General features: G+C 38.7%; 5 protein-coding genes and 1 long non-coding RNA gene across 8 annotated transcripts; 1 reads left to right on the top strand and 5 right to left on the bottom strand.

Annotated features, from left to right (window-relative positions):
- Nucleotides 1-718: 718 nt before the first annotated feature.
- Nucleotides 719-61,674, bottom strand: crppa (CDP-L-ribitol pyrophosphorylase A). 2 transcript variants are annotated; one of them, XM_085472165.1, is made up of 10 exons: nucleotides 61,278-61,674; nucleotides 57,603-57,876; nucleotides 51,007-51,156; nucleotides 44,500-44,604; nucleotides 43,357-43,402; nucleotides 41,293-41,390; nucleotides 32,091-32,168; nucleotides 31,901-31,993; nucleotides 24,610-24,735; nucleotides 719-1,007 (listed from the first exon to the last, which is right to left on the bottom strand). In XM_085472165.1, exons 1-10 carry the CDS (start codon nucleotides 61,511-61,513, stop codon nucleotides 912-914), a joined length of 1,302 nt encoding a protein of 433 aa, XP_085328291.1. In that variant the 5' UTR covers nucleotides 61,514-61,674; the 3' UTR covers nucleotides 719-911. The 2 variants fall into 2 exon arrangements, with proteins under 2 accessions (XP_085328291.1, XP_085328292.1); XM_085472166.1 differs by lacking the exon at nucleotides 719-1,007 and adding an exon at nucleotides 21,590-24,437.
- Nucleotides 61,675-62,509: 835 nt separating this feature from the next.
- Nucleotides 62,510-65,212, bottom strand: sostdc1a (sclerostin domain containing 1a). Its single transcript, XM_085472164.1, has 2 exons — nucleotides 64,912-65,212; nucleotides 62,510-63,561 (listed from the first exon to the last, which is right to left on the bottom strand). Exons 1-2 carry the CDS (start codon nucleotides 65,114-65,116, stop codon nucleotides 63,116-63,118), a joined length of 651 nt encoding a protein of 216 aa, XP_085328290.1. The 5' UTR covers nucleotides 65,117-65,212; the 3' UTR covers nucleotides 62,510-63,115.
- Nucleotides 65,213-72,252: 7,040 nt separating this feature from the next.
- lrrc72 (leucine rich repeat containing 72) lies at nucleotides 72,253-74,348 on the top strand. 2 transcript variants are annotated; one of them, XM_085472732.1, is made up of 7 exons: nucleotides 72,253-72,314; nucleotides 72,408-72,481; nucleotides 72,582-72,651; nucleotides 72,728-72,809; nucleotides 73,522-73,635; nucleotides 73,762-73,851; nucleotides 73,934-74,348. In XM_085472732.1, exons 1-7 carry the CDS (start codon nucleotides 72,300-72,302, stop codon nucleotides 74,026-74,028), a joined length of 540 nt encoding a protein of 179 aa, XP_085328858.1. In that variant the 5' UTR covers nucleotides 72,253-72,299; the 3' UTR covers nucleotides 74,029-74,348. The 2 variants fall into 2 exon arrangements, with proteins under 2 accessions (XP_085328858.1, XP_085328859.1); XM_085472733.1 differs by having other exon boundaries at nucleotides 72,269-72,305.
- A 1,097-nt stretch (nucleotides 74,349-75,445) lies between these two features.
- On the bottom strand, nucleotides 75,446-81,880 carry ankmy2a (ankyrin repeat and MYND domain containing 2a). Its single transcript, XM_085472163.1, has 10 exons — nucleotides 81,675-81,880; nucleotides 81,173-81,237; nucleotides 80,227-80,365; nucleotides 80,022-80,120; nucleotides 79,454-79,614; nucleotides 78,856-79,070; nucleotides 77,625-77,760; nucleotides 77,305-77,433; nucleotides 76,976-77,105; nucleotides 75,446-76,376 (listed from the first exon to the last, which is right to left on the bottom strand). The coding sequence occupies exons 1-10, from the start codon at nucleotides 81,739-81,741 to the stop codon at nucleotides 76,237-76,239; spliced, it is 1,281 nt and encodes a 426-aa protein (XP_085328289.1). The 5' UTR covers nucleotides 81,742-81,880; the 3' UTR covers nucleotides 75,446-76,236.
- A 3,525-nt stretch (nucleotides 81,881-85,405) lies between these two features.
- LOC146699194 (lymphocyte antigen 75-like) lies at nucleotides 85,406-97,881 on the bottom strand (the record flags this gene model as incomplete). The annotated part of the gene is made up of 9 exons (XM_085472611.1): nucleotides 85,406-87,555; nucleotides 88,120-88,214; nucleotides 88,333-88,686; nucleotides 88,779-89,135; nucleotides 89,309-89,338; nucleotides 89,550-89,634; nucleotides 96,684-96,761; nucleotides 97,323-97,417; nucleotides 97,536-97,881. Coding segments are annotated over 9 exons (1,524 nt in total), but the record flags the coding sequence as incomplete, so codon positions are not given.
- Nucleotides 97,882-97,965: 84 nt separating this feature from the next.
- On the bottom strand, nucleotides 97,966-98,876 carry LOC146699193 (uncharacterized). Its single transcript, XR_014922802.1, has 3 exons — nucleotides 98,753-98,876; nucleotides 98,512-98,541; nucleotides 97,966-98,338 (listed from the first exon to the last, which is right to left on the bottom strand). It is a non-coding gene; the product is annotated as an uncharacterized LOC146699193 (long non-coding RNA).
- Between the last annotated feature and the right edge of the window lie 10,042 nt (nucleotides 98,877-108,918).

Below are 108,918 nucleotides of genomic sequence, written 5' to 3'. Positions count from 1 at the left end.
TAATAATAACATACTTTTAATGAATGCTAATTATTCCAAAGTCTCTCCAAGAAGAACATGGGATTCCACCAGCTCACCAGAGTTGGCTCACTGAAGGAAACACGAGCTTCTTCTGCACTAAGCGGCTTCACCGGAGGGCGTCACTGATGCATGTGGTCGCAGGCAGACTTCACGGACTTCAATTACCAATCAAGTTTCTCTGAAAACAGTATTAGTAATATCTACTCTCAAATGTTATTTTTTTTCCTGACATCTTTGAATGACTTATGTTCAAGAAAGACTCACAGAACAACACAGATTTGACATATTCATTGTTTTATTCAAGTACAAAAATATTAGCAGCTCCGTGTTCATGTTTCAGTCATAAAAAGCTTCATCCAGTGGTAAAGGCAGCGAATTTGACACCCAGCTTTTTTGGCATACGCGCTGCAGTTCACATTTCCACAGTAATAATTCAAAGCGATGTGGCCTGTTATTGCATATCTGTGACAACCGCAGCAAAATAACTCTTAAAGCGATTAAAAACCAGAACTGAACTGATCCGACAACAAGAATCATCTGCAGCCAAAGCGCCACATATCTTAATCATCAGTGCGACAGAGCGACACTGTTTGTCTGGGGAACACAAACTCTGAAAAATAAAAAATAAGCCAACTGATGACATGGTTCTTTTTTACTATGATGAACCACAACAGTTTTTTTTTTTATATACACATGCACACACGCACACACAGATAAACAGGCCAACAACAGAGAAAAAAGTCTCTTTTTCAGTCTGCTTCTTGATGATCTATACATTTACACATTTAACCTTACAGTAATTGATTCAAGGTTACAAAGAAAAGTCTCAGACGATCTCATCCCAGGAGTGTTCATGAGTCACAGCGTGGTTTCCAGTTGTGCTGATTCCTTCATGCCTGCAGAAGCTGTCCCACCAGGGCAGGGCTCCTCTCCCGAATTAAGGCTGACGCGATCTCGGCGACCCGCGACGCTGACTTCTCCCAGTGCTTGGTGCCAGAGAGACAACAGGAGGAGAAAAACAAAAGACAGTGAGGTCATTTTTTAAAGAACATTCAATTAAAACAAGACAACAACACACTGCTAGTGTGAATAAAGTCCCAACATAACAGTTCAAATAACCATTTGTTCACTTTTATGTCTCTTCTCGGGAGACATGAGTGTGTTTAAGTCATCACAGGGTTTGTAACCTCAAAACTTCAGCCAGAAGCATCCAGTGAGCATTAGCAGCCAATTCAAAACAGTTGGAAACAATGTTCAAGCACACCCATGTTGTTCCACTTGCAGTAATGACAAAAGAAAGAAACAGATCTGTTAGTTGGATTTGTAACATCAGTGGCTTGGCTGTGCTCTGCTTACACAGACACGAGTGACAAATTCGATGTTTAAAATTTACACGCACGCTATCCACAAGAATTCCCCTAACGAGAGAAAAATCTAAACACGGCATGAAGTGCGTGGTATTCTGAATTCACCACTTTAATTTGATATTAACAATCGCAAATTCTGGTGGTGGATTTTCTCGACTAGCGTGTCAGTTTCACAGCTTGTTCAATCAACAGCCGAAAGCAATTTTCAAAAAAGGGCGAAAAGATCAGAACGGAACAGAAGTAAACCAGTTTCTTTTTTCAGAAATGTGGTCAAGCTCTCTTAATGTGAACCGATAAGATCTCCTTTGATATTTATGGTGCATGATATTGGACAGATCTGCAGTAAACCACACGTTCAGACAAAAGGAGACCAGTTTGGCCCTTTAAGGCGGGCTCCACTGTTGTGGTTGTTTTGCTTTCGTGATTCCTCTCGTCTGTATCTGTTTCTTTTTTCTATGCAGACCGCCTGCGCAATGCACTTTAAATGGTTCTCACTCCCCTGATTTCATTCCTTTTAGGCTGCATTGACTCCCTACTTTGATTTAGTTTCTTGATGACGTCAGTGAGTGACCTGTTTTCCATTTTTTCAAAGGGAATGGAGTTCAAGGAGCTTTGCTTTTTTAAAACCATGGCTTGTTTCCTTACACAGATTTATGCTTCATGCTCAACCTGCCCTTTTTCATATAGAAACTGTGGACTTCATTATGGCTTTTGATGTAGCTGATGTAGCATTAAGCATTAAAGACAAATGTGCAACAACACGCAGCAAAGAGTATACTCAGAACACAAAACAGCACACACAGAGAGAGAAAAAGAAAAGCAAAGGTCTGGAAAAGATTAAATTTTTGTAATGCAGTCAAATGTTTTCTACTCAAACACCAAAAAACATTCATGTTTTTTGTTTGCTACAGCACCTGCAGCTTATGGCTAAAAACCACCTCCTTCATATTGCGCAGCTCGCCCTCGTGCTGACAAATCAGCACTGAACTGTTGAGGCTGGGGGTGGAGGCACACGTCAAGACCCCAAAGGATCCAGTGTTTCCCAGCAGATAATTAGACTGTAATGAGATCTTTCAGCTCCTCACTTTAGGGACTGCCACTGCCTTAGTTTCACCAACATTATCTCAAGCGTCACCTCCTGTCACACTAATGCTTTGCATTAATCTTCTCTGTTGTCTTCCTCTTTTCTTTGCATGAAGCTTTTTTGAATTTTTTAACTATTGCCACCATCTATAAACCATGCATCATCCTCTACCTTGACTACCTCTTCTCCTTGCATCTTCACCTTTCCAACTGTACTTTGTCTTGCTTCTACTTTTGTTCCTCTTCTCTCCATTGCATACCTTCAACCTACATACACCATGTTACCATGAGTTGAACAAAGAACAAGATGGCTGCTAGGGTGCAGACACACGGCTTGGCAGGTCCTGTGCGTTTGCCAAAAAACCCACCTAAAAAACCATCTAAAAACCCCTGGATCTTGACATCAACTTGTCTTTTTGTTTTTATACATTTTTATCTTCTGTGGAGTTCGACATGTCCAAGAAAGCTGGATAATTATACCACTTTCCCAGCCAAATGGAGTCAACATCTTTTGTTCACAAGATTCTTGGATTTTGGTCATGCCAGACCACCCCCAGGTAAACATGAACAATCAGATATACCACAACTGTCGCTGGAGATTCTGAAACTTGTTCTGATGCTACTTTTGGCTGGTGATATAGAACTAAATCCTGGACCTAATTCAAACATCAGTGATTTGGACTGGCTACAACTAATTAGCCTAGTTAGCCTAGGCCTGCCTGGGCCTCCATTTCAGCTTCCTGGGCCTCCATTTCAGCTAGCTGGGCTTTCACCTCAGTTACTCGGGCCTCCACCTCGGCTGCCAGGGCTTACACCTCGGCTGCCTGGGCCTCCACCTCGGCTGCCTGGGCTTACACCTCAGCTGCCTGGGCCTCCATTTCAGCTGCCTGGGCCTCCATTTCAGCTGCCTGGGCCTCCATTTCAGCTAGCTGGGCTTTCACCTCAGTTACTCGGGCCTCCACCTCGGCTGCCAGGGCTTACACCTCAGCTGCCAGGGCTTACACTTCAGCTGCCTGGGCCTCCACCTCGGCTGCCTGGGCTTACACCTCAGCTGCCTGGGCCTCCATTTCAGCTGCCTGGGCCTCCATTTCAGCTAGCTGGGCTTTCACCTCAGTTGCTCGGGCCTCCACCTCGGCTGCCAGGGCTTACGCCTCAGCTGCCTGGGCCTCCAACTCAGCTGCCTGGGCCTGCATTTCAGCTTCCTGGGCCTCCATTTCAGCTGACTGGGCCTCCACCTCGGCTGCCTGGGCTTCCATCTCAGCTGCCTGGGCCTCCACCTCAGCTGCCTGGGCCTCCACCTCAGCTGCCTGGGCCTCCACCTCAGCTAGCTGGGCCTACACTTCAGCTGCCTGGGCTTCCACCTCAGCAGCTCGGACCTCCACCTAGGCTGTCTGGGTCTCCACCTCGGCTGCCTGGGCCCCCATCTCAGCTGCCTGGGCCCCCACCTGCTGTACCCAAACTACAGTCTCCGGTAAAGGGTTTCTCATCATTAAATGCTCATAGTATTGTCAACAAAAGGACAAGAAATCCTGCTATTAAAATTTACAGAGGAACAAAGATCTGCAAGACATTTAATCAGGCTAAAGTAATCTGGGACACTAAAAATAAACCAAAGGGGCTTCTATGTGGACACATTAACATTCGCAGTATGTTACCAAAGCATGAGCAACTGGAACATATTCTAAGCAATTCCAATATTTCTATTTTGGGTATCTCTGAATCTTGGCTCACAAGTTCTTCTCCTGAGTCTGCGGTTGTCTTTCCAGAGTACACAGTATTCAGAAGGGATAGAATTGGAACAAGAGGAGGAGGAATACTTGTGTATGTAAAATAAACACCTGGATTGCTCTTTACTTAGTTCACCAATAGATGTCGAAATAGAACATATTTCTGTTAAAATCACTCTTTCCCCAGAAATGTCATTTACGTTGATCTGTTTATATCGCCCTCCTTCAGCAAAGAATATTTTTTATGAACAACTACAGATATTACTTAAATATCATGCTATAAATAATAAGTCTAATGAAATAATTGTAATGGGAGATTTTAATGTCAACTGGGACTGTGAAAAGGACAGAAAAACACTCAAGGACATAATGGAGACTTTGAACTTTACTCAACACATTGAACAACCCACAAGAATAACAAGACACTCTAAAACTAAAATAGATCTGGTTTTCAGTAATAAGCCCGAGCAAATTATTAAATCTTATAATTTTATCACTGGTATTTCAGACCACAATTTTATATTATTTTCTAGAAAAATTATAAAATCACAGGTTAAGAATGACTTTCAAAGTTCATCTAATAGGAGATCCTTTTATGAATTCATACCAAGAAGTCAGCGACAAAATGTAGCAGAAGCATTAGCATCAGTTAACTGGGAGCCTTTATTGTGTAGTGATGATCCACAATTCTGCAGCAGTCACTTCACTGACATTGTCAAGGATGTTATATCAACATACTCCATTAGAGCTCGACAAAAAATAAAGACAACATCTAATTTGCCCTGGTTAAACAAAGAGTGCAAGAATTTAATGAAAACAAGAGATCAATTACTAAAGCAGTTCCTGAAAACAGGTCTAACTCTGGATAGACAGAGATTTACTTCAATGCGGAATAAAGTAACAAGAAGTTTGAGACAGGCCAAAGCAAAATTTTTTATAAATATAATTGAAAGAGCCAAAGGTAATGGTAAAATTATCTGGCAACACTTAAATAAATTACTTGGCCGTCATTCAAACAAAAGTAAAAACACAATTGAACTTTATGTAAATAACTCTATTGTTAGAGAGCCTCTATCTATTGCCAGTAACTTAAACACTTTCTTTATTTCATCTGTTAAGGAGATCAGTCAGAGCTTTGACTCAGTAATATGCTCTGATAATGTGAATGATGTTGGTCAAAATTTGTTCACCATCACTCATATTTCAGACACTGAAGTTGCTAAACTAATTACAGGTTTAAAACAATCAAAAGCACTTGATGTATATGGTATTAACACAAACTTCCTAAAGGAACATATGGATTTTCTTGTACGTCCAACAACTCATGTTTTGAATATGTCTTTCAAACACTCCATTGTTCCAACAGATTGGAAAATTGCTGCAGTTACACCAATTTTCAAAGCAGGTGTGAAGACTGACATGGCTAATTATCGCCCCATAAGCATACTCCCGGTCGTATCTAAAATAGCTGAGAAGTGGGTGGTTAAACTCCTCACTGCTCACCTAGAAAACACCCAACCCTCATTACATCCATTGCAGTTTGGCTTTCGGGCACATCACTCCACAGATACTGCCCTGTGTATGTTAGTGGAGAACTTGAAGAGCTTGCTGGACAAGAGTCCCTGTGTTGGAGCTGTATTTTTAGATCTGAGGAAGGCTTTCGACTCTGTAAACCATCAGATATTGTTATCCAGATTGACTCGGTTTAATATCTCCAGTCAGGCTCTTCAGTGGTTTGCCTCATATCTCTCACACAGGAAACAGTGTGTGGTGTTGGATGGGGTTAAATCTCCATATTTAGACTGTGATACAGGGGTTCCTCAAGGATCTGTTCTTGGGCCCTTATTGTTCTCTCTTTTTATCAATAACTTACCTGAAGTCTGTCCAAATATATTTACTCAAATGTATGCAGATGATGCAGTTATATATACGCAAGCAAATAGTGTCCAGCAGGTGGCAAAAGATCTTACAGCTGCTTTAGCATTAATGCATAGCTGGCTGGAGGACTCATGCCTAATGTTGAACACCTCAAAAACTGTCGGTATGTATTTTTCAAAACGCCCCTTAAACTTGAAGCAGTCAAACATATTCCTGGATGGAGTAGAGCTTGAATTAGCTCCAGAATTTAAATATCTTGGGGTCATTCTAGACCCAACATTGTCCTTCAAGAGTCACATAAATAAAGTGTCCCAGGTACTTAAATTAAATAATCGAAATTTTAATCATATACGTAATAATTTAAATATGAATGTTGCAAAAACGTATTTTTACTCAATGATCATCTCTCATATGGACTATTGTTTGACGTCCTGGTCACTTGCTTGTCCAACAAGACTTAAAACTATTGAAAACATTTATAAAAGAAGTTTAAAACTACTTGACAAAAAACCGACTTCCCACCACCACTGTCATGTGTTAAAAAAACATAAATTACTGAACTTCAATAACTTAGTGAAACTTAAAAGAGTGAGTTTAATATATAAAGTCTTACACTCCCTTGCTCCACCACCACTAAAGCAGTTCATTAGGCATAAAGAAAGCTCAGACAGGACCACTCGAGCTACAATCCGAGGAGACTTGTTTATACCCCACAGACGGACAGCATTTGGGCAGAACGTCCTTTCTGTCCAGGGTGGCCATCTGTGGAACAGTCTTCCTCAACCCATTAGAGAATGCTCGACATTCAATTTGTTTAAGGCAAAGGTTAAAAACTGGTTATGGACAAATCAAGTGTGTGATCATGTATAAGTTGTATAGTTTTAATGTTTTATTTGGGAACAGAATGGTGTGTATGTGTAAGTTTGGTGATGGAGTTTTTATTATGAATGAATGATGAATTTTTATGAATTATTATGTCTATTTTTATGCTTAAGGACAACAGATGGAAATTAGCCCTTGGCTATAATCTGGTATGTTTACATTCATGTAATTTTTTTTTTTTTACATTTATGTTCATTAAACTGCACTGTCCTAAATAAATAAATAAATAAATAAACCCCTCCATGTTCTCTTCCACCTGCTCAGATCACAATGTTGTCTATGAACATCATAGTCCACAGAAACTCCTACCTGTCCTCAACTGTTCACCTGTCCATCACCATCGCAAAGGAGCTCAGAGCAGATCCCTGATCGAATCCTACTCCCACTTTAAACCCATCTGTCACTCCTACTGCACACTTCACCACTGTCTTACTGTGACTTCCTTGTGCAGTATCACAGTTCCTCACTTGGCACCCTATTATCTGTGCAATTGATTCTGACCATCTCTATACCTCTCAAATACATATCAGATCCATCTATCACTGCTTATCTGGGTTTAGGGGCAGCAGTCTAAGCAGAGACATCCAGACCTTCCGCTTTCCGGCCACCTCCTCCAGCACATTTAGGGGGACACAAAGGCACTTCTGAGCCAGCTGAAAGCATATCCTGGGGGTGTCTCAGGTCCTCTTCCTGGAAAGGACACGACTGGAACATCTCAAATACTCGGAGGTGCCCAGGAAGCTCTGAGTCCCAAATGGCCAGCTCCTCATCCCATCTCTGAGCCCAGACACCCATAGGAGGAGGCTAATTTCCAATGCTTGTATCCACAATCGTATTCTTTCTGACACTACCGCGAGGTGAGTGTAGGAGCAGAGCTCAACCAATGAATCGACTGTTTTGCGTTCGTGCTCAGGTCTTTCTTCACTGCTACAGAGTCCACATCATTGCTGACACTGCTCCAATCCATCAGTCGATCTCCTGCTTCACTTTCCTCTCACTCATGAACAAGACCCGGTGATACTTAAACTCCTCCAGCTGTGGCAGTAAATTTGTTTTTGGCCTGAAGTGGGCACATCGAACTCACAGAGATTGCAATAAGAAGACATTGTGAGATATCGCCTGGATGTTCCCAAGAAAATATCAGAGACTATACTGGGTCCAGATGTTCTTCTTAATCCTGGTACTCAACTCATGCATAGTGCAGAGGGAATTTTCTGCCTTGGCAGAGGTATGCAACCCTTGTTATAATAAGTAATCACTAGCTCAGCCCTTCAACCTTTAGTTACTGTCTGTAAAGCTTTCCAAAACATTGCACATATTTGCAATGTTTGCGGTGGAAGACATACCACCAAAAGCTATATAATCCACTCAACATATTGTCACTTAGAAACCCACCATGCTTTGTTCAGGAAGTCTTTATCATTATTCCCACTTTCGCTTGTCTTGTTTAAGATCCAAAAACAAACCTATCAAAGTGCAATACTGTCAGACAAAAAGAATGGTCAAACCTACAATGCAGAATCCAGGTTTTAGTAATGGCAAATTATCCCTTACAACAGATTTGAATCAGACTTGCAGTATTTCAGCAAAATAACACCAACCAGGCTGACAGCTATTCTCCTGGGTCTGCAGCCGCTTTCATCAGCCAACTCTCAAAATGAAGGGTTTCTTAGAAAGGAATAAAAACATTTAGGAGGGCTTTTCACAAAGCTTTTAATTTTCTAACACCCACATAGAGGAAAATAAAAATATATTAAAAATATATCCTGCTAAAATGACAAATCATCTGTGATTTGTGATCTGGAACATCCTGTTTAGCACATATTTGGACCTGGCTTCTAAATACATTTAGTATTACAGATTGGTGTCGGCAGTTTAACGCATCTGGAGCAGAAAATAAGCTTTCTGTCACTCTGTCCTTTCTTGACCTTAAAGCCTAGCTCCACTAGCCAGCTTGTGCAGGGCCTGGATGGGAGTGCAACGAGGTGTGAGAGCGATGAGCGTGGAATTGGGCCTGACCGTGGTTAAAGGGAGCAAGAAAACCTGGGATCCAGAGCTCCTAGAGCACTCCTCAATAATCAGAACCAGCAGGAAGAGGAATCAGATGACATTGATTTTCCACACCAAGAAACTGAAGGGGGAACTGAGGTATTGGAGTACAGATCACCAATTTTAGCTTCATTGATTAAAGTAACATAGGTGAAATGGAAGAAAATAAATAAATAATATATGGAATTAAAATATGATGAATGGGCTCCAGAGCCATTCTGTCATATGCCACCGCTTCTTAGTATGCCTTTTGATTTTTCTGAGGAATAAGATCAAGGGTGCCATTTTTCTTTATCGTGTACCCAAGCCATTCTTCTGTGGTTTAATCAATGGTACAATGAAACGAGGAGATTGGGCAGTACATCTGTAAGCAGTCAACAGAATGTGGCTGATAGCACAAAGTTACTCATATAGACTAAGGAATATGCACTGGTTCATCAGTGCGAGAAACCGAAAGTTTTGGTAAATGTGATTGCGTCTTTTCATTGTTTATTAGATGAAAGCATTCCTTCAGTTGTTATCTAAAACCAATTACATGTTCACACGGAAGGTTTTTGAAATGCTACATGTGTTTGGATGATCTGAAATACTGTGGGTATGATAAATGTGATGAGCACGATTATCAGCTGATTACCACCCAAGTGTACGGGACGAGGACCCTGGGAAAGTAGCAAGAATGCCGGGTGTCTCTTTGCAAATGGAAGACAGCTACGGCTATTAAACCACAACTAATTGCTCAATTATAGAAGTCTGTCTTCTAATAGACAAGCAAAAAAAACCCCAAACATTTTAATTTGAACACAAAAACACACAGAAAAAAATCAAGTCAAGATCACCAAGGAGGATCAAAGTTTTAAGCCTGCCTAAGACCCAGTGCTGAATTATTTCCACTCCAGATATGCAGCCTTTGAAATATGAATCACGCTTCATAAAACATCATTATTAAATCCAGTAGTTTTCTTGCACAGTGGAACACAAATACGACTTTAGCTCTTCACTGACTCGTGGCACAGCTTTAAGTAGTCACAACTGCCACTCAGGCTTCAAATGCGGTTGAGGAAAAGGCATAAGAAAAAGGGTAGAATTACTTACTACAACAACAAACTCCAAGCCCTCAGATACATTTGCATATTAAACTGCTTTCAGGCTGAAATCTATATGACTTAAGTGTGAGGAACTTGCAAACTGATGGAAGAGCCGCAGTTTACTCCAGCAAGTAGATTTTCTTGACATACAAGAGCTGGTATGTCTGTTTAGCTGCCGCTGGCGGGGGTGCCACAGCTCGTGTCTCCTCTTTCCACTGTGGACCATACAGGATGAATAAAGCAGCTCACTGGCTCATTGTTATGGGCACGCAAACATCCATGAGAGGGATTACATGTGTTGGGACAGATGCCTACAGAAGACTGAACACATGCACAGACCGCATAGACACTTTAGTGTGCATGAGCCTATGCATGCGCCCACATACACACACACTAGGAGGTGGAATGTGATCCTGGAGGATTTGCATGTCTCCAGATCTTCATCATCATCAGAACCCATGTCCTCCAGCGTTGACTGAGATGGTTTTCCACTGTTTCAGACCCGGCCTCTCCAGTCGTATGTAGATGAATAAACCAGTTAACTCGAAGCTGAATTTTTCTCACTGTGGCAGAGCTGAGATAAACAGACTGGGAGTGGGCATTTGGACTGACATGAGATGAAACCTCAAGCCAAAGCATAACTGAGCCCCCGTGAGACGAAACCCACAAGCAAATTAGTTTGATTGATGGTCCTTTATGAGCTAATAGGCACTCCTCACCTGTTTACAATGTGGAATTAATCATCAGATGTTCCAAAGGCAGAAAATCCACATGTGCCAAAGTCTAAGTGCAGACAGCAGGAGGGTATTTTATTTTATTTTAAAAGGGCTGGATTTTACGAGATTCACTTTATTATTATTATTCGTGAGGGAACCTCACTTTCCACTTCATAATGATTAACTGCCACAAATCCTCACTTAAAGCCAAAAGTATCATCATTTATTCACATTAGTGGAAGGACGATCGCTAGTGTATGTCATATTAAATAGGAAAGCAACACATTTACATTTTGAAACACTTTTTCCCCCCAACACTGTCTGCTACATCCATTAGTGACACGTCCAATCTCTCGGTGGCCAAAATGGCATTCATGTAGTTTTTCTTCACAGATTTTATATTTTAGAACAGAGAGAAAACAATATATGAACTGGTATCAAGGGGAAAATACCACTGGATACAAACCACAGCTGGAGAGAGTTGTGGAGAGCTTAAGGGTTTTCTTTTAATTTTTAGGCTTGTGCTACAAAAACGCGGATTTCAGCTGCGGCAAGCAGGCCCATTAGAAAATTAAGTTACAGCTTTGTTTTGACACATAAACAATGCGATCTACTGTATAATCCTATGACGGTGCAGTAACTAAAGGGAAAATGTTCCCAATCATTCCCATGTGTACAAATGCAACACATGCAACAGGCCTGTTATTCCACACGGCAACCGCAAGTTTACAGAATGGAACTTCAATCATTAGCTTCTATTTTTGCTTACTGTTTGAAGGAAAGATTTTGACAAGTCGTGAGGTGACAGGTCTTTGAAATACAGTGGGGCAAAAAAGTATTTAGTCAGCCACCGATTGTGCAAGTTCCCCCACCTAAAATGATGACAGAGGTCAGTAATTTGCACCAGAGGTACACTTCAACTGTGAGAGACAGAATGTGAAAAAAAATCCATGAATTCACATGGTAGGATTTGTAAAGAATTTATTCGTAAATCAGGGTGGAAAATAAGTATTTGGTCAATAACAAAAATACAACTCAATACTTTGTAACATAACCTTTGTTGGCAATAACAGAGGTCAAACGTTTACTATAGGTCTTTACCAGGTTTGCACACACAGTAGCTGGTATTTTGGCCCATTCCTCCATGCAGATCTTCTCGAGAGCAGTGATGTTTTGGGGCTGTCGCCGAGCAACACGGACTTTCAACTCCCGCCACAGATTTTCTATGGGGTTGAGGTCTGGAGACTGGCTAGGCCACTCCAGGACTTTCAAATGCTTCTTACGGAGCCACTCCTTTGTTGCCCGGGCGGTGTGTTTTGGATCATTGTCATGTTGGAAGACCCAGCCTCGTTTCATCTTCAAAGTTCTCACTGATGGAAGGAGGTTTTGGCTCAAAATCTCACGATACATGGCCCCATTCATTCTGTCCTTAATACGGATCAGTCGTCCTGTCCCCTTGGCAGAAAAACAGCCCCATAGCATGATGTTTCCACCCCCATGCTTCACAGTAGGTATGGTGTTCTTGGGATGCAGCTCAGTATTCTTCTTCCTCCAAACACGACGAGTTGAGTTTATACCAAAAAGTTCTACTTTGGTTTCATCTGACCACATGACATTCTCCCAATCCTCTGCTGTATCATCCATGTGCTCTCTGGCAAACTTCAGACGGGCCTGGACATGCACTGGCTTCAGCAGCGGAACACGTCTGGCACTGCGGGATTTGATTCCCTGCCGTTGTAGTGTGTTACTGATGGTGACCTTTGTTACTTTGGTCCCAGCTCTCTGCAGGTCATTCACCAGCTCCCCCCGTGTGGTTCTGGGATCTTTGCTCACCGTTCTCATGATCATTTTGACCCCACGGGATGAGATCTTGCGTGGAGCCCCAGATCGAGGGAGATTATCAGTGGTCTTGTACGTCTTCCATTTTCTGATGATTGCTCCCACAGTTGATTTTTTCACACCAAGCTGCTTGCCTATTGTAGATTCACTCTTCCCAGTCTGGTGCAGGTCTACAATACTTTTCCTGCTGTCCTTCGAAAGCTCTTTGGTCTTGGCCATGGCGGAGTTTGGAGTCTGACTGTTTGAGGCTGTGGACAGGTGTCTTTTATACAGATGATGAGTTCAAACAGGTGCCATTCATACAGGTAACGAGTGGGGGACAGAAAAGCTTCTTACAGAAGACGTTACAGGTCTGTGAGAGCCAGAGATTTTCCTTGTTTGAGGTGACCAAATACTTATTTTCCACCCTAATTTACAAATAAATTCTTTACAAATCCTACCATGTGGATTCATGGATTTTTTTTTCACATTCTGTCTCTCACAGTTGAAGTGTACCTCTGGTGCAAATTACTGACCTCTGTCATCATTTTAAGTGGGGGAACTTGCACAATCGGTGGCTGACTAAATACTTTTTTGCCCCACTGTACATGGGGAAGAATGGGGGAGGAGAGCATCAGTGGACCACACAATAAGCGATCCTCAAACTCTCTACTTCTAAATGCCACTGATGCAATCAACCTTTCCATCTTAAAGAGCACGCCACACAAGAAGGGCCAGCTTTGATGCAGAAAGGTTTCAGGCAATTAGGGCTTTTAGCTGTGATAATTTGCACATCTCTGTCATTCTCATGAGAACCTGGGCCCTCTGGTCCACTCATATTCCCTTTATAAAATGCCAAGAACCAGGTCCTAATATAAAAACAGCTTATGGAAAGGCTTGGCACTGACCCCAAGCTAAGAGAACTGGAAAGAGTTGTTAGAGTCACACTAGCTACCATAGCTAAAGTGGCCAAGAACATCAGGAGAGTTTTTATCACCTCTTTTCATCATCCTAATATTTTACTGTCTCTGCATTTTTCTCTGTGACATAAAAGTGCTGTAGTACAAACGGCTGTAGGATCCACTTGAGGGCAGTATCATTACTGGCATTGTGGCCAGACAGCGTTCTCCACTCTGGGAGTCTTAAAAGTCAAAACCATCACCTAATGTGAGCCTCGGTGAGCAATGCTCTTTAATAGAAGTCATTTCTCAGGAAAACTCTTCCCAAACGACCTGCCTTACTGAATCCCAGTGATATAATACTGCTAAAAACACCCAGTGCTTTTAACACAGAGAGGATAGTGTTTCAGGGCTTCTGACAGCTCGTCCCTGAGTGGGTATTGTGGTCCTCTTGCTCTCCCTCCTCTCCGTGTATCATTGAAGACAGGCAGTAGCTAGGGGCTAAACTGAGAAAGGAGAGGGGGATAACAGGTTCAATTACTGGTCAGTCTGATTAGAGCCCTGAATGTTACACCACCAATGTCCTGTAGAGATTCATTGATGTAATCAGGAGCTGTGGCAGAATGACTAACTCCCTCTACTGAAAGCAGCACCAAGCAATACACCAGTACAATACATTTTATCTTATTTTTTATTCTTTGGTGTCAAGTTAATTTTGGAAACTTTGGGATTTCTTTTCGGATATAATTTGACAAAAGTTTCTGTGGATTGGTTTAGTGGATTTGTTTAGCAGCATATAATTAGCGACACATTGAGCCAATAGACTGGTGGGTTATTGGGATTAAAAAAAGTAGATGTAGATGAGAATATTAAAACAGTTAAAACAGTAATAGTGAAGAACTGTGTTACAGAATTTGCATGAAGATTACAGAGCAGTTCAAGAAAAGAAATGTAATGGGAATGTGCACAAAGCAGGAAGAAAACTGAAACGTTTTGCCAAAATGGTAAACTTATATTCAGCTCTAGCTGGAGCATTAAGAGTACTTTTAGTCCAGGCATCAGTATTAAAATGTAGTTTTAGTGTAGTTTTAGGCTACACGTCATACTTTTTTTCTTCCATTTAAACTACTCCCTTTGTTTGATCAACATAACCCACAACAGAGAGTATTAAAAGTCCTGGCATCGTTTTTGCATTCTGTGCTTAAAAAAACAACATAAATCAATTATGAAGATTAATTTATTTTCTTGCACATAACATTTCAGATCCATGGTAAATTTGTGCTCTACAGGAAGTTAGAAATAATACATGGAAGTGATAGAAGAAAGAGCAAGGAAAGGAAATGTATATAATTGTGATCTGTACCAAGACGTGCAGTTTTATGTGAAAGCTAATGTTCAGTTTTGCTGCTTGGAGAAAAGATAGTAAATCTAACTGAAAGACAAAAACAAAATATGCAACGACAGGAGATAAGAAGAAAGGAAATAAAACTAAAAATAAAAGTATTTCATATCAGTAAACATACTTTCCAGATATGATAATGACGGGGATACTGACCGCAGCACATTATGGGACAAACGAACAGAGGCTCTATCTTCAATCTACTGAGATGGAATGAATAAAAGATGACCAATAACTGCCAAACTTCAGTCAGGCACTTGGATTAAAGTGACAGGAGATAGAGAAGAAAGAAAACGCTCACACACATACATCCAAATATTTGATTTAGATCCAAACAGTGCTAATATTTACTGCTGAGCTTCAGGTCTAAACAACTTTCAGAGTATATATCAGGCTTACACTGAAAGTTCAGCCATAAATTTAAAAGCCGTCTGTATCCAAGCTAAGAGACTGGGACCTAAAGCTGACAGAGATGACAGTGACATAAGTATTATTTCGTACTTCTCAGAGATGAAGCGTCTCTAGGGAGTGTGTTTTTATTGAATTTTGCTGAGGTATTTAGTGTTGCTGCCTGAATGTCTGTATTTTAGATATTCCCATCATTCCCATTCTGCCTCACTTCATCTGAAAGGGACTATAATGTAGGAAAATGAATAAGTCTGTATCCCGCCCTACTTTTGTGAGGCTTCCTCAGACTTTCCAAAAGTCCAAAAGAGCTGACAGGTTAAAAAAAAGAACTTTTGTCCTGATAACTGCCTTTTGAGATCACATTGAGAGAACAACTGCTGCCACACAACCTTTTCACGGTACACTGGAAAAGCTCTTTCAACAAGGGTTTCCAAAATATCCTGTCTAGGGGCATCCGTCGGGCAAACAAAGCAGTTTGTTAGTCATGTTCCATGTGCGACTTCTCCTTCTGTGTACCCTCCAGAGAAAAGGAAAACTCTGCTAAGAATGGGACACTGAGGTGGTCTGTATTTCCACCGGAGCCCTTCAGTGAGAACTTTTTGAACAAGCTCTGGTGAGAGATGACTTTGTTTGAATTGAACTCACCGAAAGACAGACCTCAAAACAGTGTGCAAGGACAATGGATCCTTAGTTGAGGAGGTATGAATGCATGAAGGCATGGGTGGGGAGTTATGAACTGGGACATACCAAATCCTCCGTGCGCTGAGAGAGAAGAACAAGCGCACACACACTCGCCACAGAAGCCTCATTTACTGATCACATTGTATCACTTACAGAAACCCAGGGAGGCTAAATACACTCCATATCGCAGGTCATCTGAGGTCAGCTGCAGGTGCAGGCAGATTTTAGAAAACAAGACATTTATTACTACCTGGGTTTTCAGCAGCATCCTGGCCAAGACTCGGTGCCCTCACTTCCATCGCTAATGCTAAACATGCAAACATAGGTGCAACACAATGTTTTTATACTCCTGTCAAAATACCAGTGTGCTGCAGACTAAACAACAGGGGGATGCTACCCATGTGGTTTGAGAGATGAAGAGTGAACAGAATTGCTACAAGAAACTGTTAAGAAAAATGTTTTTACACAAGGCTTCGTGAGAAAACTCTTGGAAAAACTCATTTTGCAGTTTTAACCAGGCAAATTCAACATGTCAGCTGTGGAAAATCGTCGGTTGGGCACATAGACTGTATATAGAGGATGGCTGCAGATCCAGAGACATAACATCATAGTTTGTGGATTTGCATTTTGATGCTTCAAATGGCCACTGTCATCTTGAGGCTTTGTAGCCAGAAGTGGCCATATTTTGGTGAGTGGGTTCAGTGCTAGCACCAAGAAAACTGCATCAATTGACTTCATGGGTGCACACAGAGCTAGGCAATAAAACAATAACATAATTATCATGCAAAGGTCTTAGCAATATAAACATAAGTTGTACAATGTTGCAGTATATTTATCATATTTAACTTCTGACAGGAAAAAAATTAACCTTATGTTTATATATCAAATTAGGTTTAAAGGGGAACCTTTAGGGTTAACAGAAATAGTGATTTGATTTATATTGGGATACATATCGATATCAGTTTACATGAGAAAAAGTATTTTTTATTTTTCGGAGGAAAGCAATATGGATTTTAATCCTCGTTTCTAATTTTCCATAAGGACTGATGAGGACGGCCACATTTTTACCAACCTCTTGGGGCTTTCTGCTCTACTTTTTTTGGTCTGAACTTGTTACGTGCTGTTCTACAGCTATTTTCAACCATAAACAGCCACGCAAGCACGTGTGCCAAGGTCTCTGCAAATAAAAGCACGAGTAGAGTAAGAAGGTGAGTGGCACAAAAACAAACCTTGATGAGGTCCGTTAACTGAAAGCATAATTTCAGCAGAGCTGCACTTCCCCACCACATAACTGGAAGTAAACTGAAACCAGGACTACCGTGGGTGGTCAGAAAGGCCTAAAAACCAAGTGGCAAAACAAATATACATGTATGTTCGGCTCTTTCTCTGCGTGACTGAATGTTTACAAACTCATTGTGAAGAACTGGCTTAAACCGATCTTCCATAAGAATAAACTCTCTGTTTCAAATATATTCCCTCTTGGAATGTCATTTTCCAATTGTCTGCAAGATTCTCCCTGATTCAAGACACATCAACCCAAACACAACGCTGCTGGTCTTTTTAATCTATGAAATCAAAGCTGAGTAAACACCGCTTTGGTATGTCTAATTCTTTGAGCCAAACTCCAGCGGTCAAGTTTCACACATACCAACACACATCTGGAGCACTCAGCGTGGAAGATCAAGCTTGATATTCTGCACATGTCAAGGCAGTGAATGGCTCGACCCTAACTCTACAAATACATTACTAAGAGGGGAGTGATCCCAGGCTTCTGTCTTTATGGAGATGTCAGGATTCAACTGAGGGAGCCAAGTGCTCTCATCCACTTTTCCAGAAGGATCTTAAAGTAAAAACGACATAATTGTCAGAAGAAAGCCAAGTACTTAGACAACAACAGGGGAAAAATTATGTGAAGGGGCAGGGTGGATACTGAACTTTTACTCTCTGAACCCACTGAAAGACCTGCCAAATGTGTCTCAGAAACATTTTGGTAACAATAAACAGATTTGTGTAATGCCACGTCATTTCTTATCTGTGTTGTTTTCTGCACTGTTTGGATTAAGTTATATGATGTTACTTAGTGTTTATTATTTTAACTCACAATTTATCTCTTATTTTCAACTGGACTAAAATATCAGAGGAGACTACTGCATGCAATCGTAGGTTATAATTGAATACATTTATTAACGTTCCAACAGAAAAATTAACACCAGACACCAGTCACATCTAACAGAAAGGTTAGCAGTGAGCGGAGACAGCAACCATCCTTGATTTCTCTTGACCCTAACAGCAGGCAAACACAGAGATGTCACGAAAAGAGCTTCACTTGTTTGTTTCTAATGTCTGGTGATCCACTTGCTTCTTCTTTTTTTAAACATCAGCTGTAGTTGCCATCCAGTTATTTCAGTAGGACTACTATTAGGCTGGGATTTGTACTAAAAAGTACCAGTAAGAACCAAAGTAGTTATAATAAAATTTGGTATATATTGTGATTTACTGATCTCTTAACTTTTCATCAAGTCAATTAGTCCTGGGTAGTATTATGGCATCTAGCATAGCAGGATTTTTAGAAAACAATTTTATCTTTAAAACCTTAAAAAAAAAAAAACTTAGACACTGTTACTAATGGGCGAAAGTAGGAACGTTTGTGTAGTAAAACAACCCTGCACATTCCTGGCTACATTTACTTCATTTTTTTGACAAGCATAAATACCCTTGTTTGCATCGATCATCAATCATAATAGTTCCTAAACGCTTTGGCTTGATACCAGAGCCACTGCCGCCCCTCAGATTTATCTGAGGGGCGGCAGTGGCTCTGGCGGAATTTACCGGCAGTCATTCTTAAATGATTTTTTAAAGAAAAAATCATTTAAGAACGCAAAGATTTTGTGATATGTGGTTAGTAGAGATATCCAGTTCACTGAACTTGTTTCCTTTTATCCAATGCTCTGCATCGCCATGAAAAACCATTCTTTTATTCGGCACAGAATAACTGTTGGATTTAGGATGTGAAATAGTCAGGAGTGAGCTGAAAACACAGAGACAGCAGCCTTCCCTAATCTCCCCCCGACTTCAGCAGGAGTACAACTCCACGGGCGTCACAGCAAGATTTTCACTTGGTCGTGTACGGTTTCACCTGTCTGCCTTTCAGACCCAGATCTGAACAGGTAGAGGAGAATAGGCCTATAGAGTCCTCTTCTTTTCCTCTTCCCTCCCCTCCCTCTTCTCCTTTCTCTCCCTCTCTTTTCTTCCTGGCCGGCTAATCTCTTCTCAGGTTTAGGGTTCCCGGTTCGGGCTCTTTGAGGAGGAGGAAATATGGGGTTGGGTAAACATCAGGGCTCTCACTGCAGGGATTACAACACCCATATATCACTGAGACAACTCCCTTTTCAACAAATGACAAGTCACCAGGACCCTGTGCGAGAAAGGATCCAATGACACTTCCTATCAACACAGCAGACACCGATAGCATATACCGTCACCGTTTTCACAACATCGTGTTAGTTTATGAGGATCCGGTGTCTTCGCATTCTCAGCCAACGTCTTCAGATCGGTTTGAGGTTTTCACACATTGTTGCACCTGATGTTTGGCTTGTGGGCATCTTCAAAGAGGCAACAGCACAAACGGAAAAGAGCTCTAGAGAAGCTCTTTGATCCTTTCAGAGAGAGTGCTGTTCATTGCCCAAAGACTCCATTTCACTCTCTCCTGTTGACAAAGCGAAGTACCATGCATGGCAACGTGCTGCTGGATGCATTGTGCTTCAGCAGCTGGGTGTTATAAAGTAAAACCACAATCGGGCCTCATTTAAGAAAAACACACTTTTTATCCAAAAAGACATCACCGAAGGTCAATGAGGTGGATCAGTTTTCCAACCTCACTGGGACGAGCACAATTCTATGTGCTCATGCATTTTAGCTGTCAGAAGGTTAAAATTCAATTAGCCAAACAGCTTTTCTTTTCCAAAGCAGCGGGTGCGTCCAATAATTCCTCAGTGCGATGCATAATGAGAAGTGAGGGACACTTAAATGCACTCCCCAGTTGTGCTTTTCACTTGTGTGCAGTTGACAACGAGCAGTCATGTCAGAGTAAAGGATGAAATCATTTAGGGAGGAACAAAAGGCACCCAAAATTTATGGACGATTAACAATGATGCGTGTAAAAAATTGGAAAATAGACACTGTGGTGATGCTACACATGTTTTTACTATTGATGGCAAATTGAGAATAAAGCTACAACATCTTAAATTTATAAAGCGTTGTTACGTTTTTTGTAAAGTGTTTATATAAATATTTTCACTGGAATGTGGCTCTAATATTCACATTTCTCACAGAACAGTATTCTGGTCAGCAGTATACAGCACCACGTTACTTTGTAGTAACATCCTAAAGGTTAAACTCCACTGAAGAGAAATTATAACTAAACACATTCTCATAATGTACCTGTTCAGTTTTTCTATAATGAATCCTTGATATTTTCATTATTATTTTTAATTTTCAAAACCAGCATTAGTGTTTTAACACTATGTCCTTACAGATTGTTTACTTTAAAGGATTTTTTTGATACTCAATGATAATGCATTGAGGAAATTAATGACTGGTTGCGCCACAATTTTCTCCAACTAAACAAAAACAAAACTGAAGTAATAGTCTTTGGCGCCAAAGAAAAACGATTACAGGTCACCAGAGAACTTCAATCCATACATCTAAAAACCACAAACCAGGCGAGAAATTTGGGTGTAGTGATGGATGCAGACCTAAACTTAGAAAAACACATTAAGACAATAACAAAATCAGCTTACTATCACCTCAAGAATATTTCAAGGATAAAAGATCTGATGTCTCAACAGGACCTGGAAAAACTAGTCCATGCATTCATTTTTAGTAGGCTTGATTACTGTAACAGCATCTTTACAGGTCTACCTAAAAAATCAGTCAGACAACTACAGCTCATTCAGAACTCTGCTGCTCGAGTCCTCACTAAGACCAAAAAAGTGGACCACATCAGTCCAGCTCTGAGGTCCTTACACTGGCTGCCTGTCCGTCAGAGGATAGACTTTAAAGTTCTGATGCTGGTCTATAAAGCTCTGAATGGTTTAGGACCAAAATACATCAGTGACCTCCTGACCCAGTATGAACCTTCCAGATCCCTCAGGTCATCTGGATCCGGTCTTTTATCAGTTCCCAGAGTCAGAACCAGACACGGAGAAGCTGCATTCAGCTTTTATGCTCCTTATATCTGGAACAAACTCCCAGAAAGCCTCAGATCAGCTGAAACACTCAGTTTATTTAAATCCAGGCTGAAGACTCACCTATTCTCAGCTGCATTTGAATAAAGCACCAAATCCACACTTTTAAGCTTAAATTTCAAAACTTACACTAACTACTGATCTTATCTATTTCTGATTTTATCTGTTTTGATTTTATATACTGTTTTGTTTGTTTGTTTGTTAAGCTTAAATTTCCAAACTTACATTAACTACTGATTTTATCTATTTCTGATTTTATCTGTTTTGATTTTATATACTGTTTTGTTTGTTTGTTTGTTTGTTTGTTTGTTTGTTAAGTGGGTTTAGAGCTCTGGGTAGCTCCCCAGCTGGGTCTAGACTGGGTCTAGAGAGTATTTTAAATTCAGGGAATTTAAAATAGAAAGTAGCTCGTCCACAGAAGGACTGGTAGCTCCCCTTACGATAAGGGTTCAGATCGCGCAAACAGGTGTGAAATGTGTGTGTTTAGTAAGTTTGTTTGTTTGCTTGTTTTAATCAATTTTAAATCATGCTTTTTATTTGTTTTTGTTTCTAATGTCTCTGTAAAGCACTTTGAATCACCTTGTTGTTGAATTGTGCTATACAAATAAATTTGCCTTGCCTTGCCTTGCCTTACTAATTGCAGTATTAGCCTGGCTAATTATCAAGTAAGTAAAACTCAAATTTTTGCATAGAATAAAGAAACGTGTTGACCTATGAACTTAGACTTTGCACTTTGAGCTTTAGAGTTTAGTCATATTTCTACTATTAGGTAAGCTAAGCTAACCTACTCCTGGCTGTAGTTTTAGACTGAACACACCCCTTGTGCTGATCTTCTTTCAGTAAGACAACAAGGAGGCAAAATTAAAATGAAGTAAATTAGTGGTTTTTAGACACCAAAATGAGCCCAAACCTTAAAACAACAGGTCAGCAAAAAAGCATCAGCAGTTTTGTAGTTTTTTCCCCTCCGTGTATATATGATTTTTTTTACACAATAATTTATTCTGGTTGATTTGCTGTCCCCTAGAGCAGCTATCCATCTTCTCCAGGAACACCTCAGTGCTGATAATACAGGAGTATAATCCTTCATCATTACTGTTACACACATTAACAGTAGTCATAGTTCAAATTGTGCCAGATTGTGTATCTGATTTGTACAACATGACCTCATAATACTGCACAGGAAAGCACCAATTGTGAAATTTTGGGTTGAAATCAATACGGATGTGTAAAAATAACAATTTGGACAGTGGCTGAAGAAATACTAATTTTGTTCATCTTAAAGATAATAAAGGACGAGACAAGTCTTTTGGGTCCTTATGTGATTTACTTTGGACATTTAATCAGCACATCAGCCCTACTTGCAATAAGCTGATTATTGGTTACTGGCAATAGTTTAATAAGCAAGATAACCTCCATCCAATCTTAGGATCCAGGACAGCCAGGCATTCTCTTAGCGAGATAGAATTTAGACCACTGAGTTGTTTTGTACAGAATGGAGGGAACTCTTTAGAAATTGCATGGTAGTGGTGAAATTTCTACACATACACAGAGTCATAAAAAGCAAAAAATGCACACTAACTATGTTTAATAATAGAGAGCAAGCTATCAAGTGTCACAGGGAAGATATATGTATAAAGCTGTAGACAGAGGCATAACTAAATGTTTGCAGTCTGCACTGGCTTCCCTTACAAAGACATTCTGAGAAATCCAAACAGGAAAACTTGACCTTTCTTTGCAAGGAACAGAAAATGCAATCCAGACCATGTTGTCATGGGGAAAACACAACATGTTCGTCTTCATGCGACCAAACTGTAGACATCATAATTCTCTGGATGACAAACTTCTGAAAATCATGGCAAAGATACTAACAATAGTTACATGTTCACTCATGTGAATTCATGCCACCCCAGCTTCTTTTTTAATGGCTCTGTTTATTTAAAGACTAATAATCCACGTGGAGCTAATGAATCTTTCACTAATATTAAAATCAAATTAACAGCAATGTTAATAGTGGTGTCTGCTTTCAGTCAAAGACATGCAGCAAACTTAGGTATAAAAGCAATATTCATATAAGGTGTACGGCTGATGGAGCGTGTGTTGGCAGGCATCGCCGCAAGTATGAATAAGGACATCTGGGAAGAATTATCCTCATTATAACAAAAAGCTATCAGTGATTTATAGGAGGTTGTATTCTGTTGTTCCACTATCTCATAACGATAAGAACTTTATCATGGCGAAATGCGCATTATCTCTGTCACTCCCTTTCCCTTTCCTCTTTTCTCTCTAAGGAGTTAAACAGGATGACTAATTAACAACTTTACTCTTCGCAATTCTCAGGAAAACCATGATATCCAACATCCGATAGTAGAATCAATCTCACATGTGGGGCAGCGACATTTTGCATGCCTCACTACCGAGAAAACAAAACATCTCTTTTTAATTAAACAACAGTGCGGTGTCAAGACCTGATGCGACATACCATCTCACTGACCACGAACAAAACCAGCTCACCCATCACATTTTTCTTCTTCTTCTTTTTCCTCTCACCAATGTGAACAAACCCGACATGCTCAAACATCCTCTTGCCTGAGGCAAAGAGGTTTTTACCATTTATTTGTGAAGTGATGCAGCTGCCAATTTGTCAGGAACATGAATCACAACGAATGTCATATTTAAGGCCAATAACGCCATGAATATTCATTTATATTGTCTTAGGTTTGCTTTACACATCTGGCCCAAAAACAGTGATTTGATTTGATGGCTTTAGTAGCATGAATCTTGATATTTCTCACTGTGGGGGAAGAATAATTTCTCCTTATATAATCCTGCAATAAATAAGAAGTCAGATATGGATTTCAGATCAAGTCTGACAGTCACATCCATCCTAATGACTCCAGTACACATTTGGAGGGCCTTACATAGGATCCCCACATCAGGTTAACTGTTGTGACTTGGCCTACATGTACTTCATTCGAACTGCACAGTGCTTTGGACCTAAAGCACCTCTGCATATTTTTCATCCCTGTCATTCAGTTCAAAAAACAACTCATATAACAGAGGATTTAAAGTTTCTATCCATCCTCTTAGTCGCACTACTGGGCACATTTATTCCAATGCAAATGAGGATGTGTGTGCATCCTAAAATGTACAGATGGCTGATATAAGACAGCAACATTACCTGAAAGACAAAAAGTCAGACAAGACATTGGAACTACACAGTTAAAAATTACTTTTCCACTGCTTTAAATTTGGCCTTTCTTAGTTGTGCATTTCTCAATAACTCTTAAGTTCACTTTAAAAAGAAATAAAAGGAAGGAATGGAGAAGATGGAGAAAAGACAACACTCTTACCTTTGACTGTTTAAGCTGGATGCCATAGATGAGAATATTTCTGTGCTTGGCTGTTGAGGCCAACTCCGTGATTGCCGTGGGTGCTCTCTCGCTGACAGGGAGCTCATCAGTCCTGCTGAAGTGCACCTATCAAAACAAAGACCACCGCACCCAATCAGAAAACAACTGCCAATAAAGAATAGCAATTACGCCCCATTTTGGAGCAATTACAGGACATTGTTCAAGCAGTAGTTTAAACATGTTGCAGCTCAATAGGCTTATTTGTTTAGGGCTATGTTTGGGGAAGTTCGAGGAAGCATGAGCGTCTGCTTAGAGTAAACAGAGGTTGGTTGATACACAATCCTGTCTGAGGATATAATGACTCTAATTGAGTTGTAAATCTTATGGACCTCTGGGGTATTTTCCTCAATTAGGGTAGCATAATCCAGATACAATGGTTCAGGTTACTGTGTCATCTCTATGAGCAGCTAAACTTTAGTCGATTTCCATAACCATACTGCTGACAGCAACTTAAATGGAGATTTATTCCTTTCAATTATTCTGTCACATATCGTAAAAAACTGCGGCAGTGAGATGCAATAGTCAGGAGAATAGTTTCAAAAATGTCAAGACATCTGCTTTAAACGTACAATTATTGCACTCTCCTTGAATATCAATCAAATGTTGGTTGTCATCAGCTGAAGTTCCAACTTGAAAACTGATTATTCAGCACATTCGCAGGGGTAGGACACCAAATTGTCTTATTCGGGCCAAGAATCCTCAACGGTGAGCGAGTTCATGAAGAATGAGAGTATTTGTCCTTATTAGACTGGATTTTACCAGAAATTAAAAAAAACTTGAACATAGACACTATTGTTATTGGGCACCTACCATAATGACTTAGAGGGGATGCTAAGCTGATGTAAAATATACTTGAAGAGCCCCCAACAACCTGACAATCAATCAAGTACAAGCTGCTTGAGTGATAATTATACAATAATAATATTATTGATATTAATGGTAATAAACTTCAGGCAAATGTTTATCATAGATTGGTGATTTCTTATAGCGTAAACTCAACAGCAACATTTTTTTTCTTTGAAATGTCTTGCTCAAGGCCATAACATCTTAGACTAAGTAAAACAAAGTGACCTCCATTATCCGGTCTCCTTTACTCCCCTTGAGGCTACCACCATCACATGGATAACACCAACACTTGAAACTCTATGATCCCTCAGTGATCACTACCATGTGATCAAGCCTGGGATAAATAACGGGGTGCATATGCAATCTAATAATAGCCCCAGGCAAACCCCCCCCCCCCCCCCCCCCCCCCCAAAAAAAAACCCAGACACTCTGGTGCAGGATCAAATCGCTTAGGAGGACTGCCTCATGTTTTGCCATATTCTCAACTTTCCAGGCTGAGTTTATGCACATTTGAATGTTGACGAAATTAGGTTAGGCATAGATGGGGGGAAAAATGACAGATGTGATTTACTTTAATAGAATACGCTTTAATTCTCCCTTTTGGTTTTCCCCTGCAAATTTCTAAAGGCATTTTTTATATTCCAATCAATGAATCAATCCTTTAAATAGCAATTTGGTAACAAAAAATAATCTGAAATCCAGCATGGTTTTATAATTCACAGTCTCACTGTAGATCAGAGCATCACTGCATGTTACATAAGGAAGTACTAGGTCTATATAGACTGATAGAATACAATTACAGGAGCAATCAAATTCTAATAACTTCTATCTTCTTCATGTAATAAGAAAAGGACACCACTCATTAATACAGCAGCATAGAAGACAACAACAAAAGACAAAAAAGTGACAACAGAAATATGCAGCAACCAGGCTCCTTTAAGCTGCCAACAGAACTCTGATCTACTGAACCACAAACTCTGATGTTTGGAGCCCAGTCAGCAAATTGGGCTGTTGTTTGTGTTCTGCAGGTCCTTCTCATTGGGCGACAGTGCTGGAGCAACAGAGTGTCACTCCACAACACAAAAGATGGACTAGTTTGGGATTCAACAATTTCAATCCTTAACTCTAGTTTTTGTCCATAGTTGTGTTTTTTGTCTTTTTTTTTTAACCATTTTTGTGCAAAGGGGGGGGGGGGGGGGTGCTAACATATCATCTAATGCTAGAAGCTTGCAAATTGCATTCAGCAGTAAAAAAAAAAAAAAAAAAAACAGATGCAGAAAGGCAGACAAGTAACAAACTGATAAAACACTAGAATTTCTCTTTCAAATCCCAGACTGCTTGGACAGGCTATATCACACAGTAAGCTTTGTGTCTTAATTGTTTAATTAAAATTCAACCTAAAACTACCTAGGAGGCACAAACAGCACAAATATGGTGGCGAAATCTAGTTCAGCGATTTCACCACCAAGAAACAATACTGCTGTTTATGGATGGATGGAGTTACTAAAAATATCCGCCTCAGTAGAGTTGTTGGAAGGTGAAAGCTATCCATAGAGTCTCCAAAAGTTGATTCTGTTCATCTTGACGTAGCGTTTTCAGTGGGAGAGACGTTTAGTCACTCAACCAAGTGACTTCTTCAGTCTCAGCTGACTGCAGGTTTCCCCAATCTTATAAACGGTACATTTGCATAATGACTGAAACCAGCACCACTGAAGGAACAAAGGGCTGGGAGGTCAGTTCCTTCATCATAATTATGAAAATTCTCATGACCATTGATCAACAACCACTGATCAATGGCCATGAGAACCATTCACAGAGAGCTGGGCAATGGCTGCAATCACATCACTGTATGATGGCGAAAGATGTACCCTTAGGCCCCCTCCTCAATTCAAAGATGGTCTTTCCCTTTTCACGTAAATGGCCTCCTTGACTCCGCGCTCAAAACAGCGTTCCTCCCTGTTTATAAGATTGGGGAAACTTGCAGTCCGCTGGGACTGAAGAAGTCACTTGGATGAGTAGTTAAATGTTTCTCCCACTAAAAACGCTACGTCCAGATGAACAAAATCAACTTTTGGAGATTTACTTACCTGGATGAATGAGCATGCATCAAGACCTATCCATAGAGTCCTGAGTTCAATTCCACCTGAGTTCAAACCTGCCTTTCTGTGTGCAGTTTGCATGTGGGTTCTCTCCGAGTACTTCAGCTTTCTCCCACAGTCCAAGGACATGCAGTTAGTGGGGGTACGTTAATTGGAAGCTCTAAATTGCCCATAGGTGTGAATGGAGGTGTGAATATGAGTGCGAATGGTTGTCTTTGTCTATGTGTTAGCCCTGAGACAGACTGGCAACCTGTCCAGGCTGTACCCTGCCTCTCACCCCAAGACAGCTGGGATAGGTTCCAGCCCCCCCCCTGAGAAGGATAAGTGGCAGAGAATGGATGCATCTAAAAATGTTTTAATTGCTTTAAAGTTTGGCATTTAAACAGTGCAGTCTACAAGCATTGAACCTCTTTATGAGATAGCCTCAAGTGGCCTCCCAAGGAACTACAGTTAATTAATTGGCTTAATTTTTCATCCCTGGAGGTTGCAGTTTGGTGCGCAACAATCTTTATATGGGTGGTATACGTCAAAGTAACATCCACATAAATCTCAGGACCCAAGGCTTCGCAGCAGAACATTGCATTGTAACAAGATGATCGATGTTATTCACTTCGCCTGTCAGCAGTTTCATTGTTGTGGCTGATCGGAATAAATGTTAGAACAGAATAAGATTAGGATGAACTAGCAACATTTACCAGTGAGAGTTTTGTGGGAACCTGGTTTGTTCTGATGTGGAAGGGAGTCAATCCCATTAAACCCCACAGCTTCAAACCGAGTGTTTACACATCTGAATCTATGTGCTTCAATCTTTATTGAAAACTAACACAAGTAAGAACAGGGGCTTTAGCGGAGCAATTCTGCATGACATCTGGCTTGTTTTGTCACAGAAATCAGCCTCTGTGGGTTTATGTTGTTCTCATTACCTGGCATTGTTTTTAATGCTGGCTCTTTGTTTTAGATGAAGAGTTACATTTTCCAAATTAAAAAAAGTAAACAAGCCTTTCACAAACATTTAAATGTTTCCCAGAGCAGATTAAAGCAGTTTGTTCTTTTTTTCCCTCAGTGAGCTCTCAGGTTAGTGTAGCTCTGGTGGGATCAGCCACAGTTTGAAGGAAAGCGAGCCGTAAGAGAGGTCGTGCAGAGGTGCTTTCAAGGGAGGTGTAGAGTTTCCAAATAGCTACAGAGCTCCAGAAGGGACGTGAGGTGGACCACAGGTTAGATTTTTACAAGCAGAAAAAAAAAAGAAAAGGTTTTCAATGCTATGCAGTACATGTACCTCAATGAAACTTAATCTGTGCTGCACCAGTTGTGTGGGGAAATGACACTGAGACATTATATGCACAGACATACAGTAGTTTATATACTGTATGACTTTAAGGACATGTTATAGATTTATGAGCTTTTATTTATATATTAAAGAGACAAACTTGTAACCCTTTAGGTGGCTTCTCTAACAAACACACAACTGCAAATAACACACCTTTAGTCCTCAAATGGTATTAATAGCTCGTTTAAGAAAGAAAAAAAAGAGTACATACTGAATACACTACATATAAAAAAGAAAAAATGTTTGCTTAAAGAAACGTCAAACCTGTGTGCTTTGAATTACAAGTGAGTTGAACTGTATGTAGATATCCAAGAAAAGAGAGTGGCGATGTATAGAAGGCTTGAGTAGTATCAATTATAACAGTTTAAACTCCCAACGGTATGAATTTCAGTACTTGAAAAAACAGAACCCCCTAATGTTAATGTATCACAGTTGATGTATGCAGTTTTTGTGAGTTTGAGACTTTACATCATTGGTATCATTTCTTGGATGTAGCAAATATGATACAAATTAAAACATATATGAAAATTAATATTTAATTGGGTTTAAAAAAACTTGTTAAGATGCTACGTTTGAATGCTTCAGTTTAAAAAAAATGCTATTTTCTGTCAATTTCATGATTCAGGCTTTATTAAAATGGTGTGGAAAAACTGTATTGTGGCACTGGAGCAGTTTCCACTGGTCCGACAGGAAGCTGAGCTCAGTGAGCTGGGAAAAAGTGAGACTGCGAGTAGTTATTTGTAAAAGGAAAATGATTTAGTCCCATTTGGATCAATTTTGGATTGAATCATGATGATAACAGTAAGTCAACACAACACAAAGCTATGCTGCAATAGGCTCAGGCTCCTGTGGGTCTTAACATGTTGCACAGAGCATTTGTTCAGCACTCACCTCTTTCCATTCACTGCGTGTGTATATATAACACTAATCCACGCTGCTAACTTTTGTCTTCTCGTTCGAATAGTATGTTTTTTGTCCTCATCTCTCTATGCACTCTTCCCCCCCCCCTTTCTTTTTCCCTTTACCTCTCAATCCAGCCATAGTAGACAGCTGGCAGAGGTCCCCTCCTGTTAAAAAGAAACTGAACTAAGTATACCTAGAAGCCTTTTTATTGTACTAATGCACTGGTTATAACATTTGTATGATATAGCCTATAGCTTTCATTCTCTCCATCCATCTGTCCAATTTAGTAGCCTAACATGGATGTCACTGGACAAGTTCTGACAGTTTGTTGGTCTGGGGCTTTCAGGTATATATTATAACAATATGTCAAAATCTTCCAAGGAGCGGACGTCTCAGCATATTCTCCCCAAGGTCAGATCATACAATGTTCCGAGAAAATGCTATAAATCTCAAGAGCTACATTTCAGACACTAGAAACCTTGGTTTGCATGTTAAATTATAAAGTTCATGACAGAACAATTAGAAAAAAAGACAAGTACGAACAAGTATGCCTTTTTTGGAAGGGTTGCTAAGCCTCTTTTCTCAGAAAAGAACATGGTAGCACAACTAAGGTTTGCAAAGCTGCGTCGAAACAAAGCACAAGATTTCTGGAACAATGTCCTTTGGACAGACAAGACCAAAGTGGAGATGATGCACAAAGCCACATTTGGAGAAAAGTCAGCATATCAGCACAAACACGTCTTGGGGACCTTAAACTCTGTTTACCAAATTATTTAACAAACAAACGTGAGGCCATCTGTCCAAGCTAAGGTTTGGCATTCCAACAGTACAGTGATCCCAAGCACAACAGCAATCTACAACACAATGGCTGATTTCAGTCCATCACACTGAAGTCCAGACTTCATCCAGATTGAAATGCTGTGATAGGAACTTAAGAGAGCTGTGCATGAATTAATAAAAAAAAAAAAAGTGGGACAAATTCCTCCAAAATAATATGAGAGACTGATAAAGTCAGTCAGAAAATGATTACTTCTAGGTGTTGCTGTTAAAGTTGGTTCTAAAAGTTACTGAATCATGGTTGTTCCAAATGTCATTAGACCTTCTTCATGCCTCGCTGGCTTACAACATCTGAGGCAGCAGAGATGGGAGAAGGAAACTATTGTCTAGTTTCAGTGAAGCAAAAAATCATACAGGCAGCAGAATTGACTGTGTAAATAATGCTTGACATTGATAAAATAAAAATAACTTGTTAAACCAACTAGGATTTTTTTAAGTTATGCCCATTTATTTTATATGTCTATTGCAATAACTAAGCCAGTGTGCACACTTCTTATGGATACTTCCTGTGGATGCTTTCAAGGCAGGACTGTACATAACAGAATCAAGAGCAGGTTTTCCAGGTTCTGTTAACTAGATTCCTGAACTGTATTTTGTTTTTTAGGTACACAGTTTGTAGGAGTTAAAAAGTTGAGAATGGCAATGATGACTTAAAAAATGATGCGTTTTCCCCACATAACTGCATGCAAGAGCTGCTGTGCTGTCCCTGTAATTGCCAGCAATACATTCTTTGTCTTTTAATGGTTTACAAATCTGACAACAACAAGAATACACGAGGTCCCAGCAAGGAATGGAAACAGAGTTGTGGGGGACGTAGAGTAGATTTGTATGTGAAATCACAGTAAGGATGGCTGCATCTGTCAGTGAGTGCACCACTTGGGTCCTGACTGAAATATGTTAATAAGTTCATGCCCTGAAATTTGGCATGAACACTCGTGGGCTCTAGAGGATGATTGTTACTGACATTTTCCTTTAAAACCACCGAAGCCTTTGACTTGGGTGGTTTTAGTCAAATGTGTCAACAACATTTGGATGATTTTTCATTAAATTTTAGAGGCTTTAATTTCTCCTTGGGTTTTTCATTACATCTCAGTTTTTACACCCCCCATAACTTGTCTGCCAGTCCAGGAACCTAGAAAAATGCCACACTAAGATGATGGACATGGATTAGCACTCTAACTGTGAGATGTACGGTTATAGGATCTACATCTCAACTCACCCAAATAACAACCACCGGGTGGAGAAGAGCTCGATTTTCTGCCTCTAAAGCCACAAGTATCGCCTCCACTTCAGACAAGCATGAGTGACTGACCTAAAGACCAAAGACAAAAACAAAAAAATTCATGACTACTTACAGCGGCATATTTTACTTTCACAGAGAAGTTGTAGAAAATAGAATAAGAACTTACAGAAACTTGGATGAAGTTCCACTCCTTTAACAGACACCTGGCGTTGTCTCCCATTAGATCTGGGACGATGTCCAACTCCTGTGAATGAGAGATACCCTCATGTTAAATATTCAGCTGATGTATCTTGCTTGACTGATAAGATTTAAGGTAGGTCCACCAGTGCCAAGGTCCTAATGCATTTCATATAGAATGACTGATCGACTCCAACACTCAAAGGTCAAGAGGCTTCTGGTTTTTGTTTCAGCCACTATTTCAGTCATCTGTTGCGAGAGTACATCCACCTGCTTTTCTGCCATGAATCATTCTATGATTACAGAAAAAGGTTATTAAAAAAAGGAAAAGATTTGTGCCTAAAGATCACATAACTGAGTGGCTTATTTCCATCAACTGCAGTCAGAAACTTATTAGAACAAATGAGACAGGGTAAAAAAGAAACTATTTCTGGGCTTCTTATACTTCTGAACTGGCAGAAAAATTCTGTCATACGCAAAAAACGGGAACAGCAATCATACGTAAGCCAACTTAAATTTCATTATGCTGCAAATTGAGTTGAAGCCGACATGCAGCCAAGAACTGTAAAAGCCTTTTTACTTAGAGAAATGAGACATTTACGTTCTGATCTTTTAATTTTGGCTCTGGCACACAAATAAATTGAGGCAACTGGATAGCCCACAATGTCCATTTTGAATTCATTTTTGTTGTTTTCCCTTAAAAATATAACCTGTTACTATAGTGTCAAATATTCAGGAAATAAACACAGAAATAAACATTCAAAATCTATGTTTGGCATTGAGATGTCACTGTTCTCCTCATTAAAGTAACTGAAAGTAAATGAGAATGTGAAATGGTTATGGGAACCATATGCTCAATGGTTAATTGTTCTTGAAAGATAACTGCCCCCAGCTTCAGGAGGAAAATCTTTTTGGTCCGACATGCCGATTTGCAGGGTTCTAAAAAAAAAATCTGACATGATCTAAAACAGGTTGGCCATGAAATCGCAGAGTAGACGTGTTTATTTTAGTTTAGGCCTAGAGAGCCAAGAAGCCACAGAACCCCAAACACCAAAAAGACCAGTTAAACAAACCAGAGACATACGGTTAATACGGAATTTAAAAGTGTTAAGAAACTATTCTCATTTTTATACAAATAATAAGGCATATCATACACACACACACACACACACATATATATATATATATATATATACATACACACACACACACACAGTGGGGCAAAAAAGTATTTAGTCAGCCACCGATTGTGCAAGTTCCCCCACCTAAAATGATGACAGAGGTCAGTAATTTGCACCAGAGGTACACTTCAACTGTGAGAGACAGAATGTGAAAAAAAAAATCCATGAATCCACATGGTAGGATTTGTAAAGAATTTATTTGTAAATCAGGGTGGAAAATAAGTATTTGGTCAATAACAAAAATACAACTCAATACTTTGTAACATAACCTTTGTTGGCAATAACAGAGGTCAAACGTTTACTATAGGTCTTTACCAGGTTTGCACACACAGTAGCTGGTATTTTGGCCCATTCCTCCATGCAGATCTTCTCGAGAGCAGTGATGTTTTGGGGCTGTCGCCGAGCAACACGGACTTTCAACTCCTGCCACAGATTTTCTATGGGGTTGAGGTCTGGAGACTGGCTAGGCCACTCCAGGACTTTCAAATGCTTCTTACGGAGCCACTCCTTTGTTGCCCGGGCGGTGTGTTTTGGATCATTGTCATGTTGGAAGACCCAGCCTCGTTTCATCTTCAAAGTTCTCACTGATGGAAGGAGGTTTTGGCTCAAAATCTCACGATACATGGCCCCATTCATTCTGTCCTTAACACGGATCAGTCGTCCTGTCCCCTTGGCAGAAAAACAGCTCCATAGCATGATGTTTCCACCCCCATGCTTCACAGTAGGTATGGTGTTCTTGGGATGCAACTCAGTATTCGTCTTCCTCCAAACACGACGAGTTGAGTTTATACCAAAAAGTTCTACTTTGGTTTCATCTGACCACATGACATTCTCCCAATCCTCTGCTGTATCATCCATGTGCTCTCTAGCAAACTTCAGACGGGCCTGGACATGCACTGGCTTCAGCAGCGGAACACGTCTGGCACTGCGGGATTTGATTCCCTGCCGTTGTAGTGTGTTACTGATGGTGACCTTTGTTACTTTGGTCCCAGCTCTCTGCAGGTCATTCACCAGGTCCCCCCGTGTGGTTCTGGGATCTTTGCTCACCGTTCTCATGATCATTTTGACCCCACGGGATGAGATCTTGCGTGGAGCCCCAGATCGAGGGAGATTATCAGTGGTCTTGTATGTCTTCCATTTTCTGATGATTGCTCCCACAGTTGATTTTTTCACACCAAGCTGCTTGCCTATTGTAGATTCACTCTTCCCAGTCTGGTGCAGGTCTACAATACTTTTCCTGGTGTCCTTCGAAAGCTCTTTGGTCTTGGCCATGGCGGAGTTTGGAGTCTGACTGTTTGAGGCTGTGGACAGGTGTCTTTTATACAGATGATGAGTTCAAACAGGTGCCATTCATACAGGTAACGAGTGGGGGACAGAAAAGCTTCTTACAGAAGACGTTACAGGTCTGTGAGAGCCAGAGATTTTCCTTGTTTGAGGTGACCAAATACTTATTTTCCACCCTGATTTACGAATAAATTCTTTACAAATCCTACCATGTGGATTCATGGATTTTTTTTTCACATTCTGTCTCTCACAGTTGAAGTGTACCTCTGGTGCAAATTACTGACCTCTGTCATCATTTTAAGTGGGGGAACTTGCACAATCGGTGGCTGACTAAATACTTTTTTGCCCCACTGTATATATATATATATATATATATATATATATATATATATGTATATATATATATATATATATATATATATATATATATATAAACACAACTAGCTGAGATGCACTGTGTATTCTGACACCTTTCTATCAGAACCAATTTCCGCAATTTGAGCTACAGTATCTAGTCTGTTGGATCAGACCACATGCTTCACTTCCGATATGCATCAGTGAGCCTTGGCTGCCCATGAGCCTGTCACTGGTTCACCACTATTCCTTTAAACAACAAGATGGTGACCACAGAATTGCTCAGTTCCAAGATTTAAAAGAGGAATCCAACTTTTATGAATAAAACGGACTCCATCTTGAATTAATACCTGAATTGGGTTTTTTTCTCTAAGGTACAAAAAGAACAAGGTACTCAGACTTACAATGTGAATTCTTTTACAAAGCTTTTACTTTGTAACATTATTGACTGGTTATTTTTACTGTCTTTATGATACTTATGTCCAATTCTTACATAATTTTTTGTGTAAGAATAATACATTATTTATTATTTGTCTCATATGTCCAAAGTGAGTTGTATCGCATACTCTTATCATTTTCTTTTCTTAAACAAAGTTTATGTGCTTTAAGTCCAGATTCCAGCATGAAAGGTAATTATTATATCAGACACAGGTACTTACATATACATATACATATTTAAGCTTGTGTTTGCATCAAGATGAAACATTAACAACATCTGCAAGCTACAAATACTGCTGACAGTATGAATATGGTACGTTTATTAAAGCTACCAGACACTTTGGCCCTAAAATATATTCAAAGATCAATCATCTAGTCTAAAAAAAACAACTTGTTGGCAAATTGCAAGCAAAGCTTAGAACCCATTATTTAAAACTATCTGTGGCTGACAGCCAAAAAAAGCACATTTGCTGGCACACTGTCTGTCCAATCATACTACTTGTTTTCTGTCTAAATGACAAATTCTCTTGAGTTGAAAGTAATTATCAAAAACCTTCACTAAGCTGATATGGATCTGAGGATTCCCTTTGATGTGCACAGCATATTAAAATAACAACATGTGTCAAGATTAAACGATACCAGGGGGAAGAAAGAGGAGATAATTTGATTTGAAAAAAAAAAGTTTAATGTGTTTTTTCCTCCCATAAAACATCTACTTGTCTGTGTCAGTCTTTGTTTCGATTTTACTCCAATCAAATACTGAAAATGTGTTTTTAATAAAACAAGAAAGCAATTGTCGGGTATTTAATGACACTGTTCAATGCAGAGTAATTTTCTTGGAAGAGGTTAAGGTTTTTATCACAATGTTAACTTTTTTCAGTGTATTTAGATGTGGTCACTTGAATGAAACAAACACTGGATATACTAGACACAAAAATATTTGTTTCATATTTAGTAAAGTAGGTTAACCTCCTAGGACCTGGTGTCCACATATGTGGACATCACATTTTGGGTTGTCTAGACCAAAATACAAAATTTTGCTCTACAAGGGCCTGATATCCACTTACGAGGACGTTATACTACCACTGTTCTATCAAAATTTAAAACGAACATCCTCATATGTGGATCAAATTTTTCTCGGAAACAAAAATCAGGTAAAAAAAAAAAAAAAAAAAAAGTAATTCTTTGCTTTTACATTCATCAGGTCCCAATCAGCCCAAATAGCAAAGAGAAAAAAAAATGCATGCCATGAAAGAGTTTGGGTCTTAAGAGGTTAAACAAAGGCATGTGTGCGCTGCATATCATGTCAATGACAGTATTAAGTATTTATAATGACAAAACCGCTACATTGTTTGGCCAAAATAACCACACTAGTGTTCACCAATCCAATGTCACAAACGTGGGTAAATGTTAGTATGGAAAACAATATCTGGGAATTTAAGAGCAAGTGCTTCTATTAAGGTTTTAAACATATTCACACATTGGTGGTGGTACGGTATTTTTAGGAGTTAACATGAGAGAATCTTCTTTTATACATTTTTTTAGAAATTTAAAAAGGAATATTTCACTCCATAACTGAATGCACATAATTGTCCTGTGTCCCTCAATAAAACATATACATTGTATGCAGACTGTTTTGGTATGAGCTACCCAGTTTTGCATCTGTAGAGATATCAATCCTTTTCCTGAATTTAATTTTGAAAAACTCAGCAACAATGTCTCTTTTCAGAGCTCGTGGCTCATAAAAATCTGAACATTGCAATGAGCAAGTTCATGGGAGAATTATTTTTCATACTACCTACAGCCACCACAGCTAGATAAGACTGTGGCTCAGGTGTGGGGTACACTGCAAGTGTTTACATTCTATCACACTGTCACAACCACAAGCTTCTCGTCATGGTTAGGTGCACGCTTCATTCTTCACTCTTTGGTTTCCACATGAGATTACTCACATCAAGGTTTACCACAAGGTACCACTGAGCTCCATTATATTTAAGAGATGCTCAGTTTTGGACATCTCTACAGCCAGTAAAACTGGGCAACTAACACTTAAAACAAATCTAGAAAGACAGATAGCACCACAGGCCAGTGGAAAATCAGTAAATGTGATTTTGAGGTGAACCGGCCCTTTAAACTGCATCAAATTGATCTCTTAGATAATATCCTGCTGAAAGAATCTCTAATCATATTTTTACTTGCACGGTCTTTGTCTCTTGTGCACACATGCTGCCAAATCATCCACCTGCACACACATATCCCACTTATCCCTGTATTAGATTCAGGCAATGGCACTGGGACAAAGCTAATTCTTCATCTTCCGCTTCTTCCACTTGCCTTTCATCTCCCCCATTTTTCTTCCTCCCTCACATACTCCCTGAAAAGGATGTATCTGGTTCCGAACACGTGTTCCGGAAAAAAACACAGCCTCACCGGCCACCTAAGTACAGACTGGAATAGGTCTAATCAGCCGATCCAAGGAGGAGAAAACATGACCCCAAATCCATCTCTGGGGCCCATTCCAGCACCAGACAGCAAGATCCGCTCGTTCTGACACCAGCTAAGGAGGGACTTGGAGCAAGTTTAAAGGAGGATGAACAGTTTGGATCACTGACAAATATGGAATCATGACTTGCAGCTTGCTGTGCCACTGCACTCCATTGTCTGCAGTAATGCCCAGCGAATATCTATACCACATCAAAAAATACAGGAAAAACATTACTAAACATGTATAGATGTGTAATAACTGATGGATGTGAAATTTCAGTGTATAATAAACACTATGAAAATACATTTGATGTAAATACGCACGATTCATAGTGTAAGAGAACTGATGAGTCAACTCTTCTTCTTCAACTGCTTAAAGCACGCATGGATTATTTTATCCTAAAAAACTACTATTTTTTTCATTCCCAGCTGCTGCAACTCAAACAATGTGGGATTGTAGAGCCATAATTATTTGCTTATGTGGCAGAGATGGAAATCATCTCAAACCCTGCGATGTAATACCAATACAGTACTTCACTCATGATACAGTATAATTGGGATTTTTAACATTCTGTGATATTCGAGTATTGAAAAAACATATATTTCTACTTGTCAATATCCGTTTTATCCAATAAGATACATTTATTTCACTTCAGTTATTTTTTTGCTACAAAATGATATTGTGAACCATATCAGTCTGATATCAGTGTGTGTCTGAAAGGGGTAAAGCTGGCAATTACCTGTAGCCTGTTTATGATAATATTGCAATTAATTGTGATACATTTTTGAAAGTCACAAATTTGTTGTAGTCTAGTCCAATCATCTTTCTCCTGGCCTTCTTCAGTTCAATCAGCGTTCACACTGTGTACTTAAAATCTCACTGCGCGTCTGCCATTTTTTTGCCCTCAGCACCCGTTTTGCTCTATAGTTATGTAACTAGAATACCATATTATATTTTACAAGTATTCATACTTTTTAAAATTATACGTTTTTTTCCATCTTTCTCTTGCTTTAAACAAAATATATTTTATACTAAATTCTTTGTAGATTTGGAATCATAGTGTATTTTGGTTTCATGTAATTGAATGTTGTAAATTTGTTTGTGTATTGGGAATGTAAAAGCCACAAGAGACAAGGGTTGAAAATTAGCAGCAGCTCTAAACTGTGCAGAAACTAATGACCGCAGATCAGTTTCATGCTCAAAACTGGAATATGTGAAAGTGCATTGCCTCTTTTAAATAAATAAATGAATTGAAACCTACTTTGCTGCATCAATTTTTCCCGCAACACTATTTTGTGCTATATTAACAAAAAAGACAAGGTATGGTACGCAGACAATGTAGACTATTTTTAAATTGAGTTAATTAACTCTTGCTTGCTAAGAAGACATTTACATTTCTAATTTATTAGGCAACAATGATTTGTTTTCAAATCAACAGTCGTCCATTGCAATTGTTAATTTAAGGTGTTTGTTGGGATCAAATAAGTCAGCTATTTAACTGACCACTTTGTTAGATATATCTGTTCAATTGTTTGTTCAATTGTTCAATTTTATTGGGTGACATATCTAGTCATCCAATAAAATGGAAGCCAGTCGGTGTAGTTAGTTCAATAAAACATGTGGACATGGTCAAATCGGCCCACCAAAGTTCAAATTGAGCTTGAGTCTGGCATAGTTGATGGTATCAGAGCGGCTGCCCTGAGTATCTGAGGAACAGTTGATCTACTGAGATTTTCCTACAGATCCATCTCTGGAGAAAATGGTCAGAAAAAGCCACTTCTCTGGATAAAAATACAATATTGAGGCCAGAAGTCAGAGGAGAATGACCAGACTACTTCAAGCTAATGGGAAGGCAACAGTAACTCAAATAACCACTCATTACAACCGAGGCATCCAAAATATCATTTGTGAAGCAATTGGATTAAAGCAGCAGAAGACCACACCAGGTGGGACTTCTGTCAGCTAAGAGCAGAAAACTTCTAATAATTGAAGAATGGAAAAACTCTGCTTGTTCTGATGAGTCTTGATTTCTAGTGGTAGGGTCAGAATTTGATGTAAACAGCATGAAAGCATGGATCTATCCTCAATTGGATCAACAGCTCAGGCATAGGGATATTTTCTAAGTACAATTTGTGTCCCTTAGTTCCACCTGAGCACTGCTTAAATGACACAGCTGAGCATCGTCGCTGTCCGTGTCCATCCCTTTATGACCAAGGTGTACCCATCTCCTGATGGTTGCTTCCAGCAGAATAATGGACAAAGCTCAAAAAGTCTCCAACTGGTTTCTTGAACATGACAATAAGTTCTCTGTACTCAAATGGTCTCCACAGTCACCAGATCTCACTGGTGGAGAAGCAGTTTCTCATTAGTAATGTGAAGCTGACAAATAATTTGCATTACTGTCAGACCTGCCGACAGACCAATAACAGTCATCAGTGGCTATATGCAGACAACACATCCCGATAATTAATAATAAATAGGTTACTGTTTATAGGCAAGAAAAAGCAGCGAATAACCGACGATACAGTTCGAAATATTTGGCTTTTTTAACAGTTAGGTAAGGCTAATCAACTTTTTACTTTTTATCCCTGAATATCACTGCTGGCGAAGACAAGCAATAAGTTGAGTTCACCGTCAAAGTCTTCAAAAATTCATCTGAACTCATTGAATTGTTTTGTACAATAAACAAACTAAAATTGTTTTATGCTCATTTGCAAACTATGCCTATTAGTACAACAATGTTTAAAATGTTTAAAATGGTTGACTGTAGGTTTATTACAGTTGTTTCCTACTGGATATCCCTCTAACTGGATACTAAGAACAGTTTATTTTGATTAAAAGTAATTTGCCACATTTGTTTATTTGCCTTCTTTTCAAAATCCAGGTTGTTTGAGTTACCTGTTACGTGGCTTCCTCTAAGGAAACCCAACGGTTGTTGAGGTAAGAGGAGAGTAATTCATATTTGGAGCCTCTATGTGGTCTGTGCTGTCAGATGTCCCAGATTGTCACTCTTTTCTGTTTTGCACATGGACACTTTACTCATTGTCTATCAGGAACAATTTTACAAATTAAATAAAGGATGTTTGCTATATGGACTGAAGGCAACGTGGGAATTTGATGTGCCCACAAAGTGACTACAAGTTAAGGAGAAGGGGCATCTGCTCTCCTGCGTGCAGAGTCAGAGGAGGAGGCTGGGGCTGTGGGGAGGAAAGTTGCAGGGTGTGGAAGTCCCAGACAGGCTCCATTAGAGGTGTGACCACAAATGGCAAGTTTCACCACTGGGCCACCCAAGTGGAGCTCGCATAGAGTTTATGGGGAGATTTGAGGTATATGACAGGAGACGGATACGGGTGAGATAGAGGAAAACATAATGGTAAACTGGTGAGGCTCTACAGTTTTGTTGTCATCACAAACAACACTTGAATTAGCTGTTACTGCCCCGTACGTACCATATCCAGAGCTCCAACAGCCTTCCGAAGAGCATCTGCCAGGTTCACAGCTTCTGCCAATCCACCTGTGATAACGCATGCTGATCGTGATAAAGTCTCTGAAAGAGAAGACGTGTGATTTTAAAAACTCCTCCACATAAACAAAAAATGGCAAAACTCTGAACGACAGATAAATCAATCTTGGCACATTACAAGAGGTGCACTTGAAAAATTAACATGACTGCACCACAACCTGGCTTGCCTGGAAAACAATTAGAATTTGAGATTGAATATAAATTATCAAAACAGCATTGACTTAATAGTAGCTACAAAAAAAACAATCGGTACAGTTATCAGTGATGTGTAGTAAAATATACATCACTGATCATTTTTTCTCGAGAGTTATTTCTGTAAATTTACATCTTTGTTGTCAGTTTGTGTGGGAAAACGTAGCTTATAGACACCCAGACCCTCAGCTACCCTCCATCACCCACTGGACATGGATAAGCAGCAGTTACAAATAGGCGGCAGTCAGAGAGAGACTCGCCCCCAGCTTTTGGCCATTCCTGTGGGGAAATGTGGACTGACAAGCAAATCGACAGCTTTAGGTTTCACAATCAAACAAGTCTTCACTACAACAAACCAAGCCCTCACTTTTGCAGATATTGCACCAATTTCTCATCTCCTTCCCTCATTTGTAAAGAAAAGCAGAAGATACCTGAAATCCTCTACTTGAGTTGTCTGAATCAAACTGCACTAAAATAAGGTAGGATCCATACACTTTGCCATAGTTTCAAAACAAGAAAATAAACTTACTCAAAGTCAAAGTTCTTTCCTCAGTATGAAAATGAAAGATACACTTGCAAACTTGTTCTACTTTAAAAGCTTATCAGGAGAGGCGAGCACCAAATGTAATACATAGCTAATTATGACATTACACGCTGACACAATACTGCGCTTCTTCAGGTGACACTTTATGTTTGGTAGTAATATGCAGTGCTCCCTTATTCGCAAGGGTCTGCCAGCCCGGGGCAAACAACATATTACTTACATTGCACGCTCAAAATGCTAAAAATAGCTATAAAAATAGCACTGTAGACAAAGCCTGATTCCTACTTTTCATAGTTATGACAATTAATTTATAGAAAAAAGTATTTGTGAAGTTTTATTATTTTTCCTGAATTCATTAAAGTTAAAGCTAACAAATACTGAACAGCAGCAAGTCCAACATGACTACCTCAATTTGACTTTTATCTTAATTTTAGTGATGGCAAACAGCGTCACCTACTGTGTTGTGGGCCCTTTGAGGATTCAAAGGAGGACTACAAATCAAAATTAAAAGTCCATAGATAGAAATAACACAATTTCACTGTGACATTCATCCCATTGCACACTACTGCTGCAGCAAAAAAAAAGTAAGACTAAATATATTGTTGTTATTTGAAAGCCTTCTGTAGAGTAGCCATAAATGTTCAAACAAACACACACACACTCTGTGGTGGCTCTATGCAATCACACAGAAATGCAAACACAAATTGAAGCTCTCGTCAGTTTCTTGTACTGACAGATATGAGAACTTTTTTCCACGTCCTTTCTAAAAATCAAACAATGAATTCATTCACTTCAGAGGCTCTGAGAATAATCACTTATGTCATCATCAAACAGGTACTTGTTGGTCCAGGTGCTGGCGGGGTGAAATATAGTGCTGTGTTTATTTCCATTTCTCTGATTATGATAGTCTCCCTTGTCCTGACTTGCTTTCTATAGTACTCACTGACTGTGTAAATCCACAGTGTTCATCCCAGGCTAAACAATACTACAAAGAATTTCTTCCTTTGAAAACAATAGCCTATTTTAATTCAATGTCACCTATTCACAACTCCAGACCACACAAAAAGAATGTAGACACTCCTACACTGCTTATTTCTGACCATTTAACCTGTGTGAGAAGACCTAGTGGAATCAACCATTCATGTCTACCTGTCAGCATACACATTTTATATAAGTAAGAGGATGAAAAACTATTGTACTTTGTACTGTACATACAGGAAGTTCTATGAAAGCATATCCACAAAAGAAACTCACCTTTGATAATGGACTCTGCGGCAGCCAAATCCCGTTTGTAGGTCACCTGGAGGACAAAATAACTTGGGTTTATCCAGTCAGTTTACCCAAATGAGAGAAAGGAACATTTTATTTATGGAGATCTGTGCACATTGTTTCAGTTTTATGTGCAGAGATTTTCAGATATCTGCTCCCAGAAACTCGCTGGAATCTTATCTGTGAGCTACACTGACAATTGAGCTGATTATGTTGCTTTTTAAAGGTTTTCTCAGATTATTAGAAATATTCTCTGAGTAAAATTAATGTGTTCATCAAATACAAAACAAGCCATACATGTGTTTTTCCAAAAACAACAACAACCCGTTTAGCTTCAATCAATGATTTGGACCTCAGATTTGGACTTTCCTCCAGTTTTTATGTCATGATGCACTTTCACATCTCTAAAGATTATTCAAATGAGACAATATGATAGTAACTCTGTAACTTCCAGTGGAATAAGCAGCATTTTAAGTATTTAGAAAATTTATTTGACTGAAGAAGATAGCACTTCTGTTAGTTTGCCATAGAATATGTTCCTACTTTGAAAGTAAAACTGAGGTGCTCAAACAACACCACAAATGTATCCCTTGTGCAAAAACAATATCATCTGAGACTACACTCTGTTTTGTAATGCATTATCTCACAGTTTCATAACACATGTACGATTCTTGATTTAGTTTTTGACTCCATAAATATTCAAACTACCTGCTAAAAAAAGGGTTAGCGATCCATCGTAACTCTGACTCAGTGGGTCACTGTTGTGCTGCTTTGAGCACCGCAAAGTAAATTCAACCTGTTATAATGGAGCAGAGCCTTCAGCATGTAAAACCAAATTGCCTTCATATCAAGTTAACATTACGTCTAACTAAAAAAACACACGTCATTAAGAATGGATCACACAGAAAACTGAGAAGAAAACATTAATACAGTAGTTAGCCTAATTTCTATATGCTTATCCTGGATGTCACAGTCAATTTATGTGTTTCCTTTTTTGCCAGCACCCACAAACTTTCAATTCATGATTTATCTTTACTCATTTGATAAATCAGTGGCGTGCAGTTGTGCTAGCCAAAATGTCACAAAATCCTCGATCCCAAACCCAAAGCAGGCCCCTGGCGAGCTCACCTTCCACAGTGTTGGCGGACCCTCAATGAGCTTGGCATTGGTGCCACAGTACTGCAGAGCCAGATGGAGACACTCTGTGCCAAACTCGAAGTCTGACTCACTGCACTGCAGAGGGGACACAAGAGAGAGCAGATGCTGTGGACGGTCGCTGACACCAGTGTATTTCCATCAAACTCAGCGGAATGAAGGTACCACCACAGTGTATGCTCTGCTTCACATAAAATATGTTCTTACTAACAGATTTTTACAAAAGTTTGAAAATGTTCTGTTTTGTAATCCTCCTTTTACCACAATCTGAGTTGAGTAACAGGACGATTACTCATATTTAAAGAGCCAGTAAAGGACAAGCAGAAACCTCAGGGTTGAAAAATGAATCCAACACATAAATGTCAAAAACTGCAATTCCTCCAGCTGGACACTTGAGGCTGCCTGACTTAGTTCCCATAAACTACCAGGTTAAAATGCCCAACTTTAGAGCAGAAATAAGCAGGTTTACAGGTAGGTATGGGTAGTTTCCTACTTCATAACATTTCATTAAGAATATTTCAGTGAGTAAATTATAACTCACCAGTCTGAATGTTGTTAAGGTCTCTATTTTTGTTAGATAAGGGTGTGGACCACTTTGATTAACAGTCGTACCCACAACTCTCAGCCTGTGTTTGTGGTGCTGGGGCCTTTGGAAGCTTTCTTAATTGAATTAATATAGTGCGCTTTGAAGTAGAGAGCATCCAAATAGTATGTGCTCGAATCTTGCACCAATTAGCAGGTACTGCCAGCAGCAAAATATGGTCATCTCTACCTTAAAAAAAAAAAACCCACGGCATTGTTAAAACACACACTTATCCAGTCCTTTGATGAAGTCATCATGGCTACATCCATCTTTTAGACATAATCTATAGTAGAGGGGCTAAAAATATTAGATTCATGCCTTTGTTGTGAAATCTCAGACAGTGACTGCCAAAACCGTTTTCACCATGCCAGCTAATATCAGAATTATACCAGACAAGAGCCATTTTCAAGCAGTCTTTGTGAAAAGCAGCCCATGCAGAAAGCAAACAGCATTACTTTTCTTCATTGATCCAATCTTCAACACCTACAGTAAAACAAATGTTGCCTAAATCAAAACAAAAAGCTTGAAGAGCAACCACTGAGTGGCTTAATCAATCACTTGTTGTATTGTTTGGAGTTTTAAATCATATGTGCTGCCAGAGAGAAATATCTTGTCTTGGGACATCAAAAACACATCCAAACTGTTTATCCTCTGAGGAACGTGAAGAATTAATTAACTCAGTAAATTTCACATCAGCCAGAAAATTTGATTTTTGGCTTCTACTATTGTTCCCAGTATTTGTGGACATGTGGTCATTATACCTTGAGATGCTTGTCCATGGCCTATGGGGAACCTAAACTTGATTATACCAATTACCAAAATCATAATAAACAACCCCCTGGAGACATTTCATTTCCAACCCAAATTTCCTAGAGATTTTACATGTAGTTGTTGAGAAAGTTCATTGTGCACCAAATTCTTAAACTAGCGAACTAAATGATGACTTCTACGATTTCTACGCTAAGCAGAAGCACCAAATGTGAAACAGTTCTTATAGATACTTCTTGCGTTGACTCTTTTTATTGGTTTGAAAGATTTTAGTTAACTTAGTGCACCTGTGTTTAAGAATTATCTTACATTTTTATTACTAAAAGACTTCAGGTACAATCTAATTTATTATGTACTGCTGGTATGATGTGCAAATTGCTAAATAAGGTACTTCTTTCCTCTGGGCGCTCCTCAGATAAGTTGGCTTTGTGCAACACAGGTTAGACGTTCAGCTGAAAAGATTTCCATATCTGGAGCCTTTTATTTCACTCTCCATACTGTGACAATGTTTACACAGTAAAGGTTTCATAAAACAAAGCTGCCGTCACCACATTTTTCAACGGATGCTTCACAGGACGTTGTTTTCTTTGGCTAATGCGCTCTTGGAATTGTAACCCTCTTATCTTTCTGAAATAAGATTTAAAATGTGCAACACTGGTTTCATCAGGTTCATAAGACATTTTCCCACATTGTTGTGGGAGATGTGAAATGTTTTATTTGCTGCTGAAGATGTGGTGTACAGAGGTTTTAGAGGAGCTTTTTTTGGTTATTTTGTCGAGGTTAAAAGGTTAGCAGGCTCTGAGGTTTTCGCCTGAAAGAAATTCCTATAACAATAAATAAATTGTTAAAGGAATGACCAAAATTGTACGTCTCACAACTGTATCTTTTTTACACTGCAGTGTAAGGACTTCAAAGACTGGTGGATCTTAAAAGTAACCTAGTGAATCGGGTTTTTTGGTTTGAGTTTTATAGTTTAGGGATTTTTTGTTTGCAATTCAACTTAGCTTCCAGAGAGATTATCCCTCTTTCAGTTTAGTTTTCATTGTTTTGAAAGACTTTAGCTTTAGTTTTACTCTTATATGTTACAGCGTGAGTTTTAGTTTAGGTTGGAGTATACGCTACATGGAAAAAAGCATTGGCCATCTACACATTACGCCTACAGAAGCTGCTTGACAATGGAAACCCATGCCTTGAAGGTCCCTGCACACAGTTTTATGCTGATGTTAATACCAGTGTAGGATAGGATCTCTGCAATTACAGTGTTACCAAAGTCTTTTATTCCCTGTATGCTTCAGCACTCAGTCACTCTGTAACTCTATGTGGTCTGTCACTTCACTTACACAATATATTACAGTACCACACTCAGATTTCATGAACTCTGTAGACCAGTGGTTCCCAAACTTTTTTTGCTAGGCCCCCCTTGGTTTTACAATAAAAATGTTCGCGCCCCCTCACCTTTCAAACTCCATTGTGGTTTATTTCACACCTCAACCATTTAGTAAACAATTAAGCAGATACAAGTAAACTGCAATAAATTAGAGGTAGTAATAAAATACATTACTAACTCTTACAATACGTCCACACCTACATGGGTATTTTTAAAAACGCAGCTGTTTGGGTCTTTCGTCCACACGTAAACGGCGTTTCGAATCACTGAAAACTGAGATTTTTTAAAACTAATTTTTTGCGTTTACATGTGGACGAGGAATACAGAGTTCATCACGCAACGTCAAAGGTATGTGCCTTTTTTCACGTCACGCTGTGCGCCACGTTATTGTTTACATGAGATGAATTGCAGAATGGCAGATAGAGACAAAATACTGTTAATCTGACTATCTGCAGGTTTTATATACACATGCAGTTACTGTTCCTCCAGACTGCATGGCTAGGTCACTGAATGTATACACCTGCAGCAATGGGACTGAAAAGACCTGAATTCAGAGATTAATAGGTGCTGTAATTTTGTCCATGTAGTGTAGTTTTCAGCGGCACAATTTAAGTGTCTGAAAACATGGATTACATTAAAAATGACCGACTCACAGTAATGTAAAGGTCACAGTTGCAATAAAGATAATCACTAAAGCCTCCTCAGGATGGTTTTCTTGTTTTGACTAAATTGACCGAGACTAAAACTCAAGTCATTGTCTATACATACATTTAATTTTAATTAGCTATCTTAAGAACACAGTACTGTTTTACTTAGTTTTTATTATTTCAGTTTAAAAAATAAAAAGTTTAGCTTTAATTAGGCAAAAAAGACCTTGGGTTATAGCAAAGAGTTGCTTAAGAACACATCCAGCAGATACGAACCAACATTAAACAGCACTGAATAACAATATCAACTCCAAGGAAAATACTTCCATATTTAGCTGCTAAATTCTTCACTAACTGTGTCTGCTTGCTGTTTGGGTCAAAGCAGGTAAAGTGCAATGGGTTTATATGAGATTTTTTGCTGTCTGTTGCTGGAAACTATGCTGATTAGAGCAATTAGACTAATGTTCTAGTGTTTTTATGTCCTTGTTACTCTGTGTCATTTCCCTCCCTAAACTCATTAGAGTTAATTTTACCAATGAATATTTTATTTGTGCTTTGCTGGCTCCGTTTCTGAAGATCACATGCAAGTTTGGATTGAGGCGATGAGGTTTTCTCTACTACAAAGACAAATTCAGGCTACCTGAGATTATAGCAGGGTAATATTTTATCAAGCTATAAAAGAGAGGGGAGTCTTTTATATCTGGGACCATGGAACTGCAGAGAGAAATTACAGCAGAAATATGCTCTTGGTTTTGTGGTAATTTAACCTTTAGCATTTTCTCCTGGTACAAAGGCTCTTGCTGGGGACTGGATAAAGTGTCCTCCCTTTTGTCTTTTCAGCCCTGAGTTCTTCTGCTTTCAATAGATGTCACGCTACAAATGAGCAGCTCTAGAGATTTTTCATGTGCATGTCCTAGAGTCTTAACCTGACAGATACCTTACACTTTCCCTTCTTTTGAAAAGTTTGAAAAGGAGGCGATGGGGACGCAATCTTACTTGACCTCCTTCTCCAGTGTGCCTTGAAAATACTGCAGAAAAGTGAGCTCATTTTCTGAGAAGGCCAAAGCCAACAGGCCTCTCAGAGCAATCTGAAGATCTATGTGTGCCAGGAGTAAAAATAACTGCAGACACACGGCGCTCCAATTTAAGGCATACTTAACGTCTTAGCTCAAAGTTTGCCGTGCCCTTGAAAAAAGTGGCTATCGGAAGAACCATCTAATGAAGTAAAGGTTGAAATAGCAAACTGGAAGCGTCTGAAAAATAAATAAGGTCAACTTCATCGACTTAAGTTTCACATTTCGTTGGCCCACTACGTTTTAGCAATAAACTTCTGCTTTCAGAGAACAATTAACGCATTTACAGTTTACGTCAGCGTATAATTCTTTCCATTTTTCAGGTACACATAGTAAAACACCCTATACATGCGAGAACATTAATCTGAATCCACCTAGACGTTCCGTGTAATTTCAGTCCTATGTTACCATTTTTCCAACTTAGCCTTTGTTCACTTTTGTTCCACAAACTAATCTTCTGCACTGTGGCAGAATATAATCGTGTGTGATTTCTTTCCTAGATGCAGATGAGGCCAAGAGAAAGTGATAGCACCCATGCCACAAGCTCTTCAGAGTGAAACCCTGCAGGTTCTGGCATATCAGCTGAACCATGAAGGACTATAAGGGTCCGTTATGATGTATGGGAATCATAAAGCCCTTTGTCATCCAACTCATGTAAGCTTTAGTGCATAAATCTCAATCTGTCATTTTAGAAGATTTCCCAGATGGTTTTTAGTAATTATTTGACACCACAAATAAGTCACACATGCCTGCAGGACTTAACCATCTATCCTGTGATATGTTTATACAAAATTTATACAAAAATGTACTTTTACTTTTTTCATCTCAGGCAACAAGCTCCGACTGCGAGCATAGAAGGACCACTACTTTCTATTTACATGCAGCAGCAAATCAAAAGGAAGTTTCTTAAAAGATAGGGGAATCCACTGGAAAATCAATGAGGTTGGGCTAAGGAAATTTCTATTGTTATTTATAAAGTTGCGACAATTCTGTGGCATCAAGTAATATTTTCTCTGGTTGAAAATACCATTGTACTAACAGCTAAAATTAATCTTTAGCAAAACAGTCTAAGGACCTTGGAAAGAAAAGTGTCTAGACTTCTTCAGATTTCTTGAAGACGTTTCATCTCTCATCCAAGAAGCTTCTTCAGCTCTAAGAGCAATTGGTAAAGAGTCCCAGATTTTAAGCCCTATGGGAGTGTCCCCCGAGAGGGTCATGGACCCCCTATTGATCCTCTACCACACACAAGCCAAGGTCTGAAGATCACAATCAACCAGGGTTTCAAGTGAACCCATTGTGAAGTCTAGCCCCACCCTATCATGTGATTTCCTGAGGTCAACAGGCCCAGGATGTGAGTGGACATTAAGGGGTCTGAGCAGGGATCTCAAAACTGGATTATAGATGGCAGACAGTTGGTGCCGTAAACCACCGCCTCTGTTCAAAGATGGCCGTTCACAGTGGACATAGATGGCTTCTTTCACTCGTCTTTCAAACCATATTTCTTCTCTGTCCAAAATGTGAACGTTGTGTATGAAGTACAAGGTGGAAAAACAAAGACCAAAACTGGAAGAGATAAACTGTGGTTAAACATCAATATTTAAACTGATGTGTACCCTCAGTCACCTTTGAAAGTGGGGTGAGGAGCCAGCCTTCACAGAAAAGAGCCAAATATGGTGAAAAAGGCACACAGTTACAGACGCTCTGTCCTGAAAGGAATTACAAAACAAACTACAAGAAAAAGAAAAGCTCAAATCCAGCTTGTTTTTCCACCTCCCACACTTGACCAATCAATGTGTGAAGTGGGTGTTACAGAAATGGTCGCACACAGACCTGTGTTTACAGCAAGACTTGACAGCCAAGTATTTCGTATTTTCCTTTTTGTAAACTGAAATCTTAGCTAAATACAGAATGTCAGGTTTCTTTTTATCGTGCATATAACTGCATCAAACCAGAAAGACCCAAAACAAGATGCCTCAAACAGCCCATTTGTTTGTTAAAGATACATCAGAGTATAGGTCCTACCCTCTGATAGGCCTGAGAGATGACATCATATGTAAATCCTTGAGGCATCTCGCTGGCTCTGTACTTGGCTCTCTCCAAAGAGTGGTCTAGGTAGCCCTCGGATGTGGTGGCGATTACTGTGGAAACAAGAGGTCGGATAGCTCCCGCTGCCTGTTTGGACAAAAGACAAAGCATTTAGGTTAACGTATTTGTGCTCAATAGTTCACAAGGACAGAATGTATAAGAGAAAAAAGAGAACAAGAAAAGCTCTGTAAACAATGAAGTCAGTCCCAAACTATCTTCAAAAGAACATGAAATAATTTCATGCTATAAAAGCAGTGTTATCTTGAGCTCTGGAATGTAATTTCACAGTTAGCATGCATATGTATGGAACATTTCTGCATACATATATACCTGACTGCCATAAAGCTCGCTGTAAAAACTATCACAGATGCTTCTAACAATTTTTAACTCATTCACTCCCATTGACGTCTATAGCCGTCAATGGCAGTGAATGAGTCAATGGGTTTAACTCATTCACTGCCAATGGCTGGCAGTGAATGAGTTAATAGTTTTTGAAGGGAGACTAGAGAAAAAACAAAAAGCCTTTTACGAGAAAGCATACTGGGAGCACACTGATACATATCTATCAACATATTCATGCAAAAATACACAGAAAAATTAAAATATCTAGACAGGAAAATCCTCAATAAGACAAGGATCACATTTGCTTCCAAACGCATAAGTAAGGCACAATTAAATCCAAATATTTAAGGTAAATGTCGTGAATAAGTACATTCACATGTACACATACTTAGACACACTCAAGGGAACCAAAAATATTCACACAAGGCAGTGTGCAATGAGCTGATGGTGCCACAAATCAGTCTGACCAAATACTGTGTGACTATACAGTTCTACAGAACAGAGAGAGGAACAGACAGAAACACTTAAAAGAGGAAAATCAGAGTTTTTCTAGCACATGCAGTTACCTTCCATCAAAGCAAAAGTCTATAGTGAGTTAATGTCAACGCTTTAGTATAACTTTTGCCCTTTATGATCAAAGTGTGACCTTTAAAACAATATTACTAAACATGTACATGAATCATGAAATATTACTATACAAGTAGTAAACTGGCCTTCACTTCAGATATTTTTTCATCAAATAATTCTGATTATTTTTCAGCCAAGAGTGAAAATTTCGAGGACAGAACATTTCCTTGATCACATGAGCTGGCAGCTTCACAGTAACAATAAATCCATCGTAACCAGAACAGCCAGAGTACGCACTACACACTCTGCACTTCCTCCCTTGGATATTTAAAATAATAACAACTTCTGCGATAATATTTTCATCTCTCTGTGGCAGATTGAAGACAGACTCCAGGAGTAGGCATTCAGCAAGCCTGTGTGGAAGAAACAAATGAAAGGAAAGCAAACATGTGTTTCTGCATGTTACACACGCTGTTAGAATCAAAATTAATCTGTTACGTTTTAGTAGAGACAGGCTTTCTATCATGAGCGTGGACACAGGCAGGATAATGAAGACCAGATCGCCCGCTGTGAATGCACGTCACATAGCACGCATGGACTCTCAGAAACACCACAAATGTTTGACCTGTGTAAAGGAGCGCTTGCTTTTTTCATAACCTGTGTGACCTCTCTCAGTTTGGGTTCTTCAATCATGACTCATAATGGAGCTAATCTGTGAGTTTCTTCATCAACGAGGCCGTGGCTTCGGCCTAAATGTTTTCTGCATGTTACCAGTGACATAAACACCACCGCCAAGAGCAATGGAGCTGTCGGTCTCATAAACAGTTTATGAGAAGATGGATTCATCTGGTTTTAAAGGGGTGAGTGAAAGGTGCAATCAAAAACACTTTGGTTTTTCTTTGACGGGAGAACTTGAACTTCTTGTATTTTAGTGTGTGGCTAACTTTCTTGTACTCCTCACAGAAAAATAAAACAGCAGGATGTCTGATGTGTTTACACCATGTGCTTTAATTGGCCTTCTCTGGTTTTCTGCTAAAGCACAAGAAAAAATGAAGTATGCACTAAAGTTGCAATTTCATTTAGGTACGCTTTCCAAGCGTGAGGAACGAGTGGCTTTCGTGGTTTTTCCTCTTTTTGCAGGAGGATTAAGATCTTTCTCTCTCCTGTGATGAAAACAGAGGTTTCCTGAATACGTACCAGATTTTTCATGATATGACAATTTCTGAGATTTAAATACACAACTATGCACCAGCAAAGTGAAACTTGCCGAAAGAAATCTGTGTGTTTTACCTTACTATAAAGATTATTTAATTTATTCTGACTTTATTCTGCCTTTTACTATATATATATATATATATATATATATATATATATATATATATAAATAATTTTTATTATACAACATTAATATTAACCATATTAACATTGCAGTAATGGACAGGATTACATTTGAGAAGGTTGGAAGTTGTTTGTTGTTTGTTGTGTGCTGGGATTTGTAATGAGTTATGGGATGTGTCGTTCCTTTACTGTTAAACATAAATATGTCTTTTTTAAGTCATAAGTCACCTTGCAGTTGTTTTTTGTTGTTGTTTTGGTTTAAGACTTAAAATTCATAGATTTATAAATTTTTTATGTTTCAGTGAAGAAAATCAATGGGAAATTCACCTCATTCATTGGGGAATTCAATTAATGGGAAATTCAGCTAGAGCCACTAATAGTCGTTCTTCTTCTAGGGCCCTGTGCTTCGTACGTCGCTTACTACATCCAAGATCAAATGAAACATCCAAGACCAAACCATCGCGCTAACTGTGAGCGCGCTAATCCGGTTCCCCCGAACACACCTGCTGTTGACGATTAGTACAGCTGGATGAAGTAATGTGCGATCACTGGGTGCCGTAAAAGGGGATACGCATCGATAGCAGAAACAGTGATCGGCAACCCTCTGATTGGTCGGCGAAAATGTCGAAGGAGTGCGCTCGGCTCGGTATTTTTCGGCAGCAGAGCAAGAACTCCTGAGTGAGGGATTTCAGGAGTTTCAGAGTTAAATCAGAACGCAAGGGAACACTGCAAAGGCTGCAAAAGCAAGGAGAGAGGGCTGGCAGAAAGTTGCTGACAAATTAAACTCGTAAGTAATTTAATAATAATAATAATAATATATTGGATTTATATAGCGCTTTTCAAGGCACCCAAAGCGCTTTACAATGCCACTATTCAGTCACTCTCACATTCACACACTGGTGGAGGCAGCTACAGGTGTAGCCACAGCTGCCCTGGGGCAGACTGACAGAAGCGAGGCTGCCATATCGCGCCATCGGCCCCTCTGGCCAACACCAGTAGGCGGTAGGGTAGATTTATTATATTACACTATATTATCCAATATTATATTACATTATATTATATTGTTATATTATATCCTCTTTCACATTAGAGCCACAACAGGACCCACTAGAACATGGGAACAAGTAAAAGTGAAATATAAGAATATTCTACAGAATGGTAATATTTATCACTTATATTGCTTTTAGTCTCTTGGAAAGAGACCCTGAAATAATCTGTTTGTTTGTTCATAACAGCAACCAAGAAAAGGGCAGAGCAAAAAAAGACAGGTGGTGGTCCTGCACCCCCTCGTCAACAAGTTGGTTAAGTAAATAATACCCTCACGGGGAAATCGATATCTCTCAATGAGCACACTGTCGCACTGAGCTAAAGGATCCTGTCTATCCCGCAACATACGCTGGATTCTGAGGACTCTCCTTATCAATCTTGCACCTTCCGCAATGGGTGGCTCGCGTAAACGGACAGGACATGGCTGCGACAGGCTTCCCAAATCCACCTTGGCTTTTATAGCCGTGGTCTCTCATCTTGATTACACGAAGTAATTTACAATTACTACTCTGAAATATGAATTACATCTGTAATAATCACATACATGTAATAGAATGTTAATAGTACATTTCCCTTTTTTAGGAAATGACCTGTATGTATCTGTGTGACATCAATAAAAGGATCAGGTGCTGCATTATCTTTAGTTACATTGATGTTATTTATTTATGGTGAAACAGTGGTGGAATATCGCTGTTGCTTTCGTATAAATGAAGCGGACATACCTGCGTGGCCGCGATCTAATCCTGTTTACATAAAGTGAACCTGCTCCCGAGCAGGTTTACGCTTACGGCTCTGTTGCTATGACAGCAAGTCCCGGATGAGCTTCGGGGAACCGAACGATCCAGGATCACGCGAAATCGTCAACAATCTAATCCAGCTAACTTACTTAGCGAGGTACGAAGAACAGGCCCTAGGTGTGTTGTTTACGACAACAGAGAACACGTTTGTAATGAAAATAACTGTGTATGCTCAGCAGACACTGGGTTTCACCGCAAACCCAGTGTCTGCTGAGCACATAGCAGACACACCAGTGGTGTCCAATCCTGCCTTCAACCTGCCATCGCTGTTAGATACACTCTGCTGTTTTGTATGCGTTTACAGTCATGTGGTACTTAACCTTCACATCTAATGACATCTGTCCTAATGATGCCACTATTATTCAAATCAAATCAAAATGTATTTCCATAGCACATAATAATACAACAAAGTTGACCAAAGTGCTTCACAGTCGGTCAGAGCAATAGCATAAGACAGAATACAAAAGAAACAGTTAAAAGGAGGGCAGGAAACAATATGACAATTGTTTGAAACAAAAACTAGCCACGAAATAACATACTAGTTTGAATCAAAAGCCCGACTAAAATAATACGTTTTAAGACGCAATTTAAAAGACTCGGAAGAACGAATATAAGGAGGGAGGTTATTTCAGAGTCTGGGAGCTATGACTGCAAAGGCCCGATCACCTCTGGACTTCAGACGAGACCTCGGTTGCGTCAGGAGCTTTTGATTGGAAGATCTAAGTGCCTTGTTAGGGATATACAAATGAAGGAGTTCGCATAGATAGCTGGGAGCCAAATTGTTTAAAATTTTAAAGGTAAGCAAAAGAATTTTGAAATTGATACGATAATCAACGGGGGGCCAATGTAGGTTGGCTAAAACTGGTGTGATGTGGGCAGAATTTCTAGTACCAGCTAAGAGACGCACAGCTGCGTTTTGAACTAACTGGAGCTGGTGAATAGAGGAAGATGGGAGGCCCGAGTAGAGAGAATTAGTAGTCTAATTTGGAAGTGATAAGAGCATGAATGAGCTTTTCAAGGTCCTTCAAAGGAAGTTATGGCTTTGCTTTAGATATCTGACGCAGCTGGTAGAAACTGCTTTTTACCACAGAGGAGATTTGTTTCTCGAGTTTAAAAGAGCTGTCCAACCTTACACTGCTATTAATGTAATGGCAGTGTAAGACTCAAAAGTGGTGGTGGCAGGACGGGTAGAGAAGATGGAAACACCATAGAAAAATGAGGAAGTTTTGTTTTAGAACCTAGCTTTAAGTAATGACTCCTTCCTAGTTGACGGTAGCACCTTCAGATATCCTGTTTTTGTCATTGTTTTTTTGACGTGATTTATGTTTGACTGATGTTTATTTTTAAATATAACATTGTTTATATGTTGGTTTTATGTATTATACTTTCCCAGTGGCTCTTGTTTGTGTTTAGCTGATTATTCAGGACGTGCAGTTTAGGTTTGTGGTTCTATGTTTGGGTTAGTATTTACTTTACTATTCTTAACAGTTGCTGTTTCCATTCTGTTCCTCCAGTCTTGTCTCTGTTTTCTTTTGCCTTTTAGTGTTCCACTGCCTTGCTGTTTCCATGTTTAGTTGTTTTATTTCCTGTTTTATTTTGATAGTGGTTTGTTTGTATCTTGTGTACATCTACTGTATTGTGTTTAACCTTCCCCCTGCTCGTTGTCTAGATTGCTTTCAGCTGTGTTTAGTTCCCCATCTGTTTCTCCTTCCCTCGTTACCTCTCATGTATATATTGTTACAGTCTTCCTGCCGAGCTGTGTGCTCCCTAGCTCTGTATTCTTTTCCCTATAGATAAGCGAGTCGAGTTAGGCCGAGTACCTTTCCTGTATACTTTGCCAGGTTTTCTCCTGCAGAGGCTCGGTGGTGGACAGAGTCATTCCACTGACTGATCTGTGCAGGGTTTGCATTATACCTCAAGTAAGCCTGAGCGTCATCTCTCTCTACCTCCTCGGAATGACACCTCCAGGTTTCCATTTGTTGTTTGCTTTGATGCCCAGACCACCTCACTTACACTTCACTTATCTATGCCTCCATGCCACGACTTATACCTCTGATTCCTCAGATGTCATGTTTATTATTTTTTACTTTTGTAAATTAAAGTATTACTGGCATCACAACCAATGTTGTCTTCCCTCTTTTTTACTGGCTATGAGCCAGCTTGTGTACATATTAACATTTGAAGATATTTTAAGAACAATCATTACAAGGCAGAAGCAAAAGAGGAACATACACACAGAGGATGATTACATGACCATGTAACAGATTACTCCAGGAAAGGTCAGATTTGAGGTGCTGGAAATAAGACAATCTAAGGATGAAAACTCTGTTCCAAACAACACACAAAATAAGCAGCAAATGTAACAACATGTTGGGTGGATTTCAGGTCAGGTTCCAATACGTGATTAATCTTTTAAATATTAATCATTTTAGTCACACTAACCCCTTGTTCCTTGGCAGCCATTGCTATCTTGCACAGAAAATCCTCCTCCACAAAAGGCCGAACAGCATCATGTATGATGACAACCTTCGGTCTGCCCACTGCTGGCCTCTCCTCCTCACCCAGAGCCAGGACTCCATTACATATCGACCTGTGACGCGTCGAGCCTCCTGGCACCGCACGAACCTTTCTGTGCTTAAACCGCTGGATGATGTCCGTCATCAGGTCCATGTTTTCTTTGGCAACAGCGACCACAATGCTTTGGATCCATGGCATACTGCAAGAAAAAGAAACATCAGCTCAGAAATGCCTGATTTGTAAACTGAGCCCTCAGATGGAGAATTGGGACTGCAAGTAGAGCAGGGTGATATGGCCAAAAATATTTATCACGATATATATTTGAAAATTTGCGATAACGATATAACCGACGATATAATTGATGCGAGACAAAATACAACTCCACAACATTACTAGCGCAAAAAGACAACCTTCCATTTATTTTCACTTAAACAAGAAGCTGGTTTTTATGTACATTAAAGCTTTATAAAAATGTAACAGTGCAAATGCAAATTCCTTGCTGAAAGTTTAACCAAAAGGCATTTCCAGTAGAAATGGGCTGACATATCCTGAGCATAACCACGTATAATATGGTTATATGGTTAAAAAGAGGTGCTTTGCAACATTAAACTGCAGTGTGCAGTACGCATTTTTCGGACCATAAGGTGCACGGGATTATAAGGCACATTAAGCGAAACAAAGCAGTCAGATAAATCAAACTTTATTAAACTCATTCTTCTTGCTTCCTCCACTTCTGTACCATTGATTCATTAATGTTGAATTCTCTGCAGCTGCTCTATTCCCATGTTGTTGCAGTATATTAATGACTAACCTCGTATTGTGGATGGATTATCTCAGTTGTTCTCCTGACTGAAGTTTGGTCCGTTTACAGCATCCTGCCATGCGATTGCATTTGTCTCTAACCAGGAAGAACCTTCACGTTAACTTTTATAAGTGGAAAAGTGTTAGTGTTCGTCCTCCAGCTTCACTGTTTATGTTATGCTAACATAGCTGTGTCGCTAGCGATCACGTAGCACATCATTATATACCAGCTAGCCCAACTTCAGTAACCCTACAAACGTCACTGCTGTTTAGTTTCCTGTCTTCATTTATGTTGGAAGTGATAGCAGAGCTGTACGTTTGATTTTTTTCAGAAATCTCTCAGTCAGAACATGCAATATCATGCTTAGGTAACTAGCGAAACTAGCGAGCTAACTTCCGCTAGCTTCCTGCTAACTTCTAACTCCGTTAAATGTAATAACTTTTGTTTTCATGGATGCCTGGAAGTTAAACTTTATAGTTACACCTGGTAAAGCAGCAATGCTGATCGTTTTATTAAAGATGAAAGAATTTAGAAAGTTTTTAACTCTAAGTGATGCTGCAGTGTTGTTTGACCTGAAGAATACTGAGTTTAGGACCCAGATTACTCCCAGATTTAAGAGCATCTTAGTCCGACAAATATGACAATAACAACGGCCGCTTGCATGTTCTGCAAAAAAATGTGCTTTGTTGTGTATCTGATGGACAAACACCAAACCAGTTCCACATCACGGAAGTTGCACCATTTTTACAAACCAATTCTGGTTCATCTGTTTCACTCAACAATCGGCCATGTGCGTATGAAAACAAAGGCACTGCGCATGCGCGTTTTACTCCCATTCTATCGCGATATTTCATTTTCCTATCGTTGCCTAACATTATACCGGTATTACCGTGAACGGTATAATATGGCCCAGCCCTAACTGCAAGTACTCAAATATTTAGTATTTTTTAGGCTGTGTAATGTGGAAAAAGTCAGGAAAGATTTGAAAAGTTCCCAAAACACTGGATGACATTTTCTGACCACTTAAACATGTATAATATAAATATGTATAATATTTATATGACAATTAACACGCTAAAAATGCTTGTTTAAATTTTATTTTAGCTTAAAGTACTCTTATTATTTAGTAAAACATATGCATTTGGGTAAAAAATAGTATAGTTGTTTCTCTTGCAAACAGTTTACATTAAATTCACATACTTGACTTAAATAGGAAAGTAGCCCCAAGAGACCGTTAGCTTAGCATGGAGAAGTGAAGTGGGGGGACTAGTGGATGTCCACTAGTTCAAAAATCTGCCAGCCAGCACCTTTGTTTTATAACTATAATGTATCATCTCATCTTTTATAGAAAATTAAAAGCTTTGGATCTTAATGTTAAACCAAGCTAATAAGGTACTACCTGCAGCTGTAGCTGATTGTAAAATGCATGAAAAACATGAACAAAATAAAAGTTCTGGGTTCAAATAAGCCACTTTTTACCAAGCAAACTGGCAGCCCCTGACCCCTGGCAGCCTCCCTGTAACCTCGAGGAGGGGCACACAGGCTGTGTCTTTTCTGCTTGTTAATTTTCTGACAGGCACATAAACTGACAACAAGCTAGGAGACACATCAGATTTCAAAAACCAGCTGTCTTGGTATTGTTGTAATGGAGGTCAAACAATGATCACAACACAGAGTAGCTCCATCTTTTCATCACTTTAGTTATTGAGCCAAAAATCTGTAGAAAATATGTTTGTTTGCTGAACAAAAATACCCTAATGCTTTGACAATCATAAATTGAGTAAAATAAAAAAATTGAGTGAGCAGATTTTACTCCTACAAAGGTTAATAAGTCACAAAAATGTCTCTGGTGTATCAGAATGAGGCACCAAATTGGACAAAGCATGTGAAAGGGTACAAACACTTAATGGACTGTTATAGGTTGAAAAAGAAAGGTAGAATTAACATGCTAGAAAAGCTGAAGGAGCATGACAGAGAAAAAGTTATCAATTGACCCCCTCTGCCAGTTGTGCAAAATTTAGCTAATCCCAATATGCATGCAAAGAAAAATCTTCTGGAACAAAAAAAAATATTATGCAACTTATTTCCAAGTAATTATTTTCCTCATACTGCATCAGTACATAGGGCTGTTCAATATAACGATATATATCGGATGACGACATAAAAACTTCTATTGTAAAAATAGAAGTTCTACAGTACACCTGATCTTAGGGTTCAGTCGCCTGCAAAGCATAACATGTATGTATGCCACATCTGCACATCAAATAGAGGACTGCGTAAAACAAGTGACCAGATTTAGATTTTTTCAGTACAGCTCCTTTTCAAATGGATAGGGATGACTGCTGTATTAGGGCTGAAAATGCATGAGTGGGAATGAGATATTTTTCTATTTTAAATTATTTTCATAACTAATGGAAGCCAGGAAATGTACTGAAAATAGAAATGATCCACAATTTTTGTGCATATGTCACAAAATAGGAGAATATGCCCACCATATTTGCTGAAGCCAAAGCAAATACTCAAATTGCCAAAGCTGTTTTCTTTTGAATTAGAAACCAGGATTCCCCCCAATTTCAGTATTTATATATATTTTTAATATGATTATTAATGAGCAATCAGATATTGACTGTACTGTGCACTGCGGGGGCCCAACGATTAAATATTGCCCATGGGCCACCCGAGCCACTAATCCGGCCATGGTGGTAGTAGCTGAGGCATTTTTCCTTCTGTTTCCGTGTCTCCCTAATAACTAACGGGGATTGAATCTTGTCGCCTCTCCTATCGTAGACGTTTCCTACCTCTCGAAAGCCTGAATAGTGTAGCTTATGAGCGGTCTGCCAAGAAACGTGCAGAACTGTTTTGGTGTCTGTAGTCCCGTTCTTTCTCCGGTGCCTCCGGCAGGAAGAACCACCGATACAGGGAAGTCCACGCAGCGTTCTGCCGAGTGGTGGTCGCTCTTCCCGGCCTCGCACATTGTGAAAATCCGGGGATGAGCGGGCCTGTGCGGTTCACAGTTATCACCCCGCGTGTTCATATTACTGACCTCAATATGTTTACAGATAGGGGTGTGAGGGGTTTCACTGTAGGTTACTTTCCAAAGCTATCCATTCCCTTCTGATGGGCGGGGTGGGTAAGATACCGAAAACGTGGATGGAAAAGAGGAAAAGGGGGAACCACCGCTGTGAAGCGGGCAGATTATCGATGGCGAACACTTCCGGTGAACGCTTCAAAATAAATATAAAAGCGTTTGAAAGTTGCAAATGTAAAATTTATGAACTTACAACAGCTCGTAGAGTATTTATTTTGATTTTAAAAAGTTAACTACACTTCACAACAGAGGATTAAAGGTAACAGTTTGTGAACTTCGCTTTGTGAAGTTTATGTGACTTGAAGAAAAGTAAGAAAACAGTGTTTTCCCTTTAATATGTGGTCCTTAAAGAGGAAAACGCAGGATGTAAAAGAGAGAACTTTTAGAAATACTTACATTTGTGCACCTATAATGTACTTTTTATTCTATGCATTCATTTGTATGTATGTCTTTCTGGTTTCCAAAAAAGTCCAGGGGATTTTTATTTTTGATTAACACAATTAGCCCGGTAATTCCCTAATGTTAATACTCAAACTATTTAATTGAGTCCAGAAGCATCATAATCAGTTTCATCTACTGTTCTTTCATTTATTGTTTGTATTAGTATAATTTAAACGTTACGGTGTTTAATTTCCCATTTTAGTAACGTAGTAATTCCAAAAAAGAATTATGGGAAATATTTGCTCCTGTCCGCAGGACCACTGGTCAGGACTGGGAGGTCCTAATTCCTGAGATGTTTCAAGACCATTTACACTGCAGATAGGTGGAAATGTGTTTATGGCAGAAATCATGCTATATGCCAGTGCTGAATCCATCCAGCTTTCTTACCTGAAAAATATAAATTTATTGGTGCATTTTATGTCCGAGGCTTTTTAAGTTTTAATGAGAGCCCTCTTGAAGATGAAACACATCAAACCAAAAATTCCTACTAGAAACAACACATATGATTTAAAAAAAAAAGGATATTTATTTCATACAATGTTATTTTTACACGACTGATTGATGACAAAGCTTTTTCCAGAGGATTCACCCACATGCTGACTGCACTTAAGCCACACTTATCAGGTTCGCTGCCAAATAAAATATATTACATCATAAATCTTACATGGTAAAATTTTATACAAATGGACATACTTTATAAAGCATGAATTTTATATATGTACATCTATTTACACAATATTATTTTAAGATGTTGGGTAGTGTTTATTGGTGTTGGCGCTTCGTTAGTTAAAGATCTCCATCTGCATATCAAATGACTATATGAACACATGCACAGGGCTAGAGGACAGTCTATGCATGGTTCATGGCTGGAGAACATTCTGCAGACAAGTCCTGGTCATATTAGCTTTAAGCATGTGGATTAAAATGTCAAGAAAAGTTCTCAGAGTCCTGCTTGGAGTTCTTCATCATGGTGAGGAACCAGTTCACATAAATCAAGTCCCAGTCACACACATATAATCCACAACTGCTGTTTCTGGATGTCGTGTCTTAACATCACTGAGACAAAACTTCTTGAGGTTTAGAGTCACTCTGCATGTTCAGTGTCTCTCAGGGTTCAGTCTCGTGCCAGTTTTCACTCAGCCTGTTCTTCCCCGACCTTCTCTTGCTCTTAGATTTGTGTTTGTGGAGAAGCCTCGGTGGCGACAGGGCCGACTCCTCAAACTTGTTTCCGGATTCATTGTGTTGTCTCGAGTACCTCTTGCACTTGCAGGAGGTGACCACTGTAATCTTGTAAGTTCTTGTGCTGCCATCCTGGCACTGCAGCTGGATGCGCTGGGTACGGGTCTTGTCATTGACGCACCGCCAGTCCTGGTTGCTGCTCCGTCGATTCCAGAACCTTCTGCCATGGGTTCCGCCAATCCAGTTTTCCAGCATCTGAGCTGGGAGACACTCGCCTGCACACACCAACTCCTTGATGGGGTTGATGCTGGTGCAGTGACCATCAGAGATGTACTTAGTGGACCTCAGTTCTCTGCATCCAATTTGACTTTGCTCTGTAGGCAGAAACAAAGACGTGTGAGAATATGAAGAAATATATGTAGGCAGCTAGACAGAAACTGGGCTGCAACAAATTATTTGACTATTAGTTACTTCACAGATTTCTTTGTGTACTCTTTTTGAAAGTGAAAAATAAAAGCAGAAGATTCTCACAGTTGCAAAGCTCCAATCAAGTGCTATACTTAGAGTTTTTGCTTTCCTTGCAGAACAAGTTTGCATCTCTAGTTTTTGGTCTGATTGAAGATTACCCCCATTGTACTAGTCATAAGTCCTTTTGCAGCCTCTGGCAAGTCACACGATACAAGAGGAGCACCCTGACATTTCTACTTCAGTAATTACAGCACTGTGAAACAGAAAAACTCTCTTCTTTAAATCTGGGAAGCGGGTCTACTTCTGTACAGCAACATTATTCGCCCGTAGGCTACAAACAGTGTCCCACTGCTCTCCCCTCTGTCACTGTAACCCAAGCTTGAGTCCATTGAAACAACTCCATATACAATGCCCTCCCTTCTCAGTGACAGTGTTTGATGAATGAAGGAAGGCTCCAGCCTGATCTCTCCCTCCTTTTGCCACTTCACCCCCTCCCCCTGTTTAGTAATCCGCCACAATGGTATGGGAGAACACTTTCATCCAGTCCGCTGCTCGGCCTGATAGAGCCTTGCATCCCTGTCTGGACCCCAGCCAATCAGGTGTGTGTTACACTGAGCAATATATCACTGGGGAGGGGGGAGGGGGGGGGGGGGGGGTTGGTGTGCTCAAATTCACTGCATTCACTGCCCATCTTTCCCTTTTATAACACCCCTAAATTTGCTCCATGTCTTTCCAGTCTAGACACTCCGATAAGCTTCCAGTCATGTCTGCAAACTGGTGATGATTTAGTGTAAAATAATCCCTTTTAAGAATGTAGGAATGTGTAAATGGGAACAGTATGGTGATGATGGGATTAAGTGCCTGATTAAAAGACATTTGATCTTTGTGGTTTAAAAAGCATTATAACCTGATCTTCATAAACTGGTTTTAGTTGTAGTTGCAAACACCTTTTCATAGAGAAGATTAACTAGATAAATTAAAAACGTTCAAGCTTCTAAAGATGCAAAAACAGTCTACAATGTGCTTAAAGGCACACATGGTAGGATATATTCGCATATCATGCGAAACACCTCCAAACATCAGAAATTTACAATAAGCAATTAAAAAAAAAAAAACACATTCTGCAACAAAGCAGAACCTTTTTCTCTAAAGTAAGTTTAAAGCAGAATAAACTTCATTGCAAACTCCAAAAATACCAAAGCAGAGGAGCATCCTCTGGTCCTCTGAAACAAGATGCGTCCCTTCACTCCACTCACCGCTTCTGTCGTGCGCCGCGCTGCCCGCTCCTCTCCCGCCGGTTCGTGGACGGTTCATGGAGACGTTGCTTTGGACCTCCGGCACCGGGGCGCTCACGTGAGAGAACAGGAGCTCCGTTGCGTCGTTCTTGAAGGCTTGGCAACTCCTCAGCAGGATGCAAAACAAGAAGAGGGAATGGCAAGACTCGTGCGCGCTGAGATGCATGGCTGCGTTTGGGGACAGAGAGAGTGTGTAACGTTGGAAACGAGAAGCAGTCGCCTCTTATAAGCGAACCGATGCTGAGGGACACATGTGAGGGCAGTGGGTTTTATATAGCCCGCCCGCCTCTCGCTTTGGCAGCTTCTCAGGTGCGTTTCATCGAGAAGATTTGATTGGTCGCCAAAAGTATACCCCAGTAAGACAACCCCGCCCAGTTTTTTATTTTTCATTTTGGAGAGCTAAACAGTATGCAGAAAGGGTGATGAGCATGATGGGATTATGTGAGCAGTTGGCACATCAACAGGTTTTGCTGGTTCACTTAAACATTCAGATTCAGTTTGGGCTAAATTAACAAACAGCAGTAAACAGAAATATAATGCTCCCAAGTTTCCACAGCTCTGACCTTTATCGGCATAAAAACTAATTTCTGACTCAGCCAAATAAGAACAGCAATTACAGGCACAGTGTGGGTAAAACTATCTTTGGGATTTCATTAAAGAAATTTCATCATGATTCAGAATAATTCTTTATAATCTCATTTGTCATACCAGAATCAAGTGAATGGAAACAAGATTACAAGTTTGCATGTATTCTTTGGAGACGGCGTACCAAAATCAAATATCAGAGAGCTTAACCTTTAATTTAATCTGCTACAGGAGGGCAGAAAAGCCAAGAAATGCTGATTAGATTGGAAGTCCATTGCAGCTTTTTGTCTGAATTTGAGTTAGCTGAATGCAATAGTTTAGCTATACATCTTAAATACAGAGAATAAGTCAAAACAGATCAATCATATAAAACTTTTCCATTCTCGAGAAAAGGCAGCTGAGTAGTCAGTCCTTTTTTATTAGAGATCAGGAATGATTCTGACTTCCAAAACGTTCTTAAATCAGATTTGTTCCTCTGCTTAAGAAAAAAAAAAAAGGGCTCTATTGTGTGCCAGTGTTTTGAAGTAATAGTTTCACTGAGGTGTCATACAATAAGACTGACTGCTACTGGGTTCCCATAATAAACAGATTAGCTTTTAGTGACTCCTGCTGTTGATATTATAAAAAAGCAAAGCTGGTTTGTATTAGTGTATCCTTTAAGTGGCATGAAGGGGCATAAGGTGCTTAAAAAGGTGTATGGGCCACTTTAAAGGTGTATGGGCCACTTTAAAGGTGTATTGGCCACTTTAAGTCCAAAGAGGAGGACAAAGTATTGATTTAAATAAACATTTTTGACCAATCAAAGTCAATTATTTGCTGCTTATTCGTACAGTTATAGTTTCTAAATCAGTGGTTGCATTTTATTCCAGATTACTTCAACTCTGAATACCATGACTGATTTCTGTTTGCTCTAATTAAATATTATTTACTAGATAATAATTTCTCAGCAACACAAATATTAAAATATTCCAGACCTGCACTGGATATACAACATAACAGAGCAGTGAAAACCCAAATTGGTTAAATGCGCTTAAGTGTGAGCATCATTACATAAGTTCTAAAACACATATAAATAGTGTACCGTTAGTAATTGCTTATGTTGGCGGAAATGCATCCTGGAAAGCAATCGGCAGCAATGGTCCTTGTTGGGTGAAAGTCTTATACCTTAAATTCTGAGGCTTTTTTTTTATGTCAGCTGAAAAAGATGTAGAAATAATTCATGAAACTCTTAATGCACCTGTACAGCTTATATGGTGCTTCCTGGGGTCATTGGTTGTTCCAGATCTTTTATCATCACACAGTGTTTGGGAAGCTTCATGGCTCCCCAGAACCAACCAAAACCTCTGCCACCACACTGCCCAGCTTAACAGCCCCTGCCTGCTGGCCCCTGTGGATGGCTGGCTCATTAACAACAATCCTCCTCATGAAACAAATGAGCGCCATGTCTGACCTTGAAGTTGTTTTACCAACTTTGACTGTAATTGCTTCTCCAGGTCAACTTTCAGCTCCCAATATGGTGCCATTACTGCAGTCATGGCAGCTGATATTGGCTTTCCCAAGCTCTTTGGAAAGTGGTGGATTTCTTCAGTGCAGAGCCTCTTCCCAATGTAAGTGATATCTGCTAAAGCCATCGGGACTTCACTTCAGGCCAAACCTGCTGATTCTTACCAAGTACAAAAAAGTACCTTACACGAAGTGGTCTGTATAAGGATGGAAGAAGAGAAAAAGCAACAGTTTTGATAGTAGCTATGGGAGGCTCAGGAACGTCTGTGTTTTCAACACAAAGACATAAATGGTGGATTCCAGTTGATTCCAACTGCGCCAGCAGGGCGCAGCTCATCTAGTCATGAAAAGACTCTTTGGTAGAGGTTCATGGGAAGATGGCCTGTGATTTCCTCAAAGTTGCTAATTACTCCTAAATGTGATGATTACAAGTGAACACAATGGCAATGTAAATATTAGCTTATAAACATCATTACTGATTTGACAAATTAATAATTATACCTGATCACATGGTACTACAGCGAAAGTTTTAGGGTCATCAAATTTTAGGCTCATCCTGGGAAGATCATAAATGTCTGTGCTAAATCTGTTCGCCTCTGCATATTAAATGAGGGTTGCAGGAAAGCTGGAGCCTATCCCAGCTGTCATAGGGCAAGTTGCACGGTATACCACCTTCACATAGAGACAGATAACCATTCACACCTAGAGCAAATTTAGGGTCACTGATTTACTCAACCTACATGTCTTTATACAAGGAGGAAGTTCAAATAACTGGAGGTAACACAGGCTGGCCAGGCTCCACACATAAAGGCTCAGTCTGGATTTGAACCCAGAACCTTCTTGCTGTGAGGCAACAGTGCAAACCATCACACCATCTCCATGCTATTTCATGGCACTCATACAACCTCAATTGTGAACTTAATGGTGGCACGAGAGAAGCAGGAGTCAGCAAAGCAAAGTCAGTATAATTCACAATGTGGCATCCATCCATCTATCCATGTGCGTGTGAATTTGATTTCCTAAATTACAGTGAAATTTAAAACATGAGACAAATCCAAACTGCATGCGGCTGAAAAATATATACTCTGTCCAGAATAGGTAGAGTCTATAAAGTGGACCTCATAATAATGAGGTCTGTGTATGTGCAGAGTCCCTGTGAGCCAGAATCTCGAGATTCAAACTGCTCTAAACTCTCAGTTTTACCCTAAAAAAAAATTGCTCTTGGCTATTTATCATGTCAAAGAGTGGATGTCCCTTATATGATAACCTCAGGCACACAGCCTCACCCACCTGCTGTTCAAACCTTCTTTTTTGTGAGGAGTAGCCAAAGCAGGCTTAAAGGAACGGTGGGCTTAAAAAAACATGAGCTAAAACAGCTGGCTTCAAACTGTGCATGAACTTAAGGACTGAACCAACATTCAGTATAAGCTACATAAGAATGGTGACTCATGCTCGTCTAATGAAGTCCAAGAATAAAAATAGAGTTGAGCTGGAAATGAAAATAATGGATTAATTATAATAATATGCTCTTTGACTCTAAATAAAGGTAAATATGACTGAACTATGAACAATTTTACAGCATGTTCTTCAAAATAAAAGAAAAATCTAACCTCTCTGACTTTCTGTGTTCCAGACCAATCACAGAAAGTTTTTTTAAAAAAGGAAAAAAATGCATCACTCATGACTAAACCTGATAATTATAAGTGCAGATGAAAGTGCTCGTCTTCAGTAGTGATACTAGAAAATTAACTGCAAACGTCTGCAAGGCTGACGGTTAAAGACACCGGGTTAAGCTGTACCTCCTGCTCAGTTTGTCACATTAGACATACTCCACGTTGGGACTTGCCTTGAATTCAGTGATGAAAGCTGATACTGTGTGTGGGTAATTTGCTGTATCCTCCCTCTGCCGACCCCTCAGTTCCTGTCAGTTACACGTCTAATGATTCAAGTGCCCAGACTAACTGGAGTCTTTGTATGTTCGCTGTACAAAACAACAAGAGATATAATTACTTTTGTGGGGAACACTCAATCCAGGCTTGTCTTACAGATATGAAAAGCGGTGTCATGCACAGGCACTAATTGTTGCTCATGTGAATGAAAGTTGATATGCAAGATCTCTTACCTGTTTGCTTTTATTATAACACAAACACTTTTTAGGGCTGGTCTCCCTTTTCAGGAGAGACAGCCTGAGGATGTCATTCTTCTGCTGAGTGAGATGGAAGAAATACTCAGATGGACTACGATGTTAAAAATCAAAATTTTCCAAATTTGTTTAAAAATTAATAAGAATTGTCAAAAATTTAGGAAAGAAGTGGGTTAGGATGGGCAAATTAAAGAATGTAAGAAGGCAGAAAGGCAGAAACAAAAGGGAAAGAGAAAGAAGAACGATAAAATGGAAAGGAAAAAGGAAATTAAGAAGGAAAAACAAATAGAAACAACATTAGCAGGATGAAACGAATATCAAGAGACTTGAGAAAAACAAATTAAGTAAAGTAAGGAAAAATAGAAATGGGAAAGATAAAAGGAGAAAACAATGAAGGAAAGAAACAAGACAAAATAAGGGAGGAAAGTAAGAAAAAAGTTTGAGTGAAAAGAAAAATTTAATTGTGCAGGAGAGAAAGAAACGTTCATAATGAAATGGTTTTCCCAGTTTGTGAGAAAGACGTTGACTGGCCTGCTCAACACCTTTCAGGATTTTCTAACATGATCAATGCTACTGACTACATACAATTCTCAAGACAGATTAATATGACTTTGGAGATGGACATTAAATTGGAAGTTTCATTCATAAGTGGTGTTTTTGCAGTGTAGTACCACACCTGCATAAATGTAATTCCTTTCTATCCCTTCCGCAGATGATTGGTTTCTGTCATTAAGCTTGACACTGAGCTTCTGTTATTGTTTCCTCTCTCTTTTGTTTTTCCTCAAACAGGAACACCGGGGGCTCATTCACTCTACTTCCGAGAGAAAATAAAGGACAACGTGGCCAACTCTTCTCAGAGGACTATTTACACTTTGACGCCCCTCTGAGCTTCTTATGGGAGTGGGTGAAAGCCGAAGGGTAAACATGATAGGCTCTACCTTTTGTGTCCTCACCATATAAAAGAAAAAAAAAAGGTGAGAGCGACTCCCTCTCTGCACACGCTCTAACTCAGCAGCAGGAACACGCTTCCCCCAACCCTCATGGGAAATGAAAGGTGGCCGGGTTAACAGCATATTGACAAGCAGGAGTGTGTGCATGACCAGGAAGTGCCCGTATGCAGTAATGAGAGGTGAGGCGAGGGCAACCGGAGGGGTACAAAAGGTATGCACAACACCTGGAACAAAGCCAAGAAGGAAGGGTCAATGTGGCAACACAGTTTGGAAAAGTTCTCAGCAGAAGCTGAACAAAACGTGGCTGGTGTCTCAGTCACTGCTGTTCTCTCCCGAGTTTACCTGTCTGGTATTTACACTGTTATTATTAGCAAGCACTTGGCGACACTGGGAAGAAAAAAAATTCCCTTTCAAAAGGAAGAAACAACCGGAAGACCCAGGCTCAGGGAGGGGCAGTCATCTGCCATGACCGGCTGGGAAGACAGCATAAAACACACACTTTGGAAGACGGCAAGAGATGAATAATAACTAATGATTAAATGAAATGATGTTGAAATGAAAAGAGTTGAGTGAGCACTCAGTCCATCATGGGAACTCCCAGCAGCCTAGGCCTAATGCAGTGTAACTAACGGAGGATTCAGGGTCACCTGATCCAGCCCTAAATTTCAACATCATAATCCCGGATTACACAAAAAGATAAAAGAGAATGTGACAAACGAAATTTATGGAGGAACACTGGCAGGTCCTCCGAGGTGCTTAGAACAACAAGATTTCATGGTGTCATAGTGGAATCCAATACAGAGTTTAGCCAGTTTGCTTTTTACACTTTTGAAATGTTATAGTGAAAAGGAAAGGTAGAAAACGCCAATGTAAGGCAAATAAATGTGTTGTTATTTGTGAGTTTTAGAAATGCTGCTAGCTGTCTTAAGTTACCATTTATAACAAGCTGTTTTTGCATTTCAAGCATTTGTGGTAAACAAAGCTAGTCAGCTTCTGTATGTATAATACAAACAAAAGAGGGGGAGTGGTATCACTCTTGTCATCATCATGCTTCCCACTGACAGTTTTCATTTTTATGCAACCACTTTACAATCAGCCTGTTCCAGCTGATAAAGAAGATTATGAAATGTGATTGAACACCCATCAAATTGACCGCAAGCTGAGGCTATTTACAGTATATCAGTACTTTGATTAATCAAAAGCGATTAAGTCAATTAAGATTAGATTGAGAATAGATGTGACCAAACACAAGTTCCTCAAGAGCCATAATTTCAGTTTTATGTATGGAAGTCTATGAAGGACTTAAATAAAATAATAATGTAAATATTTGTAAATGAAAATGATTATTAAAACTTTACATAGACATATTTTCTATTTAAAATATTTATGTAATGTTGAAGATGTAACAGTGTAGCCTGATTTTACATTTATGCAAGTAAAACTATTTCCAACAATGTGAAGACGAGTGAGCCATGACAAAGAAAGAAATGTAGAACAAGTAACTTAGCAAATTTTCCCGTTGTCAGTTTCACAAATGGGTTTTAGTGCTCTGTTTCATGCCCAGTCACATTAAATAACAGTTAACTGTCTGAGAGCATAAGAGACAGTTTCTACTTATGACTAACAGACACTAAACATAGTATCTGGGGTCAAAAAGCCATCCTTGTTGCACACATAGTTCATGCAAGCACGTTAATAAAAACAAACAGTCAAATTTCAGATAAAGTAAATGGGAAAAAAGTACTTTAAACATGACTTTCCACATATGGAGACTTAAACTGTTGTTACTTAAATGTGAATCACTGCACTAAGTGGCTGAAATGCAGCTGGCGATAATAGAAAAATCTGACTAATCATTTAGGTTGCTGCATGTACTGTGTTAACCTAAATGAATTCTACTGACTTTGCCACTCAGGTCTGGTGAAGCATTGCCCTCTGCTGGATCTCTGGCTGTCCTGCAGATGTTACAAACATAAACTCTTTAACCTGTGCAAAAATGAACAAAAAGTGCGTAAATCTCCCACAGCCCTATGAGAGAAAAACCAACAACATCACATATCACAATCACATATTTTTTTTGAAATAGAAGAGCAACTTTTGTGTTTGTTGTGATTTCAACAGGTGTATCCTGGCAACAGGTGTGCCTTGGTCAGGAAATATAGCAGAAGATGGAGGTGGGCAAGGTGAATCGGCTTTAACCTCAACACCACTCACAACCATTTCACAGCCATGAATGTATGTTTTACCCCTTTTTTTCCTTTTCCTACTACCCACAGGTCATCGAAGACTCTCTCCAGAAGCGTGGAATAAGAAGGGACTGCGATGTTTGTCAACTCAGCCTTGCCACAAAGTAAGAAAAGCATTTACTTTTCTAAAATATATGTATATCTTTAACTTACAGAGGAAAAATTTCCAGAGATTATTTAGACGGTTTGTATTGTGTTAAACAGAAAACTCACCAGTGTTCCTGATTTATCAAGATTTCACTTTCTGAGGACGTTGTGGCTGAACAACAACAAGGTAATCTACTTACAGCTTTTTTTTTGCATACAGGATGGAACAGACGATTAAATTTATTTCTCTCTAATTCTTACAGATTAGAGAGCTGAGCTGCCGTTCCGTCAACTGTTGCTTGACTGAGCTTTACCTTCAAAATAACAACATCAAGTCTGTCTCAGGTTAACCTCTCATTCTCCCCTGAATGAAAAAAGAGACAAACAAAAAACAACAACAACAACAAAAAGAAACACAAACTCGTAATTTTTACTGGGTCAAAAGAAAGTCTAATGGTAGATTTTTTTAAAATATGCATATAATATATTTTTCTATTTTTACTCACAGTTTGCAACATATTTAGTTAGGTACTTTAATTTTTAGGTGTTGAAACAAGTGCTGCAGTCTTTCTTTTAAGAAAGAGCATCACCTGAATTACAAGAAAAAATCATGTATATAAGGTCCTTATTAAACTAAATTCTGAAACTCCCTGAAATACTGGGGGAGGCTACAACACATTTGTGGCAAACACTTTTGTACTTTTATTTTGAAATAATACATAGTTTCCTCTGTTATAACACAGTCCCATCTTTTTAATGATTTAACATTTAACAATTTATTTTCTTTCATATATACTTACTTATGTATTTTTAGATTAGTTATTTGATTTTTTTTTTAAAGTTACTACACAAATCAGATGAATATAAAGTGGTGAAAAAAACATTTTACTCTAATGTGCTGGAATTAATGCTTAAATTATTTTTAATTATTAAAAGTAATTTTTCACCTCGACGTGCACATTTGTGCATATAGATATGCTGTAGGGACCTGAAGAAAAAGTTCTAGAAAAGAAGACATATGTAGTCATGACTTTTTAAAACTTTCTCTCCCACACAGGTGCTCTAAGTCATCTGACCTGCCTGCAAATCCTGTTTCTTCACAACAACTTGATCAGAGGGTTGGAGGACACAATGCACGAGCTCAGGAGGATGCAGCAGCTCCAAAATGCCAGTGAGTCCTGAACCATCAACCACACCCATCACCGATCAACAACCTGGCCTGAGAAATTCTGTTCATGCTTTAAAGATCCATTTGCAAATGTGGATGTTTGACTATACTGTGTATTTTAAAATGCAGCTTTTTTCCTCAATCCCATCTCTCATGAACTTGGCTATCGCCAACATGTAATCCATCGCCTGCCCTCACTCCAGATCTTAGATGGAAAAGGTAAAGATGTTGAAATGTTTTGACATATCGGACACGCGGTTTGTCATTACAAACACAGGAACTGTCTCTGTTGTGTTATTAGAAGTGAAGCCAGCAGAGAGGAAGACGTCGTTCCAGATTTACAGTCAGGATTGTCACCGCATCCTCCAGTCTGTGGCTTTTGGAAGATGCCAGTGATAGCTTCCTAACTTCCTATGCAAGTTCAGTCATTACACAGTGCAAAGTTTCTCCTCCATTCTCATTATTTCTGTGATATGTTCAAAATAGAGCAAAAGGTGCACTGCAAACGTAAATTTGAATAGCCTAAAGTACCAGTAAACCAAAACAGTGAAGGATTGAGACAAAAAAAGAGCTACAACTGAAGATTTCCCCCAAGACCAATAACAATCACAGGAAGTAAAAGTAAATCACTTTGTGTCAAAATGTTATTTGACACAAAGTGAGCCACAGATGACCCCAGAGATGAAAAGAAATTAAAACAAATGTCAAACAGAATAAAATGCAAAATGAGATGCAAACTGGCAGTAACAGTTTGTACAGTCATCTTAAGTGTGCACTAAACAAGAGAGTTTAATGGGTTAATGGACAGGAGAATGTGGTTTATGTCTGCTGAACAGGATATACTCAGACTTGATTTCAAATCAGTAGGAAGCGTCGCATTTTAACCAGTTCTTTCCTGGACAACATACTCGGAACTACAGATTCCTTGTAAAAGATATTTCCATGCTCTTTCACATGCGTCACTTCTGGATGTTAAATACCACCAATGGAAACCATACAGTAAAGTTACAGCAGCACAAACAATGTGAGTCACATATATACTTGATGTTTTCATGCTTGGTCCTAATTAGCAAAGTTAAAGCTAACAATTACAGAATAAAAACTGATTTATAGTCCAGTTATCACTCAGAATATATCATAAATACATATTTCCACTTTATTCTGACCAAAAAAACTCAAAGTAATACACTTGATAAATAATACCAGCACTCAAAGAACTTCTCAAATTCACCCGTTCACAAATTTGCACATCAATACAGCTCATTATTCTATTCCTTGAATGTCTTTACCCCATCGTGGACTCATACCTAGATCCATGCATTAGGGGGAATTTGAGTTTTAGTATCTTGCTCAAGGACACTTTGGCATGCATACTGGATAAATCGAAACACCTTCTGATTAGCAGAACCGCTCTGCCTCCTCGTCCATCGCTGACATTTATGCTTATGCCAAAATGATTTTCCACGTCTTTACTAAACTATGAAAAGGTGTCAAGTCCCAGAATGCATCTTGGTAACTTTTAATGTTTATAGGTAAAAGTTTAAAGTGTTAATTGGCATTTTGAACAATAAAGGAAAGCTATGCTGAATATGTTTGTCAAGGCCTCAGGAAGACTCGAAACAAATCAATAGGGCACATCGAGCACAGCTGGAAACACAAAAGTAATGTGCAGTTTGTGATGATTTGTGATCAGGGGCAAGTGTGTTTCACAGGATTTACATGCTATCGATTGCACTAAACACACCCTGATAATTTCAGGAGTGAGTGAACAAACATAAATAAATACACTTAAAAAATGAGAATCTACAGCATATTTCAGTGAAGTTGGTCTCTGTTTAATGTATTTGAAGTCACCAGCTCTCAGAACAATCACAGCATTAATGAACTTGATATTTTGACTTCAGCTTCTCTAATAATTCATGGTGCACAACAAATGAAAGAACATCAAAACTAAAACAGTGAGATCTTTCAAGACAAACTGACACTTGCCATCCTGACATGATGTCCTTGTTCAACAGTGGATGCTGGAGTAAATGTTTCCATTTAGTCGGAATTTGGAAAATCCTGAGAATTAAAGTCACATCTCATCATTCACGAAAAATAAACTGATGGCATTTATATTTAAAAATATACATTTTTGGTCAACATTCTTCAGCCATGCCTTTCACTCACAGCTCCCATAATGTTTTCAGTACAAAAGACGTCCCAGAAATACATCAAATAACTGCAAAGAAACAACTCTGATTGGTTACTTCATTCCCACAGTTTGCTACAGTTTAAGGCAGAATTGCTTTCCATAATGGATGTGAGCCATTACGAATCCCTCCCAGTGACGTCTACCAAAAACACTTTAGCCTATGCAGTGTTCACATTCAGATATTATAACAATTCCATATGAAAAGTTAACTTAGAAAAAGGACACAGACTGTGGCATTCCTCGGATGTGTCTTGCCGTTATGGTGAGAGTCTTAGATTGTTAATAAATATGAGTCCTTCTTCGAGTCTTTATCTGGCGTTTATTCTTATGGCCAGTTTGCTCTCTATCTGTGGTGTGTGGATAGACCCTAGAGAAGATGGTCATTGTCTTCAACTGTCAGATGTTCATCAGTTGCCAGCAGCTGGGGTGCTTGCAGGGTCTGATGTTACCGTTTCTGCTGCAGTGTTTGAAGGGGTGACCTCACTGCTAGTGTCTACTGAAAGCTCCTGCATGGAGTCTGTGGCATCCTGCACAGCTTTACTCTCCTCTGAAAGACAAACAAGACAAGTCATTCAAACCTATTTTAATCACATGCAGCTTTGTGTTTTATCCCTGATCAACTCTTGATGACCGTCAGTTAAAATTCTATATTAAACTGATCATATTTTAATATAGTCTTTCACAGCATGCTTTTACTGTGAGTTTATTTAAATATGGGAGAAAATTCAAATGAGCTCTTAATTAGTGATGTTATTTTGTATGCCTCCCTTTTTTAAATTTTCTTTTTTTAAGAATGTAAAAAGAAAAGCATAATTTTTTTTAAAATTTGAAAAGATTTTTTGTTGTAAATCCATAAGCAGAAAATTAGAGCTTTTAAGGGTTTTCTCAAAAGTGAAATTTAAAGAAAAATATTGAAACATGATGGCTCTATTCACACTGATCCTGAAGCAGACGATTTTAAGTAAAAAGTCAGATATTGATGTTAAAATGACCTTAAAATGGAACTGATTCTACTTTAATAGAACGCTGTCATTACACACATTTTGTAACATTTAACACAGAAGCTACATTTAGTAGCTTCTGTGGGACAAATGTTTGCGTTACTATTTTGTGTGACTTATTTTAGCTTTCTAATGAAGAAAATACCTTTGTTCTGTTGCATCCTCAGTTTGGCTGCTTCTGCTTCTTGTTTCTCTCTCTGCTCTTGGAGCTTCTTGCAAACTTTCTTGTGGGTGAACCAGTGCATCTTTTGGCAAGCTTGGCCACAGTAGATCACCTGGTGAGAAAAAAAAAACAACAACTTTATTTGTACACCGTTTATGTCAAAAAAGGTAAACAATCCAAGCAGTCAGTTAAAGAAAGGACTCTCAGAAAAGGTCATAATTAAAAATTTCACATCAAATTAAAACAAAGAAACAACAACAGGCTTCATTGTTGAGGTAAAACCGACAATCTGTTGTAGCTCTGACGCTCACCATTTTACAGATGGAGCATCTCTTCTCGGCTCCTTTCTCTCCACAGGTCGTGCAGAACTCTGCGTCCATGAAGCCGACCTGACCGGTGATGGCCTGAGTCAGCACTGACAGAGCTGTGGGGTCGTTACCCTGCAATGATGTTAGAAAGAAAGACACAAATCAACCACCACACACAGCTAATTACAAAATACATTAAGCTTGAATGAAACCTATTCAAAACAAAGTTCTGACTTTTTTTTTTTTTCATGAAAAGATACACATTGCTTAATTTAGCCTTTTGATCCATTTAGCTTTCCAGTGAGTTGGATTTGCAAACTCACAATCTCTACAGGAGCGATACTCCGCACCAGCTGCTGCAGCAGAGTAGCATCACAATATGGGAATTTGCGAATGCATTCTCTGATAAACTTCTCTTGATACACGGGGAAACCATCAGAGTCCCGACCCTTCAGCAAGCTGGAAAACAAGGATTAGAGGCATTTATAACTGTACAGTGGATGTCATCTCAAAAATAACTTAAAATAATAAAATTCACTGCATTTTGGAATTTTTGGTTTTAACAGACATAGCTCCACTCAGGATCAGGCTTGAGTGTTAGGCTACGTTCACACTGCAGGCGAAAGCGCATCAAATCCGATTTTTTTGACCCTATGCGACCCATATCCGATCATGGTGTGACAGTGTGAACGGCACAAATCCGATATTTTCAAATCCAATCTGGGTCACTTTCGTATGTGGTACTGAATCTGATACATATCCGATGTTTCAGAAAGCGACTGCTGTGTGAACGGTCATGTCGCATTAAATCCGTCTTTTATGTCACTGACACAAGACAGACGCCAATTATCAGCGCCGGAGAAGCGCCCGAGAAGAAATTGCGAATGCTTCCTGGCCATCCGGTGAGACTGCTGGGAAGACAACGTTGGAGAAACGTGAACATTTTATTTGTACTGCATAACCTGCAGATTCTGACAGAAATCTGCAACTATCCTTTGAAGCACCGCTCCTCTAAAACAGCAATAAGGATCATTATTAGGTTATCTACATTATTATGTAAATAACAAAATAACTTAAAGCAAAAATTGGGAAACATGAAGTCCGAAGTCTTTATATTAAGGGCCAGCAGTCAAACAATATTGTTTGCTCTGGGTCTAAACAGAGCGCGTTGTGTGTGACGTCTTCTTTTGCGCATGCGGGCCGCTTTGAGGGTTCACACTAGAGCGCGTTTGCTGTCGCATTTTATTTGTAGTGTGAACGAGCAGACAAAAAAATCGGATTTGACCAAAAAAAAATCGGAATTGAGCTTTAAGACCTGCAGTGTGAACGTAGCCTTAGAGTGGGTAGAATAACCAACAATTCTGTCACCATCAGTGTTGTTACGCTCCATATTGGTCACAACACTGACAAAAACAAATGCCCTACCATGAAAAGCTGCTTAGAAGCATTAAAAAAATTAATTAAGAACACATTCTAACCTGTGCTATCATTACATTTATTTAACACACACAAAAAGCACAGAAAGTAAACACTAGATTATTGTAGGTCACACACCTCTTAAGGAGACCGTCTAGCTTGTCCTCACGGTCTTTGAGGAAGGAGGCACATTTTCCCAGCACACAGCTGATGTAGTGCATCTTCATGGCCAACACCTCGTTCATGTCCTGCTGCTTGATGCACTTCTCACAGATAAGCTCCATCACCCGGCGACATTTGTCCAGCGCCTCCACCTCCGCCAGTAAAGGATTCTCCTTCACCAGCATCACCATCTGGAAAACAAATCAAACACCGAGGTTCTTCTTAGTAAAAGAAATGCAGTTTACATGTCTTTGCTCATAATCTGTGATGTAAAAATCTGTTTTCAGTTCCGTTCATAGCTCCAAGTGCACCACAGGACATCCCTGCTGTTGACCAGTCAATCAGAGCTAAACCAGTATCTGGCTGTTTTTAACTATACCCCATTGCTCAGTGACAAAATGTATTTGAAAGTTTGCTGCACAATGCCCATAACCAGAAGAAATCAGAGTAATATTTGCAAATGAATAAATAAAGACTGCAACAGCACTTTAATCTGTATCAGTGGGTAATAACAATAGCTGCATCAATTATATATTTTTATATCATGACCTTTTAGAAACCAGGGAAGCTTTACCTTGACAGGGTTCAGGTTGGTGCTCATGATGACCTTATGCAAAGGTCCAGCAAGTTTGGGTGGTAGCTTGGGTTCCTTCTCCAAACCCTGAGGCTTAGTGTAGTAATCCAGTCTGGCACGGGAGAAGAAGTTGTTGATCACTGTGACACAATCATGTTGCCCTAAAGAGAGAACAAATTAGTTTGTTCATTTGTTTTAGCACATGTACAACAAATGACCAGTCAAACGGAAATACTAAAGGCAATTCTAAGATTTCTTCAGTGTGTATGGAGGGCACGGATGGTGGAATGTACCAGCTAGCAAAAAATGAAGTGATGTAATCAAAAAAAGTGATCATACCCAAGATCAGTCAGTTCCAATAATTTGTATCTAATGTAGGTCAAGTAGGTAGGTAAGGGATGTTAAGAAAAAGAAATACATAAAAAAAACTGAAGCTAATGCCAATCTCTAGTTTTTTTTCCAATGCAAAAAGAAGAAAAAAAAATTGACTAAAAAGGTTTTGTCTCTGTCTTTTTGTCTTTGTGTGTAGACCACTAGACCTAAAAGCTAACCGTTACTCCAAACGTACCAACAAAAGCTGCCATCTGTGCAGCAGTCCTTCCGACAGAGTTAACTACGTCTGTTTCTGCCCCTGCGTCCAGCATCATCCATGTGATATCAGTCTTTCCTGCAGGCACAAAAGAAGGAAAGTCACAACACTTCATAAAGAAACAACTGATTCTTCAGTGATGCTGCTGGAGCGATTAAAACCAACATGCACACACAGGTTTTACCTGACAGGCCAGCAAACATCAGCGCTGTGTATCCATGCTCATGCTCATTACAATTCACATCTGCACCGTGTTGAAGCAACAACTTGCACATGTCTGCTTTTCCCTTGTAAGCGGCGTGCATGAGAGGAGTCATCCCATACTGTGGATAAGACAAAAAAGTTAAGAAAAGCTGCTGATATTTATTGCATTTAAGCAAAGATTAGAAATAAGGAAATATTTACAGAAAAAAAATTCAAAACTAATAGATTAAAAAAAAAGGTTACTACAATTGCTTCTAAACAGTTAAAATGCTTGTTTTTATTATCTGTCTGTACTTACCTTCACCATCTGCTACAGGTACAGTAAAGTTAAAAACCATCAAACTACAACCATCTGCTTCTGACCGGTGGACAGGACAAACGTCCTCTAAAGTCCTTCAGAGTGGTGACTTATAATTTGTCCTTTTATTCAGCAACACATGTGTTTGACCTTGTCTTAAATAGCTCATCATGTGTGCTCCACAAATACACTGCAGTCCTGAAATGAAAAGACTTACTTTTTAGATGAAACCACAGATAGTGTCTCAGATGTAGTTATTTTACCATTTGAACCTTTTGGCCTGATGATTATATCGTAATTAGAGATGAATGCGATTTTTGTCACAAGGATAAGACACAAGAAATAATATAAATCGATGCCCCCGCCCCCCTGACCCTTGTAAACGAGGTAGAGAGGAGCTTTTGAAAAATGTCCAGTAAGTTGTCAATTTATGACACCAGATTTAGTATCTGTACTCAAAAAAAGAATTATTAGTGCATACGCTGTTAATATAAATTAAACGTAACTAAAAATTATCATTGCAAGTCAACATTCGATTAAATACGTAAAAGAGACGAGACAGATAACGTGCTTTGTTACATGTGCATGTTTTGTTTTCTCGATATTGCGATCAGACATACTCTTTTACCTCATCCAAACAGTTGACTCGAACATCCTTACAGCCCAGCAACCTTGAGGCCTCTTGAACGTTTCCTAAAGACAAAAAACCCCTCAGTATTATTTCAGTACACACAACACTACGATTTACAGCTACTAAACTATATTAAATTAAGATTTTTTTTTCTAAATTAGTCTGCCATAGTCCAACTTATACACTCCATAATCATTCTAATCTACCATGTAGTTCGGTCCACTTAGATCACGTTTAAAACTCATGTTATCCTGCAAGTTTGCATTAGTGAGGTGGGACTACATTTTAGCCTGAATGATTAGCTTTGAGCTAACATCAGCTATTCACAAGCTTTGACACAGCTAATTTTAAAGTCAACTGCTATTAATAAAGAAGCTGCAAACATGCATCACGGCTTTAACTGCGGTTCAGTTATTTAATTCAGTCACATTTTCTCCAAAGAGCTAACAAGAGCTAACTGCTGTATGGTGTTTTCAGGGATTAGCGTTAGCCAGCTTACCTGCAGTAATAACCTCAAACAACTCCTTTTCACTTGGTGACAAGTCTCCTTTCTTTAAAGCAGACATTCTGGCCAATATTAGCTTCAAACGAGACGATAATGGCACAAATAAACCACCGAGTTTTCAAATAACTCTACACTGTCCGTGGCTCCGACAGTATGCTGATGCTCAGGCATGAAGGCTAGCTCAGAACGAGCTGTCATCTGGAACGTACCACTGCCAACCCCTAGTAGGGAGGATATGTGTCACAGTCAAAAATACGTCAACGTTTAATCCACCGTCTGGACTTTTTGACTTTTTAGAACAATGCAACAAAAAAATCTAAGAAATATGAGGATTAGATATAATGTCACATTTTTTCATCATATGTCACAACAGTGAAGTGCAAGAGATAACACCCCTTTAAAAAACTGATGAGTTCCACAGAAGTCTAGAAAGTTTTTTATTTTATTTTTTTTTAATTGCACAGAAATGTACAACAATTATGGCAATCTCTACAAAGATTCTATTTTCCCAACATGAAATATTATCAGAACAGGCTGAATTCCAACATATAGAAGATAGATAATGAACAGGAAGTACAAACAACAACAAATAAATAAATAAAAACAAACCCCAAACAGAATCAAAGCAAACAAACAAGCAAAAAAAAAAAAAAAAAGACGTTATACCTTAGGGGTTTTCTAGCAGATCTAATTCAATAATCATATGATTCAGAACCAGAGCTTGTTTTTTGTCCATAAATTTAACAGATGAGAGGAAGAGGCAGAGTTCTTTGTGAAAAGTACAAAAGGACAGCTTTGTTTTCAGAAAACGACATTTGTGAATGAAGAATTTGCCCATAATAATTATTACATTTAGAACACTTTCAAGCTTCTTTTCTTTTCTTAGAGAACCAAAGATAATATCATTTTTAGAAAATTCAAGTAAATTTGGAATCTTTGGGAAGAGCCAGTAGTGCACATCGTTCCACAGGGCTTTACAGAATATACAATTATAAAATAAATGTTCTGTTGATTCAATATCCCCATCACAAAAAGAGCAAGAATTACTATCAATAGCAAAGCGACGTCTGAGAAATTCTTTGGAAGGGTAAATACCAGAAAGGATTTTGTAGTGGACCTCCTTAGCTTTGAGGAATGGGAAGTTTTAGGTAATTGTTTCTGATCTCTTTCTTTTGATCACCAAGGAACAGATGTGAGATGGAATTTGGATTGGATCTATAAGGGAAAAAAACATTGGTAAATAATTCCCTAATTTGGGCGTTTTTTTAGACTGTTAGCTGTAATGTTATGCCCATTTACCAAGAGTTCAGGGAGGTCAGGGGATCTATAGTCAGGGTTTTGAAAAAGATTATATGCTGTACATAGAATGTTTTGAGGGATATGTGCTCCAGTCCATCAATCCTTTAAAGTGCTGGACACCGATGGTAAATCGGCATCAGACCCTAAATAAATTGTCCTCTGCTGTTATCCATATTGCTTCAGTCATTCTTTGGTGAGTAGACGTATTGGTTACATAAACACAATGTGAGCTGTTTTTTGTCTTATCTCTTGTTTTCTCTTGTCTTTCTTTTTTGAACATTTCTACTTTTTTGTGCTTATGAAGAAGTACAATTAGAACACAAATAAAAGAAGAAAAAAAGACTTGTTCTCATCAAATTGTAAGAAATCGTAAAATAAGTTGCACACACTCAAGCAACATGAATAAGATAACAGGCATATTACTTCAGCACAGGGGATTCTTTGGAATGCAGCAACCATTTATTAGATTTGTCCTTTATTTAGGGTATATAAAGTAGAAAAACAAAAACCTTGTTTAGCATTTTAATCAATTTAGTATTTTGAATGTAATGTTACATTTATTTAATGTAAAGTAGCACAATAGTTAGTATATACTTCGAAGATAAAATAATATCTTACAAATGTGTATTTTGGGACTCTTTGATTCACAGCTGTTTGCCATTCCAGCAAAAATCAATTTACCCTTTAAACTTTCTCTGATATTTTAATTTAAAATGATAAAATAATAAAAAAAAATTAAATAACTGAAAAGCAGAATATAGTTCAATGAAATTAAAAAAAAAATCAATGAGAAGACAAAAGAGTTAAAAAAAAGAAGTCTAAGTCTACACAAATAAAGTACCACGATTAAAAAGACAAAAAAGAAAAGAAAAAAAAAAGAAGAGAGAGAAGTAAAACAAGATAAAGGGAAATAAAATACCTCAATTAATCAATGTTTAAATGCAATCCAATAACAAGCTTAATGTCTGAAAATCACACAAAAAAGTTTTTGCTGTGATGTGTCTGAGGTGACAAAAATATTATTTATGTAGCCCCTCATTAAAATATTTTTTAGATTTGTATGTATTATAGCCCAGTGTTTCCGAACCTCTGTGCCGCGGTACATACGTGAATTGGTCTGTTTGATTAGAATTCTCTTTGCATTTCACTTTATATGCATTTTGTTGATCATTAAATAATATTGTCTTAAAATCTCATGATCATATTTAGGCAAGTAGAGCTAGACGACTGGAATGAAAGTAAATACATGTAATTTCCTCTGAAGAGATTGAAGCCTGACTATATGCAAAGTCTCCTGTCTGGATTTAGGTTTGTGACATCAGCATGCAAAGAGCTTCAGGAGAAATCTTGGCACATCCTAGCTCTTTTTCGGGAAGTCCTGATTTAATAGGCTATTTTAGAGGTCATAAACAAGTGCTGAGGCAGTTTTTTGTCTAAGATGTTAAATTCTCCAACCCACGTAGATCAGCCACAGTTCAAATTAATGTTTTTTTGATGAGCTTTCACAAAATAATAAGAATAAAGATACTAAAGACAGGAGACCGATGTGTGTGTTCTTTTTTAAATTTGAATTAAATTTTTAATTTATTATGTATGTGTTTACTGATGTAGTGAGGTTTATGGTGTATGAACTTGTGATGCGAAAGCTTTTTAAGAAAGTCAAAATCTGTAGGCATTTTACTTTTCAGCCACAGTCATGTTAATGGCAAATATGCTAGGTTGAAATAAATTTAGAAGGCTTCATCAACTTGTGGTCAAAAACACTGACTTAAAACAAATGTTGAACAGTAGGTTCAAGGTTTCATTGTCATCCAAGCGCATAAATTAACAAAATAAAATAAACATAAAAATGTGCCACGGTATACAAGAATAAAATGAGATAAAATAAATACAATAAATTACTTGAGTAGATGCAGTGACAGGAAAGTCTGTTCTGATTTGACCTGCTGCATTTATAATAATTTATTTTTGCAAAGATTTCATATATAGAGACTACGTAGTGCTACAAGTTACATACCAGCTTTCACAAATAGGTTCCAGTGGAAAGCTGTTTTATTCTGTTTTTTTAAGGTAATATTAAAGGTAATCAAAGAAGAAAAAAGGGCATTGGCTTTTAAAGATTTTACATTTTAATATACATATCAGTTCACATAGTTAGGATTTACTCTTATTATTATTATTCTAAGACTCTGAGGGACTGTGAAACTGAAAATTCAGATGGTTCAATTTGACTGGGAAAGCAAACTGTAGGAAAAGATCTTGGATGTTTTAATTTCAGCTTTATCGTACATGTGTCTGTTTTATATACAACTATGATACAGGGTGTGGGTAATGTAAAGGATGTAAAACAGTGTTAAGGGTTCAAATACTGAGGAGGGATATAGGAGGAAATCCAAAATAACAACACTGGTCTGGCCGGGTTAAGTCAAACGATGATTTTAATGAACACACGTGTGGGAGATGAACACTGTACGCAGACAGCATCGATCTCTCTCTAACAATACACAATCAGTTGTTTTTATATCATCAGGGAAATTTATGACGCCCCCTCATGGGTCATCACATGCATAAGTTTCAAAACCACAATGACTTTTAACACAGTTTGAAAAAGCAACATCGCCTCATCTCCATGCCAGGTGTCTTCCTGTCGCTGCCGGATGCTGCCTTATCGTCTGGAACATCAGGCACACATTCTGCAACAAACTGTTCTTTTGCAGGCACAGTTTTGCAGTCACAAGCAAAATATGATTAACCTCTCACCTATAAATGAGTAGCATCCTCCCAACAGCTCCTCAAAGTAACTTACACTTAGACTCTGCTTTAGTTTCACTTTCACAAGCACGCTCTGCAAAAGCCTGCGATCCCTGTCTACTTTGGCACAGAGTGTACTCAGAGTTAGGCCTTTTTTTTATAATGCAATGTAATCTACATATAAACATTTAAGATTATGAAAAGCATTCCAAAGCATTTAAGATTATAGATTTAACTCAACAGTTTAAAGTGGTTATAACTGCACCTGTAATAAAGGCTAATTGGGTGCCAATATGTTTAAACATCTGAATACAATATCAATGCTGTAGATTATGTTATTAATGCAATGATAATGATGATGACCATGAACAATAGCAGTAAAATATTTCTCTGATCTCCACAACAGCAGATTCTACACAGAACTTGCTTGGTGGGTGTTTACATGGAGACAAAATAAACTCTTATTAGATGCTTGATTGACTCCTAAGAAAAAGTTAATTCTTGGATAAATACGATAAAAATATAATCTAACTATAAGATGTTAATTAAGCTGAACACAATCAATAAATACATAAATAATAATTCTTTGTAGGCTATACTGTTTTTGAGGAAGCAAAAGTGCTGCACACTCATTTTGAACACAATTAAAAGAAAGATACTTTCATTAAAATATCATGAAAGCCAAAATTACAAATATATATTCAAATTAAGCAAAACTACAGTCCTGAACGGTATGTTATTGCAAACTTATCAGGAATTCTTATCAGCAACATGAGTTGTTTACTTGCAGAGTTCCAAACAGGAATCCTTGCACTACTCTGTGAAGTTGGCAGACATGGATACCTGTGTGGATTATGTAAATTAGGAGAAGATGAAATGAATGACATTTCATTCTGTAATGTCAGTCCAAGTAAGGAATATATATATATATATTAGGGGTGCAACAATACTCGTATCGATATTGAACCGTTCGATACAGTGCTTTCGGTTTGGTACGCATATGTATCGAACAATACAAGAATTTTAATTTATTTTATCAACTTTTCTTCTGACGATGCTGTCTGTGTTGAGCGCTCAGTGGATCTGCGCTCGACAGTGCAGCCTAGGCGTAGTCGAACGCAGATTCACTGAGTTAGCACATGATTGTCCTTATGGGGACCTGATATGTTTAATATGCTGCTGAGAATATAGCCCAGAAGAAGCGTATAGTATAGCTTTTATTTTGGAAAGAGCCATTTCTCTGTAATAAACTCTCTTTTCCAAAGATGAGTGATTTGTCGATCAGATAGATACATTTTTTTATTACTTTGTTGTTTCAGCAACATAAAATTGAAATCTTGTACTTTTGAGTTAAAATATATATTTATAATTTTAATAAATGACAAATTAAAAAGGCATGAACATTTTTTTGTATCGAAAAAATATCGAACCGTGAATTTTGTGAATCGTTGCACCCCTAATAAATAAATAAATATATATATGTATATATATATAAAAATCCAGAAATGTTTTGCTGTTCAGACAGTGTCAAACAGATCTAATTTTGGTGCTTGTAAGATAGTTGCCTATATTTATTAAACCTGGAAAAAGTGTCAGTTTGGATTATTTGTTTTATACTCGTAGGTTATGCTTCTACACTGCCTCTGTGCTGTTGGATTTAGCATACTGTTATATGTTTGGCAAAATCATCAAATCAAACCAATCAATAAATAAGAAAACTGGTGTTAAGCGCTCAGCCACTTTAGGGAATCTCTTTGATGAAAACCTTTCCACTGGATTGCTTTCTCCACTTCAGATTTATATTAGCTCCAGTTGAAGCCATCAGCTAGAAAACAGAAAAAAAACAAGACCTGTTTATAGGATCATTTAGATCTGACATCTTACACAAAATGTTCTAACAGAACAACAAAAAGCACATAATGTGATCTTCAGATCTTGTAGATACATCACATGTCCAAATTTTCTGTGATCAACTATTTAACTTGCCACGTTACCAAACAACAACAACAACAACAGCAAGTAAATTATCATTAAAGGAGTGCTATGGTAAATGGACTGGTTCTTACATAGCACTTTTCTACTCTATCTGAGCACTCAAAGCGCTTTATTCAACTAATTCATTCACCCAATCACGTTTTGTTAAGTGCTTAGTATCTAACATTCATACTCAGATGGATGCATTGGAGAACAACATAGGGTTAGTCTCTTGCCCAAGGATATTTGGCATACAGACTGGAGGAGCCTGCATTGAACCCAGCTACTACCTTGCAGGTAGGACTGGACAACATGTTTTGGCCTGGTTTAAGTAGGTCATTAATACTGTATTTTCTTATTCTCTGAGCAGAATGTAGGAGGCAAAACACTTAGAGCAAAGATCTGCAAGACTTACTTGCTTCAAGATGTTCTCTTGTATGGTAGGGTTATTTAGATCCAGCCCAGAGTCTTGCAGGCTGATTCTCAATTTAATCACTTTGACTGTGGTTTCTATTATAAGTGGAAAGGAACATATAAGCAGAAAATTGTTCATTCATCATTTCTGTGTGTTTAGTTCAGATATTTACACAGTAAAAACAACAAGAGATGCTGTAAATTAAGTACCTACCTTTGACCTTACAGACACATAAGAATGGGTATTTGTTAGAACATGGCAGTTGCCCCCATTTACCAGATTCATTCTTCATCAAAGCACCACAGTGCTCAGTTTCTTCAGTCCAAATTTTCTGCTCTACTGGCCAGTATCTCAGTGAGGAGTTACTCTGGTCAGACCACTCCCAGGGGTCTTTGAAGAGTCCAATCCAAACATCCATACCATTAGCTAGACTCTGAATTATCTGATGCTCTGCATCATTCCTCACACTGGTCAGGTCTGTGTGGTTGGTTCTGCAGTAGTTTTGAGCCTCACTCCAACCCATTGTTGCTGAACTGAGAATATACTGCTCAGCACCTTTTTTCTTTCCTGATAAAAAGAAAGGAAAATTAAAGAAAAGCAAACAAACTTAATATACTTAATTTGTATATTGGTATATTGTAGCTGTGGTACTCTCTTACCGTCAAAGCATAAAAATTTTTTGGCGTAATGACAAGGGTCTGAAGACAAACTCCTATTTTCATATGTACCACAGTTGTAATTTGTGTTGGAGCCCCAAGGCAAATAATTGTAGAAATCGTTACTTGGCATAGACCAGTGCCATCTCTGAGTCTTGCCTTTCCAAAGCCCAAACCACACAGCATCATTGTATTTGTTCTCAAGAAAATTAACAATTGTTTTTATCTGTTTCATGTTGTCAAAGGTGAGCAGGTCAATGCATTTCTCTCTGCAGTAGCTTTGTGCCTCATACCATGTTTTTGGACTATAGAATAAGACGTTTTGGATCTGGTAGGGATACAAAGGTAGAAAACACATCCCTGTGGAAGAAAGGTCATAATTTTACGCCAGCATAACACATTGCTACTTAATTCTGAAATTAAGACAACAACTAATAGTAAATTTTATCATTTGAGAAGGTGACAGGGATTTGCTGTGGGAGATACTACCCGAGGAGAAACAGGGCTTTCAGAAATACTGGGAGTTCACTGACCTGCAAGTAGAATTAGGTGTGTTTCCAAGACTGTAAAGACATTCATAAGAATAATGTAAGAACATTTATTTCCTCATATTTTAAATAATCAAGATCCTTTAAAGCAGAACCTTTACGTACTGCCTTAAATAATATCCAAGCTTTCCTAGGGGTACACCCTGGAAAGGGTTGCCAGTCAACTATCTATCTCTCAAAAAGTAATGTAAACATGACATGAAAGAAGATAATGAAAGAATCTTACCTAATGTTAACTGCTTCATGATCTGTCCCAAAATTACATTTACGAGCAAATGTGTCCTAAATTTCTGCAGTTTGCACTGCAGTTGTTACTATGCTAGAACTGATTCAGTCTTTGGACCTAAATGTGATACTGACAAGGGTTTATCAGAAAGAGGTGGTAGTGGTTGACACATTTACCTGTATGCGCAAATAATTCTTCCTCAGTATGCAAAGCCTGTGGAAATCTGGACTAAGTAATGCAAATTATTCTTCTCCATTTAAAGGAAAAGTCAAAGTCAAGGCTTTAACCTGACCCTTAATATTGCCAGATATAATGGTAGTACCAATCCACAAATACCCTCTGGACACATACCTGCATGCATTGTACTTCCAAATATGGCACCATACAGAGGGAAAATAAGTTTTCCAACAGTATAAGATTTATGGCCAACATGAACAACAAAGAAATAAGCAAACGAAATAAATTTCCTTACTTTTTGTGCTAAGTTTATATGCTTTAGGCATTAACCTGTCATGGTCCTGGGTGTGTTTTGTGTTTTATTTATATTTCTTGATTATTGTTATTCGTGGTTTTAGTTCTTTTCGGGTTATTTCGTTGTAGTAGTTTCTAGTTTCAGTATCTGTACCTTCCCTGTGTTCCATGTGTCATGTTCATTCAAGTTCAGTTCAGTCAAGTCTGCGTCTCTGTGTCACTCCTGTTTTACTTTGAAAGTCCATGTCTCATGTTAGTGTTTCTAGTTTTGCTTTGCTCCCAGCTGTGCTCCCAGCTGTGCTCTTCTCCTGTGTCTCAATCGCCGGCTTTTCAGTGTATTTAAAAAAGTGTGTTTCTCTTCGTCAGTGTTATGTTGTACCCTCATCAGGCTGTGTTTTATGTCTGCCTTTGTGTTCCTCAGTTAGGTTAGTTTTCACTGGGTCCAGCAAAAAGGCTGTTTGAGTTCACCTTCTGCGTCCTGGAGTCTGCATTTGGGTCCTCCATTCCTGACTGCTGCACACAGCTAGTGATGTTCGATTCGTGAACGAATCGTTCAATACTCGAGAATCACTTTACTGACTCGTGAATCATGATTCACAAGCCCAACTGACTCACTGACTCATCCCTGTTTTTGTTAGCAAACTAATTCGCTTAGTAGAAATATATCTAGCTTATAATTAAAATTGTGTGTGTGGGGGGGGGGGGGGGGGACGACACAACAGCCAGTTTCTTAACAAAAGCATTTCTGCTCTGAACTGGAAGAAAAAACCCTGAGTAGAAGCTCACATCAAGAAAATAGCTCCTCGGTTCACAGTAGCATCGCTCTGCTAACATGCTAACAGCACATTTGAGCTACTCACTCGCTCCCTTCCTGTGTTGAATCGTAAGCGTAAGCAAATCACTCAGGACTCGCTCACCCCCTCCCTCCTGTGCTGAATCATAGAGCGAACGAATCACTCACTCACTCACTCACTCACTCACTAACCCCCTCCCTCCTGTGCTGAATCATAGAGCGAACGAACGAATCACTCACTCGCTCACCCCCTCCCTCCTGTGCTGAATCATAGAGCGAACGAATCACTCACTCACTCACTCACTCACTCACTCACTCACTCACTCACTCACTAACCCCCTCCCTCCTGTGCTGAATCATAGAGCGAGCGAAAGAATCACTCACTCACTCACCCCCTCCCTCCTGTGCTGAAACATAGAGCGAACGAACGAATCACTCTCACCCTGTCACTACCCATCCTGAGACTGTGCAACACCTCTTCTGGATCTGTTCATACGCTAGAACATTTTGGAAAGACTTCAGTAGATTCATTGCACAGAAATGTACAATAATTATGGCAATCTCTACAAAGATTCTATTTTCCCAACATGAAATATTATCAGAACAGGCTGAATTCCAACATATAGAAGATAGATAATGAACAGGAAGTACAAACAACAACAAATAAATAAATAAAAACAAACCCCAAACAGAATCAAAGCAAACAAACAAGCAAAAAAAAAAAAAAAAGACGTTATACCTTAGGGGTTTTCTAGCAGATCTAATTCAATAATCATATGATTCAGAACCAGAGCTTGTTTTTTGTCCATAAATTTAACAGATGAGAGGAAGAGGCAGAGTTCTTTGTGAAAAGTACAAAAGGACAGCTTTGTTTTCAGAAAACGACATTTGTGAATGAAGAATTTGCCCATAATAATTATTACATTTAGAACACTTTCAAGCTTCTTTTCTTTTCTTAGAGAACCAAAGATAATATCATTTTTAGAAAATTCAAGTAAATTTGGAATCTTTGGGAAGAGCCAGTAGTGCACATCGTTCCACAGGGCTTTACAGAATATACAATTATAAAATAAATGTTCTGTTGATTCAATATCCCCATCACAAAAAGAGCAAGAATTACTATCAATAGCAAAGCGACGTCTGAGAAATTCTTTGGAAGGGTAAATACCAGAAAGGATTTTGTAGTGGACCTCCTTAGCTTTGAGGAATGGGAAGTTTTAGGTAATTGTTTCTGATCTCTTTCTTTTGATCACCAAGGAACAGATGTGAGATGGAATTTGGATTGGATCTATAAGGGAAAAAAACATTGGTAAATAATTCCCTAATTTGGGAGTTTTTTTAGACTGTTAGCTGTAATGTTATGCCCATTTACCAAGAGTTCAGGGAGGTCAGGGGATCTATAGTCAGGGTTTTGAAAAAGATTATATGCTGTACATAGAATGTTTTGAGGGATATGTGCTCCAGTCCATCAATCCTTTAAAGTGCTGGACACCGATGGTAAATCGGCATCAGACCCTAAATAAATTGTCCTCTGCTGTTATCCATATTGCTTCAGTCATTCTTTGGTGAGTAGACGTATTGGTTACATAAACACAATGTGAGCTGTTTTTTGTCTTATCTCTTGTTTTCTCTTGTCTTTCTTTTTTGAACATTTCTACTTTTTTGTGCTTATGAAGAAGTACAATTAGAACACAAATAAAAGAAGAAAAAAAGACTTGTTCTCATCAAATTGTAAGAAATCGTAAAATAAGTTGCACACACTCAAGCAACATGAATAAGATAACAGGCATATTACTTCAGCACAGGGGATTCTTTGGAATGCAGCAACCATTTATTAGATTTGTCCTTTATTTAGGGTATATAAAGTAGAAAAACAAAAACCTTGTTTAGCATTTTAATCAATTTAGTATTTTGAATGTAATGTTACATTTATTTAATGTAAAGTAGCACAATAGTTAGTATATACTTCGAAGATAAAATAATATCTTACAAATGTGTATTTTGGGACTCTTTGATTCACAGCTGTTTGCCATTCCAGCAAAAATCAATTTACCCTTTAAACTTTCTCTGATATTTTAATTTAAAATGATAAAATAATAAAAAAAAATTAAATAACTGAAAAGCAGAATATAGTTCAATGAAATTAAAAAAAAAATCAATGAGAAGACAAAAGAGTTAAAAAAAAGAAGTCTAAGTCTACACAAATAAAGTACCACGATTAAAAAGACAAAAAAGAAAAGAAAAAAAAAGAAAAGAGAGAAGTAAAACAAGATAAAGGGAAATAAAATACCTCAATTAATCAATGTTTAAATGCAATCCAATAACAAGCTTAATGTCTGAAAATCACACAAAAAAGTTTTTGCTGTGATGTGTCTGAGGTGACAAAAATATTATTTATGTAGCCCCTCATTAAAATATTTTTTAGATTTGTATGTATTATAGCCCAGTGTTTCCGAACCTCTGTGCCGCGGTACATACGTGAATTGGTCTGTTAGATTAGAATTCTCTTTGCATTTCACTTTATATGCATTTTGTTGATCATTAAATAATATTGTCTTAAAATCTCATGATCATATTTAGGCAAGTAGAGCTAGACGACTGGAATGAAAGTAAATACATGTAATTTCCTCTGAAGAGATTGAAGCCTGACTATATGCAAAGTCTCCTGTCTGGATTTAGGTTTGTGACATCAGCATGCAAAGAGCTTCAGGAGAAATCTTGGCACATCCTAGCTCTTTTTCGGGAAGTCCTGATTTAATAGGCTATTTTAGAGGTCATAAACAAGTGCTGAGGCAGTTTTTTGTCTAAGATGTTAAATTCTCCAACCCACGTAGATCAGCCACAGTTCAAATTAATGTTTTTTTGATGAGCTTTCACAAAATAATAAGAATAAAGATACTAAAGACAGGAGACCGATGTGTGTGTTCTTTTTAAAATTTGAATTACATTTTTAATTTATTATGTATGTGTTTACTGATGTAGTGAGGTTTATGGTGTATGAACTTGTGATGCGAAAGCTTTTTAAGAAAGTCAAAATCTGTAGGCATTTTACTTTTCAGCCACAGTCATGTTAATGGCAAATATGCTAGGTTGAAATAAATTTAGAAGGCTTCATCAACTTGTGGTCAAAAACACTGACTTAAAACAAATGTTGAACAGTAGGTTCAAGGTTTCATTGTCATCCAAGCGCATAAATTAACAAAATAAAATAAACATAAAAATGTGCCACGGTATACAAGAATAAAATGAGATAAAATAAATACAATAAATTACTTGAGTAGATGCAGTGACAGGAAAGTCTGTTCTGATTTGACCTGCTGCATTTATAATAATTTATTTTTGCAAAGATTTCATATATAGAGACTACGTAGTGCTGCAAGTTACATACCAGCTTTCACAAATAGGTTCCAGTGGAAAGCTGTTTTATTCTGTTTTTTTAAGGTAATATTAAAGGTAATCAAAGAAGAAAAAAGGGCATTGGCTTTTAAAGATTTTACATTTTAATATACATATCAGTTCACATAGTTAGGATTTACTCTTATTATTATTATTCTAAGACTCTGAGGGACTGTGAAACTGAAAATTCAGATGGTTCAATTTGACTGGGAAAGCAAACTGTAGGAAAAGATCTTGGATGTTTTAATTTCAGCTTTATCATACATGTGTCTGTTTTATATACAACTATGATACAGGGTGTGGGTAATGTAAAGGATGTAAAACAGTGTTAAGGGTTCAAATACTGAGGAGGGATATAGGAGGAAATCCAAAATAACAACACTGGTCTGGCCGGGTTAAGTCAAACGATGATTTTAATGAACACACGTGTGGGAGATGAACACTGTACGCAGACAGCATCGATCTCTCTCTAACAATACACAATCAGTTGTTTTTATATCATCAGGGAAATTTATGACGCCCCCTCATGGGTCATCACATGCATAAGTTTCAAAACCACAATGACTTTTAACACAGTTTGAAAAAGCAACATCGCCTCATCTCCATGCCAGGTGTCTTCCTGTCGCTGCCGGATGCTGCCTTATCGTCTGGAACATCAGGCACACATTCTGCAACAAACTGTTCTTTTGCAGGCACAGTTTTGCAGTCACAAGCAAAATATGATTAACCTCTCACCTATAAATGAGTAGCATCCTCCCAACAGCTCCTCAAAGTAACTTACACTTAGACTCTGCTTTAGTTTCACTTTCACAAGCACGCTCTGCAAAAGCCTGCGATCCCTGTCTACTTTGGCACAGAGTGTACTCAGAGTTAGGCCTTTTTTTATAATGCAATGTAATCTACATATAAACATTTAAGATTATGAAAAGCATTCCAAAGCATTTAAGATTATAGATTTAACTCAACAGTTTAAAGTGGTTATAACTGCACCTGTAATAAAGGCTAATTGGGTGCCAATATGTTTAAACATCTGAATACAATATCAATGCTGTAGATTATGTTATTAATGCAATGATAATGATGATGACCATGAACAATAGCAGTAAAATATTTCTCTGATCTCCACAACAGCAGATTCTACACAGAACTTGCTTGGTGGGTGTTTACATGGAGACAAAATAAACTCTTATTAGATGCTTGATTGACTCCTAAAAAAAAGTTAATTCTTGGATAAATACGATAAAAATATAATCTAACTATAAGATGTTAATTAAGCTGAACACAATCAATAAATACATAAATAATAATTCTTTGTAGGCTATACTGTTTTTGAGGAAGCAAAAGTGCTGCACACTCATTTTGAACACAATTAAAAGAAAGATACTTTCATTAAAATATCATGAAAGCCAAAATTACAAATATATATTCAAATTAAGCAAAACTACAGTCCTGAACGGTATGTTATTGCAAACTTATCAGGAATTCTTATCAGCAACATGAGTTGTTTACTTGCAGAGTTCCAAACAGGAATCCTTGCACTACTCTGTGAAGTTGGCAGACATGGATACCTGTGTGGATTATGTAAATTAGGAGAAGATGAAATGAATGACATTTCATTCTGTAATGTCAGTCCAAGTAAGGAATATATATATATATATATTAGGGGTGCAACAATACTCGTATCGATATTGAACCGTTCGATACAGTGCTTTCGGTTTGGTACGCATATGTATCGAACAATACAAGAATTTTAATTTATTTTATCAACTTTTCTTCTGACGATGCTGTCTGTGTTGAGCGCTCAGTGGATCTGCGCTCGACAGTGCAGCCTAGGCGTAGTCGAACGCAGATTCACTGAGTTAGCACATGATTGTCCTTATGGGGACCTGATATGTTTAATATGCTGCTGAGAATATAGCCCAGAAGAAGCGTATAGTATAGCTTTTATTTTGGAAAGAGCCATTTCTCTGTAATAAACTCTCTTTTCCAAAGATGAGTGATTTGTCGATCAGATAGATACATTTTTTTATTACTTTGTTGTTTCAGCAACATAAAATTGAAATCTTGTACTTTTGAGTTAAAATATATATTTATAATTTTAATAAATGACAAATTAAAAAGGCATGAACATTTTTTTGTATCGAAAAAATATCGAACCGTGAATTTTGTGAATCGTTGCACCCCTAATAAATAAATATATATATATATGTATATATATATAAAAATCCAGAAATGTTTTGCTGTTCAGACAGTGTCAAACAGATCTAATTTTGGTGCTTGTAAGATAGTTGCCTATATTTATTAAACCTGGAAAAAGTGTCAGTTTGGATTATTTGTTTTATACTCGTAGGTTATGCTTCTACACTGCCTCTGTGCTGTTGGATTTAGCATACTGTTATATGTTTGGCAAAATCATCAAATCAAACCAATCAATAAATAAGAAAACTGGTGTTAAGCGCTCAGCCACTTTAGGGAATCTCTTTGATGAAAACCTTTCCACTGGATTGCTTTCTCCACTTCAGATTTATGTTAGCTCCAGTTGAAGCCATCAGCTAGAAAACAGAAAAAAAACAAGACCTGTTTATAGGATCATTTAGATCTGACATCTTACACAAAATGTTCTAACAGAACAACAAAAAGCACATAATGTGATCTTCAGATCTTGTAGATACATCACATGTCCAAATTTTCTGTGATCAACTATTTAACTTGCCACGTTACCAAACAACAACAACAACAGCAAGTAAATTATCATTAAAGGAGTGCTATGGTAAATGGACTGGTTCTTACATAGCACTTTTCTACTCTATCTGAGCACTCAAAGCGCTTTATTCAACTAATTCATTCACCCAATCACGTTTTGTTAAGTGCTTAGTATCTAACATTCATACTCAGATGGATGCATTGGAGAACAACATAGGGTTAGTCTCTTGCCCAAGGATATTTGGCATACAGACTGGAGGAGCCTGCATTGAACCCAGCTACTACCTTGCAGGTAGGACTGGACAACATGTTTTGGCCTGGTTTAAGTAGGTCATTAATACTGTATTTTCTTATTCTCTGAGCAGAATGTAGGAGGCAAAACACTTAGAGCAAAGATCTGCAAGACTTACTTGCTTCAAGATGTTCTCTTGTATGGTAGGGTTATTTAGATCCAGCCCAGAGTCTTGCAGGCTGATTCTCAATTTAATCACTTTGACTGTGGTTTCTATTATAAGTGGAAAGGAACATATAAGCAGAAAATTGTTCATTCATCATTTCTGTGTGTTTAGTTCAGATATTTACACAGTAAAAACAACAAGAGATGCTGTAAATTAAGTACCTACCTTTGACCTTACAGACACATAAGAATGGGTATTTGTTAGAACATGGCAGTTGCCCCCATTTACCAGATTCATTCTTCATCAAAGCACCACAGTGCTCAGTTTCTTCAGTCCAAATTTTCTGCTCTACTGGCCAGTATCTCAGTGAGGAGTTACTCTGGTCAGACCACTCCCAGGGGTCTTTGAAGAGTCCAATCCAAACATCCATACCATTAGCTAGACTCTGAATTATCTGATGCTCTGCATCATTCCTCACACTGGTCAGGTCTGTGTGGTTGGTTCTGCAGTAGTTTTGAGCCTCACTCCAACCCATTGTTGCTGAACTGAGAATATACTGCTCAGCACCTTTTTTATTTCCTGATAAAAAGAAAGGAAAATTAAAGAAAAGCAAACAAACTTAATATACTTAATTTGTATATTGGTATATTGTAGCTGTGGTACTCTCTTACCGTCAAAGCATAAAAATCTTTTGGCGTAATGACAAGGGTCTGAAGACAAACTCCTATTTTCATATGTACCACAGTTGTAATTTGTGTTGGAGCCCCAAGGCAAATAATTGTAGAAATTGTTACTTGGCATAGACCAGTGCCATCTCTGAGTCTTGCCTTTCCAAAGCCCAAACCACACAGCATCATTGTATTTGTTCTCAAGAAAATTAACAATTGTTTCTATCTGTTTCATGTTGTCAAAGGTGAGCAGGTCAATGCATTTCTCTCTGCAGTAGCTTTGTGCCTCATACCATGTTTTTGGACTATAGAATAAGACGTTTTGGATCTGGTAGGGATACAAAGGTAGAAAACACATCCCTGTGGAAGAAAGGTCATAATTTTACGCCAGCATAACACATTGCTACTTAATTCTGAAATTAAGACAACAACTAATAGTAAATTTTATCATTTGAGAAGGTGACAGGGATTTGCTGTGGGAGATACTACCCGAGGAGAAACAGGGCTTTCAGAAATACTGGGAGTTCACTGACCTGCAAGTAGAATTAGGTGTGTTTCCAAGACTGTAAAGACATTCATAAGAATAATGTAAGAACATTTATTTCCTCATATTTTAAATAATCAAGATCCTTTAAAGCAGAACCTTTACGTACTGCCTTAAATAATATCCAAGCTTTCCTAGGGGTACACCCTGGAAAGGGTTGCCAGTCAACTATCTATCTCTCAAAAAGTAATGTAAACATGACATGAAAGAAGATAATGAAAGAATCTTACCTAATGTTAACTGCTTCATGATCTGTCCCAAAATTACATTTACGAGCAAATGTGTCCTAAATTTCTGCAGTTTGCACTGCAGTTGTTACTATGCTAGAACTGATTCAGTCTTTGGACCTAAATGTGATACTGACAAGGGTTTATCAGAAAGAGGTGGTAGTGGTTGACACATTTACCTGTATGCGCAAATAATTCTTCCTCAGTATGCAAAGCCTGTGGAAATCTGGACTAAGTAATGCAAATTATTCTTCTCCATTTAAAGGAAAAGTCAAAGTCAAGGCTTTAACCTGACCCTTAATATTGCCAGATATAATGGTAGTACCAATCCACAAATACCCTCTGGACACATACCTGCATGCATTGTACTTCCAAATATGGCACCATACAGAGGGAAAATAAGTTTTCCAACAGTATAAGATTTATGGCCAACATGAACAACAAAGAAATAAGCAAACGAAATAAATTTCCTTACTTTTTGTGCTAAGTTTGTATGCTTTAGGCATTAACCTGTCATGGTCCTGGGTGTGTTTTGTGTTTTATTTATATTTCTTGATTATTGTTATTCGTGGTTTTAGTTCTTTTCGGGTTATTTCGTTGTAGTAGTTTCTAGTTTCAGTATCTGTACCTTCCCTGTGTTCCATGTGTCATGTTCATTCAAGTTCAGTTCAGTCAAGTCTGCGTCTCTGTGTCACTCCTGTTTTACTTTGAAAGTCCATGTCTCATGTTAGTGTTTCTAGTTTTGCTTTGCTCCCAGCTGTGCTCCCAGCTGTGCTCTTCTCCTGTGTCTCAATCGCCGGCTTTTCAGTGTATTTAAAAAAGTGTGTTTCTCTTCGTCAGTGTTATGTTGTACCCTCATCAGGCTGTGTTTTATGTCTGCCTTTGTGTTCCTCAGTTAGGTTAGTTTTCACTGGGTCCAGCAAAAAGGCTGTTTGAGTTCACCTTCTGCCTCCTGGAGTCTGCATTTGGGTCCTCCATTCCTGACTGCTGCACACAGCTAGTGATGTTCGATTCGTGAACGAATCGTTCAATACTCGAGAATCACTTTACTGACTCGTGAATCATGATTCACAAGCCCAACTGACTCACTGACTCATCCCTGTTTTTGTTAGCAAACTAATTCGCTTAGTAGAAATATATCTAGCTTATAATTAAAATTGTGTGTGTGTGTGTGTGTGTGGGGGGGGGGGGGGGGGACGACACAACAGCCAGTTTCTTAACAAAAGCATTTCTGCTCTGAACTGGAAGAAAAAACCCTGAGTAGAAGCTCACATCAAGAAAATAGCTCCTCGGTTCACAGTAGCATCGCTCTGCTAACATGCTAACAGCACATTTGAGCTACTCACTCGCTCCCTTCCTGTGTTGAATCGTAAGCGTAAGCAAATCACTCAGGACTCGCTCACCCCCTCCCTCCTGTGCTGAATCATAGAGCGAACGAATCACTCACTCACTCACTCACTCACTCACTAACCCCCTCCCTCCTGTGCTGAATCATAGAGCGAACGAACGAATCACTCACTCGCTCACCCCCTCCCTCCTGTGCTGAATCATAGAGCGAACGAATCACTCACTCACTCACTCACTCACTAACCCCCTCCCTCCTGTGCTGAATCATAGAGCGAACGAACGAATCACTCACTCGCTCACCCCCTCCCTCCTGTGCTGAATCATAGAGCGAACGAATCACTCACTCACTCACTCACTAACCCCCTCCCTCCTGTGCTGAATCATAGAGCGAACGAACGAATCACTCACTCGCTCACCCCCTCCCTCCTGTGCTGAATCATAGAGCGAACGAATCACTCACTCACTCACTCACTAACCCCCTCCCTCCTGTGCTGAATCATAGAGCGAGCGAAAGAATCACTCACTCACTCACTCACCCCCTCCCTCCTGTGCTGAAACATAGAGCGAACGAACGAATCACTCTCACCCTGTCACTACCCATCCTGAGACTGTGCAACACCTCTTCTGGATCTGTTCATACGCTAGAACATTTTGGAAAGACTTCAGTAGATTCATTGCTGGACATCTCTACAAAGACTTTACTGTGAAATGGGAAAATGTTGTATTTTGTTTCTTTCGAAGGCAAAAAAAAGAAGACGTTTACTTTATAATAAACTTGTTAGTTATCTTAGCTAAATTTTATTTTCACAAATGCAAATACAGTAACAAAAAACCTAATTTTAAACATTACTATAATGATGTTTTATGTTACATAAAATTGATTAGTGGATCACTTAACAAAAAGGCTATGAAAACTATTACTATTTGTAGTAATTACAAATTATTTGAATGTTTGTAATTCTTTGTATTACACCCCCTGGCATATGTTAATTTTGTTCTGATTGTATACATGTTCTGTATACTGTTTCTTAATAAAGTTAAAATTTTTGGAAAAAAAAAACAACAAAAAAAAAACAGCTTCTTCTTCTTCTTCTTCGGCAACCAATATTAAGGTGCATTACCGCCCCCTGGCAGCTCAGTGGACATTTCGATGAGAAAATATATATTTAACACATTTAAGGAAAATACTAATAAAATAAAAATAAACAAAATAAATGTTTATTAAGCAATTTTGATAGGAAATTGCTTAATTTTAGAAATGTTTTTGCTCTTTTTTTGCTCTATAAAATAGTTGGTTTTTTTTTAGAATCATTCATCTTAGCAGTGGGATTTACATGAAAAGAGAAACAAATTAAGTTTGAGTGAAAATGTAAATTTTTTGCACTCTCTGGTCAACTGACTCAGTGAATCAAATGACTCAAAAACCCCGATTCACTTTGGTGAGTGACTCATTAAAACTCGATTCAGTAAAAAGAATCGAATTTACCATCACTACACACAGCTCATGTCACAAGATATAGTTATGAGCATTATTCACTGAAGAGTGTGGAGATCAGGGAAATTATTTTGCTGCTATTGTTAATAATCATCATCATTACCATTGCATTAATAATATAATCTACAGCATTGATATTGCATTCAGATGCCTCATGATAATAATGAAAATGTCTCAGTTGTGTTTCTTCAGGGGCGAAACAGACCTGGATCAATTCTCCACATGCAGTGGTCGGAAGAAACTTATAGGTTAACATGACTGGACATGTTAAGGCAAGTTTCTGGTTGAATTGTTCACAGCGCCATGTGTCCCTGTCCCTGAACCTCACAATCAAACTCTGACCTATGTTTGAGGACCAGGAATGCTGTTATTTAAGGTGGGAACTTAAAATTTGGGTTAGCAAATTTTGGGAAAGAGAAAACTGACTGTTTAAGTGGAGAATTGTGGAGGAGTCTGAAACACTGCAAAAAGCAACATATGCAAATTCACATACATAAGCAGAAAATGCATTAACCTTACAAGGACAAGCTCATGAAGATTAATGCATAGACATTGATTAAACCTGGCTAAGAACACAAACATACGCAATGAAGATCAGCTTGCTATTTGTATGAGTGACAGAATGCTGTGAAAGTTTAATAAAATACACTTGAGTTTGAAGTTGAGGAATAGCCCAAAAGAAGCTTTATGACAAGGGAGTGAGTTATGAAAAAAGAAAAGTGATTGAAGTAGTTTTAAAAGAGTGACTTAGGAGTGCCCTGGTACTGAGTGATCAAAACCAGTGATCACTGTAGAAAGAAATAAAATAATTTAATAAGTTGGTAATGTTTAAACATGTGTTTCTCTTGTTACGGCAACTTCTTGAGATATGACTCAGTATGCAAATTAGCTGGAGTAAGTGGTGACGAAGAAGCTTCCTGTGTGTGTGTGTGTGTGTGACTGAGGTTTTCAGGAGAGGAAGTATAGCAGACTGTTCAGGAGTGCAGATTTGGATAGGAAATTTATAGTTTAGTGATGATATGTTGTTGTAAGGGGGTTAATATCTTATGCTGAATCTAAGTATGTTAAAGTGCATAAAGGGGGTGATTGTTGTGTGCAAATATTTGAACCTTAACAAGACGACAACTGTTTCTTTTAGACTTTTCCTTTTCTTTATAAAGACTTTTATATTGAATATGTGAGTAGCTTAAAACAAATTAGGGTAAAAAAATAAAATGTGATTTTTCCAATATTTGCTGCTCAGACGACTGAGCTTCTTATTCCCAGTGACAGCAGCAATACGCTCAGTAATCCAAATGACTCTATACTGAAATGTTGGATGTCTATCTTGAAAATAAATCCCACACTGATATTTAACAAGTGAAAAAGACAAGAAGACAGTGTTCATTTCTGTTTGTCTCCACGTTGAGCCAGCCACCACACTCCCTGCTGGTGGCTGGCTCACTTGCAGTGGCTGCTTGGCGGGGCCTGGCGCTCATGGCTTGGTCAGGCCCCTCCTGAAGGGTGGGGGGCCCCTTCAGCCTCTGGTCCCGGGGCTCAGTCCGCTCTGGCGCAGCTGGCAGAGCCTGCGGGTACATTGCCGCAGCTCCCTGTAGCTTTAGCGCCGCGGCTGATGGGTGACGCCCAGTCTGAGGATCTCCTCAGGCCGTTCCAGGAGGGTGGCGCGGCCGCCCCTCCAGTGGTCCTCCTTGGGCTCTCGCGCTCTGGAGGGCCTTTAGATGTCTGGGACCTTTTCTTGAACTTCTCTTGTCTACATCTTTCCCTGTCCTATCCTCCAGCCATGTCTGTTCCGTTTGTAAAAACTTAAAAGTAAAAAAAAAAAAAAATCAAACAAATAATTAAGAATTTGGAAAAATCTTTTCTTGGCTTTCAGACAACAATTCTGATTGCTACAGTGCCGAATGGGACAGGCAAATAAATAAATAAGTAACAAGTGAAAAAGACACTTTGCAAAGCTCACAGAACCACAGCTGTGTATGCAAGGTTAATTAAGCTGGTGATTCACTGTCCTTGCTACTGTTCTGCTGGGTCTCTATGCCCAAGCCAGCTCATCACTAACAACAGATATGGATACTGATTCAGCAGTGAAGTGACTGTCAGTCCCCTCCCGTACATGGATGACGGCAAACTGTATGCCATGAGTGAATGACACACCAGCTCACAGATCCACCTCACCAGAATCTACAACTAGTTGTTCTTGGACTGGATAAGTAAGGAGATTTGCACTGAAGAGGTGGAGCTCCTGGGGCTCGGTCACTCTGGCACAGCTGGTTGACGGCGGAGCTCACGGGCACGTCACAGCAACCCCCCCTGGCTTCTGCCCCGCGGCTATTGAGTGACCCCTCATCTGGGGCTCTCCTCAGCTCTTTCCGGGATAGTGACTTGGTTCCACTTGCATGGAACAGAAGAGGCTGTGGAGTGCAGGAACCACACTGCAAGCTGGTAGATATGCAGGTATTCCTGGGTCCTGCAGACTATCACCTAAAAACAATAAACAAAATGATTTTCTAAACTGTAGCAATGTCATGTACGTATAGTGCCAAATACATTTTTGTAGTCTTCATTAGCTTTAATTCACATGGAAGTGTTCCTAAAGTCATATGCTGTAATGATATTTCCATTATGAAAACATGATTTTGGACATTTCAAGTTTTTCACTTCGGCAGATAAAATGAATTGAGCAAAATCAACTCAAAATATTTCCACACGCCATAACGTCCTCTCTTCCTCGCTGGCTCCATATCTGTCAGTGGAATGATCACCTCGTCGCTATCTGTCACCATCAACACACTCCACGAATCCCGTGGATGATTCACTTCCTTATATCCGTTTGAATCAGGTACCGAAGCAGTTACGTGCGTAATGAAGCTTCGGACGTCACTGGTCACGTGACTTTTGCCAAACGAAGCAAGCCTCGACACAGTGCTTCTGAACCAGTGTGTTGTTTTTTTCGACACACGCTCCGGAGCGTCAGCTTCAAGCGGGCCATCACTAGTGTTTTCTGATTGTATCTTTTTTTTTAAATTTGGTTCCTGGACTTATCCCTGTTTCCTGTCCTATCTGAGAGTCTGGAAGTCTGGTGTGGAGTTTTTTGGAGTGTGAGCACGAGTGCGTGAAGAGGAGTTTGGAGAGGAGCAGAGATGGGCAGTAACGCGTTACTTGTAATGCGTTACTGTAATCTGATTACTTTTTTCAAGTAACGAGTAAAGTAAGGGATTACTATTGCAAAAACGGTAATTAGATTACCGTTACTTTCCCGTAGTAACGCTGCGTTACTGCGTTACTAAAACCGTCACAACAGCTGTGTGCAGATCAACAATGGATCACATATCGATTGTGGGAGAGAGTATGAGCGTGCAGCGTTTAAAGCGTGGAAGTACTGACCTTACTTTGAGTTTGATTCCATAAAAAGTGACAAAAACATTAGTGTCCGTTGTGCGTGGGAAGAAAACTTATTTTTACAGCGAAAAAAACCCCCTAAACTTCCAAGCAAGCACCGAGTGCGCAACGACGTAATGGGAAATTCACAGAGAAACTCGCGGATTCTTCAACTGACCGTGGCACACCTGCACCAGGGTAAACCTCCGCCTACCGCAGTCCTGGTTTACAGGTGAAAATAGAGCAACAGGACCGCTGAGTCTTTGACTTTATTTATTTTCTGCTGTGTTTTACTTGCATCTATTTGAAAGAGTGAGTGTAAACACAAAAAATATTTTATTTTATGTGCTGGAATGTGCAGAAAATAGGTTTAAATGTTAAACTAATTTAGTCAAGTCAGAGAATGTTGCATATAATTAAGTTTTGCTTGATGCATAAAGTTAAAAGATTAAAACTGATAAAACAAGTTAAAAAAAGATACTTTTCCATTTGATTACATTTTGTATGATGGATTATGTAGAAAAAGTAGAATTGGGCTGAGAGATCTATCGCTTTATCACCTATTCAGGTTGTAAATCGGGTTTTTAAAAAGTAACTAAGTAATTAATTACTTTTGAAAATAAGTAATCAGTAAAGTAACGGGATTACTTTTTTGGGGAAGTAATCAGTAATTAGTTACTGATTACTTTTTTCAAGTAACTTGACCAACACTGGAGAGGAGTGTGTATTTTGGACCTGTTTCCCTTCTGTTGGGTCTAAACTCAGACCCCGCTGTATCCAGGACTTATTCCCGTGAAAGAAAAACAAGGCAACAGCGATCGATCGTTTCACTTGCAAAGGCCTCGTTGATGTCTACCATGAAATGACCCCAAATCCGGCCTCCTCTCGCTGCCTTTTATTGAGAAACAGTTCACACAAAACACATCACAGCAAAGCAACGCCCACATGGTTCTAAGACAAGGCATTGTATGTATATGTGTGAACTTCTGTATCTAAGTAAGAATGTGCGTGTGTCGTCCTGCTGACCAAAGGGTCGTAAACACAGGAAGCTTACAGCAAAAAGCACAAGGATGTGTCTGTAATAAAGGACTACAACCCCCCCACCCAGAACCTCGAGATCTGGGGAGGGGGGCAGTGGAATTCCTTTCATCAGAGTTGGCATGCATAAAATGACAACATTTAACAATTCACTCTAACACCTTCCTTCCCTGCATCCCTGGAGCCCCTGATCCCTCGCACTGTATATATCTTCATCTGGTGTTTCTGTATAAATAAACTAGAGATGGACCGATCCGATATTACGTATCGGTATCGGTCCGATACTGACCTAAATTACTGGATTGGATATCGGAGAAAAATAAAAAATGTAATCCGATCCATTAAATATCACGAAAGCACCTCACAAAACTTGCAACATGCCGTAACTCACCTCAGAACGTTAGCACGTCGGAGCAGTATGCATCACGTGATAGAGCGGCTGTGGCATGCGGGACCTGTCGGTGGTCTGGATAGCATTTGGAGCTTCGCTAGCAACCTGGCATTTCATCTCCGACAAAGTTATCCCGAGAGAAGTAAAGCAAGTGTGTAAGTCCATCTCTGAATGTTTGTAAAGCATTCCTGCGTTAAGCTTAACAAGCGATATATGGAGCGACTGCCTCTTCTGGCTGCTACTTCAATCATGAAACTGCTTAACGATCAGCTGATCGGCTTTTCTGTCGCGAGTCCGTGTCTCTAGTTTGCTTTTGGCCCACTTTGCACCAGAAAGAGGAAACCAGTGGCTGAACAGCAGCAGCACGTTTAAGCTTGATAAGCTGTTGTTAGAATTTATTTATTATTACTTTCTACTCCAGGATCTTTTTCTACCTAGCTGACGGCTGGTAACTGTGCAGGGGCGGATCTAGCAAAGTTTAGCCAGGGGGGCCGATAGGGCATTAACAGGGAAAAGGGGGCACAAAGACATACTTTTCTTTCTTATTCTCATTTAAAATGTCTAGCTTTTAATAAATAATTATCTGACACCCAAAGTTTTAATTTGATGCAAAATGAATAGAAGTCAATTACTGTATATAGTAACTATTAAGTCTAATATATATACTCTAGTAAGCTATAGTACTTTTTCCTTTGGGAAGGTACCATCTGTGCAGTCTGCAATTCTGTTGAAGAAAGATGTTGAATCTATTTAATATTTCTTGAAAAATAATTGATTTCTGTGCATTTTTTTTCACACTGCATCAAATTAAGGTTGATTACGTCGATTAAGATAAGATAAGATAAGATAACCTTTATTAGTCCCACACGTGGGAAATTTGTTTTGTCACAGCAGGAAGTGGACAGTGCAAAAGTTATGAGGCAAAAATTAGAATACAATAAGAATAAATACAGTACACAACTGTACAGAATAGAATAAAATAAAATACTATATACAGTAGAATAAAATAAATATACAATAAGATAAAAATAGAATACAAATACAAATACTATATACAACTGAGTAAAAATACAACAATGACAGAAAGGATTATTGCACTTAGTATTATTGCATATGTATGGATGTGTGTGCTTGATCAGTTAAAGTCTTTATTATGGAGTCTGACAGCAGTGGGGAGGAAAGACCTGCGAAATCTCTCCGTCCCACACCGTGGGTGCCGCAGTCTCCCACTGAAGGAGCTGCTCAGTGCTGTCACAGTCTGCTGCATGGGGTGGGAGACGTTGTCCATCAGGGATGACAGCTTAGCCGCCGTTCTCCTGTCACTCACCACCTCCACTGGGTCCAGAGGGCATCCTAGAACAGAGCTGGCCCTTCGGATCACCCTGTTCAGTCTCTTCCTGTCCCCAGCAGAGATGCTGCCGCCCCAGCAGACCACGCCATAAAAGATAGCAGAAGCCACAACAGAGTCATAGAATTTCTTCAGGAGCATCATGAGGTGGAGCGTGAGGGGTGGTTCCCTATTTTTTATTTATTTATTTTTGTTGTTGCTGGGAGTTGGAACCCTATTAGTTAGGTTGCTTAATATTTATGCTAAGTACTCTTTAAAATACCAGAATAGGGAGGATGGTGTAGGTTTAAGTTTATTAGATTGATCAGTATTGCTGAACTATGAAATTTTTTTTTTGCATACAGGTATAACAGAATAGCTTTAGTGTAGTTGTTGTTTTAAACTTGAGTATGAACTTATACAAAATGCAGCAAGATATTTAAAAAAACAGTTTTGTTGATTAAAAAAACACTATATCGGATTCATATCGGTATCGGCAGATATCCAAATTTATGATATCGGTATCGGTATCGGACATAAAAAAGTGGTATCGTGCCATCTCTAAAATAAACTATTGACTTTTTATTCTGAACGCATTGGTCTGTGTCTGAGTCCATTCCATCCCCGTGACACTACTGTAATGAAATGCATTCCCAACTGGTCTGTAATTTTACTTTCAGCATCTATATGGATGTTAAAATCACCCCAATTTATTTTATCTGAGCTGAGCACTAAATCAGATAAAAAACAAAATGTAAAAACTGAAATCTGAGAGAGTCTCTAAGTAAGAGGTGATAAATAACAAAACTGTTTTCTCAGTTTGCTGATTATGGTGAAAAAGGCTAAGAGTCAGGCTTTTAAATTAATTAAAACTGTCTGGGTCTATGATTGATTAATATGTTGGAGTGAAAGATGCTGCAATGGCCCCTCCTCAGCCTGTGCTTTGGGGATTGTGACAGTTATTGTGAATCTGAGATTGTGACTCATTTAAACTAACATAATCATCCTGCTTTTCCAGGTTTCTGTAAACAAGGTTTGCTGGGTTGAGCAGCAGAGTTGAGTATGTGAGTGGCACCAATTAAAAACTTTGGTTGATTGATGACTGAAGGCTAAAGAAACAAGACAAACTTCATATATTTTTACATTTATTCATTTAACAATCAGCCCTTCAGTAGAACTGGAATAACAATACA

This window comes from Copadichromis virginalis, linkage group LG11 (genome assembly GCF_057382275.1).
Source record: "Copadichromis virginalis isolate Kocher_CV1m ecotype Utaka linkage group LG11, C_Virginalis_male_GT1.1, whole genome shotgun sequence".
NCBI classification, from domain to species: Eukaryota; Metazoa; Chordata; class Actinopteri; order Cichliformes; family Cichlidae; genus Copadichromis; species Copadichromis virginalis.
Note: the sequence above shows the minus strand (reverse complement) of the source record. Positions and strands in the feature narration are given on the sequence as shown.

Bases quoted from the DNA above. Each gene is read 5' to 3' on its own strand.
- ankmy2a (XM_085472163.1), bottom strand. From the start codon at position 81,741: ATGTCTGCTTTAAAGAAAGGAGACTTGTCACCAAGTGAAAAGGAGTTG. The intron at 80,121-80,226 runs GTAAAACCTGTG...TTGTGCCTGCAG, and splicing joins GATGTTTGCTGGCCTGTCAG to GAAAGACTGATATCACATGG. The intron at 79,615-80,021 runs GTACGTTTGGAG...TTCTCTCTTTAG, and splicing joins ACAGATGGCAGCTTTTGTTG to GGCAACATGATTGTGTCACA.
- sostdc1a (XM_085472164.1), bottom strand. From the start codon at position 65,116: ATGCATCTCAGCGCGCACGAGTCTTGCCATTCCCTCTTCTTGTTTTGC. The intron at 63,562-64,911 runs GTGAGTGGAGTG...TTCTGCCTACAG, and splicing joins CGCGGCGCACGACAGAAGCG to AGCAAAGTCAAATTGGATGC.
- lrrc72 (XM_085472732.1), top strand. The intron at 72,652-72,727 runs GTAATCTACTTA...TAATTCTTACAG, and splicing joins TGTGGCTGAACAACAACAAG to ATTAGAGAGCTGAGCTGCCG. The intron at 73,636-73,761 runs GTGAGTCCTGAA...TTTAAAATGCAG, and splicing joins GCAGCAGCTCCAAAATGCCA to CTTTTTTCCTCAATCCCATC.
- crppa (XM_085472166.1), bottom strand. From the start codon at position 61,513: ATGAACACGCGGGGTGATAACTGTGAACCGCACAGGCCCGCTCATCCC. The intron at 32,169-41,292 runs GTACGTACGGGG...TCTCATTCACAG, and splicing joins CTGTTGGAGCTCTGGATATG to GAGTTGGACATCGTCCCAGA. The intron at 24,736-31,900 runs GTGAGTTGAGAT...TTGTTTTGATAG, and splicing joins ACCCGGTGGTTGTTATTTGG to GTGCACTTCAGCAGGACTGA.